We start from the raw sequence: 144,179 nt of genomic DNA, 5'->3' as shown, positions 1-144,179 counted from the left end.
AACATTCTGCATTTGGTTTTTGGGGATTAGCTAACTTCACTTAGCATTATCTTCTCTAACTCCATCCATTTACCTGCAAATGCCATGATTTTGTTCTCTTTTATTGCTGAGTAATATTCCATTATGTATATATGCCACATTTTTTCATCCATTCATATGGAGATTTCTTGGAAAATTGGGAATGGAACCACAATTGGACCCAGCTCTCTCTCTCCTCAGTCTATACACAAAGGACTTAAAAATAGTGTACTACAGGGACATAGCCACATCAATGTTTATAGCAGCACAGTTCATAATAGCTAAACTGTGGAACCAACCTAGGTGCCCTTCAATAGATGAATGGGAAGGTCCTTTAAATTGATGGCTTTTGGCATGATTCTTGGGATATAACAACACATTTGTATATTTCCTACTTCTGCCTCGAAATTAGTTATATCACCAAGAAGCCTTCATTTCAAATAATATTCTGGGTGCTAGGGATGCTTTCTGTTACTGAGTTGTTTCCAAAAATTTTCAGTGAACATGTCCAGAACTGAGAGAGATTCCGAGTACCTAGTTTGCCACCTTGAAATGAGGACATCTTGAATACCCATGAACACTTACCTATATATTCATAAGTATTATTGTGAATGATAACTTCATCCAATTCAACTTCAGGACAAGTGAGTTTTTACTTAACCTCTTCTAGTTTAGTCTGTATCTTCTTTCCTCCATATTATGAATCTTGGTTCTCAGGTAGACAATGTATTATAGAGTTAGAATAGGCCACAACTATCATTTGTTTTCTTCTTCATTACATACACAATGGTTGTCTCACAATACCTATATCAATACCCTCCACCAAAGGATTACTGAAAACAATTTCAAAAACTATGTGTATGCTCTACCCATTCTATTTGCATTTTTAATGATTCTATAATTATATTATCAGAGCATATAACTATTATGCACTATAAGCTTGTCTTTTAAACTTTAACCTCAACTTAGCTCTGTAAGTGGCTATGAATTTCATGCTCGTTACCTGTATTCATGTAACCATCTCTACTTGAAGAATGTCTGAAGTTTGTTCTCCAGCAGATTTCTCAGCAAAGGATTAAGGGGAAAGGGGTCTCTGAATTCTCAGATGTTGATAATGATTTGTCTACAGCCTTTAATTTGGAAAGCCAATTGGCTGGTTATAAAACTTTTGGCTCACCTTCTTTTTCTTTGAGTCTCTTAAGTATATTACTTAATTACTTCTTTGAGTATCTTAAGTATATTACTTTTTGAAAAGTCTGATCACAATCTAATTTTCTTTCCATCGTAAGTCACTTGAACATCTTCTCTAGATATTCACCAATACATTTTGTTAAATACAAGAGGCTGTTCTTAATTTTACCTTGGGAATTATGAGACAGAATGGTGTCAAACCTGAGAGGGGTACAACATGCGTCATGAGGTGCTGGGAGGACACTTTCCTGGCTCTGAAGAAGTGGTGGTTCAGAACATGGCTGCAGAAGCAATTCAATAAGAAAAGAGTTATTTGTTCAGGTATATTCCTTGGGAATTCCCAAAAGTCTCCTGGGAAATCCTGAAGAAGCATCAATTTCTAATAGTTCATACAATGAGCTAGAAATACTCTACATTTTTAATACAAAATAAAATAAAAGAATACTTTGCACTTATAGACTACTGAATCTGGGATATTCTGGGTATTTAGTGAGGACTTTAGAGAACTGATAGGACAAGAATGCAAATATGCCTTCTCTATGTCAGCACTCACTAGCAATAATATGTAATACAGGGCTCATTTACAAAAGTAATTAAAATATTTTTTTTCTTAAATAATTTAGGACTTCTGATTTTAGAAAGATAGAAAACCAAGTTAATACAAAGACTTACATAACCTGTAGAAATGCAAGATTCTATATATAAGTGAAAACATGCATGCTGAATTCAGAGAGAAGGAAGAAAATCTGCAGGTGTAAAAGAAAATAAGGAATGGGGTAGGTGAACATATAGAACTACTTACAAGTCAAGTTAATGTTACAGACACATTTTAACAATTCTTCAAAAAATAATAATTCTCTCATGTATCCTAACTCAGTAAATAGAAAAAGAAGGAACAATCTCCATCTCACTTCTCTATAGATATAGAGAAAGAATTTGGTAAAATTCAATAAAAATTCATAATAAGAAACTATGACAGGTTTCTTTAGCCTGAGAAAGAAAATCATAAAAAACCCCTAAGGGCAAATGTTGTATTTAATGTGATACCTGACAAGAATATCTACCATGTCAGTTTTATTCAACATTATTATTTTGGAAGTCCCAGTTAGCACAATATTTATTAAATAGGTAACTATTAAAAGGACAGGTAAAGAAAATAAAACTTTCTTTATTTGTGCTCAAAATTAATATCTCCATAGAAAACCTAAGCAAATTTAAAGAAAAAAACTTGAGTTATTAAGATTTCACTAAAGTTGCTAGATACTAGATTACCTTATGAAAAATGAATTCATTCATATACATCAACAATTAAAAGATAAATTTAAAACATACCTTTTACAGTGTCAGTTCATAAGAAACCTAGGAATAAATTTACTAGAGATGCTTTAGGTCTTTATGAAGAATACTATAAAATTTTCTTGAAGGGCATAAGAGATTTATATAAAATAGAAATATATGCATATTTCCTTGATGAAAATCGGAAAATGTAAGATTGCCCAAAATTTATCTAATATTTCATGCAATTCCAATTAAAATCAGCAAGTTTTACTTACAGAACTTGAAAAAGTGATCCTAGAAGTCTAATGAATATCAAGGGCCAAGAATAGCAAAGATAAATCTGAAGAAGAAAAATTAGTAAGGGCCGACAGGGACTCTCCTTGTAAGATACAAAGATTGATTATAAAGTTGTATGGTGATTCCAACATGGCGGCGGGCGCAGAGAGATCAAGTCTCTGACCTCTTCAGCTGTGCGGGCATAGGGAGTCATAAACAATCTAAATTCTGTTTGCTTAGGATCACTAGGCAATGCTGAACTGACGTGGATCAGGGGCGATCAGTCTGGGCCTCTCAGAATCCACACTGAGCCCAGATCGGCTGAATTCAAGCTCCTGTTCGCCTGCTTCCCGCAGACAAACAGCTGTGACTCATCACTAATCCATCCGGCTGAAACAACTGGTCAGCCCTTCTCATCCTACGGAGGTAAATGCCTACCGAGCCTTCATAGGTAGTGGCCACAGGTTTGAAACGGGGCTTGGGAGAGACAGTAAGGACCCACCCGTGGCATTGGTCACCTGGCAAAGGGAAACAAACTGTCGCCATTTGCAAGAGACACCACCATGGCAGAGAACTGACGTCACCAGACTGCGGCGGAGGAGACTACTTCATTGAAACCTGCGGCTACAGTGACTTCTTCCCTTCCCTTCTAATACCTTTCCTCCCAAGCATCAAATAAATTTATAGGAGTAAACAGTAACTCAGCAGTCAAACAGAACAAGAAGTAACATGAGCAACTTGAAAAAGGAAGGAAGAAAAGGAATACAAACAATGCAGGACAGCCTAAATATTCAGGAGGACCTAGAGTCATCAGAAAAATGGTCATATAAAGAACTCAAGGAACACCTTAGACAGATGGAATGGAACCTTAAAGAGGATACCAGACAGCAAATTCAAGCAGCGAAAGAACACATTGAGAATGAATTACATAAACAGATAAAAGAAGAAGTTAAGCATCTTTATCAGGAGATAGAGATTATAAAAAATAATCAAACAATAATTCTAGAAATGAAGGAAATGATAAACCAAATTAAAAACTCAATTGAGAGTATCACTAACAGAGTGGAGCAAGTAGAAGCCAGAACGTCAGATAATGAAGACAAAATATATCATCTTGAAAAGAGTCTAGCCAACTCAGAAAGGCTGGTAAAAAATCACGAGAAAAACATCCAAGAGATATGGGATAACATAAAAAAACCAAACTTACGAGTCATCGGGATAGAGGAAGGTACAGAGATTCAAACCATGGGAATGAGTAACCTGCTGAATGAAATAATTACAGAAAACTTTCCAGAAATAAAAAAGGAAACAGATATACAAATTAAAGATGCATGAACGACCAACAATAAATTTAAAAAAAAAAAGATAAAAAAAAGATGCATACAGGACACCGAGCATACAAAATCACAGTAGACCAACGCCAAGACACATTGTTATGAAGATATCCAATATACAGAACAAAGAGAAAATATTAAAGGCTACAAGAGAAAGGAGGCAGATTACATTCAGGGGTAAACCAATAAGGTTAACAACGGATTTTTTTATCACAGACACTGAAAGCGAGAAGATCCTGGAACAACGTATTTCAAACACTGAAAGACAATGGATGCCAACCAAGAATTCTGTATCCAGCAAAATTAAGCTTCAGGTACGACAACAAAATAAAAATCTTTCATGATAAACAAAAGTTAAAAGAATTTGCAGCCAGAAAACCAGCATTGCAAAGCATCTTGAGCAAAACACTACACGAGGAAGAAATGAAAAATAATAACCAAAACCATCAGTGGGAAGTGCCTCGGTAAAGACAGAGGGCGAGGGGAAAGATAATCATGGAGAAACAAACTAAATTTTTTTAAAAAAGGATAAATAATCAAACATGGCTGGAAGTACAAACCATATATCAATAGTAACTCTGAATGTTAATGGCTTAAACTCTCCAATAAAGCGACATAGGCTGGTATCATGCATTAAAAAAACAAATCCAACAATATGCTGCCTCCAGGAGACACATCTGATTGGAAAAGACATACACAGGCTGAAGGTGAAAGGATGGGAAAAAATATACCACGCACACGGTCCTCGTAAGCAAGCAGGGGTGGCCATCCTCATATCGAATAAAATCGACTTCAAGACTAAGTTAATCAAAAGGGATAAGGAAGGATATTATATACTGTTAAAAGGAACCATTCACCAACAAAACATAACAATTATCAATATTTATGCACCAAATAATGGTGCTGCAACATTCATAAAACAAATTCTCCTCAAGTTCAAGAATCAAATAGACCACAACACAATAATCATGGGTGACTTCAACACACCTCTCTCACCATTGGACAGATCCTCCAAACAAAAGTTGAATAAAGAAACTATAGAACTCAATATCACAATCAATAACCTAGACTTAACTGACATTTGTAGAATATATCAACCATCATCAAATGGATATACTTTTTTCTCAGCAGCACATAGATCCTTCTCAAAAATAGACCATATATTATGCCATAGGGCAACCCTCAGTAAATATAAAGGGGTGGAGATAATACCATGCATTTTATCTGATCATAATGGAATGAAACTGGAAATCAATGATAAAAGAAGGAAGGAAAAATCATACATCACATGGAAAATGAACAATATGTTACTGAATGATCAATGGGTTACAGAAGACATAAAGGAGGAAATCAAAAAATTCTTTTATTTTTTTTTTAATGTTTTATTTTTAATTTGCTGCGGACACAAGGTCTTTGTTTTTTTTTTTGTATGTGGTGCTGAGGATCGAACCCGGGCCTCACGCATGCCAGGCGAGCGCGCCACCACTTGAGCCACATCCCAGCCCCCCAAAAATTCTTAGAGATAAATGAAAATACAGACACAACATATCAGAATCTATGGGACACAATGAAAGCAGTTTTAAGAGGGAAATTCATCGCATGGTGGTCATTCCTCAAAAAAAGAAAAAACCAACAAATAAATGAGCTCACACTTCATCTCAAAGCCCTTGAAAAGGAAGAGCAAAACAACAGCAAATGTAGCAGAAGGCAAGAAATAATTAAAATCAGAGCGGAAATCAATGAAATTGAAACAAAAGAAACTATTGAAAAAATTAACAAAACTAAAAGTTGGTTCTTCGAAAAAATAAATAAGATCGACAGACCCTTAGCCATGCTAACAAAGAGAAGAAGAGAGAGAACTCAAATTACTAACATACGGGATGAAAAAGGCAATATCACAACAGATGCTACAGAAATACAGAAGACAATTAGAAATTATTTTGAAAACCTATATTCCAATAAAATAGAAGATAGTGAAGACATCGATAAATTTCTTAAGTCATATGATTTGCCCAGACTGAGTCAGGAGGATACACACAATTTGAACAGACCAATATCAATGGATGAAATTGAAGAAGCCATCAAAAGACTACCAACCAAGAAAAGCCCAGGACCAGATGGGTATACAGCGGAGTTTTACAAAACCTTTAAAGAAGAATTAATACCAATACTTTTCAAGTTATTTCAGGAAATAGAAAAAGAGGGAGCTCTGCCAAATTCATTCTATGAGGCCAACATCACCCTGATTCCGAAACCAGACAAAGACACCTCAAAGAAAGAAAACTACAGACCAATATTTCTAATGAACCTAGATGCAAAAATCCTCAATAAAATTCTGGCGAATCGAATACAAAAACACATCAAAAAAATTGTGCACCATGATCAAGTAGGATTCATCCCTGGGATGCAAGGATGGTTCAATATATGGAAATCAACAAATGTTATTCACCACATCAATAGACTTAAAGATAAGAACCATATGATCATCTTGATAGACGCAGAGAAAGCATTCAACAAAGTACAGCATCCCTTTATGTTCAAAACATTAGAAAAACTAGGGATAACAGGAACTTACCTCGACATTGTAAAAGATATCTATGCTAAGCCTCAGGCTACCATCATTCTGAATGGAGAAAAATTGAAGGCATTCCCTCTAAAATCTGGAACAAGACAGGGATGCCCCCTATCACCACTTCTATTCAATATACTTCTCGAAACACTGGCCAGAGCAATTAGACGAAAGAAATTAAAGGCATAAAAATAGGAAAAGAAGAACTTAAATTATCACTATTTGCGGATGACATGATTCTATACCTAGAAGACCCAAAAGGGTCTACAAAGAAACTACTAGAACTAATAAATGAATTCAGTAAAATGGCAGGATATAAAATCAACACGCATAAATCAAAGGCATTTCTGTATATCAGCGACAAAACTTCTGAAACGGAAATGAGGAAAAACACTCCATTCACAATATCCTCAAAAAAAATAAAATACTTGGGAATCAACCTAACAAAAGAGGTGAATGACCTATACAATGAAAACTACAGAACCCTAAAGAGAGAAATAGAAGAGGATCTTAGAAGATGGAAAAATATACCTTGTTCATGGATAGGCAGAACTAACATCATCAAAATGGCGATATTACCAAAAGTTCTCTATAGGTTTAATGCAATGCCAATCAAAATCCCAATGGCATTTCTTGTAGAAATAGATAAAGCAATCATGAAATTCATATGGAAAAATAAAAGACCCAGAATAGCAAAAGCAATTCTAAGCAGGAAGTGTGAATCAGGTGGTATAGCGATACCAGATTTCAAACTATATTACAGAGCAATAGTAATAAAAACAGCATGGTACTGGTACCAGAACAGGCAGGTGGATGAATGGTACAGAATAGAGGACACAGAGACTAATCCACAAAGCTACAACTATCTTATATTTGATAAAGGAGCTAAAAACATGCAATGGAGAAAGGATAGCATCTTCAACAAATGGTGTTGGGAAAACTGGAAATCCATATGCAACAAAATGAAACTGAATCCCCTCCTCTCACCATGCACAAAAGTCAACTCAAAGTGGATCAAGGAGCTAGATATCAAATCAGAGACTCTGCGTCTGATAGAAGAAAAAGTTGGCTCCGATCTACAGATTGTGGGGTCGGGCTCAAAATTCCTTAATAGGACACCCATAGCACAAGAGTTAATAACAAGAATCAACAAATGGGACTTTCTTAAACTGAAAAGTTTTTTCTCAGCAAGAGAAACAATAAGAGAGGTAAATAGGGAGCCTACATCCTGGGAAGAAATTTTTACTCCTCACACTTCAGATAGAGCCCTAATATCCAGAGTATACAAAGAACTCAAAAAATTAGATAATAAGAAAACAAATAACCCAATCAACAAATGGGCCAAGGACCTGAACAGACACTTCTCAGAGGAGGACATACAATCAATCAACAAGTACATGAAAAAATGCTCACCATCTCTAGCAGTCAAGGAAATGCAAATCAAAACCACCCTAAGATACCACCTCACCCCAGTAAGATTGGCAGCCATGATGAAGTCAAACAACAATGAGTGCTGGTGAGGATGTGGGGAAAAGGGTACTCTTGTACACTGCTGGTGGGACTGCAAACGGGTGCGGCCAATTTGGAAAGCAGTATGGAGATTCCTGGGAAAGCTGGGAATGGAACCACCATTTGACCCAGCTATTGCCCTTCTCGGACTATTTCCTGAAGACCTTAAAAGAGCACACTACAGGGATACTGCCACATCGATGTTCATAGCAGCACAATTCGCAATTGCTAGACTGTGGAATCAACCCAGATGCCCTTCAATAGATGAATGGATTAAAAAATGTGGCCTTTATACACTATGGAGTATTAGGCAGCACTAAAAAATGACAAAATCACGGAATTTGCAGGGCAATGGATGGCACTAGAGCAGATTATGCTTAGTGAAGCTAGCCAATCCCTAAAAAACAAATACCAAATGTCTTCTTTGATATAATGAGAGCAACTAAGAACAGAACAGGGAGGAAGAGCAGGAAGAAAAGATTAACATTAAACAGAGCCATGAGGTGGGAGTGAAAGGGAGAAAAAAAGGGAAATCACATGGAAATGGAGGGAGCCCCTCATTGTTATACAAAATTACATATAAGAGGTTATGAGGGGAATGGGATAACAAACATGGAGGGAAATGAATTATAGTAGATGGGGTAGAGAGAGAAGATGGGAGGGGAGGGGAGGGGGGATAGTAGAGGATAGGAAAGGTAGCAGAATACAACAGTCACTAATATGGCAGTATGTAAAAATGTGATGTGCAACCGATGTGATTCTGCAATCTGTATTTGGGGTAAAATTGGGAGTTCATAACCCACTTCAATCTAATGTATGAAATATGATATGTCAAGAGCTTTGTAATGTTGTGAACAACCAATAAAAAAAAGAAAAAAAAAGGAAAAAAATAAAGTTGTATGGTAATTAACTCAGTGCAGTAATGGTGCAAGAGTAGATTTAAAAATTGAATAAAAGATAATGGAAAACATAGGTGCAGACTTAGGCACATACCAAAATGAAGAAACACGGGAAGGGTGTCTGCATAGGGAGAAGAGGTGGGCTGCTCTATCCATGGTGCTCCAAGACTGGCTTCCCATATGGACAAATACAAAAGATAAAAGTGTAACTTTGATTGCTACCATACACTACTCATTAAAATAAATCTCACACTGCTGAGTGGTTATCATGGGCTCCCCGTACTAATGAAGAGGTGTATTAAACTCAACATGATGATTTATAATTGGTGACAGAAGGAAGTACGGGAAAGAGGGTTCCAGAACAGAAGACAAGCATTTACCCTGATGCAACAAAGAGCAGGCAAGGCTTGGATGAGGTGTCAGCATCATTGAAGCTTAGGAACAAGTGGTCAGATGATTTATTAAGTTAATACAAGTTAACACCAAATTAATACAAAGATTTATATAACCTGTAGAAATGCAAGATTCTATATATAAGTGAAAACATGCTTGCTGAATTAAGAAAGAAGGAAGAAAATCTGCAAATGTAAAAGAAAATAAGTAATGGGGGGAACATACAGAACTACTTACTTTTCAAGATGATGTCACCGACAAGTTTTAACAATTTTTCAAAGAATAACAATTCTCTGAGATTTGAAGAGCACTTACCTGTTATGTTAAAGAGAGAGAATCTTTCTTAAGAGCAACAGAAGAGTTTTCAGTGGGACGAGAACTGATCAGATTTTTTAAAAAGACCCCTCTAGCTGCAGTGTGAAGAAAGGCTAAGAAGAACAAGAGTCGACATGGAAAGACCACATGGAGGCTCATCAGTTTCCCAGGGCTTGAACTGTGGAGGTAGCTGTGGTCTTAGGGCAGAGTTTGACATTCTGGAGGAATAACCTAAGATGGGAAAAGATCACGTGAGCAAAAATGTATTTTATTACAGTTCCTCCCAATTTTAGAAAGAGAGATTAAAGTCTCAAATGAAAGCAATCTTTAAAAAATTACTAAGTTTAAAAAAAAAGATCAGGATGGGATTGTGGCTTGGGCTGGGATTGTGGCTCAGTGGTAGAGCGCTCACCTAGCATGGGCGGGACCCGGGTTCCATCCTCAGCACCACATAAAAATAAATTCATTGTGTTGTATCCATCTACACCTAAAAAATAAATTTAAAAAACTTTTAAACAAATGGCCTGCTTCCTTATGCTTAGAAGGAAAAGAAGAGATAGAACACCAGAATGACTGGGAGAGCTTCATTCAGATTATGTACATTCTGGACACCTTAACTATCCAATTCAGATATCAGAAATTCTACTAGGGGACAAAATTGGGAGAATTATTGATCATTTAATAAATTACAACATACGAAAAATCCAACCATAGTATTGGCTTAGTATTTCTAAGGAAAGGCTTGCTGACTATTCTTGGGAGTTGGGAGAAAAGTTATAATTATAAAGATTGGACTGTAAGGGACCGGCGAAACGTCGGAGGAAGAGACCACCAAGAGACTGTCTCATGCAACAGCAAAAGGGTTTATTTGGGGACCAGCATGCTGGGGCTCAGAGCTCACTAGAGCAAAGAGAGATAGAGCCCAGAGAACAGCTTAAGCAGAGCTTATATACTTTTCTTGGAGAGGGCAGGGAGGGAAGTTCATTGACGTGTCAGGGCGAGTGGGCAGTTTGCCTGCAACCGAGTGAGGGAGTGCATTCTGCAGTTTGGCAGTTGGGGACAGCACATTCTGGGAACAAGATTAGCAAACAGTTCACAGTTGGGGACAGCACATCCTGGGAACAAGATTTCAACAGTGTTTTGTTAAGCATATAGAAAAACGGTGTGACAAGTACCTATTTTATTAACCTTTCAGGACTCATCACAAGCCACAGAAACATATTTTGCTTCATTGTGCGATCCCCAGTGATCTGTGAAAAAATAAAGGGCAGAGGGACAGCGAGGGACAGTGTCCCACGTCAGGGACAGCCACAAGGGTGCTGGAGAGGACACAGCAGGCATGGTGGACACTGGGCCAGCATAGCCGAGTGCAAGGGCAGCAGACAAGGCAAAGACCAGAGCTCAACAGCAACATCATGTGGAGGCCCAGGGCCAGGATCTCCCACCATTTTACTAGCAACAGGTAACCCCAGGACTTTGTGGGATCTAGTGGATTAGGGGTCGGTGCTCCAGGAGTAGCTGATGTCTCAAAAACTTCACAGGGTGGGAGAGCTCTCTCAGAGAAGAAGGCTTTGCATTATCCCTACCCCACCCCCACAGAATCATGGCTGTAAAAATCCTGGAGCCCTCAGATGGGCTTTTTTTGCAGGTTCTGGTTTCTCCAGAATTTTTTTCCTAGTAATTTTGAGATAGTTTACATTTATGATTGTGTCGTTATCCAGATACACTTACATTCACTTACATTCAGGATCATTTTATGGAGAATTTGGTCAAGGTCACATACCCAAAATGTGGTATCCCTGGGTCTAGAATTTGGGTCTTCTGCCTCCTACTCCTTCTCTGTCACACACTTCCGTTTCACTGAAGTTACCTTGATGCAGTAGCACACTCTGTTCCTAACCTCCTGCTATGAAATGCCAACTGTTTCTCACTTTGCATTCGACTTACCTATTCACATCATGAAGGTTCAGCAAAAGAAATGCAGCAAGATGAATCCTTAATTTTCTGGCTCCCTCCCATCCTCAAATGTCTTGTTCTAATTCTCTAGAGGGAGCTTTGTTTTCAAGGAGTGAAATAAACCCTGCAGAGCCATTACATCATGAACAATGATTTGGAGACAAACATCCAGAGACTGCACAATGTCTCTGGCAGCAACAACAACTTCTTTTGTTTTTAAGTGTTCTTTCTAGGAAAGGATAGTCAAAAGGAAAACAACTTTTTGGTTTAAAAAGAAAATAGGCACATTTAAAATGTATTAGTGTGTGTCTTTATATATGTGTGTCTCCTGGTCATTTCTGGAAAAAGAAAAAATTCTATGCAGCAGTAGTTACTGAGATATAGAACTGCAATAGTGTTTTCCAAAGTGATTCAAGAAATTCTGGTTCTTTGAGATAGTAAAAGAGAACAAAAAGAGAGACCTGGTGTCTATACCTCACCTCTTAGAAAGTCACTATGCACATTAGCATATGAAATGCTTTGGAAGTCCTTTAATTTCTTTGATTGTGGAACCCTTTCTTTCTTTCTTTTCATGTAACTTTAGAATTTGAGAGCCACAGAATGCTCTTTGGGAGTCCTGTCTTAGGACTCCTCCTTAGACACTTAATGCTTAGCAGGGGAATTTTGGTCACAGTAGCTCTCTGTGGAAACTCATAAACATGGCTCACCAAGGTGACTTCTTGACATCAGCAAATTCTATTCTGTCACAATGTGACAATATCTTGCACCTTTGCCCCTTCCTGAATGTATGATGTGAACATCAGCTATGATACAATGAGACTCAGACTTCCATACAGACTCCTGACCCAGTTCCTGCCTCCATGACCTCCCCCATCAATCATGCAGAAACCTTCCACTCAAACTGTATCCACAAGAAATCCTTACCCCAAGCACCAGGAGTTCAGCCATGGGAGGTCTAGAGGCTCATAGTAGGTCATTTCCCCCCTCTTCTTTTCTTATCCACTTTTTTCTCATTTTCTTCCCTGCTTAAAGGCCATCTATTTCCTGGATTGTCACATACATGTGATTTGGGTAACTGCTTTGCTTCTTAAACATATTCTTGGGAGGACTCACCTTTTACTCCAAATAGCTTATCAAAATACTTGTATCAAACTAATAGAATGCTCCTGATTACAGGTCCCCGTGTCATTGAAACTGTATAGGGAAGATAATAGTTCTTGCTCATTGAATGTAAGTTCCCCTACCCCTTCCTCTTTCTCTGGATTTAGAAGTGTGGTAATTGTGTAATGCGCACATTACAACCATGTGAGCTTTACAAAGGAGCTCTTAAAATAGGAATATCAGAGCCGGGCTCATAGACATACTGATTTAAATGATGGAGTCCACACAACAACTTTTTAAGCACCAAGAACAGAATCCAGAAGTTGGAAAATAGCCATCAGTTATCAAATCGTCGAAAAGAAGAAACAAATACTCCACCAAGAATCCGTATACCTGATGACCCACAGCACCTACTCAGCTATTTACCTGGTCACCCACAGCTCTTCAGATACAGCTTTCCTTCTGAATGCTCAGAAAAGTGTGACAACATAGTAATTCATTTCTTCCCATTGAACTCCATACTTGTGAAAATGGGAGAATAAATCTAGAACATTTATGACTTTACTGATAGCTGTCCTTGGTGTGATCTTACACTTGGACACTTCCAGCCAGGGATGGATATTCAGCCAGTACCTATGCACCCAGTCCAGGCATTGGTGACCAATCTGCTACTTGCAGGCAGCAGGTACAATTTTCTTGCCTCTGAAGTGTGGGAAGGCAGAGTTTGGCCGAGATTATTAATGAAGGTGACTATAGCAGCACCCTACCTGGGGTGATGAGCAGTGACCATAGTGGTCAAGGCAGCCCGGTTAGATGGGAGGGCAAGAAGTCCCACATCTTGTCCTTGCCTCACCCTTCTGAATGGTCATTCCATCTTCCCACTGCAGCCTCAGGAGCAAGTAACCCTTCAAGACTTGGAACAAATGTCACTTCGTCAGCAAAGCCTTCTCTCCTTCCTAGGTTCTCCACAACACCCTGACCAGGCCTCACAGGATGTCATGTGTTTTCTTACTAGCTTCCCAGTTCCCCAAGGGCCGCTTCTCATAACTTACCTCATTTTGTATCAACAGGGCTTGATACAATGCCTCAAATATCTCTATGACATAAATTTCCTAATAAAATGTCTATAGTATCTACTCTCCACCTCATAATGTACTTAAGAAATTCAATATCCCTTACAAATCCAGATGGCTCACTTAACAGAATGGAGTTATCTTATTATCAGACTTCAAGGTCTGCTTTGATGATACAGCATCTATAACTTAACTTGTTTTTGAAATAGAGGGAAAATGATTACTGAAATGAAGGTCACTGCTGAGCATGAAAAATGGAAGGGAAGAGAGCCAGGCCCAACATCATTGTTTAATGAAAACAGGATTGAAACCTCTTTACTAAAGAAGCCTGCTTGGTGATACTCTAGTGCAGGGCTAGGATGTGGCTCAGTGGTAGAGCTCTTGCCTAGTGTAGCTAGTATGTGGAGGCCCTTGGCTTGATCTCCACACTGTAAAAACATCAAAAAACTCTCTAATGTCTTCTTCTGATCCTCTGGAAAGTGTTCAAGTGTTTTCTTAAAAGGAGACTTCGGCTCTGCTCTTTCCAGCACGTGGCCGGTGTTCTGGGAACCAACTAATCCCCTCACTTTCCGGCTCACCTGGGCTACAAACCTTGCATCAGGCCTTGGGCTTATTTTTCCCCTGCAGGCCTGAGTCATTCCCATCCACATGCTTCTGAGAACAAGCCAGCTGGAGATGTGCAGCAGCTAAATCTGCCATGCCTTGTTAGCAGTCTATGATCCCAACCCTCAGGAGACTTAAGTCCAAATGCCTTCAGGAGTTAGGCAGGGAACAGGAATGTGAGAAGTGTGTAACAAACACAGAGCTGAGTAGGGAGCCTGGTAAGTGGGAAAAATGTATGCTCTACCTGAAGATGTTCAGATTCAATTTTTTTTTCAGGGTGTTCCAGACAAAATGCACCTATTGTCAAATGTATTCCAAAGACATAGATGTCCACTTGATGCAGCCATTTGGCTCCTCCTGCATTCGCATCCACACTTCTCTCTGACTTTCCTACCTTATCTAACGTGAGGTCCTCTAAGCCTCACTAGTTTCACCCCTGTGGCAACCAACTGGGCATAGATTCTGGCTGATTTCATGCAGGCCAGCCTGATAGGCCCTCATCACATAACCAGCCTCAGGCCTTTCATCTCCTGACTGGGGCTTCCCTGCTGATATTGCTGGGGCCTCTGCTGGGCACACGGATAGGCAGAGCTGGAAGTGCAGGGGAGTCCCCAATGTGAAGCTTTAACCAATGGGAGGTGGGAGACAGATGAGTAAATAAACTCTTTCCCTTTTTCTCTCCCCATCAATAGACAATGCTGATATGTAGGTTTTTTTTTTTTTTTTTTTTTAACAGCTTCTCAGGAATGGACACAACTCACCAAGCAATCAGTCACACTAAAGGCAACCTGCTTGCTAACAAATACTCCCATTGGTTCTCCTCTGCTCCCTTCTTTCTTCTTGTCCTTCACTTTTGACCTCTGGGATGGTACTCAAGCCACCTCTTTAAGCTGTGACACAATAGGGAGCCCAGGCTTGAACAACTAATATCAAGAGTGGCCCTATTAATCAAACCACCGAGATGGAACTTTCAAGCTAGATTACTCAGTGATCTGGTGGCAGCAACTAAGTACTCCACTGCCGGAGATGAGTGGGGTGGTGATAATCCCTGGCCTGTTGTGACCTGCAGTGACATACAATTACCAAGGCATTCACCTGAGATTGACTGAGGCGAGGTGTGGGCAGAAGATGAGGTACTTGACCCAATTCTGAGGGCTGAGAAAATTACAAGATTTATTTTGACTGGGATAACTCTCTTAACTGCACTGAAGATTTGCACCAGAAAATGAGATGTTATGACAACCAAATGCTGAGTAAAAAACATTCTTTAAAAAGCCGGTGTGTTCTGTGGTAACTTCAAAGGAGACTCTCATTTCCTGAAGACCGTGCTGAAAAGTCTCTAATTTTAAAGGTAACAGAGCTGCTCAGATGATTCAGCTCAGAGCTCCAACAAGTCTTATCTGTCAGTGTCAATGCCCTGATGTGATTCATGTTAGGGCTATTTGGGTGGATTCATGGGAATTGTGAGCCCCAGATTCCCCTCAGCTCTCCAGGCTGGCTGAAGCATACCTCCATCCTGCTAGAAGGCAGCAGCCTCCCCTTTCCTCGAGTCAGTGAAATGGTACCACCTGAGGTACCCCACACTAAGTTACTGGTTCTCCCCTACACCCCCTCCTCAGAACCCCCAGGCCTGCCTCCCAGTCTGATCAGTACAATCTGATCAGGTGGTACTGATATCAGCACAATCTGTGCTTCAAGTGGGTTGATCTGCATTCCCAAGCATTTGCAGGACCCAGGGAGGTAGATCTCAGGAGTGCTAACCTGGAACAGGAAAGCAGGTGGTAAGACTGGATAGGGAACATTTATTGACAAAGGAGAGTTCATTCATGACTTGGATTTCAATGCTGGGCAATAAATATCTCAAGAGAATTCTAAAAATCTTAAACTGAGTCCTTAAAGCTTGTATGTGTCAATGGGCTCCAGTTAATGAGGAAGGGATGCTAGAACTTTTTTGGTTTTTTGGAGATGAGACTGTTAGAATTAGTTTATTGTGGAAGATCTAGAAATCTATCACCTGGCTGTGGTCACTGAGGGGACCTGGAAAACATTCCCTTAATCAAATCAATAAGGAATACAAAGATGAGAGGGATACTGACAGTCTAGAAATTTGTTAGATTCTGTCTTCATAAACAGGACTGGTGGTTGGAGGTATTGCCATAAAACTGGTCTCCACATTATCATTGGGGATGACAGGATTCCAGAAGAGCAGAGTCTGGGCCTCTGAGGGCCTCTTGATTGTCCATCCATTATAGACATTGTGTCTATATGGGCAGCAAAGTCAGACTGTCAATCAAAATGCTTTAACAGGGATCTTTGTTGTTGGCTAATAAACCATGATGTTCCTAGACTTGAGACGGCTAGACTGCTGACTAGGGTTGCTGACTTGTGTGGTTATATTTATAAATATTGAGAACCACGGAGCAGAAATGCGACATCAGTCACCACAATGGAAATTTATGGCCCTTATTTCAGTTTCAAGACCTAGAATCCACTTATTGAAAGAAAGCTGAGTACCCTTGAAGAATAACCTTGGCACACTGTGTGAGCATATATATTTCCACCAGAGAGACCCAAGGCCAGTTGATAGAGTACTGTACTCTGGGGAAGGGAAAATACATAGATTTTTTTGAGCAATGTTAAGTATGGAATTTGATTAGAGTAATGGTATATGGAGTCTAGGTGCTAAATGAAATTTTAGCCTGAGTTTATCTCAGTTTTTTTCCTAGTCACCAAGTATACAGTTATGTTGGGCATCTGGCAGAACCTTCACACACATTGTTTCCCTGAGTGAGGGTCATCATGGAAAGAAGGGCCAATTAGAAACCCCTAAAACTTCACACACACACACACACACACACACACACACACACCCTACATACACATTCCTGGCCTGCATGATAAATGAGAAGCAGTCTGTATCCAGGAGGATTGCAGACATTTCAACTGTCATCCGAGACTGTAGGTATGCAGAGGTGGATATGAGTGTCTACACCATATCCCCATTCAATTAATTTGCCTAGGTCTTGGGAAAAAAAAGATGGCTTATGGCAAACAATGGTAAACTACTATAAATTTAATTGAATAATAATTCTCATTTTGGCTTACATGCAAAATATGGAACCATTAATGGAGCAGATCAACATAGTCTCTAGCTCTTCATATGCAGCTACTGATCTGGAGAATTCATTCTTCTATATTAGGGGCAGGCAAACTATAGCCTATGGGCCAAATATATAGATATTACTGCTTATCAGAGAATATGCACTGCTGAAGGAAGGGTCAATCAACAACTGGTTAGGAAGGACATGCCTCATACATTTCAGTCCGTCTCTGTCATTGATTGCCCCTGTGCTGACAGCAGGCCCCCCAAACAAGGTGGTCATTGGCAGGGATAGAGGCTTGTATGTGATCCCTCTCCTCTAGCTTGTGTTACTTTTGCATGCCCAAACAGTCAGTAGCACAGACCGAAGAGATCAGTCAGTCTCTTGGTATCAGGTTGATTACAATTAGACATCTTTTATCCTGGATTGGGTATATAAAAATTTATCTTTATAGGACTTAATCCTTAACTGAAAATAGGGGTTTGCATTGCTGTCTGAAGTTACATCCAAAGCTCTAGACAATGCTTGATTTATCAACATGAGGTCTCACACAACATTGCTCACACCGAAGGTTATATTCTTTAGTAGGAAAGGCAGAGCCGTGGGTATTTGCACACAGGATCCACTAATGATTCCTTGTACCCTGTCATTCAGAAGTGGACATTTTAATAGAGTGGTAGAAATCCTGTTAAAAGCTCACTCAAGAACCCAGCTTGAGGACAACACCTAGGAGGGATGGAATGCAGATTTCCAGGATGTGCTATGGACATATATGGAGATAAATATTAAACTCCAAGTTCTCAGTAGCACAGTTTCACAGGACCAAGAATTGAATGGTTAGGGGTTTTGTGTTTCTTATCCTGCAAACTTAGCCTCTATTGGATAAGAAGTCTTAATAGTGGTGGATGGGGAAGAGAACAATTCTACCAGGAGAAAGGTATAAATCTACTGAACTTGAAGCTGAAATGCCAGTTGGATTCAGCATGCCTGTAGGCAGCAGCTAAGAAAAAAATATTCTGCTTATGAAAGTAATAGACCCTGATTATCCTCAAGGTCTGCTGCACCTTATGTAGATGGGGAGAAGCATGTGTGGAACCCAAGGGTTTCATAATATGTGTGCATCTTGGCAATTCAATGTCCAGTGAGACAATAGTTGCATATTGTCAAGTTGACATATAGTTGTGTTGCAACAATGCCCACTAAAAACAAAGAAAATAAGGCACCAGCCCCTAAAACTGAAGGTCTATACAGCCCTACCAGGACATTAACCCATACAGCTAATGTGCTGGATAATGGTGAGGGACGTAGAGACTATTGGAAGAGATTGCAGATAAATCTTAATGATGACTGCAGATCCAGCTAGAATTGTGTAGACTGAAGTTTGCTTTACTTATCTTCAACCAGACTGACTGACCTTAACCTTGAAGGGGACCCTGTGCCAGATTGGACTCATGCTTTCCAATCCTCCTGGAGAGCTGGATATAACAGTGGGGCAAAGAGGACCTGGACAGTACAAGGGGTACAACTGTATTTGTTCTTTGTTCCATCTGTTTCCTTCAAAGCTACCACTGCAATGTCCCACTCTTGAGGTATGTTCTGACTACTTGCATGAAGGTGCAACTAGACAGCACCTCAGCTTTTCACCTCCTGCCTGGGGCCACCTTCCACATGACAACTATCGTACTCACGTATGTCCATCATGGAAACACAGGGAGGTTCATGCCTTATCAGAAAAAGCTTTGGCCAGCAGGAGACAGGAGGCAGTGGTTGAATTTTTCCTTTTTATTCCTTCATGTTGAAACTATACACCTTCTCAGCAGACCCACCTATCATCAGTGGGATGGAGCCATCTGTCACACTAAACAGCCTCAGCTCTTTGATCTAGTGTCATTATTGCTCTCTCTCTTCCTCTCCTCCATTCCCTCACTCCTCACTCTCACTACCTGGGATTGCGCAACCTCATTCAGGCTAGAATAGTCTCTAACCTCCCAACCTGATCCACGTGTGCCTTCTGGGGATTTGACTGTCACAACAAACAGTTCCTCTAATTGCACTTTAAGTGAAATGTGGATGTTTTCTAAGGATAATTGCAGAGTGGTCAAATGAAGGCTGCTGGATGTCGGATACTATTTCCACATCATTTTTTTTTTCTTTCTTACACTTTTGATGTGTTTGCCGCTGAGCCAAAATACCCTCTGGTCCACCTAAGACCTCTTGCATCTGTCCATTTCTTGCTATCCCAGATGCCACCGCCTCACTCAGGCCTGCACCAAGTCTTGCCTCACTGTTTTCATGGCTATCCTTCCCAACATCGATAGCTCTTGGTGTCCAGAGCTCATCTCCTTCCTTCATGCCTGGACACTGAGCCAGAGTCATCTTCATAATGGACAAATCTGTTGTCATTCGCTGCTTAGCACTTTTTCATGGCAACTTGGTGACCTTAACATAAAAGTCCAAATTATGAATCTCTGCTAAAAGTTAACTTCTGTTTATTTCCAGCCTTTGTCGTTTGCTACTTCCTCCCTCATAGTCAGTTCCAATAGCAGTGAACTACTTTCATTTCCTTAAAATGGAGCCAGGGCTTGGCCCGTTCAAGTCCTTGGCAGGAAACGCTCTCCCCTCTTGGTTAAGGCCTATGCTCCCTTTAGGGTCCTGGGACATTTCCTGACTCTTCAAAACTGAGCAAGCACTGGCCATCTCCATTCATCCTTCTATCCAACTGGTATATTCACTCTCTTGTATCATTTATCTTTGGATCCCCTATCAGACTGAAGGCTTTCCAATCCTACTGGTATGTTTTAAAAATCAAACACTTGACAAAAGTTTGTTGAAACAGTTAATAAATGAATCATGTGTTTTTCTTTCTATTAAATATTTCACCATCTTTTATAGTATCATTAAAAGAGATAAGTACACTTTTTTCCCTCACATATGTCTCCTATATACTTAAGAAGCAAATGAAATGGTATATGAACAACATGAAATTGACTGGAAACTTTACCAGAGGTAGTTTAAATCACTTGACTTAACCTCTTACAATCAGTATCTTTACCTGTTTTGTGTTGCAATAACAAAATACCTAAGTCTAGAAACTTTAAAAAGTAAAAAGATTTATTGACTCATGATTCTAGTGCCTGCAGGGCCCAGACAACACTGTGCTAGAATCCTGGCAAGGGTCCCCTGGACATGATAGGGAAGAAAGGGAGCCAGCCTTGGGCAGAGGGATACATGTGTGAATGAAGAAGCAAGACGGGGCGGCGCGGGGGGGGGGGGTGGACAAGGCTCGTTCTTTTTATGAAAACCCACTGTCATGGAAACTAATCCATCCCTGTGGGATCTGGTCCACTTCCAAGAGAGAAAGCATTAATCCATTCAAGAAGGTGGAGCTCCCAAGACCTAATTATCTCCCACAGGGCCCCACCTCCTAAAAGTTCTACCCCCTCAATACATTGGGAACCAAACCTCCAGCTCATAAGCCTTTGGGGAAAACAAACCATTTTCAAACCACAGCAGTCAGCAATTTCAGAAAAATAGGTTAAGTTTCAAACATAGATTCACAACCATTTATTACCCTTTCCATAGTTTTGTATTTTAAAAATCTCAAATAGTGCCTCACGGAGCTCTTAGACATCTGTCTCACTGGTGGCATTGAACCTTGTATGGTATCATGATTAGAATTTAGACTTCATAGTGACTGATAGAAAATGGCAGTCAAATAAGACTGTTCCCCTTCTTGGCTGTTAAAGGGAGGTCTCTAGGGAGTCCTGATAACCCCTTTCCTAATAAAATGCCATCTATTTGCAAGTATGTGTATCCAAGGGTCTCCTGAAATTATAGGAGCAAAACTCCCTCTTCACTTCAACCCAGTTAAGATCTATTGCTCAAAAGTGATTAGCCACACTGTGCTGTAAGAGAGCATGGAAACAGGTAGGCTACCTGTCTGGTGTTCAGTTCACAGGGTCTCAACTCAAACATTTGAGCTCAAATTCTTATGCTGTTTTTAGTCTCTCTAACCTTCATACTCTTCATGTACAGTGGGAAAAATAATATCTGCTTTATAAGATTTTGGGGGAAATTCAATATCAAATGTGGTGGTCTTGGCCCATGTGTGTACTCCAGTATAGAAATGGCAGTGATCACTGATGGAGTCCCAAAAACATGGCACAAAGAGAACATCAGACTAAAAGAGCCTTAGGAACCAGAATATTTAAGGAGGCAAGGTGGTGGATGGCAGCGTCAAGGAACTGGGAGAGGTGAGATGGGAAGGAGTCGGTATGGCCATTTTCTCCAATGTATTTTTTTATTAAACTACAGCTTCCAATCTGGGGTTCAAAACTCATGGGGATCATCCTAGGAGCCAGCAAAGCAGAAATGAACTGTGATGAGTCTAGTTCTAGTAGGAAAAACATTCTCAGCCTACTGCAGGGGAGAGATAGCAGGAAGATCCATGGCCAAAGCACGTCTTCTAGAGGACTTTCATAATTCTCGGGGATGCATGGGGCATTCTGTGCTTTTGCCTAGTCATAAACAGACATAAACACAGTGACTCACCTGTCAGACAGAAAACTTGATTAATGTTTTTCCATAATAAGCAGAATCGTAGTAAATCATGTCCTTAATGTAAGCTTGGAGTTAACTGGAGGTCGATTTGTCATTACATCATTTCAGCTTTCACATGTGGAAGGAGCCAAATAGTCTGTAGAACTTCTCCTGACATAAAAATTGCAAAAAAAAACCCCCAAAAACAAAATAAAACGAAAAAACACCATATTATTCTATTTCTTATGCTCACATATTGAAGTTGAAATTGTCAATATAAAATTAATACCTTATCACTAGAAATACTTATATTCCATATCTCATTTGCCCTGAATAACAGATATCATTAGGTGCATGAAGGAATTGTATCATCCTCATATTAAAGATGAGAAAACAGTTTCTAAATGGTTATCTTATTTGTTCAAGGTCCCATGGCTTGGAAATGAAAGAAAACTAGTGACTAGTCTTGAGAATCAAAGTCCTCACAACTCCAAATCAAGAAGCCCCAATGGACCACACTAATGCTGTGGTCAGGTGTTAGCTTTTTTCTCACTCTGACAAATACCTGAGAGAAATGACGTAGAGGAGAAACGTTTTACTTTGGCTCATGATTTCAAATGTTTCAGTTCATAGTCACCCAGCTTCATTGTTTTGGGGCCTGAGGTAAGGCAGAACATCATGATGGAAGGGCATGGTGGAGGAAAGCTGCTCAGTTCATGGAGAGAGAGAGAGAGAGAGAGAGAGAGAGAGAGAGAGAGAGAGAGAGAGAGAGAGAGAGAGATTGAGAAGGAGTGTGTGAGGGGAACCTGCATTAGTGCATGAAAGAAGCCAGAGATAAGCAATACTCTTCCAAGTCATTCCCTAGTGACCTACTTCCTCCAACTAGGTTGACCTCATTGCCTCCACCACCACCTCCTGACAGTCTGTCCAACTATCAATGGATTAATCAGTTGCTGAGGTGAACTATAGGGCAGGTGAACCAGAATCATGACTTTCACCAGAAAAGATCCTCTCTCTTCCCCCGAGTTTTCTAAGCTGTGGAATCTAAACTGGGAAATGCTGGTAATCCTCCTTCACATCACATTAAAGTCAAAGAACAGAAGGTGTCAAAAATCTCTTCCTGGCAACATAGGTTGAACATTAGTATTCAGCCATACCTGGAATTTTCTTCCCTGGACCCCCATTTTTTTTTCATAGACGCTATGATCTGTCATCTTCATCTAGAAGAATCTGCAATAAAGGAAAAACTTCTGATTAGACAGATGTGAAGTTTATCCCAGTCTGTTACTTAGAAGTCGTGTGACTTTTGGCAAATTATTTTGCCTCTCGGGGCACACATGCTTCATGTACAAAATGAGAATTTTGTATGGAAGGTTCTTCAAATGTCTTTCTAGGGCTGAATATGAAGAAGGAAAACAGGGGCCAGTCATCCAGCTCAGCTGGAACTAAGGCAAAAGCCGTGCTTCCAAGTGAGCTCCTTCTCTATTCCCAGATACTCACCATAGCAGACAGTCACTGCTGTCCATCCAACACAGGCTGCTGTGAGCATTGACCACACCCTGCTCTGGTTAGTCCCATTGATCTTCCCAGGAGATCTCATCTCATCATCTCCACGTCAGTTCAACCAACCAAGTACACTATGTAATTTTCATGAATTCTCTCCTCAAATCTACTCAGAATGTCAAATGACCAAATAAATATTCAATGCATAACCCAAGTAAAATGAGGTGCTAGGTACTGTGATTATTTTATTAGCCTGTCTTTTTGTGTATCCTCCTTGGAAGGGACGGAATTCATTTTCATCAAATGAATGCCAGGGAAACAAATGAGTTTTGAAGTAAAAAGATGAAGGAAATTTTTGAACAGTACTTAATCCTCTTCGTTGTTCATCCATTCATTCTTCCACTACCCAATGGCTAGGGCATTGCTTTGGGGCTCTTTACTTTAATTCTATTGATTGATTGATTGATTGATTGTTACTGCTTTCCAATGAATGAAAATTTAGCTAAAATAAACTAGGCTTATGGAAGAAGAGGGCAACAGCATTGTCTTGCGTGATTTATCTAACATTTGTTGAGTTGAGAGGTCACATATTTGCATACCACATTTAGATGTGGGAAAGACACTATTTGTCACCTTGCCCTAAAAACCCCATTCCTGATGATGGTGGGAAAGTATCTAAAGTAGCTCATGGAAGACATTTCATTCTCTGTTGGCTAAAGCAGTCTTTTAAAGACTTGTTTACTATCTTCTGGGTAAATAATCAAGCAATTTTAAAGTTCATGTCCCTCTGAGAGATATTTCTCATCTTATACATCCACAAGAGTGCGCCTTCCCCAGGAGACAATTTCCGCAAGGAGTCTTCCATTAGATTTCACCTGGGTGGTGAGAAAAGGGTATCTTACATTTTGTGGTGAGGAAAAGAGTGATGTCTACCTGCTGATCCTGGTGGTCTTCTATGACCTTTGAACCTCTTGATGCCCACAATCATGTAACTCATGATCTGGTGGCCTGGTGGGGGTCTGGTGTGCCCTCCTCTTGTTATACTCCTTTACCTTGATATTTAAACCAAGTTTCTCCACAGTGATCCATGATAGCCCACCAGCCCTCTGGGAGCATGTGATAATACCCCACACGAGCTGACCTTCTCTCAACTATCTTCTTTTGCTTAAGCACAGTGTACCCCATGTCTACTTCTCAGTTATGTTTTAGTTCTCCTACTCTGGTGCAGGGGGTCACTGAAAGGTGATGTGCTTCCTGAGCTTTAGTCAAAATGGGGCATGGATCTTCTCTGCTTCTAGATTTCTTTGCTGACCTCTCTTGATCCGACCTTAGGAACCTTAGGACCTTAGGAACTTCCTCCTAGAATCAGACAGTCCATTCACATCAGTATTGTTAAAGGACTCATCAAAAACACAAATTCGGGGGCTGAGGTTATGGCTTAGTGGCAGAGCGCTTGCCTAGCATGTGTAAGGCACTGGGTTCCATGCTCAGCACCACATATAAACAAACAAACAAACAAACAAACAAACAAAGATATTGTGTCCATCTACAACTTAAAAAAAAAGATTTAAAAATAAAAATTCTCAGGTCCAAATTCAGGTCTATCAAATCAGATTCTCTAGGGACAAGATCCAGCACTCAGTTTTAACAAGCCCCCCAGGGGATTCTGACCACCACAAAAATCTGAGACCCACCCTTCAGACTCTCAACCATGCAACTCAGTGCTTGAACCCTGGGTTCAGCAGCACTGGCCTTGCCTGAAAATTATTTAGAAATGCAGAGTGTCAGGCTCCACTTGAGATTATTGCTAAGAACTTTGAAATGAGATTCTGCAGTGATTCTTATAAACATTCAATTGGAGACCATTACTTGACAATTGACCTGTAATCAAACTGGATTGTAGGTTAGAGGTGGATAGTGTTGAAGGGAACTTTTCTTCTCTCTCTGTCCAGCAGGCCACCTCCACTCCAAGGTTGGACATCTGGGAGGCAGTGGTTAGACTCTAACTCGCTTGTGCACAAACCAAAAAAGTGGCTTTATTTCTATTGTTGTTCTTCTTCCTCCTATCTTACCAACCTGCTGGGTAGTAGGGTGTCAAAAATTATTTCACTTTTAATTAAAGACATTGTCACCTCTTCCTGCCTTAACTATCTCTATAGGGTAACTCAACTACTTTGGGGGAAATTTTGAGCCTTTCAGATAAACTCCAACTATGCCAGCTCCTCCCATGATGGCTCTGGGTAGGAGAGTCTTACATGACCTGGTGATGCCAGGGGCAGGTGGGGTTATGCTGTTCACGTGGCATTCTGTGCAAAAGAGGAAAAGGTGTATGTTCCTTATAACACTCTCTATTCAGTTGTTGGAAAATTGTCATGTTTACTTTCTTAGAATAAACACATCACTGCCATCTACTTTAAAACTGCCACAGTAAATGTGAAAATTTACAATGTCTGAACTGAATCATGTTTCCATAGACGTAGTTTTCTTTTTCTTTTTCTTTTTTTTTTTATGCTGTGCTCAGTCTGCACAACTCTTCATCCGTCTCCCTATTTTTTACCATAATGATGTGCATCAGATGGAACATGAGGTTTCTCCCAAAGTCTTGCAAAAGCATTAACTATCTCACCCCCCCTCTAGAAATTTCTACCACTCTGAAGACCATGAGGTGAACATTTCTCTCTGACCTCTTCTTTTCGGCTGTTCCTTGTGTCTTCCCCACAGTGCACGGGATCCGGAGCACAGGCAGATTCCTGTGTGATCCAAGTTTGGACATCATAGTTGGTCCTCATTTCCCTTTGATGGACAGAAAACTCCACGTTTAAGCCCAGGCCTGCTTCTTCATATGAAACCAGAGGCTGGGGGATATTCAAAATTCTTTTCTTTCTCCACAATGACTGGGTTTTTGAGACTTCACTCTCTAGTGATTCACAATGTTGACTTCCTATTTTCTAGCAAAAATTCACCCTCTTCCTGAAGCATGAAAAGACACTTACTCCAGTGGCCAGGCCCCGCAGGGAAGCAGTATCTTCTGGATTTGAAAACAGAGAAAGCTCGAAGAAGAAACCAAAAGACTCTAATGTCTTGACTTTTTTCCCCAATATTTCTCTGATGGAGTCTTGGTAGACATTGTCTTAGTCCAAGGGGTTTAACGAACCATTTTGCTATTGTTTAATGAGAGCTGCTCCTTTCACCAGCTAGAGGTGCCCTCCTTTCCCTCTCTGTTAGATCTCTCCATCTCTGCCTACTCAACAATGTAACATCACCCCATCTCCAAAGGTCCAAATTAGGACCTTTGGTGTTCAGGAGACACAAAAAAAGAATCTGGTTCAGATTAGAGTAAATCATAAGAAGGTTTATTTGGTTCATGAAACTGCAACATGCAGAGACTCACCATGTCACGAGGATACAGCCCCAGAGTTCTGCGATTCCTTGCTTCCATGTGTCAGCTATTTTGTGATGACAAAATGGCCCACAAAGCAGTCAGGTACTTCATCTGCATACCACATCATCATGAGCCAGGAAAGAGCCTTTGTACCAGCACCTAAGCAGGTTGTCACATGCCCACCACTGAACCTACACTGTGGTCAGGGGATTAGACCATTTTGATGGTTTCAATTAGCTAATGGGGAACATGTTCCATTCCTAAAGCCAAAAAACTCACAAGTCTGGAAGTTAGGCATCTCTCCAAAGAGGCATCTCTGGAGGATGTGATGTCTACCCAGTGTACAGGAATCTGTCAATAACTGGGTCCCTACCCAGTCTCCCCCAATGAACCCTGTGCCCTAATATTCAAAGAGAATAGAACCACAGTGATGATTCAAAGACCACTGAAACCTTAGGCAACCGGATGGTGTGGGTGACTGTCAGAGACTGTCAATCAAAAGTCCCTCCATTTTATTTTCATTTTCATAATTTATTTTATTGGTGCATTATAATTACACTTAACAGTGGGATTCATTATGTTTTGGTTGTAAACTTCCCCCTGCCCTCCCCTCCTCCCTCAGGATTTCCTTCCTCTACTCTTTGGGTCTCCTTTCTATTTTTATGAGCTACCTTCCACCTTTTTAAATTATTTTTAAAAATTTTTTTAAATTTGAATTCTTATTTCTCCATGATTTTCATAGCATTAAGTAAACTTCCCTGATTCTGGGGTGAACCCAGAAGAGGAAGAAAGTTCTGTCACAACTGTGATGGATTCTCTGTGGCTGGTCGGCATGAGGGCTGGCAGTTAAGAAGTTAACAAAGAAAAATGAAGCAGTACTTTTGGTAGCACTGACTCTGTCAACAGAGATTGACGCCACTGTGTAGTCTGCAACAAAATTAAGTCGATTCATGAACATCGTACCAAAAATTTAGGGGTGAAACATCCTAAAAATGTTTCTCATAAGGGGTGGTATCAGGAAACCACATGACAACTCCTATAACTGCCAAGTGACAGTGAATACAAGGTCATCGATAGTGTCTTTTTCTATTGTTTTGCTCTTTCTCTCTTTTGCTCATCATATTTTCCCATATAATCCTAAAATTTCCAAGCACCAATACAAAATAGTTCCAAGGGTTTCAAGAATCAAACCCTGACATTGAAATTGCACTTCTTAGTTTATTCATTAATCAACATATTGTTTGTTTATTCATTCAACAAACAATTATAATTACTAGACAGAATACCCATAAGAATTGAGTCTTTCTGGAACAAGTGTGGTAGCCCATACTTGTAATCCCAGTGACTCAGGAGGCAGGCAGATTGCAAATTGGAGGCCTGGGCAACTTAGTAAGACCCTGTCTCAAAATAAAAGGGTCTTGGGGGATATAGCTCAGTGATAGAGCAACCCCTGGTTAAATCCTCAGCAACACACATACACACACACACACACACACACACACACACACAACACTTTGTAGCTCAGAATGATAGTTGTTACCCAATTTTCAATTGGAGTTTCAATAGTGTCAATAGTCTTGGAGGCAGGGCCAGAACTTTTAGGACACTTCTGAAAAGATTTCCAAGTCCATTCAACTATCTAAGAACTTTCAATGAAATGCAGAGAGCTAAGTTATTATTTTCATAGCATGGGCTAGGCGAGTCAATGTGGATTAGGGTTTCTTGATCACAGTTTGGATTTGAAACCAAGCACACATTTCCTGGATAATTAAATTTGGATTTCTATTCCATAACTGACTCTGAACAACATGGAGAAGTCTCCAGTTCATTCCCTTATTGGATGAGTATACGGTTGGCTTTTCAAACACCTAATTGCAACATCATTTGAGCAATCGCAACCTATTTTTTTTTTAGCGTGTAAAATTCCACTAGTGCTGCATACAGGGCTTCAGAAAATTATTAGCAGAAGAAAAATAGGTTACAGGACATTATATGTTTAATGATATGCAAATGCTATTAAATTAGAACATGATTGTATCACTGTTCTTTGGGGAAAAACGGTTTTAAGCAATTCAAAACAACAGATGTTAAGGTTTTGTGGGGGTTTTTTTTGGTGCAGAGATCTAACAATATCAAATTAGAATTAAAACCCACACATATTGAATTACCTCTTGACTTTCATAGATATTAATTTTATAGTAGACAAAAAGACAAACTGATTAAAGCTTAATTTTGCTTTTTATTTGAAAGGTAGCTAGTATTTTCTTACATAGATAGGAAAACCAAACAAAGACAAATTGTCAAGGCTGTAGCCACAATCTTGCAGAAATTACACAATTTAGCCTAAGTTTTCTTACACCTTGACGGACCAATTGTATGTAATCAGCTTAGGAAAAAAAAAAAAGACATTTGGAGTTTAAACCAAGAGAAAGCATCTGATGATTGCTGGGCTTTTCAGAGTGCAGAGGAATAAATGGTGCAGAGGATTGCAGCATCTCCCTCCCTTCATTTCCAGCTCCTAGGGAGCAGTCTCTTGGATAGGAAAATGCCAGCCTGGGCTACTCTTGGCTCTTCAAGAGCAACGAAGGGAGCGGCGAACTGCAAGGTTCCATGATAGAGCATCATTGCCACCTAGTGGCCATGAGTAAGATCAACAACAAATGAGGTGGCGAGAATAGGACCTCTGGAAAAGAGAATCTTAAACCCCACATCACCTTCACTTTGACCTGCTTTTGTTATTTTCAGCTAATTAATTCAAACCAGGTGCATTAACTAAATGTAAATAATTACACTAATCTAATCTCAGTGTGCTCCATCTTAAAGCTGTTATAAACCTCAAAGAATAAAAGAGATACAATGCTCAAATATCTTTTTTATTTGAATGGAGTCAGGGGGTTTACACTAAGGAATAAAGAAAATTTGGAAACATGTATTGCTACATTTTAAGTTTAATTTTTTATTACCCCCCCCACCAGGATGTGTCCACTTAGTAGATATAAATAAACATCACACTCAGAACTAGATTTTTTTTCAGACCAGTATGGCAATGAAAAAGACAGATGTAAGTTTTCCTGCCTCATTTCCCTTGGCAGCCACTTCCTGGGAGAAAAAAAAAGAATGTGGGACAGGGAAGGAGAATGTAAATAAAATCTCTCCCCTGGCTGCTGATATAGTAAACACGAAAATAAAAAGCCCAGGTGGTTTTCAAAAGTTCAGGAGACAACAGGTGTTTCCCTGGTTGTCATTAGACACCCTACAAAATGGTACAAACACATGCCAAAGGACCAAGTGGTTTGGGAGGTTTTTTTTCTTAGTTTTTGTGAGATGGAGTAAGTTGTTTGTGTGTGTCTGAGTCTTTTTGTGTCTGCTGGAGAAATTCTGGTTCCTGGCAGGGTCACTGGACGGACATTGACAAAGAAGTCTATTATCTCAAAAGCTTTATTGGGTTGGGGTTTTATAGCAGTTGTGTTTCCATGGCAACCCATGGACCGGTTTAACCGGAAAAGAACAGAGGCCCTGCATAGATAACAGAATGATGGCAGGGCTAAATGGAAAACATACTATAAAAAGAAATGCCTGCTCACTCTGTATTGCAAATGCTATTTTAAAATCAATGCCTCTAACTAAAAACAAGTTAATGAAGTCAATGGAGGTGAATGATAAATAATTGTTTATTTGATCATTACTCGAAAGAATAGATATCTAATATCCTGGAGAGATCTGTCAGCTCAGCTTGAGAAGAGGAAAAGGCATAATCACTGTGGGTAAGCAGATTTGCTCTGGATGCTCCCGGGGAGATAATGCTGTGTAATTTGGATGAAATGAGATGATTATTTTTTATGTCGTTTAAGTTCTTCATCCATAAAGACTCCCCAGACCTGAACTTGGTCTCATTTCCAGCCTATCCGAGATGTCTATTTTGAGTTACTTAAATTAAAAAATAACACTTTGAATTAAGAAAATAAAAACTCAAAATGTAAATAAATTTTAAATAGATGTCAACCTGTATGTTGACAATACACAGTGTGTGTCTCCACAGAATTGTGGGCAAGGCGCAGATCACCACTGAGGTGATCCTATAGAACCATAAACCATGAAGGTTCTTGAACTACCTTAATAGAGGTATTTCACCCTCCAGAGAAAGTGACCATGACAATAGTGTCCTGGGACCAGCTCCTACCAGTCCAGTCACTAGGTCCTTATGCCCAGTGTCCTTCCAGAGAATTTTCTCTCAGGTAGTTGGCCACATCCTGATAAAATGGGAATAACTCATAATAATGAACAATTATCTCAACACTGTGGATAAAGCATTTTCAAACCTACTTGTTAAAAAGCAAGTGTTATAATTGTCCCTACAGTTTGGGACCAAAAAAAAAAAAAAAAAAAAAACAATTTCAAGAAAGTTTTTCAAAGAGCTAGTCGGTAGATGATCTGGTATTCCAATCTGGGTCTCCTGATGAAGAAGATCCAGGCAATAATAGCTGGAAGGTCTTATCCCTTCCAGAATTATTTTCGTCTTAATGGAGAACTTTGGAACCTAAAAGTCTTCAGAAACAAAAGTGTTTACTCTCCACTGTTGAAAATTTTAGATTGTGTCTAGGGTCCTCTGTCCTAAATCACCTGAGCATCTTCCCAGTTTAGCCTCTCCTTGACTGGCCCTCCTCTGAGAAGATTTTGGCAGCTTGACTCATTTGGGAACTAATCCCACATTTTAACAGTGTTTTGCTATCAGTTGTTCAATAGGACATTCTCATTAAGGGTGGCACAAATTTGTATTTGCCAATCTCCTCACATAACCAACTGAAGAAAAATCCCAATCAGGTCTCTGTAACAGATCATTTTAATTACTATCTATAAGACTTATGATATTCTCAGAGGTAATAATTAATGAGATTAACTCTCCCTTTTCCCCTTATCCTGACCTCAACCCAACAATGACACAGATCAACTCTTTATGCATACGTCTGCATCACACCTAGAGAAAGAAATGGGAGAAGTATTTTTTTAAAAAATTTCAAGGGGGAAAATCTACTCTGGAGGCAATTCAGGGTCCTTGGCTTCAAGGTCTGACACTGCTTTTGAAGCCAGGTTTAAAGATAGGTAGTTAATGTAGTTAGGTAAATCAGGTCTAATGTAGAGTACTAAAATGAAAGTGGAGATCATTATTGGGAATGGAGTCGAGGAAACCAGAACAGCACCTGGGGAAATTGAAATGTTAATGTCCCCAAGGCCCCAAATCCATCCTAAAGAACTGTTAATGAAGTAGCTCACAGCAACCTGGGAGGTGTTAATCAAACCACCCCAGGCTCTTCCTGCCCGGCCCTGACCCTGACCTTCTGGCCTTCCCACCTGCAGTGGATTACTGAAGGATGGAGGGAAACAAAAGACAGGAATGTGGGAGGACTAAAAGAAGACCTCAGATATAAAAAGGGAAGACCTTTCCCTTCCATGGATTCTGCCTTTTGGGTCCCTTTCTTCCTCCCGGGGAGAAGTCTTTTCTGCTGTCCTTTAATAAAGCTTCCACTTTCCACTCTACCCTGGCCGTGCTTCTCTGGTGTTAGACTCCAGCCTTCCCAGAAGCAAGTACTCACTGGTAAACAGCAGTAACACTATCAGTCAACTGTGTGGTCCTTTCTGGATCTTTTACCTTTAAATGTGTTTGACTCAAAGGTTGCCAATAACGTATTCATAATTAAGCAGTTCACACTATTGTATTCTTTGTTTTAATGCTGAATCTTTATCTCTTATGCATTTATGAGTGTGTCTCACTCAGAGTGCCTGCCCAGAATCTCTTCATTCTCTAACATCATTATAACCAGAAAAATGCAAAGAACAGAGAAGACGCATATGGCCTCAAAACCAGGCAGTTTTCTACTGTGCTCATGTATCACCGTCAGTTTATGTTGAAAATTTTCATTATTGAGAAAATACTGATCTCATTATCAGGATATTGTTTTGGAATGTGAGGGCACAACATGGTATCATGACAGTAGCTATCTGATCATTTTTGGAGGAGTAGAAAGAGCAAATAAAGAAGAGAAGGAAGGAAAGGAGAAAAGGAAAGAGTAGGATAAAGAGTCTTAAAAATCACTTTGGTTAGGACAAATGTTTACCCAGTGCCTACCTAATTCTAGAGCAGAGCAATTTCCTCAATGAAGATTCAAAATGATCTATCAAGACTCCAAATATTCCAAGTCCTCAAAAGACTGTGGGTAGAAGATTTGACATAACTGTCTACTTGTCTAAAGATAAACTTCTGGTAATTTCAACTACCACATACTCAGCTGTAGACTGAAAAAGAATCAAATCAAAACTGAGAGTTCACTTGTTTCTGCTTCCTGTAAAACCTTACAAGCTCAGTGACTAGGTTTCCATACTGACCTAAACATCAGAAGGCTTCATGAGATCGTTTCTGTTGTGACTCCAGTACCTAGTGGTAGAGTAGGGTCAATAAATATTTGTGAATAAATGAGAAGAAAAGAAGCAGTTGTTAGTAGTTGGGATTATCGGAGACAGTCACAGAATTGAGAGATCTGATGGTTGATGACCCAAAATCCAAAGAAAGAGCAAGAAAACCCTTAAAGTCCAGACATGGGTTGGTTTGATGGTGGTGTACAAATGTGATCCCTAGGACTTGGGAGCCTGAGAGAGGAGGATAACAAGTTGGAGGCCAGCATGGGTAATTTAGTGAGGTCCTGTTTCAAAATAAAAATATAAAAAAAGGGCTCAGGATGTAGCTCAGTGGTAAAGCAGCCTTGGGTTCAATCTCTAGCACCAAGCAAAACAAACAAAACAACAACAAAAAACAGACACAAAGGGCACTAATTTAAAGGACTAACAGTCCTACGCACCTATTTTACTAGCTTCTGAGGGATTACAACCCAGGTAACAACACCCCCCCCAAAAAAAAAAAAAATTATCATCAACAATAATGATCCCAATTCATTGGGAAAATATTAGATTTTATTAATCCATCTCATTTAATAAAAGAGGAGCAGGAAGATGTACAATGTGCTTTTAAACGTTTCCATTGGACCGGATTAAAATCTTCACTGAGAACACCTGTCGCCTGCCAGGCTGCGATTGATTCCTTTTACAAAATGTGATCTGGATGCAATGATGCCACAGACCTCCCCTCCCTGCCCCCATCCTTCATTCTATTCCAGGACCTCTAGCTCCACAGTGTCTTTTGTAGACATGGAAAGGGTGCAGTTCCTTTGCCTTTGGGATTTGTTGCGGATCCCAGTACAGAATTTCAGTATGCTCCACATGTCGGACCTCCCTGTTTCGGTTACAAAGCAGTACAGAATCGGGTCCGCCACACAGTTGAGACTCGTCAGGGCCACGGAGATTCTGTACATGGTGTACGTCTGCCTCCCGGACTTGTCCTCCAAATTCATGTTGCGCTCTAAGATGCAGCGGACCAGCAGCATCACATGAAAGGGAGTGAAACAGAGGACGAAGGTCAGGGTGATGCTAACCAGCAGTTTAATGATCCTTATCTTTTCACGGCTTTCTGTGGCTTGATTGTGCCTGACAGCTTGATAGACTTTCTGGTTGCAAATCGCGATGATGACCAAGGGTACCGCGTAGCCCGTGCAGGTCCTGAACAGGTTGAGGTTGATCTGCCACTTCTCCAGAGGGTATTTGTCATAGCATAAGGTGAAATTAGACCGTCTGGCATCACAGTATTCAATGGTTGTTTCATCCTCCCACAAAATGACAGCATTAAAGATAGATTCCAACACCCAGATAGAGAGGCTGACCATGAAGGCGAATCTTCTGGTCCTGAGAAAAGAGAATCTCAAAGGGTAGACCACGGCTAAGTACCTATCAACAGCAATGCAGGTGAGGAAGCCCGTGCTGCTGTAGAAGTTCATGTACATGCAGAAGGCACTCCCTTTGCACAAGGCAGGCGAGAAAGTCCAGTTGTCTTTATTCCAAGTGTAATCAATCCACAGAGGGAGAGTTAAGGCGTACAGCAAATCCGACAGCGATAAGCTGAAGAGGTAAATTCCCAGCTCGTTCTCCTTCTTGGCTTGCAGAAAAGACACACAGAGAGACCCGATATTGGCTGGGATGCTGACAAAAATCACAAAGATGTAAACAGTTGGAAACAGATAGTGTTCCAGGTCGTGCTGTTCTTCAATGCATGTGCTGTTCATTGTTTCTTCTTCAGGTGGCAATAACATTAATTCTTGGGATGTAAGAACAGGGAAATTAGTCTTTTGTAGTTTGTTTTCAACATCGAATTCTCTTTTACTGTGCACACCGCGCCCCCTCCCCCCAATTTTCCTTTGGTTTCGAGGGTTCTAATTAATCATCACTGCTTTTGAAGGGTGGGTGCAGATCAGTTTTCACAGATGATGCATTGTTGGAAGTCAGAATCCAAACTCCTGGAACTTAGCTAAATTGAATGAAGAGAAGTCCATGTGGCCATAAGGACAGAATGCTGGCAAAGAGCCCTCCAGGATCAACTGGAATATCCTTCAACTTCCATGGAGTATTGTCTCAATTTAATTTTCTTCATGAATCTCACAGAGATTGGTGCAAAAAGAATTCATTTTCGCAGAGATTGACAACCCTTTTTAAATGCCTTTGTGTCTGTAATGAAAGATGAACTAGAATAGGTTAGATGTCTACAAGATATATAACCTCCTTACAATCATGATTTTAAAGAATTCTTGTATTTCATTATTGAAGATCTTGCAAATGTTTTAAATCACAATGAAGGTGCTTAAATGGGAAAATTACTTAGTAGACTTTATTAAATAAAATCAAGCTGAGATATTTTACTTACTGCAAATAAGAATTACCCAAGGGAATTATGTTTCTCACCAGACATGAGATAACAACCCAAACTAAAGCCAACAGGCAATTTTAAGTGGCTAAAAATAGAAAATTTAGTTATTTGGTTGTGATCAGTACATGCCTCCAAGTGTGTAATACACTTTGTGGTTATACACTTTTACATTTTTAATTTCATATACAATTTAGGTGTAAAGCACTTTCAAACCAATCGTTTTAGCCAAGCGAATATTTTCAGAAGAAATACAATAAAGTTTAATTTTAAAATACAACAACAGCTTGTTGAGCCTTAATACATAGATGACCCCACGTTTTTGAACTTTTTCTTCCTTTGTGAGTTATTACATTTTGTCTTTCACCATCAAGAGAAACTTTCATAAGGCTTTTATACTTCCATGAACAAGAGGATAGAATGTTCTGCATTCTAGGTAAAATCTTGTGATCAACAATTTCTGCTGATATCCCAGGTTATTTATTAGGGTGGTTTCTTTGTGAAGCTATGATGTCATGGATCCACATAGGAGTAAAGGATTCATCCTTCTCCCCATCCTGGGGTAGAGAAATACTTCTGGTATTCCTCTGTTGGTGGTGCCTCTTGGTGGTTTGGATGATTTACCTGATCGGGGCCTTCAAAGAAAAGCTTTGTGAGGACACCAGACAGGGCATCAAATCTCTTGCCTTCCAAGTGCCGATGGATCCTGAGCACACTAGGGACCTGCCCTCATAAGGCATAAGGATCCTGCTTGTAGAGCAAGCCATATCCAGAGTACATGACATATCTCACTCAAAACAAATTGGAGAAAAACTCCTGAGATCTTCCGGTCTCATCACACCTCAAATATGAATGAAATGTGAAAAACAGCCTTTCAAATCAAAACAGTCTCTTCCAGAGAGAAAAATAATTCTGATGGAAAAAATAAAAGTTGGAGCTGAGATGAGGGAGGTCAGTGAGCAGGGTAAGCTCTGGAGAATCTAAAGGCATCTGTGGCTTTGGAGGAAATAGCTAAAGCCTCTGGAGCAGATAAATGCTAAGTCTGGACCCACGCAGGGAGGGAGATCCTCAACCATCCCACACACATTGGTAAACAGGAGCCTCCACCCTCAGAAGGGTGAGCCAGAAAACAAAGTAAAATAGTAAACTCCACAGACATTTTGCAGACAGCAGAGAAAAGTTGGCAAGTTCCATATCTCAGCTTAGTCTCTGTGGGGAGCTATAAAAAAGCAATGCTTCCCTGAGTGTTCATGCAATTCTAGGTATATATGAGTACATATGTGTTTACCACAGCAGTGCACAAGATTAAAATATTCACAGTAGCACTATGTGTAAAATCCTTCAAATTAAATGCCTATTAGCAGTAGATTAGATAAGTAAATTGTGGCATATTAATACAATTGAAATCTACATATTGATGAAAATGAAAAAATTATTGCTACACTTAATGACACGGGTGAAACTCACAAAAAGAATGCAGAATGAAAGGAAAGACAAAGACAGCAAAGTATGTGCTAATAAAAGCCAAGCAAAGTTAATATATGCTGCTAGAATTTAGAATTTGGGAAGGAAACCAGATACCATGCAAAGAGGGTATGATGGGAACTTCTGAGATTTTGGTGATGTTCTGTTTCTTGGAATAGTGCTGCTTCCACGCCCAGAGTGTAAAAATTTATCAGGCTGCTTGCTTGGGAAATGTGCTTTTTTTTTTTTTCTGCCTGAAAAAGTGGTTTTGGAAAGCTGTGTGAGATGGGATGTGAGGCACCTTGACAAGCAACATCTGTTGCACATGCAGATGGAGTATGTATGCCTTCCTAGGAAATATGATTCTACTTCTTTTAAAACATAAAAATTAATTAAAACAGAACAAAAAATAATTTAAATAGTTGTGGAAATAAATTCACCAAAAATAAAGGTTGATTATATGACAAATAAATAAATTCTAGGCATTTGGGAGAAGTAAATACAAAACCTCCCTTGAGAAAAACTTCCTTAACATCCCCTTCAAAGAAGCCCAGAGAGCCAGGTGCATACACGTTATCCCAGTGGCTCAGGAAACTGAGGTAGGAGGACTGAAAGTTCAAAGCCAGCCTCAGCAACTTAGTGAGGCCCTAAGCAATGCAGCAATACCCTGTCTCTAAATAAAATACAAAAAAAGTGTGGGGATGTGGTTCAGTGGTTTAATGCCCTTGCGTTCAAACCCTGGTACCAAAAAAGAAAAAGTAATTCCCATAGATAGGGTTCTAACAATTATGACCTCACTAAAACACATATGTGCGTACACACCCACGCCCACACCCACACAGAAATAAACCACTACGTGTGAGACTGAGCAGAAACAAGAAAGAACTAGATTCACCAAAGATTTAGAGGTACATTAGTATATAACAAAAAACAAGTGTGTTTAATATGTTTAAAGAAATGAAAGAAGGAATTGGAACACATAAGTGAGGAGCAAAAGAAGATAAAAATGACCAGATGTATTTTTAAAAGTTTGAAATAAAGTGCCTAGATAAAAACATAATACTTTAAATTTGAAAATCAACCAATTGATTAGATATAGCTAAAGAGAGAATTAGTATTTCGCAAGACAGAAATAAAGAAAGAAGATGAAATGATCAATGTTAAAGAGATGAGAAAACACCAAAGGGACATGGAGAAAAATGGTCAGCATGTGTGTAACTCGAGTGGCACGAAAGTAGAGAAGAGAGAATAGGGAGGAGGCAATATTTGCAAAGATAATATTTCAGCACTTTCTAGAACTGATGAAGGCTGAAGTCTTCAGATTTATGAAGACTTACAAATTCCAAATAGGATTAAAACAAACAGAAATGGAAATCTATATCAAACTGCAGATCACCAAAGACTAATAAAAAATAGCCAGAGAGAAAAGATGGATTACCGACAGAGGATAAAATTTAGACTGACAAAGGATTTAATAAAAACAATAATAGTAGACAGAGGATTAATAGTCCTAAACAGCTAAGAAAATATATGTCACCTATAACTGTGTACACAACAGAACTAAATTGCTAGAACCGGAGAAAAAAATAAGAACATTTTAAGACCAACTACCACTGAGAAAATTTACTCCCATTGAATTTCTCACTTCAGCAGCTTCTATAGGATATAATTGAAGGACCAGAGTGGAGTCTGAGAAGCACCAAGAATTGATGAAGCTATTAAAGATGCAACCTGAAGAAGAGACCACATGGTGTTCCCCACGAGGCTGACACACCTGGACCCTGAAAACATTCTCCCATGGGACCGGGACTACAACTGTGGGAGGATGGCCGTGTGTACCCCTTCTCAATGTTACTCAATAAGTATACATTTTTTCTCTAAAAAAAAAAAAAAAGGATAAAATGGACAAAATGATTTTGGAAGAGTTTATCAAGTTCTCAATAGAATGAATTTCTTGAGCTGTAGAAGTGTTTCCTTCCTTGCTGAAAATAACCACAAGAAAGGATGGTTTGATGAAGCAGATACTGGGTCTCCTCTCTGTTGGGCAACAGAGGTCCTATAGCCCTTGTGGTTATGAGCGTGGGCTCTGGAGACAGTTTGAAAGCCTCTCCATGGTCTTTGGGGGATCTGTGACCTAAGTTCCAATTTCCACATGTGTTCCGTTAGTCACAGGGTAGTCGTGAGGGTTGAACGGGATGGACACCAGGCAAAGAACCTGGCACATGGCAAGCCTTCACTCTATGCTAACTGTCACTGTTGTTTCAATGGCAACATTGGTAATATGCTGCTATCATCTGTGCTGTCCCCCACGTTTCTTACAAGGAGTTCACTTTGACCACCTGGCCAGAGCATGGCAGAGGAACCAGAGGAACTCAGCCTGGTTTGAACGGTAATGCTTCACATACGATACCAAGGTTTGCAGATAAACTTGTTAACTTAATGCATGCAGGTCTACAATTTTAGTGGAAAACAAACGTCCTCTTATTCATATGTTTTTCAAATGTTATTTTGAAAATACTTTAATCAGATTTGGAGAAAATTGCTTTTAGAACTACTAAGAAATCTAGATGAGTTTTGAATTTTTATTTTACTCTTTACTGAATGCCAAAAGACAATCTATAGTATCTTAAAGTATACCTATTTCTAAACAGCTCTAAAAATAGTAAGAATCACTGATGAGAATTACCAAAAGGAAACTGTTTTCCTATAGTGTTATAAGAAGGCTCACGTTCGGTTATCAGTTTAATAGCTGCTTATTAAGACTACTGTGTTCCAGGCACTGTGATAGTCACTTACTAACAAATAGTTATTCATTGATGCTTATTAATTTTAGAAACATTATTTCCTAACTTCACATTATTTTATACATATATATACACACACACATATATATATGCATATGTGTGTGTGTGTGTGTGTGTGTGTGTGTGTGTGTGTGTGTGTATATATATATTAGTTGTTTATGGACCTTTACTTTATCTATCTATTTATATATGGTGCTGAGAATCCAACTCAGTGCCTCACACATGCCAGACAAGCAGTCCACTGAGCCACAACTCCAGCCCCTTCACATTATTTCTGATGGATATAAAAGATATAATTAGATCATTGTTTGCTAAGGAAAGGTGTGAGGTAGTCCTACAGCTAGGAGCTGATAGGTTTCCTCCTAAACAATGCAGTTTTCCAATATACCACTTTCCGAAAAGGAAACGGAGCACTTGCATTCCCTGTTTGTATATGCATAGTTCTACTTAACTCTTTATGAATTTAAATTTCGACATCTCTTTACCCATATTCAAAGCAGAGGAAACCATGCGTCTTCCTCTTTGTGTCTCTCTACAATACTGTGCCTTGTTACATTTATACATCCTAAACCAGATAAAACGCTACAACCATTGCTGACCATCCTGCCAAAGTATGTTATCTTGCTTAAAATCTTATTCTGTTTGTAATCTTACACTTACCCTGTTTCTTGGAGTGATGCTTTTGTCGACTGAGGAGCCTGATAAATCTGGCATTGAGAAGAGAAACCACCGCTCTTGAAGTGGGGACAGGAAATTGCACTCATAGCTCACATTTCATCATAAACCAATGAGGAAGCAGCATCTTGATGGGAAGGATTATATTGTCCAAGTTTGAACAATTAAAAAAAAAAGTCAAGCTCTTAAGTATGCTAAAACATGTTTTTATCATTTACTGTGTATAATTTTTATGACTCACTTTTCTCTTTGCATTCTAATTACAAATATGTACTGATGTTATAGATCTTTACTTAATAGAAGATGCACTAGATATTTCACTCGTTCATTCATTCCATCAGTTCATATTTCTATGCTATTCTCAGGTCACTGTGCTGGGAGACATATAAGACCTGTCTATGACCCTCTATGACTAGGACTTATCACCTAGTAAAGGAGAAGTACAGATATGGTATGATAAACAGGAAAGTGTGAGATAAGAGATGATGCTGCAGGTGGATGCGGGTGATCAAGTTCTGGGGAACAAGACAGAAGAAGGAGACTGGGGGTTGGGTGTTTGATGGTGGAGAGCGTGGTTCAATAGCTGATGGGGTGCAGCCTGGGGAGGCTAAGGCAGACTACTCTGTAAAGTTTTTTTTTTCTTTTTAGGGCTAATGGTTTTATATGTGTAGTATTTCATTGTCTTTTAACTCTCCTCTGAGAATAGAAAACAGAGATTTTCAAAATCAATTAAACTTCCTGTCTTGGGTAAATAAATAATTTTATGAACCTTGAAAGATCGTAGATCTTTATCTATATTTAAGACTAATATAGATAGTTACGATAGAAACTCATGTAGTACTGTAATGAGTTAAAAGTTACCGCCAAATTTCCTAGAACTTCCATATATATATATAATCATTAGACATCATTTTGGAAACTTGTCTTCATAAACCTTTATTAGAAATGGAGGGGAGACTATCACATCATACAGACAGACGTAATCTGGGATGGGAATTTTTGGCTTCATGAATCAGCACACCCTGAGTCTCTGTGTGTAAGAGGACACTGAAGGCTGTTGGGAGGATCTTTTCTACCCAGAATAGGAAAAGGTGATCTTGTGATGCAACCACAATTATTCATCTTGGACTTAATCGAGTATATCAGGAATGTACAAGTCTTTGATACTTTATTTGTAGGTCTTTCATTAAGAACAACAAAAGTAATACATTCATAACAGTATACAAGAATTTACAAATAAGTGGGCATACTTGAACTTCAAAATTCAGAATATGTTGCTATTGAAATGATAAAGGATTAAAGCACAATGTGGAAAATTATTTTTTTAAAAAAGCCTTAAATCATTACAAAAACAAAAGTAATGATTTCAGTGTACTTGTGACTACGATCCCAAATTCTCCTTTTTTTGCATTGTTTGGCACGTCTGCTTCTCTGTGGTTTCTAAACATGGGTATTTCGTGACTCTGAGAATCTCTTACACTACCTAAATAGACTGTACTTCTGCTTTTAGGGAAAGAGAATTTCATGTCCACATCAAAATTCTATGTAGTTTACTCTTCAAAAACAAAAATTTTTTTTAAAAAGGGTATACTAAAGAACATGAGAAATACAATTAAACTTTCACTTCTCCTGATTTAATAGGAGAAAAATTGTGGCCGACCTGTGCTAAAACCTTTGTCCAATTCACACAGTAAGTTTACCAACATTTATAATATTTCCTTCTTATTTAGGCCAAAAATAGAGCATTGCCATATTTTCAACCACACGGGTCTCTATTGAGTAGTTGGAAATGCTGATTAGAGCACTGAGTCACTGTGACATTTTAACAACATAAAGTTCAGACAAAGCCAATTAGCATTACTGTCTTTATGGAGGTTGGCATTTGTATCCAGGTGTCTAGCCTTCTGAGGTCACAAGCTGGGCACTCAGCACTGGCCAGTCAGGGCACCTGGGCTACCCAATGGGGGAAAAAGGAATCGAATGTGGATTTGTCTGGTTCCAACTTCTCCATGAGGCAGGCAGCACAGGATTTGATTCTGCTGATGAGGTTTCTTCTGTGAGGCCACTCCTTTGTCCGGTGCAATGGAGACAACGGCTAAATATGGCGGGCTGAGATTTTGAAATACTGTTCTGTTTTCTCAGTCTCATTTCTTTGTACCTCGGGTCTCCTCTATGCACACTCAATGAGCCATTTCGGGTTTATTGTCTCAAGAGAAGAGATTCTCGTCAGGAAGTAGGAAAAGGAAGAAAGGGGGGAATATGTGAGTTTAAGGTTACAAAGATGGAAGCCGCTCAGGGAATGGAAAGGACTGAGGCAGAGACAGTGTGCTTGGGAGAATTCCTGCTGAGGTGCAGCAAACCTTCCAGGCCCCAAGAGCACAAAGAGATTTTCCTTGGGGTTGTGAGAGAGGCAGTAAGGAGAGCTTAGATGTGGTGAGAACCTGAAACAGGGCCCCTGCATCCTGACTGCTACTCTCCCCCAGCAACCTCCGGTGGGTGGTGGTGAGGGGTGTGAGATGAAGTTTGTAATCAGGGGAGGAGAGTGGACTTGTACCTCCCTTCCAGGATGAAGTCCAGTTAGGTGGTGTGACTCAGGGGTAGGTATGTGAGGTGCCTGAGGCAGCCCTGTCACCACAGCACAGGTAGAGTAGAATAGTTTCCAGAAGGCCTCAGCTACCTCCTGGCACTTCTGGTAGCCCAGTGTGGTGACACAGGAGCAGCCTGGCAGTCACTGCTCAGGTGAGTCCTACATGAGATAGCTACAGAAGAAAACAGGGAACAAGGATGTTTTGGGAGATGCCAGCATTGATAGAGAAAAGCCCTAAAAATTGGGGGTTCAAGCTGCCCTCAAGCCTTGGCAACATGCACCCCCTACCCCTGGATCCTAAATGATGTTATGGAGTGGATTATTTTCCTCCTAAAATTCATACGTTGAGGCCCTAACCCCTAGTATCTCAGAAAATATTTGGAGATAGGACCTTTAAAGAGGTGATTAAACTAAAATAATGCCCTAAAGATAGGTCCTCATCCAACCTGACTGGTGTCCTTACAAGAAGAGGAAATTTGATAACCTAGCAGAGATGGATACTTCCTAGACACATGCAATTGACCAAGGTGGAATCATGAAGAAATAGGAAACCTGGACAGTAAGTAAAATGGATTCATACCCGGAAACACCCAGATGTAAATTTCACAACTTATGTCCTCCAGGCCTCTCAGAAATGATTTCATGGTTTGGAACCAGCTTTTTTAGACTGGGCAGGAGCAGCAGTCAGGTCCTCTGTCAATGATGTCACAAGCTCAAAATCATCTATGTAGAACATAAGCGCCCCCCACACACCCCCCAAAAGAAAATTGTGGCCCTTCTTGTCATTCAATCAATAAGCAGATTTTCCCTTCTCCCTTCCTATAACCTCACCAAAGGAAGGTGGATTTGAATTTTTAGTTCCTTTCCAGTCACCACACAAAAGAACTTTTTCTTTTTTGCAATAATCTGTTGCCACACAGATTATTGTGTCCGTAGGGCAGCAAGTCCTTGCTTGATAACCTAAGGAAGTTAAATTAAAAAAAAAAAAGTCTCCTATCAAAAATAAGCTCAGGATCCAATGACCTTGCTACTGAATTCTATAAAACATCTAAGAAGAAATAATACTAATCCTTTTCAAAGTCTTTCACAAAGTTAAAAAGGGGAACTTCCAAATTCATTTATGAAGCTAGGATTACTTTGATGATGAAGCCAGACAGGACACTAAAAAGAGAAAATTATAGGCCAAAGTCCCTGCTGAAAATAGATATAAAAATTCTAAACAAACAAACAAAAAACAAATTAGCAATCAAATCCAACAACATGTTAAAAGGATCAGAATTTCGCCATGATCAAGTGGGATTTAATCAACGATGCAAAGATGGTTCAGCAGATGCAAACCTATAAATGAGATGTTCCATGTTAATGGAATGAAAGATAAAAACCATATAATTACCTCAACGGATGCAGAAAAACAGTGGTCAAAATTCAACATCCTTTTATGATAAAAAAAAAAAAAAAACTTTGAACAAATTAGGTGTAGAACAAGTGCACCTCAACACCATATGTGACAAACCCCAGAAGGCCTCATGTTAACTGATAAAATTTTGAAAGCTTTCTCTCCAAAATCAGAAAGAAGAAAAGGATGCTAACTCTTGCCACCTCTATGCAGTCTAGTTCCGAAGTTCTAGCCAGAACCAGGAAAGAGCAAGAACAAACATCCCAGGGAAGGGAAGAAGTTAAATTGTCCCTGTTTGCAGTTAACATGATCCTATATGTAGGAATCCTAAAGATTCTACCAAAAAGCTCTTAGAACTGATAAGTGCATTCAGTAAAGATGAAGGATACAAAGTCAATATCCAAAAATCAACAGTATTTCAATACACTAACAAAGAATTATCTGAAAAAATTAAGAACATTCCCATTTATAATAACAATAAATAAATAAATGTAAGAATAAATTTAATCAAAGAGAGAAAATACCTGCACATGGGAAATTGTAAATTATTAATGAAAGAAATTAAGGGAGGCATAGATAAATGGAAAAATATCCTATATTTATGAATTAAAAGAATATTGTTAAAATGTCCAAACTACCCAAAGCAATCTACAGATACAATGCAATTTCTATTGAAATTCCAATGATATTTTTCACAGGCATAAAAAAATCCAAAAATTTGTATCAAATCCCTGAATAGCCAAAGCATAGCTGGAGGTATCACACTACCTGACTTCAAAATCTAGTACAAATCTATAGTAATCAAGACAGCATGAAACTGGCGTAAATGCAGACACATAGACCAGTGGAGCAGACCAGAGATCCCAGAAATAAATCTATTCATTACACTCTCTTTATTTCTGACAAAGATGCAAAGGAAACACAATGGGGAATGGCAATTTCTTCTTTAAATAGGACAACTAAATCTTTACATGAAGAAGAATGTTATTAAATCCTTTTCTTACACCATATATAAATATATTTTTTTCCCTCTAAAATGTAATAAGGTTTAAATGACAGATCTAAAACCATAAAACTACTAGAAGAAAACATACAGGAAAGGCTCCCATGACATTGGAATTGGTGATAATTTGGGCGGTATGACCCCAAAACCACAGCAACAACAGAGAAATCAGGCAAATAGGATTGCTTAAACTGAAAAGCATCAGCACACCCAAGGTAATATTCAATAGAGTGAGGATAACACCTATAGAATGAGAAAATATTTGCAAATCATATACCTAAGGAGTTAATATCTAAAATATGTAAGGAATTAAATTCAACTGCAAGAAAATAAACAATAAAAAATGGACAATAGACCTGAATATATATATATATATATATATATATATATATATATGTGTGTGTGTGTGTGTGTGTGTGTGTGTGTGTGTGTGTATGTGTGTGTGTGTGTATTTCTTAAAGGAAGACATAAAATGGCCAATGGATATATGAAAAACAAACAAAACCCCAACAATTTAAAAAACCAAAATCAACATCACTAATTCCAGGAAAATGAAAGTTCAAACCACAATGAAATAACTCCTAGCACCTGTTTGAGTGGCATTTGTCAAAAACAGGAAAGAAAACAAATGGTGGCAAAGATTTAGAGGACACATGCACAGTGTTGGTGGGAATATAAATTCATATGACCATTATGCAAAACTCTATAGAGGTTTCTTAAAAAACTTAAAAATAGAATGACCATATGACTCAATAATCTCAATACTGGAAATATATCCGAAGAAAATGGAATCAATGTGGTGAAGAGATATTTGCACTCCTGTCTTCATTACTGCAGTGTTCATAATAGCCAAGACATGGATTCAATCTAAGCGTCCATCAGTGGATGAATGGATAAAGAAAACGGGACACTGGGAAGCCCTAAAAAAGAAGAAAATCCTGTCCTTTATGACAACATGGAAGAACCTGGCAGACATTATGTTAAGTGAAATAAGCCAGGCCCAGAAAGACAAGTACTTCATGATCTCATTTATGTGAAGAACCTAAAAAAAATTTTTAAACTCATAAAAATGGAGAGTAGAATGGTTGCTATCAGGACCTGGGAGCTGGGGTAGTTTAAGGAGAAGTTGATCAAGTGATTCAAAATTTCAGTTATATCAGATGATTGAGTTCAAGAGAATTATCATACAGCAGGGTGACTACAGATTATATATCAGGAATACAGTGGATTGTATTCTTGAAAATAGCTAAGGGAGTAGATTTCATGTCTTCTCCCCACAAAACAAAAACGGTATATGAGGCAATGCATACATTAATTGACCCCATTTAGTCAGTATATAGTATGTTGTACATGATAAATATATGTGTAACTTTTGTCTGCTGAAAATATATTAATTTTATAAAAGAAGAAATTCAAACTTATGAAAAGGCACCAGGGTTGCCTGTACCATGCCAGGAGACAGTGAGAAGGTGGCAATCTACAAGCCAGGGAGGGACTAACCCTGCAGATATGACAATAGATCTGTTCAGTCTACAAGAGGGGATTGATTTTTATGTACTCGAAATGTCACTAATCCAAATTCAGATGTGTATATGCATAAAATGCACCCTAGGTCTTTGAAAATTTAACATGTAAAGAAGAACATCAAATAAACATTTATGTTATTCCATATGGTGATGATAATAATTTGGATATTTAGGGTCAAATAAAACATATCACAAAAGTTAATTGTACCCCCATTTTTTCCTTTTATGTGACTCCTAGGAAATTTTAAATTTTATGTGCACTTTGCATTACATTTCTGTTGGACAGTATTGTTCTGACTGTCGTTTTCTTCATTCTTTGGATCTTGAGCTAAGTGGACTCTAAAATTCTTCCTCTGGCAGAAGTACAAAAATAAATGGGTATTGACAGTCCAGAGGAGACAAAACACATTATGGGTTCAGCATGGGAGACAGCAAAACTTCCTAGAGTTCCTTATCTGAGAAAATCTATGCAGTAACAACCACCAACAGAAGAACTACAGGTGATGAAGGCAGTTTTGTTTTTCTTTTTCTCTCTCTCTTTTTTTTTTTTTTTGGAGAGAGAGAGAGAGAGAGAGAGAGAGAGAGGGAATTTTTTTATATTTATTTTTTAGTTTTTGGTGGACACAACATCTTTATTTTATTTTTATGTAATGCTGAGGATCGAACCCAGTGCCCCGCGCATGCCAAGTGAGCACGCTACCACTTGAGCCACATCCTCAGGCCAGCAGTTTTTAAAGTAGAAAAAAAAATGCATACACAGAGACTGAAATTTCTTATCTACGATCATGTTAGCCCTTGTCTGTCACCTGGTCTGTTGGTCAGGGTTCTGGTTTTTCATTGCAGAAAACAAATGAAGCCAAGGCTTCAGAAACGGGCTTATCAATAGGGTGAGAATCAACGGCCAAAAGACAGCCAGGTTCCTGCCTAATCACTCAGGCTAAGATGGCACTACTGACTCCTCTGTGCTGGGCTCTTGCAGCCCCCTCTGATGGAGCCTTTATGTCACTGCTTCCTCCAGACTCTGACATGACTCCAGGGTGATTTTCAACTGTGTTGTCAGGACCACAGTCCAGTTGTGCTAGAGCAGTGGGACAGGTTGCTGAGATACCAAAGAAATACCCAGAGGAGGCACATGAGACGCCAGGTTTATTGAAGAATGTTTATAGGGAAGGGACAGTGGTGACAGGCTGGACAGAGAGCACCTCTGTCCCTCATGGTGCTTCACCAGATAGCAGCTCTATCCCTTATAGTGCTATTCCCAAAAGTCCAGTGGTGACAGCCTGACAGATAGTGCTTCTGTACCTTATGGGACAAATATTGCTTCCATTTCTGATGACACCTTGTCTAGAGGAGGTGGACTTCAAAACAGGTACTTCATCCCTAGTGCTCTCAATTCCATGTCATTTACCACAGGGAGAGGGGCTTTATGTTAGGCTATAGAAATAGTGACATCATGAGTTTACTTAGTTTGCTTTGTTCTTTGTATGAGCAGCAATCCAAGAAGCAGCTCTCCTAGGGTGGGTACAAGAAAGCAGTTCCTACAGAGGACACTGCTTTACCCTATTTGCAGAATATGCAATAAAGAAAGTCAGAAAATAGAGTTTATCTGCACATTCTGTTCCTAGCCGGTTCTCTTAACTTGGCTAGGCTCTTGGAACCAGATAGGGGAGTTTCAGGAACATGGGGTTTTACTGTCCTCCCTTTTTTTAAGGATGACAGTGTGTGCATATCTGGTCACCCTTCCAAGGTCAAAGTTAAGGGTTCAAGGAACTCACTGAGGGAGCTTGGTCACTGTCAGAACCTGTGTTGCTGAGAGCAGCAAGAGGAAGGGTCTGGAGACTTTGCTCCTCAAAGACGCAGAATTCTACCTCCTGCCAAGACCCTCATCATGGGGAATCAGTCACATTGAATGTGGGTTTGGGTAATCATGGGCCAACAGAACAGAACAAAATAACACATAAAAATAACAAAACAAATGCACCCAGACTCTCCCCCATAAATAAAATATCCAGACCCAATGCAAAGATAAAAATGATTCATTTTTCTGGGATTGTCTTGGTGTGGAAAGAGAAGTAAGCATAAAAGTTATACTGTTGTTAAATTAGTATGTCATTTCAATAGCAGGTAATATGTGTTGGTCACTCTTCTAAGTGCTATATCACCGTAAAATTGGCTGAACTTCATATCAGTGCATTGCAATCATCATCTCTGCTTTATAGATGGGTAAATGAAAACTTAAAGAGGAAAACATCTTACCTATAAGCACTAGCTAGTAGGTGGTAGGAGAGTGATTTGAAGTTAAGCGGTCTAGAAATTCAGGACCAATGTTCTAAGCACTACACTTTGTCAAAATGTTTTTTTTTTTTTTTTTAATTTCTGCGCACTCTTAAGAAAATATTCAGTAAGCAACGTCTAATTTATTTCATTAGGAGGATTCTGTTCTCTAAAACACTTTTATTGCCATTATATAAAGTCCTGAGTTAACAGAACCCCTTCACATATTTTAGAGAGAAGCTGCTGAGCAGGGTGACCACGTTAACAGTTGAGATCAAGAGACTTTTGTTCAGAGTTGAAAAACCAGATCCACAGGAGATACCACAGGATAGTTCATGAAAAGAAAATAATTCATATCATTTTATGGCCAGAGACTACTTTAAGAATTGTTTCCAATGACTTTACTGAGTATGCTACAGGTAGCACGTTGTTATCATACATTTTGTACTCAGGAGAAAAAAGCCTTGACCTCTGTCCTTGAATTTCTGACAGCCTACTTGAGGTTTCTAGAAGTAAGGCCCTTTCTTTAGGTCAATGAGTTTTTGTTAAAAGGCAAGATCTCTCCTCCTAAGAGATCATCTGATTTTTTTTTCATATTTTTCCTTTAGAAAAACTAGATTTTTTTCAGTGACTGGTGTACCCTTGTGTACTCGGAAGAACTTCTGGTTTAAAAGAGAGGATGTCATTGTCACCAGGCCCATGTCTGTTTTGCTGGCCATTCAAGCTTCCTCAAGAACTAGTTGCTAGTGCAAGGGAAAAGGTGTCCTTCAAAGCCAATAAACCAAAGAAGATGGGAGCTTAACTCCAACAAAGACAATTTTAGGGAATTTGGGTGTAAAGAATTTCATGAGGAGGAAAAGGAAGAGTGAGGATGGACATCCTGCTCACTGGGGTATTCATCATCTGTAGCCTATGTTTTCTTTTTCTTCTTCCAGAATATCCTTGAGATAACAATTGACTTTCATCTCCTAGGCTGTTCCCTATAATTCTTTAGATAAACATATTATTTCCCTGCAAATTAATCATTCTTTTTTTTTTTGACTCGGAATTGAACCCAGAGTTGCTTTACCACTGAGCCACATCCCCAATCCTTTTTAATTTTTGCTTTGAAACAGAGTCTCACTGAGTTGTGGAGGGTCTTGCTAAGCTGCTGAGGCTGGCCTTGAACTTCTGATTCTCTTGTCTCTGCCTCTTCCTGTGATTACACGTGTCAGCTATTGTAACTGGCCACATTATTTCTTTTTAAATTAAAGAACAAGATAAGAAACCCTCTTCCCACGCTTTGAGGTTATCTGAAGAATACCTGAAGATGATTAGATGCCTTGGGTTCTGTAAATATAGATACTGATAGATAACTTTTACAACTTGTGTTTCTTCAGTCTGGTTTCCCAGAGAAAGCTAAACTTGAAATTGATCACTGAGACACAAAAGGAATCTTTTATTAGAGAATGGGGGAAGACAGTGAAAGACAGTTGTTTTCTCTGGTAGGAGGCACTCAGTCAGAAGTATCAGCTACAGCCAAACTAGTGGGAAACTAATAATAAATGGCTCAGCTGTGGGACTTCCAAAAAGAGTGATTTTTAAAGTATACTAAAGCAAGTGAAGCTAGTGTTTACTTAGGATTTGTTTCGATTACATCATTATTTTTAAACTCATTTGAGATGGAAGAAATGGGATTCTCCTCCCTTAAGTTTAACTCACTGATCCTGAACCCAGAGATGCGATGGGAACCAACCACATGCTATTCTCTTTATCTTTATTGAACATCTTAAGTGAAAAAAAAAATCAGCTTGTATTTATTTTTCAGCTTGTTTTTTTTTTAAATTTTTTTTATTGGTTGTTCACAACATTACAAATCTCTTGACATATCATATTTCATACATTAGAATCAAGTGGGTTATGAACTCCCATTTTTACCCCAAATACAGATTGCAGAATCACATCGGTTACACATCACATTTTTACATACTGCCATATTAGTGACTGTTGTATTCTGCTACCTTTCCTATCCTCTACTGTCCCCCCTCCCCTCCCCTCCCATCTTCTCTCTCTACCCCATCTACTGTAATTCATTTCCCTCCATGTTTGTATTTATTGTTTCTTTGCTTAACGGTCTTGCAACAGAAAAAGTTGCATTCTGCAGCCTCCTGATAAGGCTGATGACTCAAGAAACGGAGTGACAGAAGAAAGAGCTTTTAAAAAACAGATTTTCAACTCTAGGGGCCTGAGAGTTTGCAGATTGAGAATAGGAATAATGAAGGAGGGAGATAGGTCAGTAAAGGAAAGGAATATTCATGTCTTTTCTGGGAACAGGGGGAGATCTTCCAGGAACTCAGGGGCCACCTCTTTTTGCTCCTTTTATGGTCTAGTGTTTGGGATCTTGGTGGATGGTAGGTGTCTTTCGTCCAAAAGTTAAGGCCACAAAGGAGACAGAAACAATATGAAGACAGAGATATCAAGCCTTTTTATCTTGTTCCAGATCCCTTATCAGACATCCTGCAGACCCAAGTGAAGAGTGTTTTTAGCAAAAGTGGCCTTCAAGTCTTGAACAGCAACTGTTAAACCACACGGCAGAAGTGTTATCGGCAGACAACAAAGCTAGTGAGAGACAAATAATGAATTGCAAATAATGAATGGCTGTGTAACCTCCAAAATTAGTAATTTTTAAGTCAACTAAAATCAAGTAAAGCCAGAAAGTTTAGTCAGGGTTTTCCTCATAAATGGTCTCCTGGATATAGATTAGAAATTAGAAACAAACAATATTCTCTCTGGTAAGCAATTACTTCAGCATAGGAATTACTAGGAACCAGTGGTACTTCCTGTGGGGGGTAGGGGTAGTTTTTCTGTTAGATGTTGCATCCTCTTCTGCAGATTTTAAATATTGCACAAATATTTGTGGCTTGTCCTCTAAAGTACAAGGTGCAGTGATGTGCTACAGGATGACATTTGCTGGGTACTGGTTTCAACTTTCTCATCTCATGTACATGGTATTTTCCTGTTTTTACCTTCGTATTTACAACTTACTCACTTTATCATGTGGTGCTTGTATGCTATATGCATATCACAGATATGAAACTTCTGGTTAGTAGGAAGTGTATCATTTACTTAATTTATCATCCATGACTTGCAACCAAGGTTGTGAAGGATGTGGAAAATAGGCCCCAAGGAACTTCCCCTACCGTATTCCCCTTCCTGCCCCACCCCTCCCTAAATGGGCTCACCACCAAAACTCCTTCTATGACCTGGACCTGCCTTCCCAAAGGGCCAACCAAAAGTAGCTAATTCCTTCCATGAGCTGGCTCTGCGTAGGCCCTATAAAACCCAGACCCTTGTGGTGGCCTGCTGCCACCCCTCACCCCCCAAGATGTGCCCCTTCAGTGCTGAATAAAGCATCGCTGATCCATGAGGTCTCTCTCCATTTTCTTATTCTTTTTGTATTCTCTTTCATATGCTTTCAGGTTGCTCCAACTCATACTTAAAATTTGAGGGTAAAACACATGGGTCAGAGTGAGTTCTGCAAAGCTAAATCTATAAAAGTGGAGAGTTACTGACTTTTATCAGAGAGGGGTGGTGGTGAGGCAGAGTGTTCAGATATGTGTTATGTGGGAAGAGGAAAAACTGGAGAACATGAGCGGCTCCTGAAGGACATGGGAAACAACATCCCCCAGGGAAAAAAGAGAAATAACCCCAGGGAGAAAAGGAGGACAATGGGTCCCAGAAAGAGAAGGAAAACAATGGGCTCTGAACTTTCACAATTTTTTTCTGCAACTATTTTCCTGACTGCCCAACGGACACATGCTGTTATAATTAAGTCTCTGATGATCAAGTCATATTAAACCTTCTGCTATGATTAACTCTCACTAAACCCTATGAAAATCAGACTCCTATTGTAAGCAGTTGCCATTCTTTCCCCTGAAAATGTGCCATTCCATTGCTTAACAAAGAAAGTTTGCTGATCCATTTTGGTTATTTCTGCTTTCAGTTCATACATGGGGGACCATATAACTTATTCAAACCAGGACACTTTTGAGGGTGAAAGGGTATTGCTGGTAGTTATGCTGGGACTACAGAGAGAAACTGAAATTGTCTTTGGTAAATCAGATCTAGAATAATTTAAATAGAAAAAATGAACATAGCTATTGTTCAGTAAGAACCTAGGGATATCAGAGGGTCTGATGAGGTTGTTTATGGGATTACCCAGATAGAGATTTGACTTCCTCATATAATTAATTGTGGTCCTGAAATTTAAATCTAGTTTGTGGGTAAATGGCAAAATAATTAGATTTCAAACAGGACTGTGCAAACAAAGTGTCCTTAAATCTGTGTCTTCTTTAATTTGGTATCTTAGGGGCTTGTTTGGGCACTAATAACCAATTTCATGCTTCTGCCAAGCGAGAGTCAGGGACGAGAAAACACTTCCTCTGCAGTCTTTCAGAGTATATTTAATTTGATCCAGTTGCAGGGTATCAGAGATACCAGGGCAACTTTCCTAACAATTGGCTTGGAGTCATTTCAACTAACAGTGGAAGATGGTTCACGATACTTTAAGTGAGACATTGGGTCTCGGGTGGGCCCAAGAATAAAATGGACAAAAGACAGATTTGCAGGGGAGAAGAATACGGTTTAAGTTTACATGGCACAGAAGACTTCAAAAGGAAATGCAGGTTAGTCAATCACTTATATCCTGAATTGGACCCCAAACCAGTTAAGTTGTGAAATGTGATAAGGCAAAGGGGCATGGGCAATGGTGTTTAATTCAGTAGAGAACTGATTAGGAAGATAAACGTTGTTTGCAAAGATTGCTGCTGGGTTTCAACTTCCTGTCCTTGTTATTATTTTTATAAAGATGACATCTTACACGAATTTCATCTCCTGTTTGAAACAAACGAAGGTCAGAGTGATCTTGCACCTCCTGTTTTCTTTCAATTGCTTTTAATTGCAAATAGTGAATATGCCAGAGCAGCATATTTTGGGATGACATATTCTTCAAGCCCAGGTTACTCCAGGGTAGTTACCAGAATGGAGAACCTTGTCAGCTAAAGTTTGCGAAAGTGTGGTGCATACTAGGATGGTTTACCGAGTGTCTATTAACTGATCTCATTTGATCACACCCCATGCCATTGCTCTTCTCATCTCATCCAATATACAGAACAACTCACGCTCCGAAAGCTAAGTGACTGGACCATGATGACAGCTGAACTGTGGCTTAGTTAGGAGTACAAACCCCTTGCAAACCTGGCCCTCTTGTTCTGCTACAGACTGGTACATGGTAGGTGCACCCCAAGTTGTTGGGGTATCCGTGGTAAGCCTACTCCTTGCCCTCTGCCTTTGGCAGGTTTTGGATACTATCCATCTTTCTTTCGCTAACATGCTCCATCAGGTGAGGCCCAAAGAATAGCCGCGAAGTGATAGCACTTGAAGGCGGGTAAAGTTTAAAAAAGACTCGCCCCGCCTTCCCTCAACACTATTGCGGCTGCGCGGGCGCGCCCTTACTCAAGATGTCCGGAACCGCTTCAACAGCCTTTTGCCCTTTTCCATCATGGCGGCGGTCGGACCCGCCTCCCTGGGCACCCGTGTCATGTGACCCACACAATGGCTGAGACCCCGCACCAGGCTTCCCGGCAACGCCAAGCCAAAGTCATGACGGCCGCCGCGGGTTCGGCGGGCCATGCCGTGGTGCCCCTGCTGCTGTGCGCGCTGCTGGCGCCCAGTGCCGCGTACGTGCTCGACGACTCCGCCGGGCTGGGCCGGGAGTTCGATGGCATCGGCGCCGTCAGCGGCGGCGGGGTGAGCGGCAGGTATCGGGGTGCGCGGGGAACGCCGGCGACCGCCGGGACTTGCCCCAGCCCACGAGCCTGGCGGCGCCGCCCCTCCATGGGAAGCCCCTCCGCGGGCCCCGCTCCCCGCCGTTTGGCTGCGGCCGGGGGCGAACCGGTGCTCGTTTAAGATGAACTCAGGGCCATTTAGGTTTCAGGAAGCGAGTCCCCGGGGGTCCAGCAGGTGTGACAGGTCTAGGCTCGAACCCTCAGCTTCCGCGCGAGCCAGGGCTGTCCTCGCCGCCAGAGCGACCGGGAGGGTCTCCCCGGGAAGGGCCACTTGGCGCCACCGGGAGTGCCCCCGCGGGAGGCGCCGGCGCCGGCTCTTCGTTTTGGGAGTCGGTGGACGGGGGAGGCGGAAGCCGCGCGCCGTTAGTGCAGGTTATGGCGACCCCTTTCTGAGGGGCGAATGGGTTTTTACGTGGAGGCAGCACTGTTTACCCCAAAGCCTCGCGAGAAAGGTGCGCGGCCTCCGAGTGGCTGGGACCTTTTTCGTTTGCTTTGCTGCGAGGCTGCGCGGTCCACCGAGGTCTGGGGTTTGCTGTCGGCCCCGCCAGCCTAGCGGAGGGTCGCGGCCGAGTGCCCCAGCCCGCAAGGCCGGGCGCTCCCGCCTCTCTCAGGGGTATGACCGTGTGTGAGCCACAGGGAAATGTTGGCGCCTGGCGTTCAGGGTGCTTAAGAATCACTGGGGGTGTGCTGTTACAATGTAAATTCTGCCTTCCACATTCCAGCTTTGTTGTTCTGGAACCACGGGAGAATCCTGATTTTAACCAGTCCACCAGTTAATTTTCAGTAGAGGTGTTTGAGAGACAATATTCCTAATTCAGAAATCTCAGGAGGAGATTTTAAGAAATTAAAATTTTAAATGCTGGTGAGGATGTGGGGTAAAAGGAATCCTTATACACTGTTGGTGGGGATGTAAATTAGTAAGCCACTATGGACATTGATGTGGTGGTTCTTCCTCAAAAAAATAAAATAGAACTACCATATGATCCATCCATACTGCTCCTGGGTAAAGACCCAGAGGGTTGAAGCTAGGTACCTGCACAATTCACAATAACCAATCATGGAATCAGCCTCAGTGCCTGTCAACAGAATGGATAAAGAGGATGTGGTGTATATACACAATGGAGTATTATTTAGTCATAAAGAAGAACAAAAATCATGTTATTTGTAGGAAATGGATGGAACTGAAGATCATAATGATTAGCAAAATCAGCCCGACCCAGAAAGACAAGCCTCTCATGTTTCCAACCTCTTGTGAAATCTAGGAGGGAAAACAAACAACCCCCCTACACAACAACAACAAAACGACATATGCCATGAAAGTTGTAGGGAGACTATTAGAGAAGAGGAAAGAGATTGAAGAGTAAGTGAGGGTGATTATAAACCACTGGTGGGTGGTTTATAATCAAAATATGTTATTTTATGTGTGAATATGCCACAGTGAAACCCATCATTCTGTGTAACTTAAATACACCAATAAAGAATAATTTTAAATTTCACAGTAGTTTTAGAAAGACAACACCCTGTTCTCATATACCAGTAAGTTTCCCGTTATTATTATCCCATATTAGAATGGTTACCTTTGTCACGAGCAATATTCATACGTTTTTAAAGCCCATACTTCTAATAGATTTCCTTCATCTTCACCTAATACCCTTTTAGTTGGCTTGTTTTCTTAGTCTTCTCTTGGCTGTGGGATGAGTTATTTTTATGAGGGTATTCCATGGGATTTATTTCAGAGGAATCAGGAAAGCAATTGTAGGTTTGGACATAATTGTGAATGGGCACAGCTGGTCATTTTTTAGTTCTCTGGACATGCCAGTAAGGTGACTTCTAAGCCTGGGAGCTTTCTGCAGTGAGATGATTTGTTCTTGGTGCCTAATAATATTTACTTACCCCATCACAAGCTCTTTTGTAATCTTTGCCTCTTTTATTTGTAACTTGTGGACTCTTGGGACCCAGGCATTCAAGACTTTCCAATGCTGCCAAACCTTTGGATTATTTATTTATTTGTTTTTGTGGCTTTATACCCTAGATCACATCTATGGCTCATTTTGTTTGAAAACGTTGAGGCCGAACTCTTAAACTTCTGGTTTTGTTAGGTTGAGTCAGATGGGAATCACCATCTTTAAATTCAACTCAGAACAAGCTTGGATGCTTGCTTGCTGTGTGGGTGTCCCAGCCTGTAGAATGATCACAATTAGTTCATTAGATCTGACCTTCAGCTGGGGACAAATCGTTTTCTTGAAATTCTACTTCTTCTTGGTTTTTGCACTTTTCAACAAGTTCTGATACATATTTCAGAGAGAACCTGTGGGCTGATGAACTAATTGTTCTTCACTGTTATCATTCTCCTTTTTTATTTTTCTCATCTTAACCTGAAATAGCCAATATTTCATAATGAGGCCCTGATTTCTCCTTCTGATACCTTCACTTATGATATTAAATTTAGTGTATAATCTTACGAAAAATGGAAGTGTTTCGTTATATTATGTTTATTTAGCTCAGTTTAGAATTATTAAAATTGGAATCATTTCATAACCCAGAGTAAGAAACTCCGGTAATCTGATGAAATGTTCAAGTTATTAATGTCCCTAAGTATACAGTACATTACTCATCTTAGAAGATCAATAAATAATGAATGTAAATGGTCGCACCACTGTACGTGCCTACCAGTTTAAGTATTTTTTTCCTGTGGGATCCTTGGTACCTGGCATGGTTTGTGGTCATGTTTAGAATGCTCTCATTTAATCTTAAGATCATAGGGCTGGCATTTTGGTGTAGTAGTTAAGAATGTGGGCTCAAGAAGGTTTTTGGGTCCATGCTGGAATCTGCCACTCACTCTGTGGCCTTGGCAGGTTACTTCACCTCTCTTTGCTTCACTTTCTTTTCCTGGATTCCAGTGATACCTGTCTGATATGAACATTGTGAGGATAGATAAAAAGTGCCTAGGATAACAGTCTGGCACATGGCTAATTTTGGTTAATATCAACTTTTAGGGTTTAGGGTGGAGGAAGTTATTTTAAGCCTTGGAACCAAGGGATGTTCATCTCAAGGCTTCTTCCTGGTCTTGTGAACAGCTTCAGCCTTATTCAGGGAGTGTGATCAGCCTTTTGGAAATATGTTATTGCTTGAATGGTACATTTCATCATTCGGTTATCTTACCTTTGACTAATGCTTTTACATTGTAGTAGCATAATAATATGGTGTGTTTGTCTAAGGCTGATACTTTCTGTTTAAGGGAAAGAGTGCATAGGGAGCAAAATAATCTCAAACAGCAAAATACACAGTTCTACTGGAATAATGCAAGGTATGAAAAATGGCTGACTAGAGTCAGGGATATGTTGGTGTGCACTTCCGGTGTTCAATCATTTGAGAACCAACTTTGGCATTTGAGCTTTTGCTGTGTTGTGAGCTCTTTGAAAACAATATATTTAAAAATAAATTTGTGTATACAATGACTGCCATTTATTGAGAGCTTCTGTGTTCTGGTAACTTTGCTAATTTTTTTAATGGACAATTTATTTTAGTCTTACAACAGTTGATGAATAATTACAATAATTTATTTACAATCATATGGCTTGAAAATGATAGGACAAGGGTGCAAGCTCTGTTTGACTCAGAGCCTCCTACGTTCGGTTGACTGTACCAGTGCAGTAACAACACCAAAGCTATTAAGTAAATGTTAATTGAATAGCATAGGATGAGGATACCAACTTGGGTAAGACAGTCTGTGTCCTCAAGGAGTTTAGAGACAGCAAAGTAAAGCAGTGATTAGATGCAGAGTTAGAAGAATTATGGTAGAGATATGGACCTTGTGCCAAGGGTGCCTTGAGGAGAGGTACTTACACCAAATCCGTGGGGGAGAGACAGAAGGTTAGCTGAAAGCAAAGGATGAATTGGAGTTTCCCCAATGAGGGTATACAGTGCATTCTGGGCAGTAAGAAAGGAAAAGATAGTTTGATGTGTCTGGATAGAAGATGTAAGATTGTGATTGGGGCAGAATGTTAGAATTAGGGTCCAAATAATGAAGAGATTTGAGTGTAAAACTGAATAGTTCTGAACTTGATCCTGAAAGCTGGTGGGAAGGGGGAGTTCTTAGCAAGTTTAAATAGAGTAGTTTCATGATTGAGGGAAGATGAATCTGATAATTGTGTGAATGGTAGAATACAGAGTTGCAGATGGGATGCTTGAGACCATTTATACTATTCTACTAAGTGAGGAGGGCTAGGTTAAGTGGTTATGGGGGGGTGGCAGGTAGAGTAGGAGATGATTTAGGTGTCTGCAGATGGATGGGATGTATTTGATGAAATGCCGATCCCAGGTTTTTGTTATAGTAAGATGTTCTGTGGTAAGAAAGGAAATGTAGGAGAAGTGGCAGATTTAGGACCAGTGCTCTGTTTGGTCTGGATGTGTTGAGCTAATGAGATGGATCTTCACTTCAGTGGCAGGGACTGGGGAGGTTCTGGGTGTGAAGAGAATAGATATGGGCACTACTGAATGTCAGTGGTAGCACATATGTCAGTGGTAGCATATATGAAAAGATAGAATGTAAGTTTGAACCCCATAAAAGTTAGTTGTCTTGCCCCTGTTATATACCTGGAAGGTGTCAGCATTTTGAACCTAGATCTGTCCAGCTTCTAAGCCAGGTACATGCTCCTGGATCATGCAGAAAGTCCACCTCTTCTATTTTTCTATTTCCTTTGCTTATATTGCCTCCTAAAGGATAGAGTTTGGGTCAGATACTGGTTTTGTGCTTTCTTTTTTCAAGTGGTCTTCTGTCATGGTCTGGGTATGGATATATATATATATATATATATATATATATATATATATATATATCTTTATAAGCCCTGCACTTTCTGTATGTGTCTCTCCATTCTTTCTTATGGCAAACTTGTGTGAGGTTTCTTTAATCTGTATGTCATGGGGAATCATTGTGTGGTCATTTGTAATAGAGACAGATGAACTTCCGATGGATGAGGAAAGTAGTACTTCCTTTCAGCATTCTGCTTAAAATAGTTTGCTGCAAAATGTTGAGAGGCACAGCTATCTGAGGTTCATCCTACTCATCTTAGCCCCGAGATATTGTTGACAAATGGTTTTAAGAGAGAAAGTCTGTTTCAAGATTTTTATGGTCATGATTTTACCAGTAGCCTTAATAAGCTTACCTCCAGCCAACCCTTGTGTCTCAGCAGAAGAGAACCTTTTAGCTGTTGGAAAAATGACAGCCCTGCTTGTCCCATGACTGGCAAAGGCAGATCAAGCAAGTGACCTGGGAATGACTTTTCATAGTTCCATCTTGCCCACGAGCTAGCTAAGCAGGAGCATGCCAGGAGGCTTACATGAGCATTATAGACAAGTGCGTGGTTCAATTTATTTTATTTACATTTTTGGCTACATTTTTTTTTTCAGGCAACCTCCCGACTTCTAATAAATTACTCAGAGCCCTATCGTTCTGAAATATTGGATTATCTATTTAAGGTAATGAAAAAAAATTATTTAATGGACTTGTAATGTTTTAAAAAGCATTATGTTGAATTTCAGCCATAAAATTTATTAGTTTCACAATGCTAGGTTTTGAAAAAAATGGCAAATTACTTTTGGGATAAGCTGCTATTTGAAGTTGTGCTTTTCTCATCTGTAAACCGAAAGGTGTTACTAGTAATTGTCTTGAGGTTTCATATGATGAAGCAGTGTTAATACTGTTATTTCTTTCCACAGCCAAATTTTGGTGCCTCTTTGCATATTCTAAAAGTTGAAATAGGTGGTGATGGGCAAACAACAGGTAGGAGTATTTGGGAAATAGGATTTCCCCCCGCCCCCCGTGACATTTTAATTTTCTTTAACCTTATGGATTGAATTTCAGAATATAAATAATTTCAGAATATAAAAACATTTTTGAGGTATTGTTGCTTAGTAGATTGTTTCTTATTTTTCCTTTTATACCTGTAATTATTAAAAAATATAGAAATGTGAATTTTTCAAAATAGTACTTAGAGTTTAAATCACTTATTTAGTTGAAATAATCAGTAGTAAACAAATCAATAATTTTCTAAAAGCTATATACACTAGAGGGAGCATAGGAACAGTTTACAATTTTATGGAGAAGTTCAAAAACAAAGATTTTAGATTTTGTATAGGATATGTAAGATGCAAGATGTTATTAACTTTAAAAATATATGGTAAAATATGCAATCTGTATTTTAGAAATACAGCTTTTTTTCCTTTTAAAAGCAAAACTATTTTAAACCACTAGGTCTTTGATCTTCATGGTAACCATTTTGATTCGTTTTATATAGTACCTATTGTCAGTCAATAGTTTATAGGCCTCTGGTTTTCAGGAAGGAGGAAAAATTATTCTTTCAATGGTTAGATATAGCTTATTATTTAGGGGTATGATTCCATTATATTTAACTTTTCCTGCTAATGATTTGAAAGTCATTTTTAAATCAGATGTCTCTGTGTGGTGGTGTTAGTGTTTATGTTGAAAGAAAAAACTTTAAGGTGAAACTAAAAGAAAAACCTCATAATGGAAACTTTTCCCAAGAAATTGTAAGAGGACCTCTATTTTATTGTCAAAACCTTTTAGGCAGAACTGATAGTGACTGGCCAACTTTATTTGCTGAAGCTAAATTAGAGGTTGAAATGTATAAGCAAGCAGTTCTTGTGAATTATGTTGTTTGCCTTTAATGGGCCAGTGTCCTTCTTATAAGGCCCTACCTAACAAGGTACATCTTAAGCATGGGGACATATGAGGACTTTGATGTAAGTTACCTATCTCTGTGCTTGATGTTACCTCAACTAATGTGGACTCATTATTTTTTTTCTTGAAATTATTATTAATGATGTGAGGTATAAGAACTGGGGTTCAGGAGCATAGATGTTTATGTCCAAATTTGAGAGTCTGGAAGTTGAGGTAATGCAAATTTGAAGTTGGACATGGGGATTTGAAAATCTTAGATCAAAAACTTACCAGAATGTAGTCCTAGGACTTTTTAGTTATGTGAAGTAATAATATTTGTCTTATGGCTGCTCTTAATAGAAAGTTGTGGTTTTATAATAATAACTTTACAGTGTTTAGGATAATGAAACAGGATGAAATAATATGCTTTGGTCATTGTGTTAGTGAGTTTTCCATTGCTGTGACAAAATATCTGAGGAAAAAAACTTAAAAGAGGAAAGATTAATTTTGGCCCATGGTTTCAGAGATCAGTCCTTGGTTGACTGACATTATTTTGGGCCTGGTGTGAGGCAGATCATCATGGTTGAAGGGCTTGGCATAGGAAAGCTGCCCAGTTCACAACAGCCAGGAAGTAGAAAAAGAGGCAAGGAACAAGATATGCCTATAAAGGGTGTGCCTCCAGTGACCTACTTTGTTCAACAAGGACCTGCTTTCTATAGTTTGTTTACATAATCTCTCAATAGTTCATTAAATGATGAACTCATCAGCAGATTAATTCATTAACAAGGTCAGAGTTTTCATGTTCCAGTTCTTCCCCAAAGCCTACCTCTGAACATTGCTGCATTGGGGGCCAAGCCCTTCAACATAGGAGGCTTTGGGGAACATTGCAGATCCAAACCTTAATAGCCATCCATCTTCAAGTTATTATATAAAATTATTCTTATTTGCCCAACTTCAGGATTGGAACTGGAGTACTACTTTTGTGAAGTATGTATGTGTAAATGACCCAGAAAGCACCATTTATAATGCATTTCCCCTTTCTTTTACTCTCCTATTCAGATGGTACTGAACCCTCCCATATGCATTATACACTAGATGAGAATTATTTCCGAGGATATGAGTGGTGGTTAATGAAGGAGGCTAAGAAGAGGAACCCTGATATTATACTTATAGGTAAGAAATGAAGTTTGCAGTGCTTCTGCTGTTTCTTCTCCTTTAACTATATATCATGGTGGTACAGTCTGCTAATACTGAAACACTAATAATGTTAATATTACCAGTATGCTACTACCAGCAAAACGTGCCAGGAATGATCTTTCTCTGCCCTTGTGCATTACGTCAGATCTTTATAATGTCTCTGGAATAAGGTGTTACTCTTCTCATTTTATAGAAGAAGCAGTGGGGGTTTAAAGAGGTTGGGCCACTGACTCATGGTTGCAGATAGTAAATGGCAAAATCAGGTTTAGAACTTAATTCCATTTTTTTTCCTGTGATGATAAACTTACTTGACCAAATTTCTCATTAAAATTTGTAAAAGGGCAAATATTATTTACAAGATTATAAATTAAGCATAATACTAGATTCCATTTTTTAGAAGGGGTATATATAAGAGCATTTTAATTTGTTTTTAAACCTCAGAGATATGCAGATCATTCTTGAAGGGACCAAGGATACTGAGCAATCCAAACCTCAATTACTGCCCATTCTGGACACAGGTTCTTATTGTCAAGATCATTGGATAATTGCCCAAATGTGACGGTATTTACTTCATAGTTCTGTTGCAATGCATGCAGAACTTCTGAAGTATTTCAGGCTTCTAGAGTGGTGGAATATTTTCATTATTTGAAATGAATTTGGTATTTTGAAACAGGTTTACATTCAAATCAAGTTAAATGAAAAGATCTGTTTTAATGATTAAATTTCAAATTATTTTAAAAAATAATTTTCCCCACAAATTAAAGGAAAAGAGCCTTATTTTCTAAATAAAATGAGCGAGGAATGAATGTGTTCTTTCAAATGGACTTTTGTGAGAGATCCCAGAGATGTTTTGAGCAATAAAAGCAACATTGAATTGAGCACATATCTCCCTACTGAGTTGTTTCCAAGGTCAAACCTCATTTGAATGTAGAAAATCTGGCATGCCAACAATGTCCCAACAAAAACTCACTCATGGTGGGACTTCAGTTTATATTTAGCATTTCACTGTTTTAAAATGTTCCAATATTTTAGTGTCATATTTTTTATGTGATGTACTTACTTTAGAAAAGTAGCATTTTGTCATTTTGATTTTGTTCCCCCATCTCCCCAAACTCCAGTGGTGAACTGTTAGGGTAGCTGGTGCAGATATCCCCGGGAGACACATCTCAGTGTCAAGCAAAGGTTTATTTACAGAGGCTCTCTGCCAGGCTGCCCTTCTACAAGGCACTGCAGCCTGCTGAAAAAACTTATTAACTATATAGTCATGTACAATGAAGTAGTTAAAAAATAACCCATCTGGTCCTGTGAATGTTATGTGGCGTCTTTGTTCTGGTTGGGTAGTTAGGAACTCTTTGAGGCAGGCTTAATGAGAAGGTCATTAAGAAGCCTGTGTGGGCTTCTTAAGATGGTGGATGCTGATTTTCAAAATGTTACTTTGGCCTAAGGACCTAACCTGAACTAGATTAGTAATATATTTCATAGCTAAGGATCTTAACTGTTAAGCTTATTTTAAAATATTAGTAACCAAATTAGGATTTACACCTGTAATCAGTGCCTTTCTACCATTCTCAGTTTTTAACTTAATAATCAGGGTTACTGGAAGAATATGGACTTATTGATATACATCATTTAACAAAGATGTATTTTCCTATTGAGTCATTGGCATCTATATTGATATCAGGACAAACTAGTTTGCTAAATTTGGTTACCTGACGGGTTAATGTTTTAAATAGCCTTAAATTGTAAAAAGATGTACTTGTGAATGAGAAATTTGTATTTTGTTTATCTGATGGGGTAGTTGAGTATAACTTTTTAGAACCCATGGATTTGACCTCAGAGAACAGAAATTTAACATTGAAATCCCAATGGAGAATGGAGATGTTAGGTTAAAATGTTGTACATGTCTCTTAGTGAGTATCTTTGAGAGAGGTACATTTGTTGTTTGTTTTCATTTCATTTCTTGGAAAGAATATTTGGAATTATGGGATCTGACTCTAGAGGTCAATAAGAAATTACAGTGTCCATAGATTGGAAGGAATTTCAAGAATTTGTGGTATATAATGGTTCCTTTTGGTCAGCTCTGTAATGTCCTTTAGTCATGGAGGAAGAGATGTCTCTGGAGGAGGGTCCAAGGAGTTCCCAGAGAATGGGGGGGACTCAATCCAGGAGCAGCAGGGTTCTTGCCGTATGTGACGGAAAAGAATTTCAGCACGAGCCAGACATAGGCATAGACAGAGGATTATTTAGGAAGGTAGATACATATTCAAGAGAGGATGTGGACTATCTTGAGAGTGAGAAGCAGCCCAGACCTGGGGTAGGGATCCAGTATTTATAGAATGTCTGTATCAGAGACCAGACTGGAGGTGAGTCTAGGGGAGCTGCACAATTTTGTACCAGTTTTCCTACACTTTTGAATTTCCCTCATTTTTCAAGGGCATGGGCCAAGTTTACAACTGTGTTTTCTGCATCTCAGTAGCTTGAGGGTGTTTCCATTAAGAGTCCATATTTCTCTCTCCTTATCCTAAATCCCTATCTCATTCTCCCGCTGAGACTTTGATCCCTAATCTTAAGGATTGGTGAGGAATGAAAATCTGCCTCTTATGGCTGCTTCAGACTGGCAAGGGGTGATGACTCTGCCTAGTCAGGGGTCAAAAATCTCACTCTGACTATTGTAAAGGAGATATATTGCTGGTTTTAATTGCAGGGATGGATTGATATTCTTGTGTTTCCATCCTATTAACATGGAATTGTAATCTGGAAGATACAAGCTTTATTAGTTTAAAAAGACCCAGACTTTTTGATGCCTTTGATATCTATTTTACCTCCACAGAGACACATAAATTTATCAACACAATCACAGGAAATCCTTTACTTTTACTTTTCTTTAAAACTCTCTTATAATCTTATATATCTTTTATAACTTACCCAAATCTTACTTAGTTTTGTATTATATCCCTTTGTTATTTGAGATCACAGTAATCTTTACAACAAAAATCTATCTTTTTTTTTTTTTAAAGAGAGAGTGAGAGAGGGGAGAGAGAGAGAGAGAGAGAGAGAGAGAGAGAGAGAGAGAGAATTTTTAATATTTATTTTTTAGTTCTCGGCGGACACAACATCTTTGTTGGTATGTGGTGCTGAGGATCGAACCCAGGTCGCACGCACGCCAGGCGAGTGTGCTACCGCTTGAGCCACATCCCTAGCCCCAAAAATCTATCTTTTGAACACAACTTTAAATAAGCTTAAGTTTAGCCTACTTTGGAACCATCCTAATATAGAGTAAGGTGAGAGGTAGAGTCTTAACTCAGGTGAGGCTGGACTGTTGACAGATCTTAGGTGAAGTGTTTTATTTCTGAAGCTGATCTTTGCCTCCTTCTTAAATATACTTTTACAGAGTTTTCATTGTTTCCTTAGTCTGTATGGAATATCAGCTGACACAATTCAACATTATATCTGAAACATGAATCAAATAAACTAAGAGAGCTCCTGAATCCTTTTTGTGGAAAAGTGGCAAACTATTTTCATGTTCCACATTGTCAGCCTTTAAACAAATCAAGATTTACTTATTACCTTCCAAAAACACATTTAAGTTCCTATCCCAGTGTAAAAGTAACACAAAATTTTATATGTCACTTATTGATAACAGGTTGTTTTTATCTAGTTATAAAACATAAAATGACATAAATAAATTCCCAACCAAATTTATTATTTTTTATATAAGTATGAAAGAAACTATTGCTACAGACAAAACTTTAGATTGGAGTAGACCAGCTTGATAAAGTGCTTGCCTAAGCTTTACATTTTTTTTTTTTTTTTTTTTTTTTTTTAGAGAGAGTGAGAGAGGGGAGAGAGAGAGAGAGAGAATTTTTTAATATTTATTTTTTAGTTCTCGGCGGACACAACATCTTTGTTGGTATGTGGTGCTGAGGATCGAACCCGGGCCGCACGCATGCCAGGCGAGCGCGCTACCGCTTGAGCCACATCCCCAGCCCTAAGCTTTACATTTTAAAGGGCTCCTATACTTGGAGGACATGAATATATTTAGTACGCAAAGAAGCCAGTGTCAGTTACACAGATGTCCTTTTAAAGAAATATTTAGAACTTATAATGTAGAGTAACTATAATCATAGGTCTGCATAGGCTAGCAACACAGACAAAAATCAAAGTACAACTTCAAAGCTCTCATGTGTTTAGGAAACGTGTTGATGATCAGAAATAGACTTATTATCTGATGTATAAATGCACTTCATTTCTATAATACAAATGTTTACATAGCACTTAGATAAAGCTTGGACAAACATATTTAGTTCAATACCTAGAACTTTCTTATATCTCTTTCCTAGATGCTGACCCTTTCTTAAATTTACATTCTGAAACAATCTTTATGAAATTTGAAAATTTGATTTTTCCCCCAATTACCCCTTTTAATAAGATGAAAATTTGATTTTTTCCTCCAATTACTCCTCTTATTATTTTCAGCACTTTAATTGAAACAGCTGGAACTTTTTGTACTCTTTGCATATAGAATTATTCCTGTTAGAATTTTAACTCTTAGTATCCTTGCTTTCAATGAGGACCCAGAAACTAAATAATCTTAAACTCTTTTCATTTACCAATTTATAAACATTTAATATAGTCAAATGTATATTACCTTTTAGAATTCAAGAAATCAAGAGTACTTGAATTTTTATTTAATGGTTGATGTCTCAGTATTTTAATTTTGCATATTAATCAGGTGTCTCCTCTTAACAGATACATTTATGAAGATTAATCCCATTGACCTTAGATCTGATTTACTCATTTTTTTTTTAACTGTAACTTTAAGCTACTCATGAAAACCAGGATATCAGTCAAGTGTAGTTAACAGTATAAGCCATCTTTTCCCTGCTGAAGAAAAATCTAGAAGCAATGGACATTACACTTCAAACATTTTATAGAAATCAAAATTCTATTGATTGCCTGACCGCGTAGAAAAATGTATAAAGACATCTTTAACCAATTTAACCAATTTGAATGGAACTTTTTCTTAAAGGTCTAAGTCATGTGGACTAAAAGGTATTTGGATCCATTACTTTATTATTATTTTTTTTAATTTTTATTTATTTTTATTTTATTTTATTATTTTTTTTATTGTTGGTCGTTCAAAACATTACATAGTTCTTAATATATCATATTTCACAATTTGATTCAAGTGGGTTATGAACTCCCATTTTTACCCCGTATACAAATTGCTGTATCACATCAGTTACACTTCCATTGATTTACATATTGCCATTCTAGTGTCTGATGTATTCTGCTGTCTATCCTATTCTCTACTATCCCCCCTCTCCTTCCCTCCCCTCCCTTCCCCTCTTCTCTCTCTACCCCCTCTACTGTAAATCATTTCTTCCACTTGTATTATTCTTCTCTTACCCCTCATTTCTTCTTATATGTAATTTTGTATAACCCTGAGGATCACCTTCCATTTCCATGCAATTTCCCTTCTCTCTCCCTTTCCCTCCCACCTCTCATCCCTGTTTAATGTTAATCTTCTTCTCAAGCTCTTCGTCCCGTCCCTACCCTGTCCTTGGTTACTCCCCTTATATCAAAGAAGTCATTTGGCATTTGTTTTTTAAGGATTGGCTAGCTTCACTTAGCATAATCTGTTCTAATGCCATTCATTTCCCTCCAAATTCTATGATTTTGTCATTTCTTAATGCAGAGTAATACTCCATTGTGTATAAATGCCACATTTTTTTTTATCCATTCGTCTATTGAAGGGCATCTAGGTTGGTTCCACAATCTTGCTATCGTGAATTGTGCTGCTATGAACATCGATGTAGCAGTGTCCCTGTAGCATGCTCTTATTAGGTCTTTAGGGAATAGACCGAGAAGTGGAATAGCTGGGTCAAATGGTGGTTCCATTCCCAGCTTTCCAAGTAATCTCCATACTGCTTTCCAAATTGGCTGCACCAATTTGCAGTCCCACCAACAATGAACAAGTGTACCCTTTTCCCTGCATCCTCTCCAGCACTTGTTGTTGTTTGACTTCATAATGGCTGCCAATCTTACTGGAGTGAGATGGTATCCTATGGTGGTTTTGATTTGCATTTCTCTGACTGCTAGCGATGGTGAGCATTTTTTCATGTACTTATGGATTGATTGTATGTCCTCCTCTGAGAAGTGTCTGTTCAGGTCCTTGGCCCATTTGTTGATTGGGTTATTCGTTATCTTATTGTCTAATTTTTTGAGTTCTTTGTATACTCTGGATATTAGGGCTCTATCTGAAGTGTGTGGAGTAAAGATTTGTTCCCAGGATGTAGGCTCCCTGTTTACCTCTCTTATTGTTTCTTTTGCTGAGAAAAAACTTTTTAGTTTGAGTAAGTCCCATTTGTTGATTCTAGTTGTTAACTCTTGCGCTATGCGTGTCCTGTTGAGGAATTTGGAGCCCGACCCCACAGTATGTAGATCATAGCCAACTTTTTCTTGTATCAGACGCCGTGTCTCTGATTTAATATCAAGCTCCTTGATCCATTTTGAGTTAACTTTTGTGCATGGCGAGAGAAAGGGATTCAGTTTCATTTTGATGCAAATGGATTTCCAATTTTCCCAGCACCATTTGTTGAAGATGCTATCCTTCCTCCATTGCATGCTTTTAGCCCCTTTATCAAATATAAGATAGTTGTAGTTTTGTGGATTGGTTTCTGTGTCCTCTATTCTGTACCATTGGTCCACCCGCCTGTTTTGGTACCAGTACCATGCTGTTTTTGTCACTATAGCTCTGTAGTATAGTTTGAGGTCTGGTATCGCTATACCGCCTGATTCACACTTCCTGCTTAGAGTTGTTTTTGCTATTCTGGGTCTTTTATTTTTCCAAGTGAATTTCATGGTTGCTTTATCTATTTCTACAAGAAATGCCGTTGGGACTTTGATTGGCATTGCATTAAACCTGTAGAGAAGTTTTGGTAATATCGCCATTTTGATGATGTTAGTTCTGCCTATCCATGAACAGGGTATATTTTTCTATCTTCTAAGATCTTCTATTTCTCTCTTTAGGGTTCTTTAGTTTTCATTGTATAAGTCTTTCACCTCTTTTGTTAGGTTGATTCCCAAGTATTTTATTGTTTTTGAGGATATTGTGAATGGAGTGGTTGTCCTCATTTCCATTTCAGAGGATTTGTCTCTGATATACAGGAATGCCTTTGATTTATGCATGTTGATTTTATATCCTGCCACTTTGCTGAATTCATTTATTAGCTCTAATAGTTTCTTGGTAGACCCTTTTGGGTCTTCTAGGTATAGAATCATGTCATCTGAAAATAGTGATAATTTAAGTTCTTCTTTTCCTATTTTTATGCCTTTAATTTCTTTCGTCTAATTGCTCTGGCCAGTGTTTTGAGAACTATGTTGAACAGAAGTGGTGAGAGAGGGCATCCCTGTCTTGTTCCAGATTTTAGAGGGAATGCCTTCAATTTTTCTCCATTCAGAATGATGCTGGCCTGAGGCTTAGCATAGATTGCTTTTACAATATTGAGGTATGTTCCTGTTATCCCTAGTTTTTCTAGAGTTTTGAACATAAAGGGATGCTGTACTTTGTCGAATGCTTTTTCTGCATCTATCGAAATGATCATATGGTTCTTATTTTCAAGTCTATTGATGTGGTGAATAACATTTATTGATTTCCATATATTGAACCAGCCTTGCACCCCAGGGATGAATCCTACTTGATCATGGTGCACGATTTTTTTGATATGTTTTTGTATCCGATTCGCCAGAATTTTATTGAGGATTTTTGCATCTAGGTTCATTAGAGATATTGGTCTGTAGTTTTCTTTCTTTGAAGTGTCTTTTTCTGGTTTAGGCTTCAGGGTGATGTTGGCCTCGTAGAATGTATTTGGAAGTTCTCCCTCTTTTTCTATTTCCTGAAATAGCTTGAAAAGTATTGGTGTTAGTTCCTCTTTAAAGGTTTTGTAAAACTCTGCTGTATACCCATCCGGTCCTGGGCTTTTCTTAGTTGGTAGTCTTTTCATGGTTTCTTCTATTTCCTCTATTGTTATTGGTCTGTTTAGGTTGTCTATATCCTCCTGACTCAATCTGGGCAGATCATATGACTTAAGAAATTTATCTATGCCTTCACTATCTTCTATTTTATTGGAGTATAAGGATTCAAAATAATTTCTGATTATCTTCTGTATTTCTGAAGTGTCTTTTGTGATATTGCCTTTTTCATCCCGTATGCTAGTAATTTGAGTTCTCTCTCTTCTTCTCTTTGTTAGCATGGCTAAGGGTCTGTCGATCTTATTTATTTTTTCAAAGAACCAACTTTTGGTTTTGTCAATTTTTTCAATTGTTTCTTTTGTTTCGATTTCATTAATTTCAGGATAAACTGCAGGATACACCCTAATCCTGGATCCACCCTGGTCCTTAAGTAGGGTCATCTTTCTCAAACACACATGCAAGGTCACAGCAAATTTAACATGGGGTACGCTGGCAAGGAAATCGATGCGTCATTCCTACTTGGTAATGGCCCTCAGCAGTTTCTTTTGTTTTGATTTCATTAATTTCAGCTCTGATTTTAATTATTTCTTGCCTTCTACTTCTTTTGCTATTGTTTTGCTCTTCTTTTTCTAGGATTTTGAGATGAAGTGTGAGATCATTTATTTGTTGTTTTTTTCTTTTTTTAAGGAATGAACTCCAAGCAATGAATTTTCCTCTTAGAACTGCTTTCAATGTGTCCCATAGATTCCGATATGCTGTGTCTGTGTTTTCATTTATCTCTAAGAATTTTTTAATTTCCTCCTTGATGTCTTCTATAACCCATTGATCATTCAGTAACCTATTGTTCATTCTCCAAGTGATGCATGATTTTTCCTTCCTTCTTTTATCGTTCATTTTCAGTTTCATTCCATTATGATCAGATAAGATGCATGGTATTATCTCTACTCCTTTATATTGTCTAAGAGTTGCCCTGTGACATAATATATGATCTATTTTTGAGAAGGAACCATGTGCTGCTGAGAAAAAAGTGTAACTGCTTGATGTTGGGTGGTATATTCTATATATGTCAATTAAGTCTAGGTTGTTAATTGTGTTATTGGGTTCTATAGTTTCCTTATTCAACTTTTGTTTGGAAGATCTGTCCAGTGGTGAGAGAGGTGTGTTGAAGTCTCCCATGATTATTGTATGGTGGTCTATTAGACTCTTGAACTTGAGAAGAGTTTGCTTGATGAACATAGCTGCACCGTTGTTTGGGGCATATATATTTATGATTGTTATGTCTTGTTGGTGTATGGTTCCCTTGAGCAGTATGTAGTGTCCCTCTTTATCCCTTTTGATTAACTTTGGCTTGAAATCTATTTTATTAGATATGAGTATGGACACTCCTGCTTGTTTCCGCAGTCCATATGAGTGATATGATTTTTCCCAACCTTTCACCTTCAGTCTATGTATATCTTTTCCTATCAAATGCGTCTCCTGTAGGCAGAATATTGTTGGGTCTTGTTTTGTGATCCATTCAACTAGCCTGTGTCTCTTAATTGGTGAGTTTAAGCCATTAACATTTAGGGTTATTATTGAGATATGGGTTGTTCTTCCAGCCATATTTGTTTATTAATGTTACTAAACCTGATTTGTTTTCCTCTTTGATTACTTTCCCCCCTTTACTGTCCTACCTCCCACTGTTGGTTTTCATTGTTATTTTCCATTTCCTCTTCCTGTAATGTTTTGCCAAGGATTTCTTGAAGAGATGGTTTTCTAGCTGCAAATTCTTTTAACTTTTGTTTATCATGGAAGGTTTTAATTTCATTTTCCATCCTGAAGCTTAATTTCGCCGGATACACGATTCTTGGTTGGAACCCATTTTCTTTCAGTGTTTGAAATATGTTATTCCAGGATATTCTAGCTTTCAGAGTCTGTGTTGAGAGATCAGCTGTTATCCTGATTGGTTTACCCCTAATGTAATCTGCTTCCTTTCTCTTGTAGCTTTTAAAATTCTCTCCTTATTCTGTATGTTGGACATCTTCATTATAATGTGTCTAGGTGTGGATCTCTTATGATTTTGCACATTCGGCGTCCTGTAGGCTTCTAGGAGTTGGGATTCTGTCTCATTCTTCAAGTCTGGGAAGTTTTCTCATATTATTTCATTGAATAGATTGTTCATTCCTTTGGTTTGGAGCTCTGTGCCTTCCTGTATCCCAATGACTCTTAAGTTTGGTCTTTTAATGTTATCCCATATTTCTTGGATGTTCTGCTCATGGTTTCTTCGCAGTCTTGCTGAGCTGTCTATGTTCTTTTCATGTTGAAATACTTTGTCTTCATTGTCTGATGTTCTATCTTCTAAGTGATCTACTCTGCTGATAGTATTCTCAATTGAGTTTTTAAGTTGGTTTATTGCTTCCTGCATTTCTAGGATTTCTATTTGTTTGTTTTTTATTACCTCTATCTCCCTGTGTAATTGATCTTTTGCTTCCTGGATTTGTTTATTTAGTTCCTTGTCAAAGTGATCTTTCATTGTCTGATTTTGCTGTCTCATGTCTTCCTTGAGACTCCAGATCATCTGAAGCATGTATATCCTGAACTCTTTATCTGACATTCCATCTGTTGCAGCTATTACCTCTTCTAAAGTTGAGTTGACCTGCATTGCTTGTGGTCCTTTCTTTCCTTGTCTTTTCATACTGCTCGCGTTTCTTTCTGCTTGATGAAACTGTTGTGGTTTTGAAATTTTCCCTCTATTTATTTATATTGCTCTTGTATAGTTGAAACATCTCCCTCGCAGGGCAGGTAGTGGCTGTGATCCTCCTCCAATTGGGGTGATCTGTCTACCACGCTGGCGGGCCGCTAGGTCTGCTCTGCTGGTCGGTCACAGGTCCGCCTACCCTGCAGGCGCATGGGGCAGCTCTGTCACTCTGCAGGTTGCTGGGCCTGACCTGCCTGTGGGTCGCAGGTCCGCCTACCTTGCAGGTGCGGGGGGAGGGTAGGCTCCGCCCCTCAGCAGGCTGCTGGGCCTGATCTGCCAGTGGTCACAGTTCCGCCTACCTTCCAGGCAGGGGGGAGGGGGCGGGCCTGCCCCTCAGCAGGCCGCTGGACCTTTTCTGCTGGTGGGTTGAAGGTCCACCTACCCTGCAGGCGGGTGGGGCAGCTCTGTCACTCCGCAGGTTGCTGGGCCTGACCTGCTGGTGGGTCGCAGGTCCGCCTACCTTCCAGGTGCAGGGGGAAGGGGCGGCTCCGCCCCTCAGCAGGCCGCTGGGCCTGATCTGCCGGTGGTCCTGGATCCATTACTTTAAAAAAATTTAATTTAAGAGCAATAATGCCAATTCTGGTACCAAGTAAATGACACATAGACAAAGACACATGTATAGACACAGATACAATACACAGATGTGCATAAATATATGTGAAAACAGGAACAAAGATTTTTGAATTGTGAATAATTGACTTTTGAATAAAGACAGCAGGAAGAACATACAGAAGGCAACAAACAAAACAACAAAAACCCTCTGTAGTTAAAACAAAACAAGGCTAAACAGAACAATATATATTAATTTAGGCATGCAGGATCAAGTGTGAATTTACCACAAAAACTTAATGAGCTCAAAAAAAAAAAGTTGTGAAGAGAACAATGCAACGTTGACCACTCCAGTCAAAGAGCACACAGAACATTTCCATCAGAACAGAGTGCAGTTTTGGATCAGATTAGAGTTGGTCCGGATATTTGAAGAATGTAGGCGGCCATGTGTTCCTCAGGGAAAAGGTTCTTAAGGCAAAGAAGACTGGTACAGATGGGATCTTTTCATTTTTCTTCCCTGGAGAGAAGAGGAAACCCCATGGGAAATAGGGAATCCCCTGACATTCTTGAGTCTTTCCTGTCAGGTTCCTGAAGCTGAGACTCTCTGATTTTGGGTAATATCTGCTCCATTATTCCCCAAACACAATGCAGAACTCTTAAGTGCCCCCCAAAAGGTCCAGGACCTGGGGTAGCTGGCCTTTCCAGATCCCCTCCATCTGACTCTCCTGTCCTCTAGTGTTTAGGAAGGAATTTACTGAGAGAGCAGAATACCAGCGTACAAGAAAAGAGAAAACAGTCTATTATGATTTGAATCCACAGCAGCTTAGATTTAAAAGTGAAACTTTCCTTCTCTGGTCTCCAACTGATTTGGGCATCTGCTTATGTGGCTTACTTATTAGATGGGTATCAGGTCGGCAGCAAAAGAGGAGGGAAAGCCCCTGTTTTGAGCATGGGAGGCAAAAAAAAAAAAAAAATCTCATTCACAGGGCACTTTTGACCATTTTCCCCCTCTCCCTTTGTAAAACCAGTCTCTTAAGGAGTGATGTTCATTTATGTTTCCCTTTGGAGACCATTTTTTTATTCCCCCAGATGGAAATCTCGCCAGGTTTGTTGTAGAAAATTATCAGGCATTTCTTTTTTCTCAACTGTAAATAGGTCATCCCCTGGTGTTACTTTTGAGGCTGAGGCTCCCGTCTGAACAAAACAAAACAAATCACGAATGAAAGTGAATAGAACATAGGCACCTATGCCTAGGAAACTGTCTCTTTAGCTAGGAGATGTCTCCCTGATCCTGGAGCATCTCGTGGTCACAGTTCCCTCCCCTCTTTTCATGACCTCTAGACTTAACTGCTACCTTATCAGTATGGTCATAACTTCTGTTCTTCTTCAGGTCTGGCCAAGAAAAAGGTGCAAGCCTTGGACTATCCACCCTTACCCTGTGACTTGTAACCTTGGGAGACCATGAAACCCTTAGATGCCTTTCTTGTAATAAATCCTGGTCTGTCTGTCCGAAGCCTATCATTAGTTAATACTCTTTAGTGGTGGTGATGGGAAGAATTGGGCCTCATTCAGAATGGGGTATGCTAACTTCTTGATAACTATTTAATTTAAGGGAGGACATTTGCAGCTAACTGTGCCTTTACAATTTATCTTACATGTTCCCTTTGTCCTTTTGGGTCCTCATACTCACAGGACCACTTCTCAACTTGAAGTGGGAGGCAAGGCTGTCAGTCCTCTGGGTGATGTCCCTAATAGAGGACGTAAATAGTTTGGCTCCTGAAGTAGGAGAGAAAAGGGGATAATTGACTCTAATTGAGCGAGGCAGAACTTCTGGTCTTTTTTTTCCTGCCAGTTGAGGGGAATATAAAAGAAGAGGTGTCTTGTGAGAGTCTAGAAGGCAGCCTAATTTCAAAGTTAGAAGGGCTGTATCTTGGTAATCTCTCACAATGGATCCCTATCTAAGAGGTAGACACCAGGGACAGACAGACTTGGGGTAGAAGCATTTCTGAAGAGGGAGGAACTGCTCAGCTCATGCTCTGGGGATTAATGGGTTACTTCTTTCCCAAGGACCTCAGATTAGACTGACACTTCATCTCAGGACTCAAAATTCACTGGGTGAGGGTACCCTCCACCATCGGGCCAAGTCAGTCAGAAACAAAAGACAGACAGTAGTTATTATTTGGTACCCTTGAGAGCTATTGGTGTCAGACTTGGGACATGAGACCCTTGTGGACCCAAGTGTGGCCCTGTGAACTTCCTTTAATTGTCTCAAGCCTTCCTCTGTCCCATGCACCAACTTTCTCCCTCAGGAAACTGAAGCAAGTCAGGACCCCCATGCTCACATCTGGGTGAAGGGGGAGATCTGTATAGGAATGGCTGGGGCAAGGTCTGTCCTTCATGTCTGGACACTGAATCAGTGGTTCAAATGGCCACTTGTTCAACCATGAGGTGAATCCCTGTTAGCTGTCACTACTGTTGATTCTCCTTTTTAAAGAACCTGCTAAAGAGGAAGATCTCTTTCTCTTTCCTTTAGACTCAGTGAATTGGAGAGTTAGCCCTTGAATAGTTGCTTAAGATGAAAAACTTTGAATAATTAGCCAGTTTTTTAGACAGTTTGAGGGAAGTGGGAGACCTAGGTAATCAAATCTCAGTCCATTTTTCCCATTACAGAACAAGCCTCCACTCTCTAATTTATATTGAGACCCAATTATATTACAGAAAAAAAGGAAATTGATTTAAGTCCTCTGTCTTAAACTAACTTTAATTATTTAATATGCACCCAAGGGGTGAGTTCTCAGGGATGTATGCTAAATTACCCACAATCTCCAATGTGGCTTTCTGAAAAGAAAACAGCTTTGGGGTATTCTTTGAAAAGTCTCTAGCCAGAATCAGACATTTTTGTAGTATCTTTGGGATATACTCTATGTGTCCCCATTAGGATCAGACTTTCCAGTTTGTCCAATAGTGTAGCCTCTGGGATACTCTTTAAGTCCCCAACCAGGATTTGACCTTTAAGTCTGTCCCAAATGATCAGTGGTACGAGCATGCTTGTTCCATTAGGCAGTGTTCATGTCTGCAAGGTCCCGCTGGCTCTGGGCTTGAGGGGGTAATTTGGTTCCATGATGGGATGATTGCACCTGCTCCAGGGGGTAACCCTCATCATGGGGTAATTGGTCCTGCTTGGGGGGCAGTCTCATTATGGGATGGTCTGCCTGCGAGGCTTGCTGTTCTAAGATAGGTGCAGGAGAAAATGACTGGGGACAAAAGGACAAGTCAAAAAGGCAAGATGGAGTTAGTTCCTGCAGGTTTAAGGCAGTGACTAGAGACTTATAGGTGTCATTCTTGGGGTTTAGATCAGGACAGTTGACAATCTCTTGATTATGAGGACGCTTAGTACTCTTGTCTTGGTACCTTCAGCCTTGACGGGGGGAGGATCACTAGCTTTAAATGAACAGTCTTTAAATGATTAACTTGTCTATGTACAGAGCTGAGTGGGAATCACATAGTGTACCCAGAGTGTAAGGCAGAAAGGAGACATATACCAAATGAAGGCAGACATGCCAAGTTTTGTCGGCTTTTGTTACCACAGGACATTTGCAGGCTCAAGTGAAGCGTCGGTGCTTTTAGCAAGAGAAGCCTCTAAGTCTCTGTTCCAGTGCCAGCGCTGTTCACCCCCGCCTTTAACCTCTCTTCTTCTCTCCACAGGGTTGCCATGGTCCTTCCCTGGATGGCTGGGAAAAGGTTTCAACTGGCCTTATGTAAATCTGGAGCTGACTGCCTACTACATCGTGAGCTGGATTTTGGGTGCCAAGCGTTATCATGATTTGGACATTGATTATATTGGAGTTAGTAGTATATTTAAAATATTCATTTTTGAACATTTGTAATTTTTAAAAGTAATTTGATTCTGTAGCACTTTGTTGACTAACCATTTTGTGTCATGAAATTAATTTGTTCTTTTGGTGGGTTGATAATAATACATTTACTACATGGATCTTTTATTACTCTTTTTTCCCCCATTCAAATTCTTCCCACTTTTAAAAGCTGTACTGAATGTATACCTTCTCTTAACTGTTTACAGAGTTTTTTTTATGCCCACTAACTCAGCTTCTCCATCTTCCAAGCCTTTCGTAATTTTTCCAATTCTTACCAATACTGTGTTTCCTGTATAGCTTCATAATTATTCTTTTTTTAAAAAATTTTTTATTTGTCAATGGACCTTTATTTTATCCCATAATTATTTTATTGCATGAGTCTTTTGTTATTGTCCTTAACCAGGGATTGACAAACTTTCATAAAGGGCCAGCACAGAAGTATTTCATGATTTGTAGGTCAAAATGCAATATTAAAGATATTTTTATGGTAATTATGTTTCTATTTAAAATGTAACCACTTAAAAGTAGAAACCATTTTTAGCTCTCAGGCTCTACAAATACAGGTGGTAGCTAGATTTGGCAGGCAGGCTGAAATCTGCCTCTTCCTGTCCTAAACTTTACTTAACATCTTTTAATGATTTAAAAAACTATAAAACACGATGTAAAAAACAAAACAAAACACGATGTTGTGTCTCTCTAGAGCTAATCTGTTGGCAGACTGGAGGTGTGTCTCAGGTTGCATGGTACCCTGCATAGCTCATTCATATGCAGAGTAGATTTCCATAAGCATTTGCTTATTAATATGCCATCTACCAAAGGATGTTTTAAATTTTATGCAGTTATGACTTAGATTATCAGTAAGCACTTACCCAATTCCTGCTGTTGCAAAACTGTAAATATTCCAGCGATACCAAGATTAATAAATTCTTTAGTTCAGTGAGCAAGGGAGACACTGTAACACACAACTGCATGAGAATGAACAAAGGCTGTAGGAAGCCAGAAACACAGATGTACTTGTTTTTGCTAGCCTTTTCCAAATTACAACTGAAAATTAGTCTGTATTTGAGAACTTAAATGTCAAGGCATTTTAACCCACAATGAGACAGAATGTAGGATTGGAACCAATAGCTTTTAATTATGTCACACTCATCTTTAGAAAATGTTTCTGGTAAATAGTGGGTGACTCACACTTGATAATCACATGCTATGGTGAGGAATTTCCTTGATAAGGAACTCTTTATAGTACCAGGACTGTAGGCTTTTCTCAGTTATTGTTCTGAACTGCAAAATAAAAGTCATAGAAGTTCTCTTTCATTGTTGAACCCCCATGCTTCGCGATTCTAACCTAAGTGATTTGTGTGCGATTTTGTCCCTCGGTTTTCTTTTGGGATCTAGCACAACCTTGTGATTCTCTGTGTGCTTAAAATCTTTTCCTGTTATGATGTCCTTATTAATGAGTGACTTTCAGGTATGCCTGTAGGGATCTTGTCAGAATTATTACAATACTTTTCACATCTGTTAGTTATCCAGTGCCTGGTATAGTCCTGGCATACCTTGTACCATTAATATTTGGTGTGAACATACTTTTTACATACAGAGTTACGAAAAATTGTGCTGTGAATGGATAATTATGATTGTAATGCATTCCACTATTGTCATGTATGTAAGAAATTTAAAAAAATAAATATTTATTTGTTGAATATTGAATGAATGTATATTCCATCGTTGGGACCATCTGGAACAAATGGATTTTTGAAAAATAACCACCAAATATTTTGTTTTTAAGAATAATATATGAGTTTAAAAGAGTTATATTGTCTTATAAATGTTTCTAAAATATATGGCAGCAGATTCTATAAGGTAGGAAAAATGGCTTATCAAATAAAATGAAAGTGTGAGAAGTAACATCTTAGCATCTACTTTCTGATACTTGGAAACTTTCAATTTAAACTTATTGGCTTTTTGTTTTATAGATTTGGAATGAAAGATCATTTGATAGCAATTATATCAAGGTATGTACAACTTTAATATCTTTTGATCTTTAAGTTATTTGTGAATTTCAGTGGTTCCATACACCTAGAAATTAGTAGGAAATTTATAGTAGAAACACATATTTATTTCAGCACTTTTTTTTATTTTGCTAATTGTGACATAAAATTAAAGTAGAATCTTAAGTATACAATCTTGATATTAAAGTATATGTAATTCTCTGTAATCTCTGAATTGTCTTTATCTGAAGAGTTGGGTGGGATTTTCCTATTTTAAATTTTATTAGTTTTGTGGGGTTGGGGGCATAGCTCAGACTAGAGTGCATATTTACATGCACAAGGAACTGTGTTCAATCTTCAGGATCAACCCAAAACAAAACACAACAACAACAAAAAAATAGATTAGTTTTAGACCTATGACAAACATTATTAAAATAATTATATCATTTTAGACCTTAAGGACTTAAGAAATTTAGCTTTTTCTTTTTATTATTGTGACATAATATGTAGCATATATTGTCATTCTTCTTTTCTTTGAAATGCCTGTTATATTATAGTGTATTATATATAGTATGTTTCCATTTGTGATTAGCAAAGAGGTAGCACCTAAAATTTGCAAACTGTTTTTATTTTTGAGCAACTTTTTCTAATTATTTATTTCAGTTTAATTTTTATAAGCCTTCCTGTGAGGCATACTATCATTTTTATTTTTCAGGAAAGAAAAAACTGAAAATAATAATTCTTGTCATAATAATAACTCCTGCTGTTTGCATAAAGGGTAGTTTCGCTTTTCAGGTTGAGCGAGTCTTAGGTTATTTTTTGGATTAATTTGTCCATGTCACTTTTCCTTAAGAAATACAATTTTGTGGTAATATTTTATTTTAATTCTTAGAATTTTTATTTAATTTGAGTATTTAATGTTTTTAAGCAAATAATTTCAATATTTTTATTTTGTTTATCATTCAGTCCTTGAGTTAGCAAACATTTGTTTAATACCCAGTGTGTCAGGCATTGACCTGCCTGGAACACAGGGTAAGGAATATCCATTCTGCCCAAAGGAAGCCTGGGCAGTGGATAGACAGCTAGTTAGAGACAACTAAAATATCAGTCTTAACTTCTTTAACAGAACAGTGCAATGCAGGATTCTCAGGGGGCACCCAGAGATGACACCCTTCCTTGAGTTGATTAGGGAAGTCTAATAAGGAGGTGATATATAGTTAGAATCTTTTAAGATTTTAGGGACTGCTCAAGTTGAAGGTGGGGCACACATTTGCAAGGAGACAAAGTCTGAAACAAAAGAATGTGGGGAAGGAGCAAATCTTGAAAGATGAATTAAATAAGAAAGGAGAAGCAGGGCACTGAGCCCAATCAGTACGCTAATGTGTTCACTAAATTGATGGCACATTTTAACTAATCTGTAGATATAGGGTGGGAGAGAGGACTAGGTTTGATAATAGCCATTGCAGCCAGAGCCAGGTAACTCAGTCAACTCCAGGCTGTCAGCATTACCAGTAGGGTTGTGGGAGTGGGTAGGTTGGGTGTGGGAGATAGGGCAGTGGAGGTGTCATTGAAGTATAAGGCTTGTTAATTGAATGTCCTGACTGCTGAGTGCAGAGCTTGATGAAAGCAAGAGCACAGAACAGAAGCCATTATCCCATGTGTAGCATAATGTCTCCCAAACAGGTGGACAGGATTGCTATAGGATCATAACAGTGCAAAGTGCTGAGCTTTGCATCTAACCACATTTGACTTTTCAAAGCTTGCTTTCTTTTATTGTGATTATACATGTGTCTCTCTAGTTTTTATTTCATTTGTGAGAAGTATTAGAAGTATTAGAATCTGGTTTCCTTTTTCTTTTAAATCAATGATTTGGGACTGAAGTAGCTATTTTATTGTTATTATTTTTTTACTTATTGCTATAATAATTATAATTAGTTTTTACTGTTTTAACACCAGTGTATTCCAATTGAACTCACCTGATTTTGGGAGACTAATTATTGGTCTCAGACTCATCATCAGTGTTATGAACAGTTTAGACTTCATTTCTTTTTCTTTTACTAGATTACCTGAAGGAAAATGTCTCAGAATATATAAACTTTTAGCTTGTGCTTGTCAGTTTTTTTTTCTCAGCAGGATTCTATTGGAATCTACAGACTTCTATGGGAATCTATTTCTATTGGAACTATTGTCTATAGTTCAATAAAGACAAATGAATGTAGTGCTCAGGTTTGATAACCTTAATGAATTCCATATAGTATACATTAAGATGACTCCTGGAAAGAATGAGGATTTTTTTTTTTTTTTTGATGCTGGAGATTGAACTCAGGGTCTTGTACATGCGAGGCAAGCACTTTACTAACTGGGCTACATCTCCAGCCTGAGGATCTGGTTTTAAGAGTAGAAATAAATGTAATATAAGCAAGTTATATAAAGATGATAAGGGTACTACTTCTTTTAAATTTTATTTTTTGTTGTATAATTAAATTTATGATTTAGTCTGGTTTTCATGGTATTCTTAGGGTTTTAAAATTGTGTCTGGAAAATTTCATCAAGGATCTGGGGAGGTAGAAAGAAATGAATTTGCAGTCTCTGGATCTTCCAGAACCTCATCCTTTTTATGTATCTTATAAATAAGCGTTTTTTAAAATGGAAAGTTTCTTACCCCAAAACATTTGAAAATATGGTAGATGAAATTTTACAGAAAGAATACTGCTAATCATACTGACTTTGGAATGGAAATTTATTTATAAATCATAGCTTATAGATTTGTATGTTTTGAAATGTTATTCAAATGTACTGTGTAAAAAAATAAGCAATCTGACTGATGATCATCTAGGAACAGGACTAGAAAAATGAGGTATATATATAGTGACAAATACAAATTCGACTAAGTTGCTCGCTCTCTTCTCTGTATGAATAAGAAAGGTTTTAGAGTGATGAAACTCAAGGCTGATCTCCTAATAGAGGCACAAGAATTCTCTGTCCTGCTGAATCTTGAGTTGGTCTCTTATCTACTAAGGATCTGTTTGTGTTGCTTTCAGGGTTCCCTCAGACTCAACTGACCTTGTTTGAAAGATATATTTGGATTGTCACTCCAGGTCTCACCATATTTTCTAAAATAATTAGAGATTTTATTATTTGCCTCCTAAAAGAGGCAAATAATGGAAATTTCCTGAGTTCTGAAAAGTTAAAGGTGAAAAGAAAGCTTGCAAAATTGTTTATGCTTGCTTATCGCAATTAATTCAACTGATACTATTGAGCTCCTGTATGCCAGACAGTTTGAAGTGTTTGGATGTATGGATAACAGGGAACTTGTTTGTATCCATCCATCAAGAGCTGCTTTTGCTGTTAAATCAGATTCTTCTGATCCTGGGTAAAATGGTGTCATCTCTGCTCCTGTCATACCTGTAGACAATCCATATATTTTGTTATGTACCTGTTTTTTGATGTTCTAGTTCACTGTGGTCGTTTGTGTCCTGTTGAGTGTGTCTGCACCTGCGGGTGAGGGCTCCATCTTGTGCTGCCTTGGGAGTCCTCATGGGCCCATGGATGGTGCCAAGCACCAGTGAAAGCACTCAATTTGTGCTTTGTGGGTTTATTTCCTGTTAAACTTTAGCTACTTTCTTTTAAATTTCGTATGTTTAAATTTAAGTAGATTTTAAAATTTTCTGTCCTGTTTATAAATGTGAAAGACAATAGTAGGAATGGAGTATTTCTTAGTTCCTCTAATATGGTACAAAATATTAGGAACTGTAATATTTCTAATAATGGCAGAATATTTAAAGACATTGAGAAAAGCCTAAAATAAGATGAGGTTAAAGCATTTTACTAAATGGTATGTATAATATGATCTCAATTTTATTATTAAGTCTGCACAGGAAAATCCCTATAAGAAAGTATACCAAAATAATAATGGCTGTTTCTGGGTAGTATTATATTTTGGATAATTTTTATTTTTATTCCCCACCTTCTACCCTCTAAGTTCTCTGATTAAACATAATTTTAAAGTCAGAGGGAAAACCCTGTAAAACATTTTGCCTCAGAAGGCACATTACTTTTGAGAAATAATATATATTGAAATCATCATCCAGAATGCTGTTTTGAAGATATTTTAGCTATTTTGGTCATAATTCAATAGCAGAAAACTCATTTGTAACAATTATTAATTCCTGTGCTCTCTCTGTTTCTCTCTCAAAAGGTGTTGAGACGGATGCTGAACGCTCAGGGTCTCCAGAAAGTCAAAATCATAGCAAGTGATAATCTCTGGGAGCCTATTTCTACTTCCATACTGCTGGACTCTACGCTCTGGAAGGTGATTGATGTGATAGGGTAAGGCACACTTTACTTCAAAAACTGGCATTTTCTTTCTTCTTGATCTGGGTATGGACTGTGTCTTTGTTTTTGTCTTCTCCTCCCTGTTTCATTTCTTTCTCAGAAGGTAACTCATGGTCATAGCTTTCCCTTTGAAGTGTATGTATTCAGGGATCTTTCTATGACAAAGAAATGTTTGGGAATATTTAAATATGTGTTGTTAATTGGAGTAATGAAACAGGGCTTTATGTAGATAAGGGCAGAGTAGTATTTAATTTTATAAATTTTAAAGGCAGTGTTGTGAAATTAGTTCCTAAGTCAGGTTTCTGTGGCTGGGAGTTTTTGCACGAACACTTGTAAATGGTTTGGTGTGTTCACCAACTAACTTTTGTCATATGTCCTTAATAGCATAGCTTTGATCCTATTCCTTAATCTATCTCTGCTTCAACTGTGGGCCCTGAGAGGTCAGGACTGGATTCTCCAGTGAATTTATATTTTATTCACCATTAGATTCTTATAAACATTTGAAAAATTGAATATGTATATGTGTGGAACATGTTCTATTTTGAAATCTGTTTGATCTCTACATTTACTTTTTTCCTTTCTCCTGTGGAGAATTTTGAAAGTACACAAAGATAGCAGAATAATGAATATTTATGCTCCTGTCACTGAGCCTGAAAAACTAAGAACCGCTGACTAATTCTCCACTCATACTTACTCTTTTCTTCTTCCTCCTCACATTATTTTGAAACAAATCTCAGACATTTTATATTATTTTTTCCATAAAAAATTTACTATGTATTTCTAAAGATATAAATTCTTTTATAAAAATATGATTATTACATAAAAAATTAAGCTTAATGATATTACCAGATGCCTGTTATCATTTCTTTACTGTTTTATTTGGTTGAAACTGGATTAATTTAAGATTCATACATTGTGATTTGTTGATATTTAAGCCTCTTTTAATCTTTAGGGATTTTTTTCTTTTAATTTATTTGTTGAAGAAACTATATTGTTAAGTTTCTCACTGTCTAGATTTTATTGATTATATCCTTGTAGTTTAATTTAACATGCTTATGTAACCTGTTTCTTATTGGAAATTGGTAGAGACATGATTAGATTAGATTTAGGATTAATTTTGGGGGGTGACAAGAGAAGCAATGTATTTAAACATTTTATACACTGAAATTAGAATAAATGTAAATGGTTTAGTGTGCCTTTATTGTTATTACTTTCAAAATAGCTCAAGTCTTAAGGGGAAAAAAAGTTATACTGATCTGGAATATATTTGGTTAGGAAAAATATTTAAAATATAGGTTTCACTGTATAATGAAATTGGATGTCTGATTTATTTTGTTTTTATTGATACAGGCATTTTTTAAAAAAATTATTCTAATTTGTTATATGTGATAGTGGAATGTATTAGAATTCATATTACACATATACAATTTTTCATATCTCTGGTTGTATACAAAGTATATCCACACCATTCATGTCTTCATACATGTACTTTGGCTAATGATGTCCATCTCATTCCACCATCATTTCTAACCCCATGCTCTCTCCCTTCCCCTCCCAACCCTTTGTCCTATCCAGAGTTCGTCTATTCCTCCCATGCTCCCTTCCCTACCCCACTATGAATCAGCCTTCATATATCGGAGAAAACATTTGGCATTTGTTGTTTGGGGGATTGATTAACTTCACTTAGCATTATATTCTCCAACTCCATCCATTTATCTGCAAATGCCATGATTTTTATCTCTTTTATTGTAATATTCCATTGTGTATATATACCACATTTTTTTTATCCATTCATCTACTGAAGGGCGTCTAGGTTGGTTCTACAATTTAGCTATCATGAATTGTGCTGCTATAAACATCGATGTGGCTGTGTCCCTGTAGTATGCTGTTTTTAAGTCCTTTGGGTATAGGTCAAGGAGAGGGATACCTGGGTCAAATGGTGGTTCCATTCCCAGTTTTCCAAGGAATCTCCACACTGCTTTCCATATTGGCTGCACCAATTTGAAGTCCCACCAGCAGTGTATGAGTGTACGGCCCCCCCCCCCCCCCCCCCCCCGCATCCTCACCAACACTTATTGTTGTTTGTATGCATAATAGCTGCCATTCTGATTGGAGTGACATGAAATCTTAGAGTAGTTTTGATTTGCATTTCTCTAATTGCTAGAGATGATGAACATTTTTTTCATATATTTGTTGATTGATTGTATATCATCTTCTGAGAAGTGTCTGTTCAGATCCTTGGCCCATTTATTGATTGGGTTATTTGTTTTTCAGTGTTTAGCTTTTTGCTTTTTTTATATACCCTAGACATTAGTGCTCTATCTGAAGTGTGAGGGATAAAAATTTGCTGCCAAGATGTAGGCTCTCTATTCACCTCACTGATTGTTTCTTTTGCTGAAAAGAAAATTTTTAGTTTGAATCCATACCATTTATTAATTCTTAATTTTAATTCTTGCACAATAGAAATCTTATTAAGGAGGAACTAACCTGATATGATGGAGATTTGGGCCTACTTTTTCTTCTATTAGACACAAGGTCTCTGGTTTAATTCCTAGGTCCTTGATCCATTTTGAGTTGAGTTTTGTGCATGATGAGAGATGGGGGTTTAATTTCATTTTGTTGCATATGGATTTCCAGTTTTCCCAGCTTGTTGAAGAGGCTCTCTTTTCTCCAATGTATGTTTTTGGCACCTTTGTCTAATATAAGATAATTGTAATTTTGTGGGTTAGTCTTAGTATCTTCTATTCTGTACCTTTGGTCTACCAGTCTATTTTGGTGCCAATACCATACTGTTTTTGTTACTATTGCTCTGCAGTATAGTTTAAGGTCTGGTATAGTGATGCCACTTGTTTCACTCTTCTTGCTAAGGATTGCTTTAGCTATTCTGGGTCTCTTATTTTTCCAGATGAATTTCATGATTACTTTTTCTATTTTCTTTTTTTTAATATTTATTTTTTAGTTGTACACAATACTTTTATTTTGTTTATTATTTTTATGTGATGCTGAGGATAGAACCTAGGGCCTCGCACATGCTAGGTGAGCGCTCTACCGCTGAGCCACAACCCCAGCCCTGCTTTTTCTATTTCTATGAGGAATGCCATTGGGATTTTGCTTGGAATTGCATTAAATCTGTATAGTGTTTTTGGTAGTGTGGTCATTTTGATAATGTTAATTTTTCCTATCCAAGAGCAAGGTAGATCTTTCCGTCTTCTAAGGTCTTTTTTGATTTCTCTCTTTAGGGTTCTGTAGTTTTCATTGTATAGGTTTTTCACCTCCTTAGTTGATTCCCAAGTATTTTTTTTTTTTTTGAGGCTATTGTAAATTGTAGTTTTCCTCACTTCCCTCTCAGGATTTGTCACTGATGTACAGAAATGCCTTTAGTTTATGGGTGTTGATTTTATATCCTGCTACTTTGATGAATTCATTTACTAGTTCTAGAAGTTTTCTGGTGGAACTTTTTGGGTGTTCTAGGTATAGAATCATATCATCAGCAAATAGTACTAATTTTAGTTCCACGATATAGGCATTTTAATGCAGTAAATTTTCCTCTGAGCTTTAGTTTTATCATATTAGTCTGTTTTGTTATCATTAAGCCCTAACTTTATTGCACTCTGGTCACTTAATATCAAATAATTTACTTGACTGAAAAATATTTTTTCTCAAGAGATTCTTTTCGACTTAGTATACAGTTTGTATCAGGATACAGTGTTGAACATATAACCCACCCAGTTGATTATACTGTTTAGATATTCTGTGTCTTAATTACATTGTACTCTTAAGCTATCCAGGGCTACCAGGAGTGAATCCTCTTGTTAGAGGAATTCTGTTTTTCCTTTTCATCCTATGCAGTTTGAACTTCATGAAAGTTGCTGCTTTGTTGTTGAGAGCCACAGCCGAAGGGGCCCCAGCAAACTTCCAGCTGCCAGCAAACTTCCAGCTGCCAACTGATTGGCTCCTCTGTGGTGATGCTCATTGGGCTGTTTCCCTGCCCTTTCAGACCACGGAGCTGCTCATTGGGGGACTTTTTTTGGCTCCGCCCACACGACCCAGCCAATTGGCCTCAAGAGCAGAAGGAGTGTGGGAGGTGGAGAGGCTTGTGGGAAGCCGGTGGTGGCAGTTGGGCTCTGAAGGTTTTTCCTGAGGAGCTGTGTGGTTTGGTGTGTGAGTTCTAAAAATAAAGTTCGTTTCTTTTGACAAGTGGCTCCGGAATTGTGCCCAGCCAGACTGCGGTATTTTGGTGGGCTGCACGGGGGACGACTGAGGGTAAGTGATAAGGTAAACTGCTCGCCCCTGAGGGCAGGGCGAAAGGATGGGTATCCATTTTAAGATTCTTCTTTTGTTTTGTTTCGCTTTTGTTTTAAGTTGCCTGTCCCTGGAGATGAGTGAGACGGAAGAAAAACCGATCACATCTGAGGAAAAACTATTTGCGTCTGAGGAACAGATAGGGAGAAAGGACGGATGGACATTTCAGGGGGATAGAAAGGCTGATATAATGATTTTGTGTGGTTCCATTTTTATTTCATTCTGTCTCGGTTTTGTTTGTCGTCATCTTGTTGGGTTGTATTATAGTAGAAATATGGGATCAGAAATTAGTAAAAAACAAACTGAAAGAGTGTTAAGTAAATTGTTAGAGGAAGGAGGCATCCCAGTAAAATCAAGAGCAGTCAGAGCATACATTGATACTATACAAAAATGTAGCCCATGGCTTTTTAAGGAGGAGTTGTTGAATATATCACAATGGAACCATCATGTTGAAGATTTAAAAAGAATAGAAAAGAAAAGCCCAGGAACTCTGCCAGTTGGCACATTGACATTGTGGGCGTTGGTATCTTGTTTGCTTAGTCCAAAGCCTTCAGTTCAGACAAAGGTAGAGGAAGGAGAAGACATATTGATTCAAGTAAAAGAGAAGGTCTCTTGAGCTAGTCAGACAGAGGAAGAAAGTTTAGAGCAGAAAAAGCCATCAGGGGAAAAGTTACAACAGGAGACTGCTACTAACACCTTTCTATCACCAGAGGGCGTAAGTGTCCAACCAACAGCACCACCTCTACAGGAGACTGCTACTAACACCTTTCTATCACCAGAGGGTGTAAGTGTCCAACCAAGAGTGCCACCTCCATATGCTGGGAGGCCCCCAACCCCCGCAGTTGATAGTTGGGATCCTGAGACAGGATCTCAAATATTAACATGCCCTGTATTTGAGGCAGGAGGGCAGCGAATTCACAATGCTTTAAATTTCAAAACAGTGAAGCAGCTAAAAGAGGCTGTAACAACTTATGGTCCTCAAGCACCCTTCACTGTAAGCATGGTCGAATCCATTAACAACTTGAACATGACGCCAGCAGATTGGGCTAATATGAGTAAAGCTGTGCTAAATGGAGGACAATACCTGTTATGGAAGGTTGCCAATGAGGAATTTTGCAAGGAGTCGGCTAGGTGAAATGCTACAGTCTGGCTGGGCACAATTCTGGAGCCACTTGTCAACAGAAACGAACTTTATTTTTAGAACTCACACACCAAACCACACAGCTCCTCAGGAAAAACCTTCAGAGCCCAACTGCCACCACCGGCTTCCCACAAGCCTCTCCACCTCCCACACTCCTTCTGCTCTTGAGGCCGATTGGCTGGGTCGCATGGGCGGAGCCAAAAAAAGTCCCCCAATGAGCAGCTCCGTGGTCTGAAAGGGTGGGGAAACAGCCCAATGAGCATCACCACAGAGGAGCCAATCAGTTGGCAGCTAGAAGTTTGCTGGGGCCGCTGTGAGCCAATCATCAGCTGGCAGCTGGAAGTTTGCTGGCAGCTGGAAGTTTGCTGGGGCCCCTTCGGCTGTGTCTCTCAACACTTTGTTATTTGGTGTATAGATATTCACAAATGTTTTGTCTTTATGAATATCTTGTTTTTTAATTTTTTTTAGTTGTTGATGGACCTTTATTTAATTTATTTATTTACATGTGGCGCTGAGAATTGAACCTAGTGTCTCACACATGCTAGGCAAGCACTCTACTACTGATCCCCAGCCCCAGCCCTGGGTATCTTCTTTATTAATACACCTGGTTGGTCTGTTTGGTTTCAGGAGGCGTGCTAGGGAGTTTCAGAAACTGGGCTAGCACCAAGCTCTGCCTTGTCCAGAAGTTCTAATTTTCTTTCAATTCAGTGTAGGTACATTGCTCTGTCTTGGCAATCTATAAAGTCAGTTCATTGTGAGGGATCTTGTATTTGTCATTCACAGTTTGAAAAAATCATGCTGTGGAATGATTGGGAAATTTTACTTGATGGTGTTATATTTAAAAATTGTATTTTTAAAGAGCCTTCTAATTTTGTTGAACTAGCAATAGATCTGGACATTGGGAAAGGATCAAATTTAGTATCAATTTTATACTTATTTATTTAGATCATTTAATAAATCGCTCAGGTTTTGACCGTAGTAACAATTTCATTATTTTATGAATGCAGTATGTGTCACTCATTCCTGTGCATGTTTTTTTTTAATATTTATTTTTTAGTTGCAGTTGGATACAATATCTTTAATTAATTCATTCATTTTTATGTGGTGCTGAGGATTGAACCCAGGGCCTTGCTCATGCTAGGCAAGCGCTCGTCCTCTGAGTGATAACCCCAGCCCCTCCTATGCATGTTTTTTTTTTTTAATAGCAAATTGGAAAATGTAGAAATCTGTAAATAGAATTAAAATTCACTCACGATCCTAACATCTATTGGTCATAGGAACCATGATAGCTTATACTTTTAAGACTTAAAAAAATGTATGCAAGTATATTTTGATCAGATTCATCAGGGATGCATTTTCTCAAATATAACTAAATTATATTAAATATAGTTAAAAATATTAAATAGAAAACTAGCTAAATATTTGGCTGAGGAGGCAAAGCTGAATATCACGATCATAGAATGAAGTTGTGGGATAAAAGAATAAGTCAGAAGTGTGAAAATTTATTCAAGTTATATTTTTTAAAAAGTTGAGCAGTTTATTATTTCATATTAATTATACAGAATAGTGGGTTTCATTGTCTCTTTATTGTACATATGTTATACATATTTTGATGATGTGCACCTGCCCATTACTCATCCTTTCCCTCTCACCCCTCCTCCTATCCCTTTCTTCTCTAATAGCATCACACTACACTCATGTTGTCCCTCCCACTCCAGATTATGAGAGAAAATATGATACTTTTTGAGTTTGGATTATTACATTTAACATGTTTCATCCTGTTTTATGCAAAGGACATGATTTTATTCTTTTTTATGATTGAATAATATTCCATTGTGTATATATGCCACATTTTCTATTTACTCATCTATTGTTGGATACTTAGGGTGATTCTATGACTTAGCTATTGTGACTTGTACCACAATAAACTTGGGTGTACAGATATCTCTATAACATGCTTACTTTAATTCCTTTGGGTATATATCCAGGGGTAGTATACCTATATCTTATGGTAGTTCTAGTTTTAGTGTTTTGAAGAACCTCCATACTGATTTCCATAGTTGCTGCACTAATTTACATTCCAGCCAGCAGTTTGTATAAGAGTTCCTTTTCCCCTGCATCCTCACCAGCATTTATTGTTATTTGCATTTTTGATGATTGCTCTTCTGACCAGGGTAAAGTGGAATCTCATTGTAATTTTGTTCTGCATTTTCCTTATGTCTAAAGATATTGAACATTTTTTCATCTAGTTATTGAATATTTATACTTCTTTTTTTTTAAAGAGGGAGTGAGAGAGGAGAGAGAGTGAGAGAGAGAGAGAATTTTTTTTTAATATTTTATTTTTAGTTCTCGGCAGACACAACATCTTTGTTGGTATGTGGTGCTGAGGATCGAATCCGGGCCGCACGCATGCCAGGCGAGCGCGCTACCGCTTGAGCCACATCCCCAGCCCATATTTGTACTTCTTTTGAAAAGTGTCTATTTAGTTAATTTGCCCATTTATTGACTGGATGTGTGTGTGTGTGTGTGTGTGTGTGTGTGTGTGTGTGTGTTTAGTTTTTGAGTTCATTATATATTCTGGGTATTTATTCTCTGCTGGAAGAATAGTTGGCCAAGATTTTTCTCCCATTCCATAAGTTGTACTCCTTTGTTTCCATTACTGTAAAGACGATTTTTAATTTGATACCAGCCATTTGTCAGTTCTTGCTACTATTTCTGAGCTAATCGCACCTGGCTACCTCCTTATGCAACCACATATCTGTTGTTTGAGTCAACCTCAGAAGCAGCTGGTACATGCCAAATGTCTCTAGTTTGCCTGTGACTTTATCTTAAAATGTTAACTCTTGTTTCCTTCTAGCAGTTTCAGATGTTATTCCTAGGAATTTGATCCATTTTGAGTTGGATTTTGTACAGGGTGGTAGGGATTAAGTTTCATTCTTTTACATAAGAATATTTGAGTTTCCCCAGCACTGTTTGTTAAAGAGATTATCTTTCTCTAAGAAATGTTTTTGGCACCTTTATTAAGAATCAGGTGGCTGTAGCCATGTGGGTATATATCTGTGTCTTCTATTCCATTGATATACTTGTCTGTTTTTAAAGCCTGTACCATGCTGTTTACAGTGGTTAGTGTATTTTGAAATTAGATATTGTGATACCCCCAACATTGTTCTTTTTGCTTAACATTGCTTTGGTTATCTTTTTTTAAAATTTTTTAGTTGTAGTTGGACACAATACCATTATTTTATTTATTTGTTTTTATGTGGTGATTAGGATCAAACCCAGGGCCTCGCATGTGCTAGGCAAGCGCAACTGTGGTTATTTTTTTTTTTCATAGAAATTTTAGGACTAATTTTTCTAGTTCTATGAAGAATACCCCTGGTGTTTTGAAAGGCATTGCATTGAATTTGAATATTACTTTCAGAAATAAGACCATTTGACAATATTAATTATACCCATCTATGAACATGGGAGGTATTTCCATCTTATAATGTCTTCTTCAATATCTTTCTGCAGTGTACTGTAACTTGAGTTATAGTTGTCTTTCACTATCTTGGTTAGATTTATTCCTAGGGATTTTATTTTTTGGTGGGGGTACCAGGGATTGAACTCAGGGCCACTTGAACACTGAGCCACATCCCCAGCCCTGTTTTGTATTTTATTTAGAGACAGGGTCTCATTGAGTTGCTCAGTGGCTCACTGTCGCTGAGTCTGGCTTTGAACTTGAGATCCTGCTACCTCAGCCTCCCGAGCTGCCAGGATTACAGGCATGCATGACCGCACCTGGCTACCTCCTCATGCAACCACATACCTATTGGTTTGAGTCAACCTCAGAAGCAGCTGGTACATGCCAAATGTCTCTAGTTTGCCATTTTATTGTCTCCTCAAAGATTAGTATTTTGATTTCTGAAATTTAACATAATTGTGCAAGGACGTAATTTCTAAAACATGTCTTCACGATCATTCTTTTGATGTTATGAATACTGCTATGCCATACTATAAAGATTGGAATTCTGATATAATCTAATCTTTCTTATTCTGCTTATAATGGTGTTAATTTTTTTTAATAAATAATTGTTGACCTGAAAATATACGCTCTTATTTCCAGTTATTTAACTAACGTGCACTCTTATTGTATTGGCAATCGGTTTTCTGTTTTCTGTTACTGTTTCTTACTTATTTTTATTCATGTCATCAGTTGCTTCCACAGTCATCAGTATGGCAGTATTTTACTCCTGCAATAAGACGTATGCATTTATGCTGCACCAGATTGACTCCCTTCAAATGCTGGAGTGAGGGAGGGATTCATTTTCTGGGCAGTTTCTCATTCTCTACACTATGGGAATTTTCACTTGACATTCCTTGTTGTGGAGGTCTGTCCTATGTATTTTATATGCTCTGTAGCATTTTTGGCCCAATTCATTGAGTGCTTGAATAGCAAATCTCCCCTGCCCAGGTGGGACAGTTGAAAAAATGTCTTAGATTTTGACAAATATCCACTTCAGGAACAAAATTACCCAGGTTGAGAACTGCAACAGCTCTGAGATAGTAACTTCTAACTTTGAAAATATAGTTTATTATTTTTATTTGAGAAAGAATTAGGGTTTTGTTTGTTTTTGTATTTTGCTTGGGAATAAATGGCATGCTGTCCTCCTTTCTAGACGCTAGGGGCAGCAGTAAGGAAGAGGGTGCTACTTTCTATAATGGACTCTTTCTATAATGGAGTCTTATTATTGGCCTCCTCCTTGCCCATTTCCTCCTACTGTCCCCAAGCTCTCTAGCTTCCTCTGGAAAGTTTGAATCCCATCTTTACCTCATTCTCCTCTTGGAGCACTCTAGGCTGTGTCCTCTTCCATCTCCATCTATCAACATATCCTCTATTTTATGGTTTCCAGAATTTTCTCACCCATTAATGCGTTTTCTTTCTGTCATATGTGTGACTGTAGGTTTATCCCCACCCCTTTTTCTTTTTTGCTATCATTGTAAGAATATCTCGGGACAGAAATGTGGCAGGCAGATGCTTCTGTCATCTATCTGAAAGAAGCTGCCCAATTTTTAAAAATAGGGAGCCTTGGAGAAAACTTGTGTTTAATTCACTCAGAAATATTTTTAAATGCCAGATTCTGACCTTTACCCACTTTTGCCTTTTCTTTTATAGGGCTCATTATCCTGGGACCCATACAGTTCGAGATGCACAGCTGACTCAGAAGAAGCTTTGGTCTTCTGAAGATTTTAGCACTTTAAACAGTGATGTGGGTGCTGGCTGTTGGGGTCGCATATTAAATCAAAATTATATCAACGGCTACATGACTTCGTAAGTTATTAAAAGCCTTTTAGGGTTTCTGTTACAGCAAATTTAGACAGTAAGTAGAAAAGAAGGATGATGGGCTTTCACAACATAGATTCAGTGATTTTACCATTTGTGTTATTGGCTTCATCTATACCTGTACCTACAACTGATTTACATCTAATCTGTACCTGTTTTTCCATATTTGAATATAGTCTATATTAAGTAAAGTTGTGTTAATTGAGGTATAACATATATAGTAGGATTTATGCAGTTCTGTGATTTTTGATAAGCAACATATATTTTAAATTAACAGTTATAAAATAGATTATATATCATTATCATGACACCATACTCCTAAATACTTAATTGTCTCCAAAGCATAAGGATATTCTTTACGTGATTAGAATGTAATTTTCATGCATATAAGCATTTGAAAATATTTCCAATACCCAGTCTACATTCAGATTTTCTTCACTATTATCTAAAATGTCATTTATCACTTTCTGTTTTCTTAAAGGAAGATCTAATTAAGCACCATGCTTTCCATGTAGAAGCTGTGGCCCTAAAGTCTATCTTAATCTACAGTAGTTGTCTCTTTCACCATTTTTTTTAAATAGTCATCTTTAAAAAAAAAACAGGCCATTTTTTTTTTATAAGACTTTTATAAGTCTAACTGCTTACAGTCTGCATGGTTGATTCCTCATGGGACATCTTAACTTGGGAACTGTTCATTTGCAATACATGCAAGAGGTTCTTAAGGGAGAACACAGCTTTACTTATTCCTAAAGGAAGCATTTCTTAATGCTTTGATGATATTTTAATTATAATTCGATTCAAATTAGCCTTCTAAGACCATGAAAAATAGAACAAGGGCAAACCAACTTATATATTTTTGGTGACATACATTTGCATTTTTTGGATATCTTTTTGAAAAAAATAATGCTTATCATGGCCTGCTTGATATTAAGATAAAACACGTTTATGTCAGAGAATTTAGAAACTGAAGATATATCCAAATCACCTATAATCTAACCATCCAGAAGTAACTGTCCTTAAAAATATTGGTATATATCCTTTTATATTTTATTTACACAAATATATTTTTAATACAAATTTGAGACCTTACTGTGTAATCTGTTAGGTGATATACTTTTCACTTAACATGCCACTATGAATTTCCTTTGATATTTAAGTATATTTCTATTTTATTTTGCATGCCTATGTATATTCTGTTACAGAAAGCAGTATTTCCCAAACTTGCCTTGTTTTTATAAGCACCTGATAAGCACTCCTTTATGGAGTAAAGGAATTTTACTGACTGCTAGGCAGCTGCACATATTTAACCAAAGCAGATGCTAAAAGGAAGGCTCTAGGACTCTGTCCCCTCTATTCAGTGCCACAGGTGATTCTGCAAAATTGGGAAACACCAATGTAGAAAATATACCTCATTGAATATTTCCCTTTTCCCAGAAATGGAAGTTTCTATTCTAATTAATAGCTTTATACAAGCCGAAATGATATTTGTACACATGTATAATCCCAGTGACCTGGGATAGGAGAGCTGAGGCAGGAGGATCTCAAATTCAAGGCCAACCTCAGCAACTTAGTGAGATCCTGTCTCAAAATAGAAAATAAAAAGGGCTAGGAAGGTAGCCTAGTGGCAGAGTGCCTCTGAGTTCAAACCCCAGTACCACAGTGTAAAAAAGAAAAGGAAAATTCAATAAAAAGCTATATGACTACACCACTGTTTAGTAAAAAGCTTGTATATCTCATAAACATTTGTATGTTTTTTATTATGTGTGATTCTCCATTAGAAATGTTTACATGCGTATAACAGTGGATTTTTCAAAATGTTAGTGCATTTAGGCAACTTATAGGTTTTTGGGTGGTCATTTTATTATGGTCATACATATATAATCATGATAAAAAGTTTTTACTTGAGGTTCATAGACATTTACATTTTCTCACAATTTATTTTGCTATTTCTTTTTTATCAAACAAATCCTTTAGCACAATCGCTTGGAATTTGGTGGCCAGTTACTATGAACAGTTGCCGTATGGGCGATGTGGATTGATGACTGCCCAGGAGCCATGGAGTGGACATTATGTGGTAGAATCTCCTATCTGGGTGACAGGTATGGTTTGGTATTTCTCACTACCTAAACACCTAGAGGAGATTATATAAACTGTGTGCTTGTCCATGTCTTAAGTATGTATTTGTGTATTTTTTATAAGACTTTTATAAGACTAACTTCTTACAGTCTGCATGGTTGATTCCTCATGGGACATCTTAACTTGGGAACTGTTTATTTGCAATACACGCAAGAGGTTCTTAAGGGAGAACACAGCTTTACTTATTCCTAAAGGAAGCTTATTCCTAAGTGAGATTAGCCAGTGTTTTATAAGAATAATTTTTGTAATGAGACACTTTCTATATTTCATAGATAATTATTCTAAAACCAGACCCTTAGAAAAAAAGAGTGGGAGAAGAGAAAGAAAGGAAGAGAAAGGAAGGTCGGGGGAGGAGAAGAAGAAGAAGGAGAAGGAGAAGACCCTGTGAGGGAGGGAAAGGGAAGAAGGAAGTGTGGTGGTGAAGACAGAAATAATCACCTGAGTCTAAAATCATGTTATGATAATTGCTAATAAGATGATATGTTTGTTCAGATTCATTCCAATTCAGAGCATCTCAAAGTCTTAAAATTAGTCTAGGAGACAGTTTTTCTTTTTACATAAATTATTTTGATTAGAATAGTATGCTAACAAAATTGAAGGTGATAAATAAAAAAGTTGGTTAAATAACAAGTTGGTTAACAAGGGCTGTATTTATTGAGTCATTAAATGAGTAAGTAAATATGGAATATCATGAGTAAGTAAATATGAAATATCATGGCTTTAGATGGTTCCTTAAATCTACTGGTGGGTTTTATTAAAAGCTCATTTTCAGAAAAAATGCAATCATAATTCTCATAGACAAAAAAAGAGCACATGCTGAAGATTTTATGTTACTCTAATGATATGAAGGAACCAGGCAGATGTTAGAACCAGTTTAAAGGAAAAGTCAACAATTACAAATTTTTATGGAATAAAGGAATTTGAGATGAATTGTATTTTTTTTTTAAAGAGAGAGTGAGAGAGGGGAGAGAGTGAGAGAGAGAGAGAATTTTTAATATTTATTTTTTAGTTCTCGGCGGACACAACATCTTTGTTGGTATGTGGTGCTGAGGATCGAACCCGGGCCGCACGCATGCCAGGCGAGCGTGCTACCACTTGAGCCACATCCCCATCCCGAGATGAATTGTAGATGGAGACAAGTTGAGTTTTTCCAAGCCAGGAGGACATCAATTAAATCTGTCCCACACAGTACACGATTTATATTAGCTCAAAGACAGGGCCCATTCCCACTGAAACAAAGCTTTTTCTACAGTTTCATTCATTAGTCACAAGTAAAGTAGAGATCATGCAGACAAGGGATGGCATGGTTTCACTTTTTCATGAAGGGATATAAGCCTATTAATTATGAATGTAGTTCAAACAAAATGAGAAAGTCCATTTGATTCATATTGAATTTATTTATTTTGGGGGGGTACTGGAGATTGAACTTAGGGGCACTCGACCACGCAGCCACATCCCCAGCCCTATTTTGTATTTTATTAGAGACAAGGTCTCACTGAGTTGCTCAGGGCCTTGTTAAATTGCTGAGGCTGACTTTGAACTTGCAATCCTCTTGCCTCCACCTCCTGAGCCACTGGAATTACAAGTGTGCGCCACCGCACCCAGCTCATATTAAATTTGTTTTTTCCAAACTTTTTTGTAAAAATATTAAACACTTATAACCATTTTGTTTTAAAATCATAGCCACAGTCATAGATAAGATGCTTTCAGAGGAAAAATATGAATTCAAAGTGAACTTGTTTTAATTTTAAACTTGTATTTTGGTGATTTTCTGTTTTAGTTGATGTGCTTTCCTCAGGCAGATCTGTAATTAGGAAATTAATCATGTTGTCATGACATCATTCTAAACTCCTTAACTTGTTCTTTGAAAACTACAGAAAAATTAAGTTGAATTTTCAGACTTAGAAATCTTAGTTGGCAAGCTTCTTACATGTTTAAATTCTTGAACCTACTTAGGAGACTGATATGCCCTTATTAATTTGAGACTGGGTTTTTTTTTTTTTTAAACTGGGGACTTGGAATATTGCTTGCTTAATCCATTTTCAGAACCAGGTTTGGAAGTGATCAGTAAATACATATGTTGTGGAAACAAATTTGTTTGAAACTATACAGTTTTTGAAGTACCTTAATTTTCTTAATGACTGCCCCCTTCTTTTTGTAGTTAGGATGGGTTAAATAGAGATGAACAAAGTTTGGGAGGATTGACTTAACTTTGCTTTTGGGAAAAAAACCCAAACTAATAAATATTCTTGAATTGACAAGTTCTTTTATTTTTACCAGTTGTTCCATGAATCTTCTTGCAGCTACACCATTTAACTGAATTACTCATTTAAAACTTGAAATATTTAAAACTTGGAATGTGGTTTCCTTTAAAATAGAATGTAGCTGGTTAGAATCAATCAGACTCAAATTGGTAGGCAGACTTGTTAAAAGAAGCCTCATCATGACCATTTTCATCTCATTTGTACTTTTTTTCTGCTTTTCTGCAGCTCATACCACTCAGTTTACTCAGCCAGGTTGGTATTACCTGAAGACAGTTGGACATTTAGAGAAAGGAGGAAGCTATGTAGCTCTGACTGACGGCTTTGGTAACCTCACCATCATCGTTGAAACTATGGTAATTTTTCCTTATTGATACTGGATTAACTCACTTTTTTACTTTTGGAAAAATAGGATAATGCAAACCTATACACCCTTAGTTTTTAGTTTTCTGCATGCGTACACATAAACATGTAGACAGATGCCAAGGTCTTAGAGCTTTCGTTTAAAAATTCTAGCCACAAGTGAGTTAAGAAAAGGCAATATAACTCACTGGTCTGTGTAGTTGGTAGTTGGAGCTTGTCTTTCTGGCCATGGGGTTCTGTAAGGTTACCGTCCACCAGTATTTGTTGGGGAGGACTTCAACACCTTCCCTTGCCCTGATATGTAATCTCACAGAGGTTGTGGCTTTTTTCCATTTTCAGTCTCAGGAAAGGTGCTTTTGGGGATATTGAGTCCATTGAGAGAAAGGGGCCTAGATTTCAAATGGCTGTAGTGGGAAGGAGAAAGGTCTGGCCGTGGTGAACAGAGGAATGGAGAAAGCAGGAACTGGAAGTGGGACAAATCCAAGGACTCAGGGACCTGAATGGAAGACAAAGTGGCAAAAGGAGGAAGGGGGAGCAGGGGAAAATGGAAAGTAGAGGTCTTATTAGTGCCAGTTTGGGAGCTTAGGCTTAAGGACATGGATAGAGTGTTGATGTAGTGTATAGTCCACAGGGGTTTGAAGAGGCTTTCAGTCAACCCATGGGAGAACCAGGATCCTATTGAGATAGGCCTTAAAAATATATATGTCTCCTATCGGTTTCTGAATGTCAGCCTACCATGCTTTTAAAAAAATTAGAAAATTTTTTTCAAGTATTATATTGTCAGGTTTCAGCCAGGACAAATAGTAAATATTCCTGGCACTATTGATCTTTTTTATCCCGAAGCTACCAAGTGCTTTGAAATCAAAACAATAAACGTTTCAGCATTTACTGTGGAACAAAAAGGACTTCCCAACAGAAAGATGCAGCTCTCCCTAGATATGGAGCTATTCCCAGAGAGCCAAATGAAAGACACAGGTATCCTCCCTGCCAGAGCTGGCAGCACCCAGTATGCTAACTACAAATGGGGTATAACACATATTTTGAGTCAGCCATATTTTGGGGGCTCCTAACATGAAGTTGGGTGTCTGCATAAACAAAACTGGAAATTCAGTTGCACAGACAGGCAGAAAGTCAGGCTACGATCTTGGGGCATAAGTTGAGACAAACAAAAAAGCAGTATAGTTATCCCTGAGAGGAGAAGGATCTGTAACTAGAAGGGACCCCAAACCAAATTTACACAAGAGTAATAGATTAAACAAATGTTTTTCTCCTGCTAAGCTGAATTTGGAAAGGAGAGGACAAGAAGTGTTTTTTTTTTTTAAACTTTCCTCTTACCCTGGTATGCTATAAGGAAATCCAGGAGAGCAGGCCTTGGCAAGAATTCTTACCTTTTTGCTAGATTTTTTTTTGTCAGTTGTCCCAGGATCTCCTATGCAGGCTCTAGAACCAGTGGGCATCTCATTCTCTTCACCAGAAATTTTGTCTTCATAGCTGAGGAAGTTCTTTTCCTCTGGAACTTGTCAAATGAGGCTCTTACGACCTGCTTCAAGGGAGAAAAGCAGGGGAAAGTCAGAGAGTAACCTTCTGGCTTCTGCTATTTTCTCAAATTGTTTCCCCTAAAATGTTTTGGGACTGAAAAAAATAGCATGGTAGGGTAAGACTGCATGCTCCTGTTGCCCCATGGCCTGGAATTAAAGCGGCAGGAATACTGCTTCTCAGCAAGGTGCCTGACTGAGGGAATTCATTGAAATTCCATATTGGACAATCAGTTTTAGAGACCCAGAAAGTTTGGTATTTCAAAGAGAGGACAACAAAGGAGTATATGGAGCCACGCCAGTGGTGACAGTGTTGCTAGGTCACTGCAGAGGAAAGAGGTAACACAAGGGGAAAGAGAAACCGTGGCAAATTTAACTTGGAAGCACCTATAGAATACAAGGACACTGTGAATTTAGCTGATTCAGAGGCTGCAGTGCAGTCTGGAGTACTAAAAAGTGTTCTAGGTTTCTCACCTTGTGAGGGGGGCGCTAATGTGGGAAGCCATCTTGTGAAGTCACACTGGAGCTTGCTACTGTGAGAAGTAGGTATATCATAGCAAATATTGTTACCCTGTTTAGGCCAACACCTACCATGTGGCCTAGGGTGCACCTGGCAGAACATGACTGAAAAAGGCACAGAATTGTATCCAGGGGGATTCAGGTCATAGGTATGGAGAAAAGTGTAATTTACTTTCCCTTTGGGTCTGGTGGCTCCAACCAGCTGAAGAGGGTTGTGAAATCAAACAGGTGAATGTGATTATATTTAGGGACTATGTCTTAGAAGGCTGTAGTCATGGGTGCTTTAGTGCATGAGATCTGCTGTGTTGATTATTCTGCCTTATGAGTAAAATTCATGACAGGTACTTGAGGTCTAGTTGCCTAGCATAGATGAGCATCTCCCTGGCCCTTGGGGGTCTAATCTGATGATCTAATCTCTTTGGCATAGATACTACCTGACAAAGTTCTAAAATTCTGATAAGAGTTAGACCCCAATCAAGAGAACTTCCTATCTAGAACTCAGCATTAGCTCTGTCCCAGGAATGCATTGATTGTGTCTCTGGACAAAACTCCAATATATAGTACTTCCCATTCCATTCCATCTGACCTTGTACTGGTGAACAAGGAAGTTGAGTATCATTTCAGCCAACAGATTGGCAGGCAATGCAAAAGGAAAGGTTGAATAATCCATACTGCTTCTTCTATGGGGGTGAACATCCCAAGAAGAAATAGTAAAAAGGTTAGTTTAACAAAGGTAGGGAATATCCATTCTTTACCACTGTTTTGACAAGTGGAGATAATTCTTTTCATTTTTTATTAAGAATTTTTGTTTGTTCTTATATAAATGCACTCATATTTTCTTCTTAAATATTATTTTTCCATTTGTTATTCTTCTGTTAGTGTTTTTCTACTTTTTTCTCCCTCTAATAAAGTATCTTTTCTTTATCTCTTTTGCTCTTTCTCCATTAGTTTCTTTCCCCCACTTCTTTCTTTTTTGGCTTTCACTTACTAACTTTGTTCTGTTTTCTCTCTTTTTACCTTTTAAATATTTTAATCTTTCTTTGGCCATTCTATCTCATTTTCTTTTAATGAACTGTATTTTTACCATCAATTAAAAGTATCTAGTAATTTCTGCCCCCACTATTCATGTTGTTGAGATTATTAGCATTGTGCATATGTTCTTGACAGCTGATGTTTGCTTCAATGCTATATCTAGTTTCATTGTCATTTTTGCTGTTATTAATTTTTGACTCCCACCATTTTTGTGATTATTAATGTGTTGTAGATGTTGATGGTATTTACTTTAATTCTATATGTTAATGCCTGCTGTTTTTGCTGTCATTTATTCCCCCCGTGTCTGTGAAGTGCTGATAATCTGGTGTGACACTATCACAGATAGTGATAGTAGATTCTATGCTCTGAGCTGTACCCCAAACCATTTAAGAGAGAGCATACCTTGCTCTGCATACAATAAAACCTCACTCAAACTTCAGCCACACTGTACCCTAAAGAATAGGGGAGATGATAAACCCAAGTGATGACCAGACCCCAGGTAGGAATGACTAGGAGTCTCTCAGATTCCACTGTTACTGTGGTCCGACAGTAACAGCAGAGAGAAATGACACAAAGACTGAGAACACTGTACTGACAAGGGGCTTCAATATAGACTGAAAACATATAGAGTTGACAAGTCTAGGAGCACAGTCACAGAGGGTGTACCTCATGGTCCCTGCTGTATACAACACTGTTTGACTTACTAGAAGGAGCCCAGTTATATTCAGTAATTCAAAGCAGTCATCCCTGAATACTTGACCAAGAGAAGACTGTTTCTGAAAACGACCCCCACATAAAAGTAGAAGGGAAATTCATCCTAACATGCACAAATCATAACTTGGGAATATATGAGACATGAATAAACAAGGTAATATGATGCCTCCTAGGGTTCATAATTCGCTAGAAACTGACTTCAAAGATACTGAACGGATGGAATATAAGATAAAGAATTCAGTTTTCCAAGGAATCTCCATACTGCTTTCCAAATTGGCTGCACCAATTTGCAGTCCCACTAGCAGTGTATAAGTGTACCTTTTTTCCCGCATCCTCGCCAGGACTTGTTGATGTTTGTCTTCATAATGGCTGCCACTCTTACTGGAGTGAGGTGGTATCTTAGAGTAGTTTTAATTTGCATTTCTCTGATTGCTACAGATGATGAGCATTTTTTCGTATATTTGTTGATTGATTGTATATCCTCTTCTGAGAGTGTCTGTTCAGTTCCTAGACCCATTTATTGATTGGATTATTTGGTTTTTTTGTGCTTATCTTTTTGAGCTCTTTACATACCTTAGAAATTAGAGCTCTATCTGATGTTTGAGGGGTAAAAATTTGTTCCCAGGATGTAGGCTCTCTATTCACCTCACATATTATTTCTTTTGCTGAGAAAAAACTTTTTAGTTTGAATCCATCCCATTTGTTGATTCTTGGTTTTAATTCTTGTGCTATCGGCATCTTATTAAGGAAGTTGGGGCCTAGCCTCACGTGATGAAAATTAGGGCCTACTTTTTCTTCTATTATATGCAGAGTCTCTGGTTTAATCCCTAGATCCTTGATCCATTTTGAGTTAACTTTTGTGCATGGTGAGAGATAGGGATTTAATTTCATTTTGTTGCATATGGATTTCCAGTTTTCCCAGGACCACTTGTTGAAGATGCTATCCTTTCTCCAGTGTATGGAACCACTATTTGACCCAGCTATTCCTCTTCTCGGACTATACCCAAAGGACCTAAAAACAGCATATTACAGGGACACAGCCACATCAATGTTTATAGCAGCACAATTCACAATAGCTAAACTGTGGAGCCAACCAGGTGTCCTTCAGTGGACGAATGGATTAAAAACAGTGGCATTTATACACAATGGAATATTACTCAGCAATAAAAAAGAATAAGATCATGGCATTTGCAGGGAAATGGATGACATTAGAGAAGATTATGCTAAGTGAAGTTAGTCAATCCCCAAAAAAAACAAATGCCGAATGTCTTCTCTGATATAAGGGGGTGACCCAAAATGGGGTTGGGAGGGAGATCAAGGGAGGAAGATTACCTCTAGATAAGGAATATGGGTGGGAGGGAAAAGGAGGGAGAAGGGGAATAGCATGGATGGTGAAAGGAGACCCTCATCATTATACAAAATACATGTATGAAGATGTGAATTTGGTGTCAACATACCTTATATATAATCAGAAATATGATAAATTATGATATAATGGTGTAGTAAGAATTGTAATTCAAAAATAAATAAATAAATTTTAAAAATAAATAAATAAAGATAAAGAATTCAGAAAAATGAATATTAAAAAAATAAATGAGTTACAAAAAATACAGAAAAATAACTGTATAGATTTAAGGAAATCATTACAGAATATGAATGAAAAATTCAATCAGTAGATAATGAAAAAGAACCAAAAAAAAATCTGGGATATGAAATACATAATGGATCAAATTAAAAAAATCAGTTGAAAGTCTGATTTTCCACTAATTTTTTTAATCAGTTGAAAGACAGAATCCTAAGAGCTTGAAAACAAATTGGCCAGCTTTGAATATTCAGACATTATTTTAAAAATAAGAAATTATGGTCAGAATATACTAGAACTCTGGGAAAATATTAAGAGATCAAACTTAAGAATCACGCTCATCAAGAATGGAAGAGAAGGCGGAACTGCGACCACCAACAGAACAGGCCCAACGGCCCGCGGAGGGGCAGAGCCACCAACCGTGCCTGCAAGATAGGTGGACCTGCGACCCACCGGCAGAACAGGCCCAGCGGCCTGCGGAGGGGCAGAGCCGCCGCCTGCGCCTGCAAGGTAGGTGGACCTGCTACCGACCAGCAGAACAGGCCCAGTGGCCTGCTGGCATGGTAGGCACATTGCCCCAATTGGAGGAGGGGCAGAGCCTGCGCCTGCGAGGGAGACTTTGCAACTATACAAGAGCAATATAAATATATAGGGGGAAAATTCAATAACACTACAGTTTCACCAAGCAGAAAGAAACGTGAACAGTATGAAAAGACAAGGAAAGAAAGGACCACAAGCAATGCAGGTCAACTCAACGTTAGAAGAGGTAATATCTGCAGCAGATGGAATGTCAGATAAAGAATTCAGGATATACATGCTTCAGATGATCTGGAGTCTCAAGGAAGACATTAGACAGCAAAATCAGACAATGAAAGATCATTTCGGAAATGAATTACATAAACAAATCCAAGAAGCAAAAGATCAACTATACAGGGAGATAGAGGTTATAAAAAACAAACAGAAATCCTAGAAATGCAGGAAGCAATAAACCAACTTAAAAACTCAATTGAGAATACTACCAGCAGAGTAGAACACTTAGAAGATAGAACATCAGACAATGAAGACAAACTATTTCAACTTGAAAAGAACATAGTCAGCTCAGCAAGACTGTTAAGAAACCATGAGCAGAACATCCAACAAATATCGGATAACATAAAGAGACCAAACTTAAGAGTCATTGGGATACAGGAAGGTATAGAGGTCCAAACCAAAGGAATGAACAATCTATTCAATGAAATAATATGAGAAAACTACCCAGACTTGAAGAATGAGAAGAATCCCAAATCCTAGAAGCCTACAGGACGCCGAATGTGCAAAATCATAAGAGATCCACACCTAGACACATTATAATGAAGATGCCCAACATACAGAATAAGGAGAGAATTTTAAAAGCTACAAGAGAAAGGAAGCAGATTACATTTAGGGGGAAACCAATCAGGATAACAGCTGATCTTTCAACACAGACTCTGAAAGCTAGAAGATCCTGGAATAACATATTTCAAACACTGAAAGAAAATGGGTTCCAACCAAGAATTGTGTATCCAGCGAAATTAAGCTTCAGGATGGAAGATGAAATTAAAACCTTCCACGATAAACAAAAGTTAAAAGAATCTGCACCTAGAAAACCATCTCTCCAAAAAATCCTCAGCAAAACATTGCAGGAAGAGGAAATGGAAAATAAAAATGAAAACCAATAGTGGGAGGTAGTACAGTAAAGGGGGGAAAAATAATCAAAGAGGAAAACAAACCATGTTTAGTAAAATAAATAAACAAATATGGCTGGAAGAACAACCCATATCTCAATAATAACCCTAAATGTTAATGGCTTAAACTCACCAATTAAGAGACATAGGCTAGTAGAATGGATCACAAAACATGACCCTACAATATGCTGCCTACAGGAGACGCATTTGATAGGAAAAGACATACATACACTGAAGATGAAAGGTTGGGAAAAATCATATCACTCATATGGACTTCGGAAACAAGCAGGAGTGTCCATACGCATATCAAATAAAATAGATTTCAAGCCAAAGTTAATCAAAAGGGATAAAGAGGGACACTACATACTGCTCAAGGGAACCATACACCAACAAGACATAACAATCATAAATATATATGCCCCAAACAATGGTGCAGCTATGTTCATCAAACAAACTCTTCTCAAGTTCAAGAGTCTAATAGACCACCATACAATAATCATGGGAGACTTCAACACACCTCTCTCACCACTGGACAGATCTTCCAAACAAAAGTTGAATAAGGAAACTATAGAACCCAATAACACAATTAACAACCTAGACTTAATTGACATATATAGAATATACCACCCAACATCAAGCAGTTACACTTTTTTCTCAGCAGCACATGGATCCTTCTCAAAAATAGATCATATATTATGTCACAGGGCAACTCTTAGACAATATAAAGGAGTAGAGATAATACCATGCATCTTATCGGATCATAATGGAATGAAACTGAAAATGAACGATAAAAGAAGGAAGGAAAAATCATGCATCACTTGGAGAATGAACAATAGGTTACTGAATGATAAATGGGTTATAGAAGACATCAAGGAGGAAATTAAAAAATTCTTAGAGATAAATGAAAACACAGACACAGCATATCGGAATCTATGAGACACATTGAAAGCAGTTCTAAGAGGAAAATTCATTGCTTGGAGTTCATTCCTTAAAAAAAGAAAAAACCAACAAATAAATGATCTCACACTTCATCTCAAAATCCTAGAAAAAGAAGAGCAAAACAACAGCAAAAGAAGTAGAAGGCAAGAAATAATTAAAATCAGAGCTGAAATTAATGAAATCAAAACAAAAGAAACTGCTGAGGGCCATTACCAAGTAGGAATGACGCATCGATTTCCTTGCCAGCGTACCCCATGTTAAATTTGCTGTGACCTTGCATGTGTGTTTGAGAAAGATGACCCTACTCAAGGACGAGGGTGGATCCAGGATTAGGGTGTATCCTGCAGTTTGAGGAAGTATAGTATCCCGGTCCTTGGGTTTAGGGTGTTCCCAGTTTAAGACCTTGGGTTTTAGGGAAGTTCGATGTTGAGGATTATTGCTGCTGGAAATAGGGCGTTCCTGCTACCTGAGCTCCCGTTGAGCTCTCGTGAGATTCAGAGAGCATTTTGGGAAAAAAGCCTCGGGTAGTAGGTGAATTGGGTGGCAGCAGAACTGGGATTGCCCCAGAACGTGTGTGGAGGCCGGTGTGAGTTCGGGAATAAAGAATTGCTGTTTGAATCTACAAAGCTGTGTGGTGGCTCGTGATTCTGTGCCCAGCCAAGACTGCGGCAAGAAACAACTGAAAAAATTGACAAAACTAAAAGTTTGTTCTTTGAAAAAATAAATAAGATCGAAAGACCCTTAGCCATGCTAACGAAGAGAAGAAGAGAGAGAACTCAAATTACTAGCATACGGGATGAAAAAGGAAATATCACAACAGGCACTTCAGAAATACAGAAGATAATCAGAAATTATTTTGAATCCTTATACTCCAATAAAATAGAAGATAGTGAAGGCATCAATAAATTTCTTAAGTCATATGATCTGCCCAGATTGAGTCAGGAGGATATAGACAACCTAAACAGACCAATAACAATAGAGGAAATAGAAGAAACCATGAAAAGACTACCAACTAAGAAAAGCCCAGGACCGGATGGGTATACAGCAGAGTTTTACAAAACCTTTAAAGAGGAACTAACACCAATACTTTTCAAGCTATTTCAGGAAATAGAAAAAGAGGGAGAACTTCCAAATTCATTCTACGAGGCCAACATCACCCTGATTCCTAAACCAGACAAAGACACTTCAAAGAAAGAAAACTACAGACCAATATCTCTAATGAACCTAGATGCAAAAATCCTCAATAAAATTCTGGCGAATCGGATACAAAAACATATCAAAAAAATCGTGCACCATGATCAAGTAGGATTCATCCCTGGGATGCAAGGCTGGTTCAATATACGGAAATCAATAAATGTTATTCACCACATCAATAGACTTGAAAATAAGAACCATATGATCATTTTGATAGATGCAGAGAAAGCATTCGACAAAGTACAGCATCCCTTTATGTTCAAAACTCTAGAAAAACTAGGGATAACAGGAACATACCTCAATATTGTAAAAGCAATCTATGCTAAGCCTCAGGCCAGCATCGTTCTGAATGGAGAAAAATTGAAGGCATTCCCTCTAAAATCTGGAACAAGACAGGGATGCCCTCTCTCACCACTTCTGTTCAACATAGTTCTCGAAACACTGGCCAGAGCAATTAGACAGATGAAAGAAATTAAAGGCATAAAAATAGGAAAAGAAGAACTTAAATTATCACTATTTTCAGATGACATGATTCTATACCTAGAAGACCCAAAAGGGTCTACCAAGAAACTATTAGAGCTAATAAATGAATTCAGCAAAGTGGCAGGATATAAAATCAACACGCATAAATCAAAGGCATTCCTGTATATCAGAGACAAATCCTCTGAAATGGAAATGAGGACAACCACTCCATTCACAATATCCTCAAAAAGAATAAAATACTTGGGAATCAACCTAACAAAAGAGGTGAAAGACTTATACAATGAAAACTAAAGAACCCTAAAGAGAGAAATAGAAGATCTTAGAAGATGGAAAAATATACCCTGTTCATGGATAGGCAGAACTAACATCATCAAAATGGCGATATTACCAAAAGTTCTCTATAGGTTTAATGCAATGCCAATCAAAGTCCCAACGGCATTTCTTGTAGAAATAGATAAAGCAATCATGAAATTCACTTGGAAAAGTAAAAGACCCAGAATAGCCAAAACAACTCTAAGCAGGAAGTGTGAATCAGGCGGTATAGCGATACCAGACCTCAAACTATACTACAGAGCAATAGTGACAAAAACAGCATGGTACTGGTACCAAAACAGGCGGGTGGACCAATGGTACAGAATAGAGGACACAGAAACCAATCCACAAAACTACAACTATCTTATATTTGATAAAGGGGCTAAAAGCATGCAATGGAGGAAGGATAGCATCTTCAACAAATGGTGCTGGGAAAACTGGAAATCCATATGCAACAAAATGAAACTGAATCCCTTTCTCTCGCCATGCACAAAAGTTAACTCAAAATGGATCAAGGAACTTGATATCAAATCAGAGACACGGTGTCTGATATAAGAAAAAGTTGGCTACGATCTACATACTGTGGGGTCGGGCTCCATATTCCTCAATAGGACACCCATAGCACAAGAGTTAATAACTAGAATCAACAAATGGGACTTACTCAAACTAAAAAGTTTTTTCTCAGCAAAAGAAACAATAAGAGAGGTAAATAGGGAGCCTACATCCTGGGAACCAATCTTTACTCCTCACACTTCAGATAGAGCCCTAATATCCAGAGTATACAAAGAACTCAAAAAATTAAACAATAAGAAAACGAATAACCCAATCAACAAATGGGTCAAGGACCTGAACAGACACTTCTCAGAGGAGGACATACAATCAATCAACAAGTACATGAAAAAATATTCACCATCTCTAGCAGTCAGAGAAATGCAAGTCAAAACCACCATAGGATACCATCTCACTTCAGTAAGATTGGCAGCCTTTCTGAAGTCAAATAACAACAAGTGCTGGCGAGGATGTGGGGAAAAGGGTACACTTGTACATTGCTGGTGGGACTGCAAATTGGTGCAGGCAATTTGGAAAGCAGTATGGAGATTTCTTGGAAAGCTGGGAATGGAACCACCATTTGACCCAGCTATTCCCCTTCTCAGTCTATTCCCTAAAGACCTTAAAAGAGCATGCTACAGGGACACTGCTACATTGATGTTCACAGCAGCACAATTCACAATAGGAAGACTGTGGAACCAACCTAGATGCCCTTCAATAGACGAATGGATAAAAAATTGTGGCATTTTTACACAATGGAGTATTACTCTGCATTAAAAAATGACAAAATCATAGAAATTGCAGGGAAATGGATGGCATTAGAACAGATTATGCTAAGTGAAGCCAGCCAATCCCTAAAAAACAAATGCCAAATGTTTTCTTTGATATAAGGAGAATAACTAAGAACAGAGTGGGGAGGAAGAGCATGAGAAGGAGATTAACATTAAACAGGGGTGAGAGGCGGGAGGGAAAAGGAAAGAGAAGGGAAATTGCATGGAAATGGAAGGAGACCCTCATGGTTATACAAAATTACATACAAGAGGAAGTGAGGGAAAAGGGGGAAAAACAAGGGGAAGAAATGAATTACAGTAGATGGGGTAGAGAGAGAAGATGGGAGGGGAGGGGATAGGGGATAGTAGAGGATAGGAAAGGCAGCAGAATACAACAGACACTAGTATGGCAATATGTAAATCAGTGGATGTGTAACCGATGTGATGCTGCAATCTGTATACGGGGTAAAAATGGGAGTTCATAACCCACTTGAATCAAAGGGTAAAATATGATATGTCAAGAACTATGTAATGTTGTGAACAACCAACAATAAAAATTAAAGAAAAAAAAAGAATGGAAGAGAAATACAGGCTAATGGCATAGATAATCTTTTCAGTGAAAACAATATCATACATTTTTCTAAACTTTGCGAATGAGATGGACATAGATAAAAGGAGACATTTAGAACCCTGAATAGACAAGTTCAAGAAAGATCCTTTCTATAACACATTATAATTAAAATGCCAACTTATTATACGGATAGAAATTTTAAAAGCCTCTGGAGAGAAATATAAGTTCACATTTAATAGTAAACCAATGAAAATAACATCTCATTTCCTAAAAGAGACCCTAAAATTTAGATAGGCTTGGGAATGACGAATTCATGCCCAGAAATACAAATGCTACAAATGAAACTGCTATATCCAGCAAAGCCATCCTTCAGAATTGAAAATGAAATAAAAATCTTCCAAGTTAAGTATAATCTAAACAAATTTATGACTACTAAACCAGTGCTGCAAAAGATATGTAAAGAAATCTTTTAATAAGAGAAAGATAAATAGCACAGCTCAGGACAGGACAAAAATAGTTAAGCAAATGAGAATTAAGATCAAATTATACATTAGAAATTAATATATCAGAAAATACACATTTTGCTACAATAACACTGAATGTAAATGGTCTCAACTCTTCAATTAAAAGACATAGACTGGCAGGTTGGGTTACAAAACAAGACTCATCTATGTGTTGCCTGCAAGAGATACACCTCTTAGGCAAAGACATCCATAGGCTAAAAGTGAAAGGATTAAAAATAATATTCTATGCAAATAGAGCCTTTTAGAAGCAGGAGTAGCTACTGTTATAACCAACAAGAAATATTTCAATCCAAAATTAATCAAAAGATACAAGCTCACTTCATATTGGTAAAGGGAATAATCCAACAGAAAGGTATAGCAGTAGTAAATATTTGTGCCTCAAACATTAGTAGACCTAATGACATAAACACACCTCAATATAAAAGTTCAGGTAGATCTTAATAAAATAGTACAGGGTGGTTTCAACACACCCATCAATAAGTAGGTCCTCTAGACATAAAATCAGCAAGGATACCTCAAACCTAATAAATACTATAAATCAAACGGAATATTTTATCCCACAATGCTAAATAAACTTTCTTCTCAACTGCTAATGGAACTTTATCCAAAATAGACTGTATTTTAGACCACAAAGCAAGTCTTAGTAAACACAAAAAGATTCATATAATTTCTTTCATCTTATCAAATCATATAGAATGCAATTAGAAAATCAACAATAAGAAAAACTATGGTAGCTATGTAAACATGTGGAGATTTAACACTACTCTTTGAATGGCCATTGAAGACATCAGGGGAGAAATTAAAAAATTCTTAGAACCAAGTGAGTATAGAGAGATAAGATGCCAGAGTCTCTGGGACAGTGTAAAGGTGGTTCTAAGAAACAACTTCATAGCTGTGAAGGCCTACATAAAATAAAGATCCCAAATAAACAATTTAATGATGCATCTCAAGGTCCTGAGAAAATAAGACCAAACTAACTTCAAAACTAGTAGAAGGAAGGAAATAATTAAGATCAGAGCCAAAATTAGTGAAGAGGGAGTTAAAAACCAAGAAGGATCAATATAATGAAGCGTTGGTTCTTTGAAAAGATAACGAGAGTTATAATCACTTTAGCCAAGAAATAGAAGACCCAAATTAATAAATTAAAGATGAAAAAGGAGATATCACCACAGATATCACTGAGATCTAGAGGATCATTATGGACTGTTTTGAAAACTTACATTTCAATAAACTGGAACATCAGAAGAAAAGAATAAATTTCTAGACACATATGACCTACTAAAATTGAATCAAGAGGGTATGGAAACCTAAAGAGGCAAATAGCAATCAATAGGATTGACGTAGAGTTAAAAGCTTTCCAACAAAGAGAGGTCCAAGACTAGATTGATTTTAGCTGGATTCTACAATATCTTTAAAGAAGAACTAAGTCAACACTCCTCAAATTATTCCATGAAATAGAAAGTCCAGAAACACTTCCAAAACCATGTTGTGAAGCCAGTGTCACACTGATACCAAAGCCAGATGACGTATTAGAAACCCAAACTAGAGACCAATATCCCATGTGAGCATAGATGTAAAAATTCTTAATAGGTTATTAGCAAATCATATTTAACAAGATTTTAAGAAGATTATACATTATGGGCAATAGGGTCTCATTCCAGGGATATGAAGATGGTTCAATATAGATATACCAACAAATATAATTTACTACATAAATAGTATAAGGAAAAAATGCATATAATTATATTCATAGATGAAGAAAACTTCTTCAACAAAATTCAGCACCCATTCATTATAAAAACAATGAAGGAATTAGGGACAGAAGGAACTTACTTCAATATCATAAACGCTACATACAAAACTCCCAAAGCCAGCATCATAGTGGATAGGAAAAAACTGAAAGTGTTTTCTCTAATATCAACAACAAGAAAAGGATCCCACTCTGACCACTTACATTCAGTGTACTACTTGAAATTTTAGTCAGAGCATTTATTCAGAAGAAGAAAATGAAATGGAAACAAATGGAAAAGGAAGAAGTCATATATGGTATTATCCTATCTTAAAAGATCCAGAGAGATCCATGAGAAGACTTCTCGAGCTAGTAAACATTTCAGCAAAGTAGCAGGACACAAAATAAACATACAAAACTCAATAGCTTTTATATATAAGAATAATGAATCAGCTGTAGAAGAAATAAAAAAAAAGTTTCATTGAGAACATTGAGAACCCCATTAAAACATCCAGCAAATTCTTCACAGAAATATAAAAATGCCCTAAAATTCCTAGAAAGAATATAAACCCAGGAAAAGTAAAACAATTCTGAGCAGTAAGAGCAATACTCAAGACATTGCCATGCCTAATTTCTAATTATACTATAGAAGTATAGTACTAAACCAGTAGGATATTGACATTAAAAACAGGCTTTAGGCCAATGGACTAGAGGACACAGGGAAACCACATAGTCCAGTCATTTGATTTGTGACAAGGGAACCAGCAACATCCCATGGAGGAAAGACAGCCTTTTAAACCAGTGGTCCTGGGAAAATTCAATATCCATATGTAGAAGAATGGAACTAGATCCAAATCCCTCACCCTGCACAAAAGTCTATTCAGAATGAATAAAAAAATCCTTGGGGTTAGACTAGAGACTTTTCACTGCTGGAAGAAAACATAGGGTCAGGCACTGACTTTCTCAATAGGACTCCTAAAGCTCTGGAAATAATATTAATAATAAATGGGATGGCGTCAAATTAAAAAGCTTTGCACAACAAAGGAAACGATAGAGAACATGAAGAAATAGCCAACAGAATGGGAGAAAAATCTTTGCTACTTTTCTGACAGGGGATTCATATCTGGGAAAAAAAACCCTAAATATCCCCATTAATAAATGGGCAAATGAACTAAACAGACACTTCTCAAAAGAAGAAATACAGATGGCCAACAAATATGTGAAAAAATGGTCAACATATTTAGTAACTGGGGAAGTGCACATCACCACTACACTGAGGGTTGCATCTCACTCCAGTTAGAGCAGCAATCATCAAGAAAACAAATAATAGCTGGGTGGGTGGCACACATCTGTAATCCCATCGGCTCAGGAGGTTGAGGCAGGAGGATCACAAGTTCAAAGTCAGCTTCAGCAAAAGCTAGGCACTAAGCGACTCAGTGAGACCCTGTCTCTAAATAAAATATAAAATAGGGCTGAGGATGTGGCTCAGTGGCCAAGTGCCCTGAATTTAATCCCCAGTTCCACACAAAAGAAATCAAAACCAAAACAAACAAACAACAGCTGGGTAAAATGGCACATACCTGTAACCCCAGCATCTCAGGAAGCTGAGGCAGGAGAATCATAAGTCCAAAACTAACATTCTCAACTTAAACTTAGCAAGGTCCTGAGCAACATAGCAAGACCCTGTATGAATATATAAAATAAAAAAGACTGGGGATGTGGTTCAGTGGTTAAGCACCCCTGGATTCAATCCCCAGTACCAAAACAAACAACTCTAAAAAATAGTTTAAATAGTGATTATTTGAGGGAAAAAATCAATCAACTTATACATTGTTGATTTGATTGTGAATTTGTCCAACCTCTATGGAGATTGATATGGAGGTTCTTCAAAAGACTGGGAATGGAGCCACCATACGACCCAGCTATACTACTCCTTGGTAAATTTCCAAAAGAATTAAAGTCAGCATACTGTATTGATGCTCAAGTTTATAGCAGCATGATTCACAGTAGCAAAATCATGGAACCACTCTAAGTGTCCATGAACAGGTGAATGAATAAAATAAATTTGGTATATATGCACAGTGGAATTTTATTCAGCCATGAAGAAGAATGAAATTATCATTTACAGAAAATAGATGAAATTTGAGAACATTTTGTTAAGTGAAATAAGTCAAACTCAGAAAGTCACGGGTCATATGTTTTCTCTCATATGTGGAAACCAGAGATTTTAAAGAAGAAAAAGGGATGGGGAATCTGATGAAGATAGAAGGGAAACCATAGAATAGTGGAAGTGGATTAGGGAGAGGGAAGAGAGGGAAAAGGGAGGTATTGGGGAATAAATTGACCAAATTATGTTTTATGCATGTATGAATATGTCATAATGAACCTCACTATTGTGTATAATTATAATGCACCAATAAAAGAAATATTTTGGCGTAACTTTTCCTGAACTCCATTATGCCTATTATGAAGAATGCTGCAATTAACATTTGTATAGAAGTTTTTCTCTGGACACGTTTTAGTTTTCTTGTGTGTATATAAAGGACTGGAATTGCTAGGTTGAATGATACTCTGTTTAACATTCTGAGAAACTACCAGATTATTTTTCAATGTCAACACACCATTTTACATTGCCACCAGCTGGTATATGAGCCATAGGATTTTTCCATATCTTCATGAATCGTCATTGTCCATCTTTTTGGTAATATCCATTCTAGTGGCTAGGCAGTGATATGTTATTGCGTTTGATTTGTATTTTCTTTGTGACTAATGATGTTGGATATATTTTCATGTGCCTGTTGGCTTTTGTATATCTTTGGAGAAATGTCTATTTAAAGCCCATTGCCCATTTTTAATTTGGGTATCTGTGATTTTATTCTTTAGTTGTAGGAGTTCTGTTTCTAGAAGTCCCTTACAGGTGCATAATATGCAAATATTTTCTCCCATTCTGTAAGTTGTCTTTCCCTTTCTAAATGTTGACTTTTGAAGAAAAAATATTTTAAATTGAAGTGAAATCCAATTTTTCCTTTTGTTTCTTTTGCTTTTGGTGGCATAGCTAAGAAATCAGTGCATAATCCAAGGTTATGAATATGCAAGATTTACATCCATGTTATATTATAAGATTGTTCTAGTTTTGAAACATTACATTTAGGTCTTTGATCCATTTTATTTCTTAATGTGGCATTTTACATATTTATCTAATTTCATTTTTTTTTTTTTTGTCTATGCACATCCAGTTGTCCCAGTACCATTTGTTAAAAAGATTGTTGTTCATATTTTGAGTTGTCTGTCTTTGGCACCCTTGTTGAAAACCAGTTGACCATAAATTTGAGAGTTTATTTCTGAAATCTCAATGATATTTCATTTTCCTATATCTATCCTTGGGTGGGCACCATACTTCTTAATTACTGTAGTTCTTTGGTAAGTTTTAGAATCAGGAAGAATGAGTCCCCCAACTTTGTTCTCTTTCAGGGTTGTCTGGCTATTCTAGCTCCCTTGCATTTCAAAGTGAATTTTAGGATCAGCTTGTCAATTTGAGGCTACCTAGACTTTTGTTGGAGATTTTGCTTCATCTGTAGATTAACTTGGGGAGTGTTGCCGTTGTGACATGGTAGTCCATGAAGGTGTCTTTCTATTCATTATGTCTTATCTAATTTCTAGGATGTGTTGTAGCTTCAGTGTATTCACCTTATGCTTTTTTTTTGTTAAAGTTGTTATTCCTGAGTATTTTTTATACTACTACAAATAAATTGTCTTAATTTCATTTTCAGATTTTTCATTGCTAGTGTATAGGGAAACATAATTGATTTTTAAATATTAGTCCTGTGACCCACAGGTTTGCTGTACTCATTTATTAGTCCTAAAATTTTTCAATTAGGTTACTAGAGGACTTTCTGAGTATGCTGCCTGTAAATGAAGAGAGTTTTACTTCTTCCTTTCTAATCTAATTTGCCTTTTATTTCTTTTGCTTGTCTAATTGTCTCTGTTATGCTGTCTGTGGCTTTTGGGACAATCGTCATTTTTGCCTTTATTCTCATAGTATGTTATGTTATTTTGACTGATTTTTGTATGTGGCACCACTCATACATTCCTCAGACAAATTCTATTTTGTCATTATGTATAACTCTTTTTTTATTTGTTGCTGGATTTGGTTTGTTAGTATTTCATTGAGGACTTTGTGTCACTATTCATAATTGAGATTGGTTCACAGTTTTATTATGATGTCTTTGGTTTTGGTATCAGGATAATACTGACCTCATAGGATGAAGTGTAAAATGTTCTGTTTTGAATAATTTGTGAAGGATTGCTATTAATTATTTAAGTGTTTCAAAGGAACCCTCAGTAATGCATCTGGCCCTGGGACTTTCTTTCACAAAAGTTTTAGTTTATCGTTTCAGTTTCTTTTTCTTTTTATGGTCTATCCAGATCTTATATTATTTCTTCAGTAGATTAGATAGATTTTGTTTTTATATTTGTCTCTTTAATCTATGTTACTTAATTTACTTGCAAGTAATTGTGCATAATATTCCCTTTTTAAAATTTTAGTGTGGTTGGTAAAAATAAAAATTCCCTTTTCCATTCCTGGTCTCACTAACCTAAGTCTTCTCCCTTTCTTCTTGCTTAGTCTACCTAAAGGTTTAATGTTGTTCTTTATTTTCCAAGAAACAATTTTTGCTTTTATTGATTTTTTGCTGTTGTTTTCCTTATTTCAGTAATTTGTATACTCTAGTGTTTAATATTTCTTCCCTTCAGTTTCCTGTGGATTTGGCTTGTTCACAGGAAACAGTTTAAACACTGAGTTTTAGTTAGTTTTTTGTTTTTGTTTGTTTCTGTGACAAAAGGATTCGACCAGAACAACTGTAGAGGAGGAAAAGTTCATTTGAGGGCTCACAGTTTCAGAGGTCTCCAATCCACAGACAGCAGGCTCCATTCCTCCAGGCTGGAGGTAAGGCAGAACAACATGGCAGAAGAGTGTGGCAGAGGGAAGCAGCTCACAAGAAGATCAGAAAGTAGAGAGAGAGTGACGCCATTCACCAGATACAGATATATACCCCAAAGCCACACACCCAATGCCCACCTCCTCCAGCCATACTGGACGCCTCCAGTTACCATTCAGTTAATCCCATCAGGAGATTAGTTCACTGATCGGGTTCTGCTTCTGTAAGCCAATCATTTCTTCTCTGAACCTTCTTGCATTGTCTTTTGGAGGGCAACTCACATCCAAACCATGGCATACTGTTTAATGACTTCTGATTTAAACTGAGTTCTAGTGAGATAAAAAATTTTGTGTTTCTTGAGGTGGAAGGAATGCTTTGAGTTTTTTTTTTTAATATAGGCATTTGTAGTTATTACTTTCTCTATAAGCAGTACTTTAGTATATTCTTATTATATTAGTGTATTCTGAAGTTTTATGGTCTATTTACATTTTACTCATTTCAAAGTATTTTTCTAATTTTCCTTGTGATTTCTTCCTCAGCCCATTGGTTCTTTAGGAAGGTATTATTTAATTTCCACATTTCTGTGAGTTTTGCCAGTTTTTTTATTATTGATTTTTCATTTCACTTTATTGTGATTGAAGAATAAATATACTTATTTCTCGTTTCATTGCCTGTCATTTGGTGTATCCTGAAGAATGTAGACTTGGGAAGAGTGTATGTTCAGTCTTGTGTGGAGTTCTATGTAGACGTTTCATAGGTCTGGTTAGTTTATGGCATTATTTAATTCTTCTATTTTCCCTGCTCTGTTATTAATAGTTACTAATTAAAATCTTCAACTGTAGTTGTTGTATTGTCTGTCTTCCTTCCCCTAATCTGTCAGTGATTGTTTCATGTTATTTGGAGACTTTCTTCTTAGGTGCAAGTATGTTTCTAATTGCTCCATTTATCCAATGTAAGAAAGGTGAACAAGCATGTGTTTATGGCTTTTGCTATATTTAGTTTTTAATTTATTATTTGGGTTCTTTTCATCTGTTTCTGTGTGTTTGAGTTGCCATCTGGTGTCATTCTAGCTTTTTATCCACTGGCTCCTTTGTGTTGTTAGTGGCAATTAAACATTTCTTTTTATTGCAATCCCACCAATAAAATTATATATATTGTCTCATAAAGCGACTTTAAAATCAGTTATGAGAAGAAAGGATAGGTAATATGCATTTTTACTGTCTTTAAAATAATCGTGATTACTAGTGCATTTGTTTGTGGATTTGAAATACTGTTTTGGAGTCCCTTGCTTTCAGCTTGAAGCATTTCTTGTCGAGTTTTGTAAAAGCTGCATCTGCTGTCATCATAGTCTGTCAATTTTTGCTTACTTGAAAATGTCATTATTTTGCCTTTATATTTTGGGGGGGAGATAGTTTTGGTGGATATAGGATTCTTGGTTGACACTTTATTTTTCCTTGAGCACTTTGAACATGTCCTTCACTGTATCAGTGGTAACCGTTAATCTTATTGAGCTTCCCTTATAAATGGAGCCATTTTTTCTTGCCGCTTCCAAGATTTTTTTTTCTTTGACTTTCAGCAGTCAAAGTTTTCCTAAGATGCATCTGTGTGTGGATCTCTTTGTATTTACTCTTGGAGTTTGTTGAAGTTCTTAGATAAGTAAACTAATTTTTAGTCAGATTTAGAAAGTTTTCATTTTGAGTATTTTTATTTTTATTTGGCCCTTGAAGAAATTTGTTATTTAGTTTTAAAATATTTTAGAATTTTCCAGAGGGTTTTTTTCCTTGTTTATTTGTGATTTAATTCTGCTATGGTCACAAAATGTACTTTGTGTGACTTAAATCTTTTTAAATATATTGAGACTTCTTTTGTAGGTAGGAATATGGTGTACCTTGGTCATTGTTCTGTGTGCACTTGAACATAATATCCATTCTACTTTTGCTGGATGGAGTCGTCTATAGATGTTAATCTGGAAGTTACCTGATAGTGTTGTTCATTTCTTCAGTAGTTGTACTGATTTTCTCTCTGGTCATATATCAATTACTGAGCGTAGGTATTACAATGTCTAATTATAGTTGTAATTTTTTTTTTATTGTCTACAAAGGCTGGGACAGACTCTGGTAGTGTAAGTGCGTTATAATTGTTGAATTCTCTAAAGCAGGAATTATGTATTGTACATTTTTGATCCCAATTCATAGTAGTAATTCTTTAGTACATGAGGACAGCAGTGAGAGAACTGTGTGTCATATATATTTAGCTGATTTTACTTTGTATTTATATGTGATGTCTTTTTAGTGAAAACATCCAAACTTTTGATTTTTATTTGGTGTATTTTATTTGGAAAATATTTATAACAAAAAAACAGTTTTAGTCTCTGGAATTTAGCTATGAATTTAGAGTTTGATTTAGTTGAAATCTCATTGATATTTGCTTTGATTATATACACATAATGCACATTCATTAAGGTTACAATAGAAAAAATATTTTAAAGTATGATATAAATTGTGTATGCTATTTTTTTTAAATCTTGGGGCAGTAAATAACTCTACCTCAAATAGCTTGTATATCATTTGGATAACTTACATTTTTTTTTTTATTCCCTCAGAGTCATAAACATTCTACATGTATACGGCCATTTCTTCCATATTATAATGTGTCACATCAATTGGCTACCTTTTCTCTTAAGGGATCTTTTGTAAGTACATAAATGTGACTTTCACTTTGATTTTGATTTGAGAATGGATATATTCTATCACAGACCAGCAGTTCTTTAGTGAAGTCTTACATTATGAACTACTAACAATTTGCATATGAATATATAACTGCTCTGGTATCTTCTTTCTCCTGACTCCTTTTAATCAAACAGGACAGAAGCCAATAGGAGGTAAAGCTTTCTGTGGTTTTGAGGAACACTTAACAGAAGTCACTTTCAAGAAAATTGTTCTTGGTGATCTGAGAGTGATTGTATGGTCTGAGAAACATTTAAGCATTGAGTATATTAAATACAAATAAACAAAACCAAACAAATAAGACACCAGATTTTTGCTATTTCTACCTCTTGTTAGATTTGAATTGAGAAAATGCAGTACTCTCTTTGACGATTTTTACACAGGTAAAATAATGAGCATTTTTTAAGCAAAGGCACTAAAATCTTTTAAAACATTGACCAAAATTCTTTAGTGTTTAAGGAAATAAAGTATTTGTGTAAACAATGTTTTCCTATTTTTAAAAACATTATTGTTGGGGCTGGGGATGTGGCTCAAGCGTTAGTGTGCTCGCCTGGCATGCACGGGGCGCTGGGCTCCATCCTCAGTACCACATAAAAATAAAATAAAGATGCTGTGTCCACCGAAAACTAAAAAATAAATATTAAAAAAAAAATTCTCTCTCTCTCTCTTAAAAAAAAAAAAAACAAACCAAAACATTATTGTTTAGAATTTGAGATAGTTCTTTTGGTAGAGAGAAACAGTGTACATCATCATTGCTCTGTTCTTACTGGTACTGATTTTGGAAATTCTCCCAGAGTATGCGATGGATCACTGAACCATGCTTTCTTGTGTTTTCTCCCCAGAGTGACATACCAGAGCTACAAGTGTGGTATACCAAACTTGCAAAGCCGTTGGAGAGAACTCTTTTTAAACAACTGGATTCTCTATGGGTAGTTCTAAAATAAATTCCTATATTTTGGGTATTGCAACAGTAAAGCAGTAAAAGGGAACAGAAAGTTGATGAAAAAGAGTTTTTAATTGATCATTGATTTTATAGCTGAAGCATAATGGAGATATAATTGCATCCTGATTTTTAAAATAGAAATCCTCTAAGGTATTATAGAAATTTTGTATATTTATGGGACTGTTTTGTTCTTAGATACTGGTTTGATTTGGTGGCTGGTGCCATTACCCACCCGGCTGCCCCAGTAAGAAATTCAAGTCTCACATGAGGCTGTCTTTCCCAACTGTGGACCATTCTCTTATCCATGTGTTTTTGCTCCTCATTTCTTATTCTCTACTTCTGTTGCTGCCTGTTTCAGCTCCTCATTATCACTCTCCTGGATTTCAGAAACTACCTCCTGTTTTCCCAGCCTCCAGTATGACTCTCACCAGCCATCACCTGCACCTGTGCTGTGTTTGCAGTGCAGGTCTGTTTTTTGGCAGCACTGTGTTTAGAATGCCCCAGCACTTTCTTTTTGTCAGTTCATATCCCTTAGCATAGCGCATGACCCTCATACCTGCTCATGAGGTGGAAGACTGCTTTCTAGATGCATGTTCTGTTAAACTGGCCTTTCTTCACAGAGTAGACCTCTTCCATTTTTCAGAGCATGGGACACCCATTTACCTACCTCTGTGCTTTGCACCTGTTCTTTTCTTCTTCTGGAATGGATTCTCTTCAGATCTTTGTCATCTTTCAAGACTCAGCTCAAGTGTCACTTCCCCTGAAACTTTTCTCTACCAGTCTTAGTGAATAGCCATTTGGCCTGTATGCTGCCCAGTTTAACAGTTTCCCCATTACAGAAGATGCCCGAGGATTGGGAAACTGCTTTACTTCGCTTCAGCCCAGGGGCCTGCCTCAGTACCTAGTATGGAGGTTTCTCAGGAAAGGTTTCAACAAGTGATTGGCTCAAGCAAGCACATTACTTCACCTAATTGACACAAATCTTGCTACTTTTTCTGATCATTCTTAATGTTCTGATAATTAGCTTGTCACTATTAATGATGAAACATCCATTACATAAAAAAATCTAAAACAGAACAGTCTCTACTTTCTGTATAACAAATTGCTAGAAAGAACATAACAAACCTGATTTTTTCCCAGGGGAAAAAGAATATTATTTCTGAGCCAGAATATAGCATTAGATATTTTATAAATCTGACCATCAGTTTATTGTTAAAGCGAAGATATTTAAACTTCTTTAATTCCAAATAGGAAAAAAAAACCCAAAACTCTACAAAGTCTCATAAAATGGGCATAAATTTAATGCTTACATTAATTGTGCAAGGGATTCTAATGTCTTCAGAGGTCTGCATTTAACGCAGGACAGCTATGACATAGGGAGTGTTTGCTGTTGGTCACACACTAAGCTAAGTACTTTATAAACATCATCTGGTTTAGTCCTCAAAATATCTCTGTGAAGTATGTAGTTTTCCCCTTCATTTTGAAGGTGAGGGGGAGAAATATAGAGATTAAGTTGTCAAGATCATAAATGTGACATGAACTTAAACTTGAATATATTGGGCATAAATTTTCTTTTTTAATTGTTAAAGGTTTTATGGGATTAATAGTTGAGTCAACAGTAATATTTTATAGATTTTTTTCTCTTAGTAAAATCCTAAAAGAAATAAACAGGCCTCTTAACTGCATGTATTAAATATGCACACACTATAAAAAGCTTATAGTGTGATGAAAAATAATAGGCCTATAGAATTGATTTGGGAATCATCTAATCCTTCTTCCCTCCACGAAGTAAAATGCTTTAATTTTTCTTTCTATAAATTATAATTAATATTATAAAGTCTTCTAAAATACTTGAGAAAAAAGGATCCCAAGGACCTTGGTATTAATGTGTCTTTCACACATGTTTAGGAAGTTCTAGCAGAAATGAATTGGGCTCTTCCTTAAACTTGGTTTTTAAAAAGCTGTTTTGTCCCAGAGATGAGCCATTGCCCCTGGCATTGACCCAGCAACATGTTTTTCAGCTCCTTGACAGTGGTGGCCGTTTCACCCTGGACCTGCAAGAGGATGAGCTGTTTACACTCACCACTCTCACCACAGGCCGAAAAGGCAGCCACCCACTGCCTCCCAAATCCCAGTCCTTCCCACTCTCTTATAAGGATGATTTCAATGTTGGTAAGTATTTTTCACTAAAAATTTCCTTGGCCTCTGTCTTTAGCAGGACTAGGTCAGTTTCTGTCTGTTAAACTACATGCATCATGGAATGACTATCACAATCATATTTATCAAGCTCTGTGTGGTGAAAGGAGACCTAAGTTCTATGTTCCTGCAAGGCAAATCTTATCTGGATTTTTTCAGTGCCAGAGAGGTTACTGTCAGAATGAAAGTTATAATTCTAAGATGTTTTTAGTGGAACTTAAGATTTTTAGCTCTGCCACTGCTCCCTTGACCATTAATCTCTTGTGTGGCAGTTAGGACATATGAATGCCTGTCTTTTCACGGTGCTTGTGAACTGAGTGCTGCAGGGGGCAATTAACTGTTCTTGATGATGAGTAATCCACATCATTGTAAACCCTTTAGTTGTGTCTGGGAGTTGTATATTATAGCTGGTGTTTGGGAAGGTCTGTCTTAAAACCATCAGAAAAGTTTCGGATTATAGGTATATTAGGAGAACCATTTGAAAAAAAATAGTAAGAGAAATGGTTATTGTGATTATATTCCTAGATCACTCAGTAAGCAACAAAATTTGTTAACTAATAAGTGGTGTTATACAGGATTATTGGCCTCATAGACAAAGTCAGGTGGCTCTGTAATCTGTTCTAAAAATTCTGTACCTATGTGAGAGTAAGAGGGAGGGTATTAGCATTACTAAAGAGAATTTAAACTTCTTGTTGGCTTCAGGACTGCTTGTTCCACCATTTGGAGACTTTACCACTCACTAGCCCTCCTTGTTACCTTGTCTGTGTGATCTTTAGCCAACTGACGTAATAAGACCTTTGGACTGTACTGCAGTCTGCTAAACTACTTGAATAAGATAAAAATGGGTAAAAGTTGAATGATGTAAAAGTCAATCTCTTTGTTATATCTGAATGCCAAATTTTGGTTATCTGCATTATTTTTTAGAAATTTTCAACAGTGTTTCAAAAGGTACCATCAGATTCTATAAAGTTTTGATACTAAACAGAATTTATTGTGTTTTGAACAGATTACCCATTTTTTAGTGAACCTCCAAATTTTGCTGATCAGACTGGTGTATTTGAGTACTATACGAATATTGAAGACAAAGGAGAGCATCACTACACGCTGCGCCAAGTTCTTAATCAGCGACCTATCACGTGGACGGCTGATGCTGCCAACACAATCAGCATTATAGGAGATTACAATTGGTATGTGAGATGCTTCAGAATGGACCGAGCATTACAAGGTCATTTCAGGCAGATCTACATTGAGGAGGTCAAAGAGTTTTCAGTAGTCCTCCCTGCACAAGATCACAACAGATGTGTAATAATTTTTGAATATCATGGTACCCACTAATCAGCAAATTGTTTTGGTGTCTTCATGTTCCTCCTTCATATTAGCCCAATTTAATACTGGTTATTTCAGGAGAAATTTGGTTTTAATATAAAAAGTGAAAAATTTGGACCCAATTATAATTAATATTTACTTATATAGACTTTGTGGTTTTGTTTTGCTGGAGTTGATTTGTTGATCTGGTGTTGCCACCTGTTGGATCAATAGTATACTTACACTTTCTTAGCCTTTGTGGAAAGTCTAATTACCTGCTTTAGGTGGTTCTTTTCTGTTTTTTTTCCTATTTCTAGTAAATTCTTCTGTGGAAAAACAAATATGCATGCATGTGTGTATGCACATGAACACATGCATTCCAGGTTTCAAGATAATAAATAGTAATGCCAAGCCATGAAACTTGGAAACTGGTCAGGGAAAAGAAGACTCTGAAAATTTCTTGAGTTGCTTATCGACAGAATGCTACAAAAAGTCTTTATCCCATTTGTATTGTGTCACTCCCAGTTATAAATCCCTGTTCTAGAACCAAGCTCTGACGTAAGTCTAAGAAACTTTTAGTTATCTAGTCCCCGGAATCTTACAACGCTGTGGAAAGTAGGTAGAATTCTTCCCTAATTTAGGATAACTGTGGTGGCTTTTTCTCTTATTTAACATACTATTTATCACATTGTCTCTGAGGTAGAAACTTTTAACTAGATTTTCTGAACATGTCCTTGGGGTTTGTTACTTTCTCATTTGTGACTATGGTCTTATGATACAGGTGGGTGGGTGTTTTAGTTAGCTTTTGTGTTGCTGGGATCAAAACACCTGACAAGAATAACTAAGAGGAGGAAAAGTTTATTTGTGGCCCACAGTTTCAGAGGTCACAGTCCAGAGGTGGCTGACTCCATATTCTCAAGAGCTGCCCATGATGAGACAATACTTGATGGGGGAAGGGCCCAGGGGCAAAAAGCTGCTCCGTTTATGGCAGGTCAGGAAGCAGAGGAGTTGGGGAGGGTGGAAAGGGAAGGGGTCACAGGAAAGAAGTATCCTTCCAGGCACACCCCTGGGTACTTACCTCCTCCAGCCACACCCCACCTGGCTTCAGTTACCACCCAGTCAGTCCGTCCAAACTAGGATGGACTGATTAGGTTATAGTCCTCATAATCCAACCATCTTATCTCTGAATATTCCTGTATTAACAGGAGCTTTTGGGGGACACCTCATATCTAGAGCATAACAGTGGGTTTAAGTGTAAAAGGCATGACCCATTGTTTTGATCATCAGGTTGGAAGTAAGCTATCTAGGAAACTTTAACTTTTCTTTGTACTCCTGTTCCCTATGCTCCTGAACCCTATAGAGACCTCTCTCTAAACTCAAACTATCATTTCTGGGTGAGTCTCCAGAAAAATTGAGAGGCCACTTGTAGTAGAATGATGAGATTTACTATCCAAAGATGATGACAACAACAAAAATCTCATCTATTTAAAGATTTAATACCAAGTGGTAATAATCTTTGCTATGATCTATTATAGTGGATAAGGCAGTGGGGAAGAGATAGGTGGAGGAGAGTATGGAGACGGGGAAAGAGTTACAAAATTGGAAAGAAAAGGAGCTAATGAATAGCAGTTATTTGTATCAGGAAAGGACTGTTTCCATCCTTCTCAACCCCTATTTTCAACAGGTTTCTCCACCGCTTGGGAACGCACAGCAATTCTGCCTCACAACTCTGCTCTCACATCACCTCCATACTTCTGTTCCTGACTTCCAAGATCCTTTGTCATTTGTCTCTTCTGTTTGTTCTGTTTTCCCCAATATTCCATCTTCTGTTTGAGGCAGCCAGATGGGCTTGGAGATGTATGCTGATCCCATGTTCCTTACTGTCCTGTGTCTGCTGACTAAGGAAAGGAGGGAATGAAAACTGCTCAATATCAGGCACTTTAGTGAACTTCCCACAACTACCTATGGCAGGGATGTCATCCTCTTGCCTTATGAATTGAGGACCTGAGGCCCTGGAATGAGATTTACTAAGACAGACCCAGGCCTGGAGGTTCTGTTCAGTTCTGTTACCTGCACCTCACAGACTCCTGTAATTAGTGTCTTCTCCCTGAGAGTGGGAGGGGAGATGAGTTTAGTTTTTCTGTAGAGCTGTTTTAGTAAATCAGTTCTAGTTCTCAGGTGCTCAGTGCTGACAGTTCTTAAATTGTGTTTTTCAGTAGAACTTTCTCTTACAGATTTTGTTAAATATCAGCACAACAATTTGACAAAGGGGAGGCTCTTCTAAAGCTACTTAAGACTTTTCTGTCTTTAGTAAGCTGTCACTGGGATCTCAAGACAATCACAAAATTACCTTGCTTGTAAACTATTCATTCCTTTGATCAAACTTGCTTAATATATTGGTATTTTTCCCCCTTCAGCACAACCTAGAGACTGTGGCTGTGGAAGAGTAAATTCACCTTTATTCTATTTCATTCATTATATACAAAAGTAGCTGGCAAGTTCTGATGAAAGAATCACTTATCCTAGAATATGATGTGGAAAAAAAGAAAAAAGTTTCATTTTCTCTCATTCCATCTCTAAATAGAATAATTTTATGAAACTGACAGTATCTTTTATACTTGCAAACTTCTCATAAGCCAGAAAAGAAGTTGGGGATGTACATGAGAGTGCCCATCCTCAGAGGTTTCATGCTGGTGACAATCTATGGCAGGAAAGCTTCTTCTAGTATCAGCATATATGAGATGGGGCTCGAGTTACTTAGCGTCTGATCTTCCTGTAAAGCACTCCAGATAATTAACTGTGGGTCTTCCTGATTGTGTTCCCATTGTACACACTTCCTTTTAAATATATTTTCCTTTATGTAGTAAAACTCCACAGTGCAAAATTCTCTTAAGAAACTCTGAGGAATATAAAAACCAGGTAATTCTAGATCCACCCCCCTCATTCCCAAATAGATTTCCTGGTGTTCCTAGTCTTACTTTGTATTGTTAGCTTTCTTTCTTGGTTGCATGCAATTTTTTTCCTCTTTCCATTTGCAATTAGATACCGAGTAGGAAATAATTTTTTTCCAGAGATTATGTTGGTTTGGAGTGGTTGTATTGCTCCTAAAGGAGAGTGTTTACAAAGAAACCTGGAGGAGAGCTCATTGTCACAGCTCAGGTAGTCCTTGGCTGGCTGCATCTTTCCCCTTCTTTGATATACTCTTGGTAAAGAGTGAGCCTAGAATCAGGGTATAATTGCCTCTATAGGAGCAGATTCTCTGTAGGGTAAAAATGGTAGTGGGATTGCTGTGGGATTCCCGGACCAGCAACAGCCTCCCCTGGGAAGTCATGCACATTCATGCACATTCAGAGGGCCTACCTCACACTTAGTGAATCAGATGCTATGGCAGTGGGGCCAAAGGGCTGATCGTAATTGGTCTTCCAACACGGCTCAAGTTTGAGAAGCCCAGCAGCAGAGGCAACAGAGTTGATTCCATCTTTGCAGAGAAAGAATTTCAGATCTTTCTTTAGGAGCTTTTAATTCTTCTTAGGTGTAAATATGGAAATTGGCCACAAAGTAGCTTATGTTCCTCCCAGAGGCTCCCAGCATTGCTCTCATTGCTTCTCTTTGCTGATGGAAATTTGAATAAACCTTTTGTTCAATTTTGTAGAAACTGTTACTTAGTATTCATAGAAAAAACGGCTTATTTCACTATTATAAGAATGGCAAGTTGTTTTATTATTGACAAAAATGTGATCTTTTAAATTTATTTTTAAATTGGTACATTATAGTTGTATAGAAAAGTGGAATTCATTGGGATATGTTCATACATGCACATGGCCTAGTCTGGTCAGTTTCATTCTGCTCTTTCTCCTTTTTCCCATCTTCTCTCTCATTTTCATGAGATCCCCCACCTCGCCTTTTTATAATTCCTATTTCTCCCTAACTTCCGCATTTAAGAGAAAACATTTGACTTTCTGAATCTGACTTATTTTGCTCAGCATAATGTTCTACAGTTCTGTTTACCAGCAAATGACATAATAAGAAATACGATCCCAAAGAGCTCAAGAATTGTAAATATTATTGTCCAGTAACCCATTAATAGAAGCTATGAAATAACTTAAGTTTTGTAACACTTAAAACGATTATCAGTGAAGATTCTTGAAGCCCATCCAAGCTACAAACTCAGATGTAGCAAGTCATTTTTTGCTTCACTTAGAAGTTTGGAAGCATTTGATATAAAATGGAATATTTGTACTGCATTAGGAAAGGCATGATTAAGCCTACTAATCAACATTTTCATTCTGCAGGAGCGATCTGACGATACAGTGTGACGTTTACATAGAAACCCTTAATAGGGGAGGTGTATTTATTGCAGGAAGAGTAAATAAAGGTGGTATTTTGATCAGAAGTGCCAGAGGAGTTTTCTTCTGGATTTTTTCAAATGGATCTTTCAGAGTTACTGGTGACCTAGGTAGGTGACTTTTTTTTTTTTTTTAATAGCATGTGACTTGCTTTGTGATGTTTCTTTGAGCATCTGCTTGTTATTTGTGGGAGCAATAAAGAGCTCCACTGCAAGGTGCTGGTGCCTCTGATTGGGAAGAGATTGACCACACATGTAACAACAGCCAACAGTTCAGAGATGTAGTTATTGAATTTGTGTAGATGAGTAGCTCAATAAATGAAAAAATAAGCATGCAAAGGTTTTTAGAGTATAGAGTGAGCTGGGCTGTGATGGTAGGATTTGTGTAAACTGGGGTGAGGTAGTGAGGGGCGGAAGAGAATGCTGAGGACATCCCGTTCCCAAAAACAAGACTTTGAAATGTTGCTATTGTGCTTTGTAGAAATTAAGGAAAGGAATTGATCTGCTTAAAACTAACAAATCCTACTTCCTAATTTACTTACTACTTGAAAACAGTGTGACTTTTCTCATTCTTCTTCAGAGCACTGGTCCTGCAGGGCACATCATTTAACCCTGACTAGGTGCAGTAGGGACTGTTGAATTACAGCACGCCTGAGCTGAAAGATATCTCACTGATTTTCTAGAACAGAGAGCCAGAAAGTTGAATTGATTTTTCTGAAGTCTCAAAAAATAGTTAGTGATAGAACTGGAATTAGGAGTTTAACTTTGTATCTTCAGTACCCACTGTTCTGTGTTTTAAACTGCCTGTTTGAGGTCTCATCCTGGCTTTTTCTTAGTCATTCAAATGTGATAAATCCCAAAATTAACTCTTTCTTTTCTCCATATTAATTCTAAGTGAATGCTATTACCAGATGAGCACTTCCACCAGCTGGGAATATTAGGGTCATCTAGGACTACTCCCTCTTATCCTCTGTATTCAGTCTAATCAATTATGAATGTACACTTGAATTAGAAGCTAATTCATTATCCAACCGTTGGCTTCTAAGTTTGTCTCACTAGTTTGGTTGTGAGCAATTTAAACACATAGCTTATGGCCCATAACAGGATCTCATACATGCTTATGGAACATATGGCAAAATGCAGATGTTTTGTTTTAAATCAGTTGTTGTAGAGCTAGAAATGAAAGGTCATAGTTCTGTATTATGGCTGGCCTTAGTGCCATGTAGATGCATTATATGATTCTGTGATTTAGATTTTAAAAATGTTATCAATTAAGATAATCTTTTTGCATCACAGCTGGATGGATAACATATACCGCAGGAAGTGTTGAAGTTACAGCAAAAGTGTGGTATACACTCACATTAATAATTAAGGTAAGGATTGCTGATTTTAATTAAGTAAAATGACCTCATACCTTTCTAGAATTTTCTGTTGTAAAACAAGTGGAAGAAAGTATGTTAAGTTTTGAAGAATCATGGAAGCAGTAAACCACTCATCTCTGGGATGAAAATGATGTCAGTGTGACCACGAAATGACTACAGTAACTGACTCTATCAGACCACTATTTAAAAAAAAAAATTTAAATTTTTTTCTGCTTCTTAAATTCTAATTGTTAAAGTCAATAATTGAATTATTCTTCCAGTTTACTTGAACCAAGACTCTAATTGGAACTTATAGGTATAAGCAAAGTCATATAAATTTATTTTTGATGGTTTAGAATAATTTGTTTTTCAACTATAAGCACAGTTTTGTAGAAGTTGGTTTCCATGGATTTTTGTTAGAGAAGATTCCAGAGTATTATAAAGGACATCTAAAAATAGTCATCAAAAATCACTGGCTGATAATGAGTTGTTGATTGACAGTGTTCCCAAGAGAAACTGCATAAAGAAATTCCTTTGTGTAACATGCTGTTCTCTCCCACAGTAGACCTCTCATAATCTTGTTTAGACTGTGATAGAAATTAATTATGAGATTCAAATAAGTTTTGAATTAGTTTGTTCTCTCTTCCCACCAATCACTGAAAATGACAGTTTTTCAAGCACTAACAACATGTGTTAAAGATCTGGTTTGAATGCAGTATAATTTATTTATGGGCTTGATGACCATAACTTTGTTCTCAATTTTTACCTTTATGGGGGGGGGGATCCTAAATGTGCTTTCTTGAGGTACACATATGGTACTGTTTAGTCAGATATTTAGAAGTAGAATTACATTGTAGGTTTTCATAGCTATTGCCATATTGCTAGTTATACTATACCAACTTTGGAGCAACTATAATATGATTTTAAACATTTTTTCCAAACTAATCTGCATTTCTTCAATAATTAGGGAGATTGCACATCTTATTATGTTTATTGACTATTTGTATCTTCTTTTCTCTGAAGCTGCTTGACCACATCCTTTACTCATTTATTTTTATCTTTTTTGATGGATTTGTTTGAATTTATTATAAATTTTGGATAGTAACCTATTATCTATTGGTCAGATGTATTCTTCTCTTTTGTTATGTGTATTTGAATTTTGCTTATGATATTTTTGATGAATAAGTTTTAAAAGTTGATACTGTCAAATTGTTCACCTGTTAAAATGTTTTTCGGTATTCACTGCCATGTAAGTGGCATAAGATGTTTAGTTAGCCCTTTTAGAGCTGAAGATAACTACACAGGTGTGTAGTTTTAGGAGTGTGGCTCTGAATTTGGAGTTGGATGACTTGGATTCAAGTCCCAGCTCTGCTGATAAACCTGTACAAGGCCCTGGGTTCATTCTCAGCACTGAAAAAGAAAAAAAAAGACAAAAAACATATTTATTTTGGTTTTGGGCCTAGTGCTTTAGATATCCAGCCCATTACCTTTTGAGAGTAGCTGGTTTTAAATGTTTGGCTAAGGTTGGCATGCTGTGATATAGGTTCAGAATGTGCCACAATCATGACAATAAAGCCTATCATTTATTGTTCATGGTATCCAAGCACTGACCTGAGTAGAAAGGCAACATCATGAGGAAAACACGTTTTTTTCCCCTTCTCTGTCAGTGACCAGTAAATCACACCTCATGGGCACTTACCTGATTGTACCCCACACCCTGCCCTATCATCACTTTAATTGATGGTTTTTCTACCTTAAGGGTACCCAGTTCCCTATGGCTTCTAGTGATATGCTATACATGGGGACAAAGCAATAAAACTCTTCTGGTTGGGTGAAAGGTCCCTAATGAAGACCTTAAATACATAATGAGGTAGGGACAGATGTTTTGGCTGCAGCACAGTCATACCTGAAGAACTGCACCTGTTAGCCATGGCATTTGCATTTGAAACTATTGTAAATAACAAAAGTTTTGCTAAAGCTTTATTAGAATGTTATGAAAAGGATTACATTTCTGTTTTTACCTTTGAGTGGAGTTCAAGGAAATACTGAGATATTCCATGTGCCTTGGTAACTATTTAAATAGGTAGTTTCTATTAGTTATTCCAGAAATTTTTCCTCATACTTCAAACTTCTGTTTAAATTCTAGGAATTGTGTTTTGCAGTGGTTAATATTGAGAAAAACATTTGCTTCACTAAGTATGTGGGCTCTATTTTATTAAGAAACAAACTTCAGAGATGATTTCTATGTTTTCAAGGGATGCATTTCTCTCCACTCCAGGGTTCTTTGTCCTCTGGCATGTTGAATGGCAAGCCGCTGTGGACAAACATCCATGTGAAGTATCCAAAGAATGGCTGGGCTGCGATTGGAACACACTCCTTTGAATTTGCACAATTTGACAACTTTCATGTAGAAGCCACAAGATCATAGAAGCTCAAGCACATCATGAAGCCTGTCTAGATTTTCTTTCATTTTAGTTTTGGTTCAGAGCCAATTCTTATTTTGATGGACCAGTACATGAGCCTTTGGAGGCTAACAATAATGAAGAGTAACTAGAAGAAAGATATATTTTTGCTTGATCGTGTTGAAAGATTTTCTTAGAACTAATCCCAAAGGAAAGATAAATGAATCTTTAATATTAGCTGGCATGTCTCTTAAAATTCAGACCGGTCATTGGTCCTGTATTCAGGAGTGGTTAGGGTGGTTCAGGCCTTGAAACCTGTATCTTATTTGCAAGTGATGATGCAGGTGGCTGTGAATTGATCATCACTGAGATGTGTTTAGGAGTGCCATAGTGTGTCTAAGTGAGCTGATGTCCTCCTGGTGAGATGATGATGCCACAAGAGGAAGTCCAAGAATATAGAAGTGCTGCTCTTTGAAAACCACTTCAATGTGTTATTCATACACTCTAACAAGTACTTTTTTATATCTTCTTTTTTAAAATGATGCTTCTGAATTGCAGGATATGATGAATGGAATGATTTGAAAAATGCCTCTAAATCTATTTCTGCAGTAATAAATATTAGCAGATTAACTGGTTTGTTTGCATTCTTTAATTCTTCTGATTTTAACTTGTAGTCTTATAACCCTCTTGCCTCTTGGTGTACATTTTCCCAGGTGGCTGGAAAAAGAGAGAAGACCCAAGATAGCATGTGCTGTAAGTGGGCCTAGAGAACGAGTTGTCCTTGTTTTCCTATGTGTCATTTCACTGTGCCTTTTGTGACCTGCTCTCATGTGAGTCTCTGGGAACCGACCAAAAGAGCCTTGAATGATTCATCTCCTCTTATGTGAAAGGAGACTTTTACTATCTCACAGAATTGGGTCATCTCCTAATGATGTGGATGGTTAGATCACTTTTTCTTTTTTTTTTTTTTAAGTCCCAGTGCATTTATATGTAAGTATAGCTGAGCATGTTTCTCATTAGTATGATGTATATCTAAGCATTAGTATAGTTCTTAGAAGCAAATCAGTTATTATGAGGGCAAAGTAAGTTCTGGAATTCTTTCTAAGAAAAGAATTACTCATTGAACTGATTCTACTATTTAAACATTTTTAATGGTCTAACATAGGCCAAGCCACAATAAAATTTTGTATTACTTTTGATGACAAGAAGCTAATTACTAGAATAAATCAGATTAGAGAAAATTTTAAAATTAAAACAAAGTCTAAATGACTTCTAGTTCAAATTTCTATAAATATTTTTAACAAACTAATATATATATATATATATATATATATATATATATATATATATATATATATGTATACTTTATGTATGATAGAATGGTCCCATTTTAAGTGTATGGTTCAATGAGTTTTGATAAGTGGATCTACCCGTGTAACAGGTACTCCAGTCAAGCTGTTGAATGTTGCCATCACCTCAGAAAGTTCTCCATTCCCCTCACTCCCAATTTCAAGCAACCATGATGTGACTTCTGTTACTATTAATTAGATTTCTTTACTCTAACACCTGAAAGTGGCATCGTGTGCTGTGTACTCTTGTGATTGATCTCTTTCAGTCAGACTTTTCCATATGGCATTTCAGTGATTGGCTCCATCTAAAGAGTATTCCATCATATGGATTGCTACATTTGTTTTCTCCTCCCAGTTTCCATTATAAAGATAAAATTCCATCAGTATTTACATACAAGTCTTTGTGTGGACATATGTTTTTATTTCTTCTGTGTGAATACTGAAGAGTAAAATTGATGGGTCTCATATTTTTTCAGACTATTTACATTCAGTACTATTATAAAGAGATGCTTATTAATTACTGCCATTTAAATTTATTTATGATGGGGCTGGGGATGTGGCTCAAGCGGTAGCGCACTCGCCTGGCATGCATGTGGCCCGGGTTCGATCCTCGGCACCACATACCAACAAAGATGTGTCCGCCGAGAACTAAAAAATAAATATTAAAAAAATTCTCTCTCTCTCTCTCTCTCTCTCTCTCTCTCACTCTCTCTTTTAAAAAAATTTATGATGCTTTTAAAAAATATTTGTTCTACTTAGTTATACATGATAGCAGAATGCATTTCAATTCATTGTATACAAATAGAACACATTTCAATTCTCTGGTTTTATACAAAGTAGAGTTGCATCATTCTTGCAGTCATATATGTACCCATCTCTTTCTGCTGTCTTTCCTACCCCATGCTCCTCCCCTCCCTACACTCCTCTTTGCCCAATCCAAAGTTTCTCCATTCTTTTCATCCCCTCCCCGCCCATTATGGATCAGCATCCACTAATCAGAGAAGAGAAAACATTCTGCCTTTGGTTTTTTGGGATTGGCTTACTTTGCTTAGCATGATATTTGCCAACTCCATCTATTTACCTGCAAATGCCATAATTTTATTCTCTTTTAATTCTGAGTAATATTCCATTATGTATATATACCACAGTTTCTTTATCTAGTTTGTTTCCACAGTTTAGCTATTGTGAATTGAGCTGCTATAAACATTGATGCCACATTTTTTTTTTATCCATTCATCTATTGAAGGGCATCTGGGTTGATTCCACAGTCTAGCAATTGTGAATTGTACTGCTATGAACATCGATGTGGCAGTATCCCTGTAGTGTGCTCTTTTAAGGTCTTCAGGAAATAGTCCCAGTAGGGCAATAGCTGGGTCAAATGGTGGTTCCATTCCCAGCTTTCCCAGGAATCTCCATACTGCTTTCCAAATTGGCCGCACCCGTTTGCAGTCCCACCAACAGTGTACAAGAGTACCCTTTTCCCCACATCCTCGCCAGCACTTGTTGTTTGACTTCATCATGGCTGCCAATCTTACTGGGGTGAGGTGGTATCTTAGGGTGGTTTTGATTTGCATTTCCTTGACTGCTAGAGATGGTGAGCATTTTTTCATGTACTTGTTGATTGATTGTATGTCCTCCTCTGAGAAGTGTCTGTTCATGTCCTTGGCCCATTTGTTGATTGGGTTGTTTGTTTTCTTATTGTCTAATTTTTTGAGTTCTTTGTATACTCTGGATATTAGGGCTCTATCTGAAGTGTGAGGAGTAAAGATTTGTTCCCAGGATGTAGGCTCCCTATTTACCTCTCTTATTGTTTCTCTTGCTGAGAAGAAACTTTTCAGTTTAAGAAAGTCCCATTTGTTGATTCTTGTTATTAACTCTTGTGCTATGGGTGTCCTGTTAAGGAATTTTGAGCCCGTCCCCACAATCTGTAGATCGGAGCCAACTTTTTCTTCTATCAGACGGAGAGTCTCTGGTTTTATATCTAGCTCCTTTATCCACTTTGAGTTGACTTTTGTGCGTGGCGAGAGGAGGGGATTCAGTTTCATTTTGTTGCATATGGATTTCCAGTTTTCCCAACACCATTTGTTGAAGATGCTATCCTTTCTCCATTGCATGTTCTTAGCTCCTTTATCAAATATAAGATAGTTGTAGCTTTGTGGATTAGTCTCTGTGTCCTCTATTCTGTACCATTGGTCCACCCGCCTGTTCTGGTACCAGTACCATGCTGTTTTTATTACCATTGATCTGTAATATAGTTTGAAATCTGGTATCGCTATACCACCTGATTCACACTTCCTGCTTAGAATTGTTTTTGCTATTCTGGGTCTTTTTTTTTTCCAAATGAATTTCATGATTGCCTTATCTATTTCTACAAGAAATGCCATTGGGATTTTGATTGGCATTGCATTGAACCTATAGAGAACTTTTGGTAATATCGCCATTTTGATGATGTTAGTTCTGCCTATCCATGAACAGGGTATATTTTTCCATCTTCTAAGATCTTCTTCTACTTCTCTCTTTAGGGTTCTGTAGTTTTCATTGTATAAATCTTTCACCTCTTTTGTTAGGTTGATTCCCAAGTATTTTATTTTTTTTGAGGATATTGTGAATGGAGTGTTTTTCCTCATTTCCGTTTCAGAAGTTTTGTCGCTGATATACAGAAATGCCTTTGATTTATGTGTGTTGATTTTATATCCTGCCACTTTGCTGAATTCATTTATTAGTTCTAGTAGTTTTTTTGTAGACCCTTTTGGGTCTTCTAGGTATAGAATCATGTCATCCGCAAATAGTGATAAGTTAAGTTCTTCTTTTCCTATTTTTATGCCTTTAATTTCTTTTGTTTGTCTAATTGCTCTGGCCAGTGTTTCAAGAACTATATTGAATAGAAGTGGTGATAGGGGGCATCCCTGTCTTGTTCCAGATTTTAGAGGGAATGCCTTCAATTTTTCTCCATTCAGAATGATGCTAGCCTGAGGCTTGGCATAGATAGCTTTTACAATGTCGAGGTAAGTTCCTGTTATCCCTATTTTTTCTAACGTTTTGAACATAAAGGGATGCTGTACTTTGTCAAATGCTTTTTCTGCGTCTATTGAGATGATCATATGGTTCTTATCTTTAAGCCTATTGATGTGGTGAATAACATTTATTGATTTCCGTATATTGAACCATCCTTGCATCCCAGGGATGAATCCTACTTGATCATGGTGCACAATTTTTTTGATATGCCTTTGTATCCGATTTGCCAGAATTTTATTGAGGATTTTTGCATCTAGGTTCATTAGAGATATTGGTCTGTAGTTTTCTTTCTTTGAGGTGTCTTTGTCTGGTTTCGGAATCAGGGTGATGTTGGCCTCATAGAATGAATTTGGAAGAGCTCCCTCTTTTTCTATTTCCTGAAATAACTTGAAAAGTATTGGTATTAATTCTTCTTTAAAGGTTTTGTAGAACTCCGCTGTATACCCATCCGGTCCTGGGCTTTTCTTGGTTGGAAGTTTTTTAATTGCTTCTTCTATTTCATCTATTGATATTGGTCTGTTTAAGTTGTGAGTTTCCTCCTGACTCAGTCTGGGCAAATCATATGACTTAAGGAATTTATCGATGTCTTCACTTTCTTCTATTTTATTGGAATATAGGTTTTCAAAATAATTTCTAATTGTTTTCTGTATTTCTGAAGCGTCTGTTGTAATATTGCCTTTTTCATCCCGTATGTTAGTGATTTGAGTTCTCTCTCTTCTTCTCTTCATTAGTATGGCTAAAGGTCTGTCGATCTTATTTATTTTTTCGAAGAACCAACTTTTAGTTTTGTTAATTTTTTCAATAGTTTCTTTTGTTTCAATTTCATTGATTTTTGCTCTGATTTTAATTAGTTCTTGCCTTCTGCTACATTTGCTATTGTTTTGCTCTTCCTTTTCTAGGGCTTTGAGATGAAGTGTGAGCTCATTTATTTGTTGGTTTTTCCTTTTTTTGAGGAATGACCTCCAGGCGATGAATTTCCCTCTTAAAACTGCTTTCATTGTGTCCCATAGATTCCGATATGTTGTGTCTGTATTTTCATTTATCTCTAAGAATTTTTTGATTTCCTCCTTTATGTCTTCTGTAACCCATTGATCATTCAGTAACGTATTGTTCATTGTCCATGTGATGTAGGATTTTTTCCTTCCTTCTTTTATCATTGATTTCCAGCTTCATTCCATTATGATCTGATAAAGTGCATGGTATTATCTCAACCCCTTTATATTTACTGAGGGTTGCCCTATGGCATAATATATGATCGATTTTTGAGAAGGTTCCATGTGCTGCTGAGAAAAAAGTATATCCACTTGATGATGGTTGATATATTCTATATATGTCAGTTAAGTCTAGGTTATTGATTGTGATATTGAGGTCAATAGTTTCTTTATTCAACTTTTGTTTGGAGGATCTGTCCAATGGTGAGAGAGGTGTGTTGAAGTCACCCATGATTATTGTGTTGTGGTCTATTTGATTCTTGAACTTGAGGAGAGTTTGTTTTATGAACATCGCAGCGCCATTATTTGGTGCATAAATATTGATAATTGTTATGTCTTGTTGGTGAATGGTTCCTTTTAACAGTATATAATGTCCTTCCTTATCCCTTTTGATTAACTTAGTCTTGAAGTCGATTTTATTCGATATGAGAATGGCCACGCCTGCTTGCTTACGAGGACCGTGTGCTTGGTATATTTTTTCCCAATCTTTTACCTTGAGCCTGTGTATGTCTTTTCCAATCAGATGTGTCTCCTGGAGGCAGCATATTGTTGGATTTGTTTTTTTAATCCATGTTACCAGCCTATGTCGCTTTATTGGAGAGTTTAAGCCATTAACGTTTAGAGTTACTATTGATATATGGTTTGTACTTCCTGCCATGTTTGATTATTTATCTCTTTTTTTTTTCCCCCTAATTTAGTTTGTTTCTCCATGATTAGCTTTCCCCTCATCCTCTGTCTTTACTGAGGCACTTCCCGCTGATGGTTTTGGTTACTGTTTTTCATTTCTTCCTCGTGTAGAGTTTTGCTCAAGACGCTTTGCAATGCTGGTTTTCTGGCTACAAATTCTTTTAGCTTTTGTTTATCATGAAAGATTTTTATTTCGTTGTCGTATCTGAAGCTTAATTTTGCTGGATACAGAATTCTTGGTTGGCATCCATTGTCTGTGTTTGAAATACGTTTTTCCAGGATCTTCTCGCTTTCAGCGTCTGTGATGAAAAATCCGTTGTGAACCTTATTGGTTTACCCCTAAATGTAATCTGCCTCTTTTCTCTTGTAGCTTTTAATATTTTCTCTTTGTTCTGTATATGGGATAGCTTCATAACAATGTGTCTTGGCGTTGGTCTACTGTGATTTTGTGTGCTCGGTGTCCTGTATGCATCTACAATTTGTATATCTGTTTCCTTTTTTATTTCTGGAAAGTTTTCTGTAATTATTTCATTCAGCAGGTTACTCATTCCCTTGGCATGAATCTCTGTGCCTTCCTCTATCCCGATGACTCGTAAGTTTTATTTTTTTATGTTATCCCAAATCTCTTGGATGTTTTTCTCGTGATTTTTTACCAGCCTGTCTGAGTTGGCTAGACTCTTTTCAAGATGATATATTTTGTCTTCATTATCTGACGTTCTGGCTTCTACTTGCTCCACTCTGTTAGTGATACTCTCGATTGAGTTTTTAATTTGGTTTATCATTTCCTTCATTTCTAGAATTATTGTTTGATTATTTTTTATAATCTCTATCTCCTGATAAAGATGCTTAACTTCTTCTTTTATCTGTTTTTTTAATTCATTTTCAATGAGATCTTTAAGGTTCCTTTCCATCTGTCTAAGGTGTTCCTTGAGTTCTTTATATGGCCATTTTTCTGATGACTCCATGTCCTCCTGAATATTTAGGCTGTCTTTCATTGTTTGTACTCCTTTTCTTCCTTGCTTTTTTATGCTCATGATACTTCTTGTTCTATTTGACTGTTGAGTTACTGTTTACTCTTATAAGTTTATTTGGTGCTTGGGAGGAGAGGTATTAGAAGGGAAGGGAAGAATTCACTAAAGAGAGTAAGTGTAGGCAGGTGGAGTTCAAGAGAGGGGGAATAAGAAAGTTGAAAGGAAATGAAAAGACAAAAGAAAAAAAGTGAGAAGAAAGAGAGAAAAAACGAAACAATAAAAATTTAAAACAAACGAAAAAAATTATAATGGTAATAAAAAATGGAAATTGAAGTTTAAAAAATAATAGTAATAATAATAGAATAAAAAGAATTAAAAAAAATTTTGAAACCATTAATAAGAAAGTTAATGAACACAACAACGTCAACTACAAAAAGTGAGAGAAAAAAAATACTAATAATAATCATTAAAAAAAAATAGTAATAATAAATGCAGTCATAAAGCTTGATTAACTTCTCTTCGAGTAGGTGGAGCTATGCCCACTGGGCCAGGCTTCTCCTCTTGATAGGTGGGAGCCAATCACTGTGCCTCAGCTCTTCTTCCCAGACTGTGCGGGTCTCCAGTCCTGAGTGCCTAGGTCCTTCTCTTGTGGTTCCTCAATCCAGGCCCCACTTGCCTGTGACGCTTACCACATTACTGGCTACACGCCGGGTCTGCTGCTCCTGGGAGCCCTGTTTTCATGGATGCCTGAGCACACCCTTTCTGTTTGCCTCCCTCGGACCCTAAGTTTGTAGGGCTTGGGGCTGAGGACCCCCAGCGAATTTGTTTGCCCTCAGGTAGCAACTCCCCTGGTAGCTGGTGCAAGGGACCTCTGTTGTCAGCCCTGGTGGGAATGATAGCCGGGAGTTCTGATCTCGGGGTTATATAAACTGCTGCTTCTGTTTCCAGTCCAGTTTTCAAGAATTGAAACTTTGCTGCCTTCGCCTCCACCTCTGGGCTGCGCTCTTGGGCGCCGCGCTTGTTTGCGATCTTAGCAGCGCCGCCTCGGCCTCCGCTGCTCCTCGGCCCGGTGCCTAGCTCCCAGGGCCCAAGCGGCTGCCGCCGCGGCTCTCCAACTCCCTCCTCCGGAGCACGGGTCCCCTCGCAGGGGGATGCCGAACGACCCCAGAGCAGGTTCTGCCCCAAGGTGCAGCAGGGAACAGGCGACCGAGGCGCTTGTGGCCGTGGTCCAGCCTTCGGAGGACAGGGCTCGCCACGCAGCCCAGTTCTAGTCTCTAGTTGCGGCAGCTGGGCCGTGTAGACAGGGCCCTCAAGACAGCATGCCGAAAGCAAATGGCGGCTCCCGTGGCGTGGATTTTCGGCCCCGAAACCCCAGCCCAGCCAACAATTTCAGTCCACTACATTCTCCCTGTATAGACAATATTCAGGGGAAAAAAAAAAAAGGGCGGGGGTGTACTGAGCTTTCTTTGCCTCAGGTGCTTAGGATCCACTGCTGATTACCCATTCAGCTTCTCTGCGGGGAGCGAAGTGAAAGAGGAAGCAGATGGGCGCAAAGCGCCTGTGGCTCTGAACAGAAAAGCGTCCGTCCGGGAGCCAAGCGTCTCTTTTTCAATCTCTTTGTTTTTTCTGCTGTTTGGCCGGGTGGTCCACTACAGACTAATGGTGAAAGGAGCTCTAACAAGCTGCGCAAAGTCTCGATTAAGGCCTCTACTCTGAGCACCAGGTTCAGCACTTCAGCAACCCCCGTACGCAGCCCAGTTCGCTATTTCATAGAGGCTTGGTTAGATTAGATTCCCTTCCCGTCGCCTCCTGAGCTGGGCGGGTGGGGGGCTGTTTGACGTGCGGGCGGGGACCCTTCTCGCCGTGCCAGGTCCGGCCGCCGGGGGCCGTTTGCAGAGCCGGGCAGGCGGCGCCGGCGGCCGTTTGGCGGCAGCTGGCAGCGGGACTGGTCCTCTGCACTGCGTGGCCAAGATTCACTCGTCTGGGACAAACTGTCACCTCTAGTAAACTTACTATTTCCGGCAGGTCTCCTTTCAGCGGAATTTTGCTAGAAGTTCCTCCGTAGGTAGAATCTGGGTGTATTAATGGGTCTTTCTGATCCCGTTACTGTGGAGATACTGAAGGTGCTGCTTTCTCACCGGCCGCCATGTTGGGTCCCCTCTTTTTCTTCTTTGTTTGCTATTTCATCAAATGCTGCTTATACCTTTATACTTATTCTACTTTTGGATAAAGTTCACTCTTCTTCTAGCTCTTTAAGGTATAAGTGTAGGTCTTCAATTGTTGAATCTTTTAAATTTTTAATATAAGCATTTAATAAA

General features: G+C 38.1%; 2 protein-coding genes across 6 annotated transcripts; one reads left to right on the top strand and one right to left on the bottom strand.

Moving 5' to 3' along the window:
* Nucleotides 1-34,024: 34,024 nt before the first annotated feature.
* GPR65 (G protein-coupled receptor 65) lies at nucleotides 34,025-40,834 on the bottom strand. Its single transcript, XM_081292736.1, has 2 exons — nucleotides 40,769-40,834; nucleotides 34,025-35,644 (listed from the first exon to the last, which is right to left on the bottom strand). Exon 2 carries the CDS (start codon nucleotides 35,230-35,232, stop codon nucleotides 34,198-34,200), a length of 1,035 nt encoding a protein of 344 aa, XP_081148862.1. The 5' UTR covers nucleotides 35,233-35,644; nucleotides 40,769-40,834; the 3' UTR covers nucleotides 34,025-34,197.
* Nucleotides 40,835-54,479: 13,645 nt separating this feature from the next.
* GALC (galactosylceramidase) lies at nucleotides 54,480-135,267 on the top strand. 5 transcript variants are annotated; one of them, XM_081291048.1, is made up of 17 exons: nucleotides 54,480-55,356; nucleotides 60,807-60,875; nucleotides 61,116-61,179; nucleotides 63,136-63,249; nucleotides 78,239-78,378; nucleotides 80,382-80,420; nucleotides 84,595-84,725; nucleotides 95,330-95,485; nucleotides 97,472-97,596; nucleotides 100,123-100,250; nucleotides 121,953-122,042; nucleotides 122,919-123,005; nucleotides 125,041-125,191; nucleotides 126,222-126,402; nucleotides 130,813-130,976; nucleotides 132,162-132,238; nucleotides 134,505-135,267. In XM_081291048.1, exons 1-17 carry the CDS (start codon nucleotides 55,162-55,164, stop codon nucleotides 134,652-134,654), a joined length of 2,061 nt encoding a protein of 686 aa, XP_081147174.1. In that variant the 5' UTR covers nucleotides 54,480-55,161; the 3' UTR covers nucleotides 134,655-135,267. The 5 variants fall into 5 exon arrangements, with proteins under 5 accessions (XP_081147174.1, XP_081147175.1, XP_081147178.1 ...); XM_081291052.1 differs by having other exon boundaries at nucleotides 55,178-55,367; XM_081291050.1 differs by lacking the exon at nucleotides 61,116-61,179 and having other exon boundaries at nucleotides 55,288-55,356.
* Nucleotides 135,268-144,179: the final 8,912 nt, after the last annotated feature.

This window comes from Spermophilus citellus (genome assembly GCF_964194105.1).
Source record: "Spermophilus citellus genome assembly, chromosome: 4".
Taxonomy (NCBI): Eukaryota; Metazoa; Chordata; class Mammalia; order Rodentia; family Sciuridae; genus Spermophilus; species Spermophilus citellus.
Note: the sequence above shows the minus strand (reverse complement) of the source record. Positions and strands in the feature narration are given on the sequence as shown.

Bases quoted from the DNA above. Each gene is read 5' to 3' on its own strand.
- GPR65 (XM_081292736.1), bottom strand. From the start codon at position 35,232: ATGTTATTGCCACCTGAAGAAGAAACAATGAACAGCACATGCATTGAA.
- GALC (XM_081291048.1), top strand. From the start codon at position 55,162: ATGGCTGAGACCCCGCACCAGGCTTCCCGGCAACGCCAAGCCAAAGTC. The intron at 63,250-78,238 runs GTAAGAAATGAA...TTCTCTCCACAG, and splicing joins CCCTGATATTATACTTATAG to GGTTGCCATGGTCCTTCCCT. The intron at 122,043-122,918 runs GTAAGTACATAA...TTTTCTCCCCAG, and splicing joins TTTCTCTTAAGGGATCTTTT to AGTGACATACCAGAGCTACA.